The sequence below is a fragment of the Rhinoraja longicauda genome, chromosome 15 (assembly GCF_053455715.1).
Source record: "Rhinoraja longicauda isolate Sanriku21f chromosome 15, sRhiLon1.1, whole genome shotgun sequence".
NCBI classification, from domain to species: Eukaryota; Metazoa; Chordata; class Chondrichthyes; order Rajiformes; family Arhynchobatidae; genus Rhinoraja; species Rhinoraja longicauda.
The window spans coordinates 50,138,870-50,273,257 of NC_135967.1; the positions used below are offsets into that span (position 1 = coordinate 50,138,870).

Consider the following 134,388-nt stretch of genomic DNA (forward strand, 5'->3'; position numbering starts at 1 on the left):
AGGATCTAGGTACAGAATTGGGCCATTCGGCCCATCGTGCCTACTCCACCATTAATCATGGCTGATCTATCTTTCCCTCTCAACCCAAATCTCCTGCCTTCTCGCCGTAACCCTTGACTCCCAATTAAACTGAGAGGAAGAACCTGCTTGTGGTGTACGTTGGAGCAAGACCAATAATTGTCCTCACTCCTGACCTCCATGCATGCTGTTGATCACCCTGTGGATTGAGGTGACTGTTAATGTTTACATGGAACATGAAATAAAGCTGCACAAAGCAACGACCTCCCCTTTCTGTTGACAGGCACGGCATCATCTGCTGATAGCAGCTTGAGCTGCAGCATTGAGAAGCTGAACTCCGTGGACACAGCAACAACCAAAGGTAGGCTCCACATCCGTGCATGACTAATCCTACTGTTACTCTTGATGACCTTCAGTGGGGCCATGAGGCACTGGTACCTGGTAGTCAGGTAGTCAACCAGAGCCCTCAGATTGACTGAGGGCATCATGATTCATTAATTACAACCGTTCAAAAAAAGACATGAGCGATGAAGAAGGGTTCTGGCCTGGAACATCACCTATCTGTGTCCTCCAGAGATCCTGCCTGACCTGCTGAGTTACTCCAGCACTTTGTGTTTTGTTTTGTAAACCAGATCTGCATTTCCTTTTTTACCACAATTGTGCACATGGCCATCTTTGGTGAATTGACAGATTTGGAGGGATATGGATCAAACACAGGCAGGTGGGACTAGTGTAGATGGGACATGTTGGCCGGTGTCGGCAAGTAGGGCCGAAGGGACTGTTCACGCTGTGTGATTCTATGACTCTATGTCAGGCAAATGATTTATGGCACAGCGCCATTCAGCCCCTGATGTCTGTGCTGTCCATAATGCTAATATAAACCATTCCTATCTGCCTGCACATAATCTCTGCCCATTAATTCCCTGTCTGTTCATCTGGCTTGAACTAAGAACTTGCCTTGCAAATCTTCTTTAAACTTTCCCTCTCCCATTCTAAATCAATGCAAATGTTCTTTAAACTTTCCCTCTCCCATTCTAAATCAATGCCTTCTTGTATTCGCGATTTCCACCCAGGGTAAAAGAGTCTATTTATCCTGTCTGTGCCACTCATAATTTTATAAACTTCAACCGGGCCTCACCTCAACCTCTGACATTCCAGAGAAAACCATCCAGGGCTGTCCAACCTCTCCTTGCAGGTGATATTGTCCAATCCAGACAACATCCCAGTGACCACCTTCTGCACCCGCTCCAAAGCTTCCACATCCTACCTGTAACGTGGTGACCAGAACGGTCCACAATACTCTGAATGTGGCTCGACTAATGTTTGCACGACTGCATTCCAAAGAATTGTTTTTGGTTGGGACAGATTGCGGCATTATCTATATACTAAAACGTTTGTTTGTTCCTGAACTACGATCAAAGCGGTACACGATAGCGTGACAATTTTAGGCCCACCTTATTCACCGTTGTCCCTTTGGTGCTAAATGAAGAAGTTTCATTGAAATTGGTGTTACATTTTAAAAGTTATTCACATTTTAAAGTTTAAATCTATCTCCGAGGGAGAGGGGAGGGAGGGAGGAGGGAGGATAAGGGGGGTTGAGGGGGATGGAGTGGGGGGGAAGGGGAGGAGAGGGTGCTGTACCAATGCAGGAGAGGTTTGGGCCCAATGGGTTCACTTGGTTTAGTAGTTTTTAAAATGTGGGAAGAAATCGGGCAATGTAGATGTAAATAGATGATCCAGCAACAATTGATGGATCCGAGACCATAGAACATAGAGAGAAAACAACATGGGAATTATCCCTTTGGCCCACAGTGTCTGTACTGAACAAGATGCCAAGATGATGTAACATCCACCTGCATATGTTCATATCCCCCCTTGTATATGCATGTGCCCATCTAGAAGCCTCTTAAACACCAGCATTGTAGCGACCTGCACCACCACCCCTGGCAGTGTGTTCCTGGCACCCAGGTTACATTTACATTTGAGCTTATTGTCACGTGTATCGAGGTACAGTGAAAACCCGTCACTGTCACCCCGTTTAAAAATAAATAAATCTTACCCGAACATCTCATTTAAACTTTGCCCCTCTCGCCTTTAAAGCTATGCCCTCTAATCGTAAAATATTTAGGAAAGTGCAGATCCTTGCAGAGAACAGGAGAATAATGGGAAATGTTAATGATGCCAAAATTGTATGAGGAACGTTGAACTGAAAGTGGCTGATGTACTTGTGTGGTCAAGTGGTTTAACTGTTTTGTTCACCACAATCAGCAACATATGGCACTGCGACGTTGGTCACAGTCCACGGAAATGTTCCCCACTTATGAATTAGTCTATTGCAGACTGGCTATTTACAGCTTAGTTCTGGATTTTGCTACTTGCGTGGAATATTCTTCTCCCATTTTGCTGTTGTGACTTTGCAGGAGGGGTGGCGGAAACACAAGTTAGTCTCCCACTTAAACGCAGGGCAACGAATTTCATGTCTGTGGCCCTCATGAACAATGGGCTCCTTGTAACGTCTGCTGCATCTAGAGTATAGAACAGCACAGCACAGGACCAGGTCCTTCAGCCCACAATGTCTCTGCTGAACATGATGTCAAAATACACTAATCTCCCCTGCCTGCACGTGATCCATATCCCTCCATGCTCTGTATATCCATGTGCCTATTTAGCAGCCACTCTACGATACTGCCACTATCGTATCTGTGTCACACCAAAAACATCGCTGGAGTGCCAGCATTTTTCAGATCATTCATTCAGAGTTGTCTTTTTTTTAAATCACTGATCTGTGTGAAGGTATCACAAAATGCTGGAGTAACTCAGCAGGTCAGGCAGCATCTCTGGAGAGAAGGAATGGGTGACGTTTCGGGTCGAGACCCTTTGGGTCACCCATTCCTTCTCTCTAGAGATGCTGCCTGACCCGCTGAGTTAATCCAACATTTTGTGATACCTTCGATTTGTACCAGCAACTGCAGTTATTTTCCTGCACTGATATGTGTCATGTTTACTCAGGATGTCAGGCATTTCCGAATAATATTGGGGTTTTTGAGGTGCAGGAGTAGGCCATTCGGCCCTTCGAGCCAGCACCGCCATTCAATGTGATCATGGCTGATCATTCTCAATCAGTACCCCGTTCCAGCTTTCTCCCCATACCCCCTGACTCCGCTATCCATAAGAGCTCTATCTAGCTCTCTCTTGAATGTATTCAGAGAATTGGCCTCCACTGCCCTCTGAGGCAGAGAATTCCACAGATTCACAACTCTCTGACTGAAAAAGTTTTTCCTCATCTCTGTTCTAAATGCCCTACCCCTTATTCTTAAACTGTGGCCCTTGGTTCTGGACTCCCCCAACATTGGGAACATGTTTCCTGCCTCTTATGTGTCCAACCCATTAATAATCTTATACGTTTCGATAAGATCCCCTCTCATCCTTCTAAATTCCAGTGTATACAAGCCTAGTCGCTCCAGTCTTTTAACATATAACAGTCCTGCCATTCCGGGAATTAACCTAGTAAACCTACGCTGCACGCCCTCAATAGCAAGAATATCCTTCCTCAAATTTGGAGACCAAAACTGCACACAGTACTCCAGGTGCGGTCTCACTAGGGCCCTGTACAACTGCAGAAGGACCTCTTTGCTCCTTTACTCAACTCCTTTTGTTATGAAGGCCAACATTCCATTGCCTTTCTTCACTGCCTGCTGTACCTGCATGCTTCCTTTCACTGACTGATGCACTAGGACACCCAGATCACGTTGTACGTCCCCTTTTCCTAACTTGACACCATTCAGATAATAATCTGCCTTCCTATTCTTACCATCAAAGTGGATAACCTCACACTTATCCACATTAAACTGCATCTGCCAAGCATCCGCCCACTCACACAACCTGTCCAAGTCACACTGCAACCCCATAGCATCTTCCTCACAGTTCACACTGCCACCCAGCTTTGTATCATCTGCAAATTTGCTAATGGTACTTTTAATCCCTTCATCCAAGTCATTGATGTATATTGTAAATAGCTGCGGTCCCAACACCGAGCCTTGCGGTACCCCACTAGTCACTGCCTGCCATTCTAAAAGGGACCCATTTATCCCCACTCTTTGCTTTCTGTCTGTCAACCAACTTTCTATCCATGTCAGTACCCTACCTCCAATACCATGTGCTCTAATTTTGCTCACCAATCTCCTATGTGGGACCTTGTCGAAGGCTTTCTGAAAGTCGAGGTACACCACATCCACTGACTCTCCCCTGTCAATTTTCCTAGTTACATCCTCAAAAAATTCCAGTAGATTAGTCAAGCATGATTTCCCCTTCGTAAATCCATGCTGACTCGGAACTATCCTGTTACTGTGATCCAAATGCTCCGCAATTTCATCTTTTATAATTGACTCCAGCATCTTCCCCACCACTGATGTCAGACTAACTGGTCTATAATTTCCCGTTTTCTCTCTCCCTCCTTTCTTGAAAAGTGGGATAACATTAGCTACCCTCCAATCCACAGGAACTGACCCGGAATCTATAGAACATTGGATCTATGAGTACTGTTTTTACTGGCCTGTTATGCTGCTGCAAGTAAGAATGTCATTGTTCTGCTTTTGTTACATATGACAATTAAACACCCTTGACTCTTGTTACTCCTACTGCAGAGTCAATGAGCTAATTTCATGACGCTGAGATGTATCTGTAAGTCAGGACGATGCTGAGCAGCTGATATTTCAGATTGAAGACCCTTTATCAGTTCTTGCTTTATGACTGCATTTTCAAACTGTATATTTTGAGTTCAATTCGTTACTCGTGCCCACAGTATCTCACCAACTTGAGTCAGATTCAGAATGGGGGAAATGTAGATGGTGACACGAAGGGCCGATTCATATCACTTATGGACACAGTTGTCGCACTGTGCTGGTCACCATGTTCTTCATGAAGAAATGAGGGATGTCCTTGTTTGTGGTTTCCACATATCCCATTTTTAAAAAATATATAAGTTTACAAAAAGTGGCCTGTGGGTGATCAGAATGCGTTGTAGCCGCGGCCGTGTGTTGCTGCAGGAAGCACAGCTGTGAATGTGCTCACCAAGCTGGCAAGTTGGCATCCCAACACCATCCGTTTGACTCGTGTCAGTTCACACAGACGCATTGGCCAGGAAGCTGGCTTGGTTCTGACTGGTGTCACAGGGTAGTTTAGGACCCACAACAGCAGCAGCAGTACCAGACCCCATCGGGCAGAATCTGCAGCGACCACCTGCGATTATATTGAAAGAAAGGGCGACCAATTGCGCTCAGTTTTGTTTCCCGTCACTTATACCAAGGTAGAGTGAGAAGCTTTGTTGTTGTGTGGTATCCAGTCAGCGGAAAGACTGCACATGATTACAATTGAGCCATCCACAATGGACAGATACAGGATAAAAGCAATAACTCTCCCCTTTAATAACCTGTTGCGGGAAATAATTTAGAGTTCCGAGCAGGCTGGAGTGTCCAGACCTGAAACTTCATTTTGTCCTGTCCATTTCCCTAGTTTAGCTTCCACAGATGCTGCCTTCCCCGCCGAGTTCTTCCAGCGCTTAGTGTTTTGCTCAAGGCTCCAGCTTTCTTGTGTCACTGAGCAGACAGTCTGGGTGTACCACATCACTGTTTCAGAGGGAGCGGACTGTGTATAAATAGGGTTCAGTGTTTCCTACGTTATAACAGTAACTACACTTTGACACGAGCATCTTGGCAATAAAGTATTTAGGATCCTTGAGCAAGGAGAAGTGGTGATCAGTTTAGTGCTGCTTAGATTAGAGATGCAGCATGGAAACAGACCTTTCGGCCCACCAGGTCCACACTGCCCATCGATCACCCGTTCGCACTAGTTCTATGTTATCCCACATTCACATCCACTCCCCGCACGTTGAGGGCAATTTGCAGAGGCCAATTAACCTACAAACCTCGACCCGAAACGTCACCCATTCCTTGTCTCCATAGATGCTGCCTGACCCGCTGAGTTACTCCAGGACTCTGTGAAACGTCACCTATCCGTGTTCTCCACAGATGCTGCCTGACCCACCTGGGGTCGATCCTGACAGCGTGTGTGCAGTTTTGGTCTCCAAATTTGAGGAAGGATATTCTTGCTATTGAGGGCGTGCAGCGTACGTTTACTATGTTAATTCCCGGAATGGCGGGACTGTCATATGTTGAAAGACTGGAGCGACTAGGCTTGTATACACTGGAATTTAGAAGGATGAGAGGGGATCTTATTGAAACGTATAAGATTATTAAGGGGTTGGACATGTTGGAGACAGGAAACATGTTCCGAATGTTGGGGGAGTCCAGAACCAGGGGCCACAGTTTAAAAATAAGGGGTAGGCCATTTAGAACAGAGATGAGGAAAAACTTTTTTAGTCAGAGAGTTGTGAATCTGTGGAATTCTCTGCCTCAGAGGGCAGTGGAGGCCAATTCTCTGAATACATTCAAGCGAGAGCTAGATAGAGCTCTTAAGGATAGGCAGAGTCAGGGGGTATGGGGAGAAGGCAGGAACGGGGTACTGATTGAGAATAATCAGCCATGATCACAATGAATGGCGGTGCTGGCTCGAAGGGCCGAATGGCCTCCTCCTGCACCTATTGTCTATTGTCTATTGTACGCTCTCCTTAGTTGTGACCGCACGCATTTTCTCCAGTGCTCCGGTTTCCTCCCACACTCCAATGACGAGCAGCGACTGAACTGAACTAAGGTTTGTGGCTGATTGCGTTCTGTACATTGCCCCTGGTGTGTAGGATGTAACTAGTGTGTGGCGATCATTGGTTGGCGCAGATTCGGTGGGCCGAAGGGCCGTTTAGTTTATTTTCTTGTCACTTGTACCAAGACAGAGTGAAATACAGTGAAACACTATATTGTTGAGAAATATCCAGTCAACAGAAAAACTATACATGATTACATTCAAGCCGTCCACGGTGTACAGACACAGGAGGAATAGAATAAGGTTCAGAGCAAGGGAAAGTCCCATTACACATAGTTTGAGGGTCTCCAATGAGGTGGATGATGGTAGGTCAGGACCGCTCTCATGGACACACCGCTCTCTGAATATCCGCTCTCTGGAGACACCGTGTCCACGCTGTATCTCTGGACTAAAGGGCAGTGAACTCTCGCCCTCCCCCGCTGCTAATTGCCCTGGCTTTTAGGGAGCGTGCTACGAGTAAACTGTGTTGCCTCTCTTACAAACATGATGTAGCCCGTCGCTGAGATGTGCCGTCGGCTGTATCGCGAGGAAACATGGTGTGTGTGTGTGTGTGTGTGTGGGGGGGGGGGGGGGGGGGGGGGGGCGTTTAGGGCCGGATGCAGCCCTGGTGATGCTCCAAGATGAGCTTTGCAAGGCCGAGACGTTGTTGCTGCTGGAGCGGTTGATGGGGAGTTGCAGCGTTGTGCAGAGCTGAAACCTGCGCTGGGAGGAAGCTTCGTTTCAAAGCTGTCACGTTGCATTCCGATTCATTTCTCTCGCTGCAAGCATCCTTTGTGTCGAGTTGAAAGTCATGTCAAAATTTGTCGGGACCTGAAGCTTAACATAAATCGATCCTTATCGCCAAACCTCTGATCCGCAAACTCGAGTGTACATTTGTAAAATATGTATTTATCAACTTAAAACCAATAAAGTCGTGGAACTCTTGACCTTTTTTCTCTTCTGGTCGAATTATTCTCTGATAGTCCACGTATCTGTGCAGTGTAGGAATGCACAGAAGGTTTATAATGATGTCAACATCTGGGTGGTGTTGTGTATCTGGTTACTTATTTACTTACTGCCCATTATGCTTCCTGGCATGTAGGGCAACAATGAAGGTTCTCCACTCCTGTCTGTTCTGGGCTAGTTTCTGGACACTACCCCAGGTCAATGCCATAGTTTTCATTTCCTCCTCTACAGTTCGACGCCATGTGGTTTTGGGTCTCCCTCTTTTCCTTTTATTCCTATCCTAGTCTTATGTTTGGCATTCAGAACTTCCACCTTTCTGCCAGTGGCTCCCTTTCGGCTTTCACCATTGACATTCACCCTAGCGTCTGTCGATAGCCCTGGAAGTCCGTCACGCCCAGTAGTGTTATCATATCATATCATATATATACAGCCGGAAACAGGCCTTTTCGGCCCTCCAAGTCCGTGCCGCCCAGCGATCCCCGCACATTAACATTATCCTACACCCACTAGGGACAATTTTTACATTTACCCAGCCAATTAACCTACATACCTGTACGTCTTTGGAGTGTGGGAGGAAACCGAAGATCTCGGAGAAAACCCACGCAGGTCACGGGGAGAACTTACAAACTCCTTACAGCACGGTAGCGCAGCGGTAGAGTTGCTGCTTTACAGCGAATGCAGCGCCGGAGACTCAGGTTCGATCCTGACTACGGGTGCTGCACTGTAAGGAGTTTGTACGTTCTCCCCGTGACCTGCGTGGGTTTTCTCCGAGATCTTCGGTTTCCTCCCACACTCCAAAGACTTACAGGTATGTAGGTTAATTGGCTGGGTAAATGTAAAAATTGTCCCAAGTGGGTGTAGGATAGTGTTAATGTGCGGGGATCACTGGGCGGCACGGACTTGGAGGGCCGAAAAGGCCTGTTTCCGGCTGTATATATATGATATGATATGATATGATAGTGCAGCGCCCGTAGTCAGGATCGAACCTGAGTCTCCGGCGCTGCATTCGCTGTAAAGCAGCAACTCTACCGCTGCGCTACCGTGCCGCCCGTTGATTCCTTCAGCTGTTTTTCCGTAACACATATTCGTTTTACAAGGCGGGGTTGTAAGCCATGTGTTCAATCACCAGCCTGGGGGACTAGTGGATCGCTCTTCGTCTCGTCTCTACCCTTCGACCTTTCCAGCATGGGAAACCCTAACAGGAGACGAATCTCCCGCTGGCATAGCTCTAGGGGTCACTGAGACACACGGGCTCCCCGACCACGACAAGGTTGCAATCCAACGGGGAGGTATATCTGGTTGAGTGGGACATTTCTGGTGGGTCAGATTGAACAAATGAATGCAAAGGAGTCGCCTGAAAAACATGTAAGAAGGAACTGCAGATGCTGCTTTACAAAGATCCCCAGTCCTGATACAAACAGAACGAAAGTTACCTAACGTTGGAGAATTCCACTCTGAGTCCAGAAGGTTGCAAGGTGCCCAACCAAAGGTGAGGCGTTGTTTCCTGGGATCACCGTAACAGTGCAGGACGACACAGGTGGAACGGCTAAGGCGGGAGGGGGGTTGTGAATTAAAGCGGTAGGTAACAGGAAACTCAGAAACACTCCTGTGGATGAACATAGCTCAAGTCAATTGTTACTTCACCGGGAAAAACAAGGTGGGAAGGGAAGAGGTGCAAGAGACAGGTGTGCATCACCTGTGGGTGCAAGAGGAAGTGGGATGGGGAGTAGTAGCCGGTGACCGAAGAATAGAGCCGGGACACACAGGGAGCGAAGGTGAGGAGGAGACCATGGGTTTGATGGTGAAACGTGGTTGGGGTGGACGGAAATTGTGAAGGAGGATCTGCTGAATGCAAAGGCTGGTGGGCTGGAAGGTGAGTGGGAAATGGTTGAATATTTAATGAATGCAGATTAAAAGTGAACCTTGGTGCTCAATTTTGATCCACGATGATTTCATTGATTTGCATCTCTAAGTAGGTCAGATGACTTAATCGTACACAGAGGAGATCAAACCTAATCTGATTTGCCCGACTTTCAGCAAAGCAACCAATGTTTACAATGAAAAGTAATGCTCAGCGCAATTAGCAGTGGGATGTTGCTGTTGAAATGCAGAGGTGATACCTAGTCGCACACCATGCTTTCTCAGCCACCCACCTTCTGCAATGGAGCATACATCACAAGAGAAACCCTTTGGCCCAACTCCTCTTTACCAACCAACATGCCCCATCTAAGCCAGTCCCATTTGTTCATATCCCTCTGAACCTTTCCCAGAATCCACCTATCCAAATGTTTTTTAAATGTACCTGACTCAACTACTTCCTCCGGCAGATTATTCCATGTACACACCACTGTGTGGATAAAGTTACCCTCACGTTCCTAGTAAATTGCAGTGCAATGTAGATAAATGTGAAGTTATCCACTTTGGCGGCAAAAACAAGGAGGCAGATTATCATCTCAATGGTGTCAGATTAGGTAGAGGGGAAGTGCAATGAGACCTGGGTGTCCTTGTACACCAGTCACTGAAAGTAAACATGCAGGTACAGCAGGCAGTGAAGAAAGCTAATGGCATGTTGGCCTTCATAACGAAAGGATTTGCGTAGAGGAGTAAAGAGGTCCTTCTGCAGTTGTTTAGGGCCCTGGTGAGACCACATCTGGAGTATTGTGCAGTTTTGCTCTCCTTATTTGAGGAAGGACATATTTCCTATTGAGGTAGTGCAGCGTAGGATCATGAGGTTAATCCCTGGGATGGCGGGACTGTCATAGGGGGAAAGATTGGAAAGGCTGGGCTTGTATTCACTGGGGTTTAGAAGGATAAGAGGGGATCTTATAGAGACGTATAAATCTATTAAAGGACTGGACAAGCTAGATGCAGTAAAAAAAGTTCCCAATGTTGTGGGAGTCCAGAACCAGGGGCCACAGTCTAAGAATAAAGGGGAGGCCATTTAAAACTGAGGTGGAAAGAAACTTTTTCACCCAGAGAGTTGTGAATTTGTGGAATTCTCTGCCACAGAGGGCAGTGGAGGCCAATTTACTGAATGAATTCAAAAGGGAGTTAGATAGAGCTCTGTGGACTAGTAGAATCAAGGGACATGGGAAGAAGGCAGGAACGGGTTACTGATTGTGGATGATCAGCCTTGACCACAATGAATGGCGGTGCTGCCTCGAAGGGCCAAATGGCCTCCTCCTGCACCTATTTTATATGTTTCTAAATCTTTCACTTCTCACCTAAACCCATGTCTGTGTCTATTTCTAATTCTAAACCTCGCGTTTTTGTCTCCACAACTCTGGGGGAAAAGACTGTGCATTCATCCTAGCCCCCTTCACCCCAAATTTCCCACCCCGACTAACATGTCCCACCTACACTAGTCCCACCTGCCTGCACTTGGTCCATATCCCTCCAAACCTGTCCTATCCATGTACCTGTCTAACTGTTTCTTAAACATTGGCATAGTTCCTGTCTCAACTACCTCCTCAGGCAGCTTGTTCCATACACCCACCACCCTTTGTGTGAAAAAGTTACCCCTCAGATTCCTATTAAATCTTTTCCCTTTCACCTTCAACCTATATCCTCTGGTCCTCAATCCACCTACTCTGGGCAAGAGACTCTGCATTTACCCGGTCTATTCCTCATGATTTTATACACCTCTATAAGATCACCCTTCATCCTCCTGCGCTCCAAGGAATAGAGTCCCAGCCTACTCAACCTCTCCCTGTAGCTCACACCCTCTAGTCCTGGCAACATCCTCATAAATCTTCTCTGAACCCTTTCAAGCTTGGCAGTATCTTTCCTATAACATGGTGCCGAGAACTGAACACAATATTCTAAATGCGGTCTCGCCAACGTTGTCTCCAACTGCAACATGACCTCTCAAATTCTGTACTCTGAGAAATAAAATCCTCGCCTGCCCAACCAGTTGTATTCCATTACCCAAGGCAAGGAAGAAAATAAATCATTGCAGCATGTGCCAGCGAAATAACGACTGACCAATAATGCTGAGGAGGAGCTGAAAGCACAAGATGTTGAAGGATGCAGTTTCAACAGGAAGTCTGTGAACTTTCAGCTGCTTACGTTAGCAGTGTTATTCTCACTGTCAAAGTGCAGAACAATTGATGCAGAAACACTTCAAGATAAGGCTGTGAATTGAACGAGAGCTGAATGTAGAGGTCTGACCCGTCGCACCACGAGTGAGATCGCTCCATTGTCTTGATGTTGGCGAAGTGGGATGTTCGGCTCACGGTAAAGGTGATGCAACCAATTTGCTGAACTTAGTTCAGTGGACCCAGTATAACATAATTCAGTAAAGTGCATGGCAAGTGTTGCAGTTGATACAGAGATCAACAACGTCCATGTTTCTATCACGTATGTGCGATTCACTGCAAACATCAGAGCATGGCAGAGAGTGAGGACCTCCGCTTGTTCAGGTGAACAATGAGTGACATCCCATCTGGAGTGTAACTGGGTGGGAGCCCGGCTGACGCTTCTCCTGACGGGGTGTCCAGAATGAGGGGCTTCTCCAAGTAAAGGATCAGGTTTTCAGGGCAGAGACAAAATGAAATGTCTTCACCCAAGGCTGTTCCTCTAAACGGAGGGAGACTGCAAATGAGTGAAGTTCGGACGGATCCCGGTGTTCTGGTGCATGAGTCACAAAGCTGGTCGGCCGGTCCGAAGATAGACACAAAATGCTGGAGTAACTCAGCGGAATTGGCAGCATCTCTGGATAGAAGGAATGGGTGACATATCGGGTCGAGACCCTTCTTCAGACTGTGTCAGGGGAGAGAGATACGGAGAGATATGGAAGGGTAAGGTGTGAAACCGAGACATCAAAGGGGACTGAGATCAAGTAAACTAGAATAGATTATTTTAGCTGAGGGGAAGGTGACAACGAAGCATAAAGATAAAATGTAATCACGTTTAATAACAGTCAAACTGGTCGGAGAATTAGGGTGGGGGAGGGGTGGAGAGAGGGAAAGCAAGCGTGGCCTGACGTTAGAGAGGTCAATAGGCTGAGTTACTCCAGCATTTGGTGTCTATCTTTGATGTAAACCAACATCTGCAGTTCCTTCCTACACAGTTAGCCAGCTGGTCCGCCGAATGGTTAAGAAGGCGGACGGCATGCGGACGATTATACGATTCCCAGAAGGTTTATCACAACACCTGTACCTAATCACAAAGAAGGCACGCCAGTGCGTCTACATTCTTAGAAGTTGAGATTGGACATGTCACTGATACTCTCGAAGAGTTCTACAGATCACTGGAGACAGTAACCCGACTGGCTGTATCATGGCCTGGTCCGGCAAACCCAATGTACAGAAACGCAAGAGGTTGCAGGGAGTGGTGGACACAGCCCGGTCCATCATGGGCACTGCCCTCCCCACCATCAAAAGCATCAACATGAGGCGCTATCATCAGCAAGATTTAATGGGAACCTGAGGGGCAACTTTTTCACTCAGAGTGTGGTGGATAAATGGAACGAGTTGCCAGAGGAGGTAGTTGAGGGGGATAATATAACAGCATTTAAAAGACACTTGCATGGGACGGGTACATGGATAGGAACGGTTTAGAGGGACAAGGGGGTAAACACAGGGAATGGGACGAACAGATGTGAGCTTCGTGCAGATGAGGGATTCCATTGCACCCTGGTGTTTATGGCAATAAACATCTGCATTTGATGGCGGGTCCTGATCCGAAGGTTCATCTGTCATTCCCGCCACAGAGATTGACTGATCTGCTGACTTCCTCCAGCACTTTGTGTGTTGCTCAGCATTCCGCCATCTGCAATTTCTTGTGCCTCTAATCCTAGTCTGTATCTGACCTTTGCTCCACACCCGAGGTCTACAGGTCAGCCGTGGAACTGCTGCATGTAACCATTTGGAGGGAGAATCCAAGTCGTGGTTGACTTTTTCATTGAAAGGTTAGAAGGAATGGGCATCACACCAAATGTGTGGAAGGCAATCAGTCTGAAGAAGCGTCTCGACACGAAACGTCACCCACGATCTAGGCTTAAGCTCAGGGGTGACCGCGTTTTTTGCGGTTGCAGCTCCTAGACTGTGGAACAGCATCTCTCTCCCCATCAGAACTGCCCCCTCCATCGACTCCTTTAAGTCCAGGCTCAAACCCTATTTCTACTCCCCAGCGTTTGAGGCTCATTGAGGAGGCGCTGTGAAGTGTTTGCGTGCTACTGTATGTTTCATTTTTTTTTCTTTCTTTTTTTTTCTTCTTTTTTCTTCTTTTTTTTCTTTAGTACCTAATCAGATGTACAGCACTTTGGTCAACGTGGGTTGTTTTTAAATGTGCTATACAAATAAAATTGACTTGACTTGACTTGACTTGACATTCCTTCTCTCCACAGATGCTGCCTGACCCGCTGAGCTACTCCAGCGTTTTGTGTCTACTCGTGGAAGGCAATGGTCATTCCTACCGACCTTCCGCTGTCCCACAGCACCACCTCCTGGCCATCATTATCTACTGCAAGAACAAAACCATTTTGCCGGTAGACAGACAAACAATGGTATAAGAAAGAACTGCAGTTGTTGGTTTAAACCTGAATTTAGACACAAAAAGCTGGAGTAACTCAGAGGGAGAAGCAGCATCTCCGGAGAGAAGTAATATCGTGCTGCCTGTCCCGCTGAGTTACTCCAGCTTTTTGTTTCAATCTTAAGACAAACAATGGTGTCAATCTCAGGTTTTGAATAATCTTGGTGGTTGTTAGTGATATTCACTTCTTGTTTAGTATTTTACAGCAGTCTTGGTGACATTTACAGAAAGTTCTTTCTCAGTAACTGCCTTGATCACACCGTCAGGAGTTACCTACCTGATCTGCCAGGCTTCGTCCTGTCCCCACCTCTCTTTTCCAGTGGTCTGCTTGCTGTCCATCAGTCTGAAGAAGAGAGACACACAAAAAGCTGAGGTATCACAAAATGCTGGAGCAACTCAGCAGGTCGGGTAGCATCTAACGTTACCCATTCCTTGTCTCCTAGATGCTCACTGACCTGCTGAGTTACTCCAACATTTTGTGATACCTTCGATTTGTACCAGCATCTGCAGTTATTTTCCTACACAAAAAGCTGAAGTGATTCAGCGGGACAGGCAGCATCTCCAGAGAGAAGGAATGGGTAACGTTTTGGGTCGAGACCATTCGTCAGAGCCCCGACCGAAAATGTCACCTGTCCATCCCCTGCACAGATGCTGCCTGACCCACTGAGTTATTCCAACACTCTGTGTGTTGTGCAGCTCCACCTCACTCAGTTATTACACTTGAGTATTGTTTGTACTGTTTCAGTTTGCACTATTTGTTGGTTTCTCCGTGAGCTTCACAAATACGAGCAATTCAATTATCCCATGGTGTATTTGACAACAAACTAATCTGAATCTGACTTTCACTCCTGGACCAAGGTGTATACAATGCAAAGGTGGAGGTGGAGTAGATACGCTTTCACTGAAAGGTATGAAAGACCGGGCATCACACCAAATATCTGTTTGGCAATGGACCATCCTACACAACCCACCACTGCCACACAGCACCACCTCCTGGCAACCAAGGCCTATTGCAAGAAAATGGCTGCATCCCAGGAGTCACCAGTCAGTGAAAACAGTTCATACAACATCGAACATAGACCAGTACAGCACGAGAACGGCCCTTTGGGCAAATATGATGCCAAGACCAACTCTTATGCCCCTGCAAATATTCCATATCCCTACACTCCCTGATATCAGGGTGCCTATCCAAACGTCTCTTACTGCCATTATGTCCCCCAATCACCACCCCTGGCTGCATGGTCCACACATTCACCACCTTCTGTATAAAAGATCTTGCCCCACTCGTGTCCTTTAAACTTTCACCTTCTCACCTTAAAGCACTGCCCTCTGGTATTTGACATTTCCATCCTGGGAACAAGTTCCTGACGATCTAGCCTGTCTATGCCAATCCTAATTTTATCAGGTCTCGCCTCAACATCCAAAATTCCAGAGAAAACAGTCCATGTCGTGCAGCCTCTCACTGCAGCACAATACCCCTAGTCCAACCATTTTGGTGAACCTCCTCTGTACGCTTTCCAAAACCTCCACATCCTTCATGTACTGGGGTGACCAGCACTGCACACAATACTCCAAATGCAGCTGAACCAAATTCCCATAAAGCACCATCACGAATATCTGTCTCATTCTCAATACCTCAACCAATTAAAGCAAGCATACCATTTACATGCTTTACTACGCTATCTACTTGTGTTGCCACTTTCAGAGAGTTATGGACGGAACTCAAGATCCCACTGCACATCAACACTAGGTATTTATTTCACAAAATGCTGGAGTAGCTCAGCAGGTCAGGCAGCATCTCAGGAGAGAAGGAATGGGTGACGTTTCGGGTCGAGACCCTTCTTCAGACCCTTCTTCAGATCCCTCTGTACATCAACACTGATATGCAACACAGTGGTACAGCGGTAGAGTAGCTGCCTTACAGCGCCAGAGACACGGGTTCGGTTCTGTGAATATTTCAGGGTGATCTGCGTTCCTCCCACATTCCAAAGACTTACAGGTATGTAGGTTAAAGGTGGATACAGATGGGAGGGTGATATTGATTGGAAGATGTTCAGACGATGTTTCTAGCGTTTTATCTTATTTCGATTCCATGGCCATTGGCAGCCAACATCCAAAACTAAGGAAAGATACAAAATGCTGGAGTAACTCAGCGGGTCAGGCAGCATCTGTGGAGAACATGGATAGGTGATGTTTCACAGAGTGCTGGAGTAACTCAGCGGGTCAGGCAGCATCTGTGGAGAACATGGATAGACGATGTTTCACAGAGTGCTGGAGTAACTCAGCGGGTCTGGCAGCATCTCTGGAGAACATGGATAGGTGACGTTTCTGGTCGTAGCGCGTCTGGTTAGGCAGGGTGGGTAGGAGAGGCCGCTGGAAGAAAGGTGTGCGCGGCCTCGAATCTGTAACTCCCGTCCGAGAGAGGAGCAAAACTTATTAACTGTAGTGGTGCTGTGTAACTCTGCCACTCTCAGGCTGGCTCTGGCCAGAGGAGAATGGGGATGAAGGCTGGATCGGTGAGAGCAGCTGGAATGAGAGGAGCTGGAAGGGGGTGGGTGGAGCTGTGGCACTGCCCCAGAGAAGCAGGGAAGGAGATTGCCTGGTGTAAGGGACGGTCCATTCATCAGCCAGATATTCACCCTGACGTTTCCTCACCGCCAGATGTGTCATGGAGTCACACAGCATGGGAACAGGCCCTTCGGCCCAACATGTACATGCCGACCATGACGTCCCATTTCCGCTAGTTCCACCTGCCAGTGTTTGGACCATATCCCTCTCAACCTTTCCTACCCAGGTACTTGTTCAGGTGTCTTTTTAATGTTGTTATCGTACCAACGGTACACGACGCGTTCATGATATAAGGACGCGATATTGTAGCATGGTATGGTATGGTACTTCATTGGTCACATGTACTGAGGTACAGTGTAAATCATTGTTGTATACAGTTCAGCACAAGTACCACTTTACATAAACACAGATACATCGTAGATATGCATCTCAGATCCAGTACAAGTGTATAACAGTTGTATTAGGGGACCGAGGATCTAGTGGGAGGGAGGAACTGAAGAGAATCCACATTAGTCAGCAAATGGTGTTTGGTAAACTGTTGGGATTGAAGGCAGATAAATCCCCAGGGCCTGATGGTCTGCATCCCAGAGTACCTAAGGAGGTGGCCCTAGAGATCGTGGATGCATTGGTGATCATTTTCCAATGTTCTCCCGACTCTGGATCAATCCCTGTGGACTGGAGGGTAGCCAATGTAACTCCTGGATGTGGTGTATCTGGACTTTCAAAAAGCCTTTGACAAGGCCCCACACAAGAGATTAGTGTGCAAAGTTAGAGCACATGGTATTGGGGGTAGGGTATTAACATGTCTGAAGAAGGGTCTCGACCCGAATCGTCACCCATTACTTCTCTCCACAGATGCTGCCTGTCCCGATGCTGCTGTCTATCTTCCGTTTAAACCAGCATCTGCAGTTCCTTCTTACACATGGATAGAAACCTGGTTGGTAGACAGGAAGCAAAGAGAAGGAATTAACGGGTCCTTTTCAGAATGGTAGGCAGTGATTAGTGGGGTGCCGCAAGGCTCGGTGCTGGGACCGCAGCTATTTACAATACATATTAACCATATAACCATATAACCATACAACAACTACAGCACGGAAACAGGCCCGTTTGGCCCTACCAGTCCACGCCGACCACTCTCTCTGACCTAGACTCATCTACCTGCTCTCAGACCATAACCCTCCAATCCCCTCTCATCCATATACCTATCCAATTTACTCTTAAATAATAAAAGCGAGCCTGTCTCAACCACTTCCACCGGAAGCCCATTCCATACAGCCACCACCCTCTGAGTAAAGAAATTACCCCTCATGTTCCCCTAAACTTTTGTCCCTCAATTCTAAAGTTATGTCCCCTTGTTGGAATCTTCCCCACTCTCAAGGGGAAAAGCCTACCCACGTCAACTCTGTCCGTCCCTCTTAAAATTTAAAAAACCTCTATCAAGTCCCCCCTCAACCTTCTACGCTCCAAAGAATAAAGACCCAACGTGTTGAACCTCTCTCCGTAGCTTAAGAGCTGAAACCCAGGCAACATTCTTGTAAATCTCCTCTGTACCCTCTCCATTTTGTCGACATCCTTCCTATAATTTGGCGACCAGAACTGCACACCATACTCCAGATTCGGCCTCACCAATGCCCTGTACAATTTTAACATTACATCCCAACTTCTATACTCGATGCTCTGATTTATAAAGGCAGGCATAGCAAACGCCTTCTTCACCACCCTATCCACATGAGATTCCACCTTCAGGGAACAATGCACAGTTATTCCCAGATCCCTCTGTTCCACTGCATTCCTCAATTCCCTACCATTTACCCTGTACGTCCTATTTTGATTTGTCCTACCAAAATGCAGCACCTCACACTTATCAGCATTAAACTCCATCTGCCATCTTTCAGCCCACCCTTCCAAAAGGCCCAAGTCTCTCTGTAGACTTTGAAACTCTACTTCATTATTAACTACACCACCTATCTTAGTATCATCTGCATATTTACTAATCCAATTTGCCACACCATCATCCAGATCATTAATGTAAATGACAAACAACAGTGGACCCAACACAGATCCTTGGGGTACTCCACTAGACACTGGCCTCCAACCTGACATACAATTGTCAACCATTACCCTCTGGTATCTCCCATTCAGCCATTGTTGAATCCATCTTGCAACCTCACTATTAATACCCAACGATTTAACCTTCTTAATCAACCTACCATGTGGAACCTTGTCAAATGCCTTACTAAAGTCCATAAAGACAACGTCCACAGCCTTGCCCTTATCAATTTCCCTGGTAACCTCTTCAAATAATTCAAGAAGATTAGTCAAACATCACCTTCCAGGCACAAAGCCATGTTGACTGTTTCTAATCAAGCCTTGTTGATCCATATAATTATATATATTGTCCCTAAGTATCTTTTCCATTAATTTTCCCACCACAGACGTCAAACTAACAGGTCTATAATTGCTAGGTTTACTTTTAGAACCTTTTTTAAACAAAGGCACAACATGCGCAATGCGCCAATCTTCCGGCACCATCCCCGTTTCTAATGACGTTTGAAATATTTCCGTCATAGCCCCTGCTATTTCTGCACTAACTTCCCTCAATGTCCTAGGGAATATCCTATCAGGACCTGGAGACTTATCCACTTTTTTATTTTTCAAAAGTGTCCGTACCTCCTCTTCTTTAATCCTCATAATTTCCATCACTACTCTACTTGTTTTGCTTACCTCACATAATTCAATATCCTTCTCCTCGGTGAATACCGAAGAAAAGAAATTGTTTAATATCTCCCCCATTTCTTCCGGCTCAGCACATAGCTGTCCACTCTGACTCTCTAATGGACCAATTTTATCCCTCACTATCCTTTTGCTATTGACATATCTGTAGAACCCCTTGGGGTTTACTTTTACATTACTTGCCAAAGCAACCTCATATCTTTTTTTCGCTTTTCTAATTTCCATCTTAAGATTCCTTTTACATTCTTTATATTCCTCAAGAACCTCATTTACTCCCTGCCGCTTATATTTATTGTATATCTCCCTCTTTTTCCGAACCGTGTCCAATTTCCCTGGAAAACCACGGCTCTTTCAAATTATTATTCTTTCCTTTCCACCGAATAGGGACATAAAGACTGTACTCTCAAAATTTCACCTTTAAATATACTCCATTTCTCTATTATATCCTTTTCATAAAACAAAATGTCCCATTTCACTCCTTTTAAATCCTTTCTCATCTCCTCAAAATTAGCCTTTCTCCAATCCAAAATCTCAACCCTTGGTCCAGATTTGACCTTCTCCATAATTATATTGAAACTAATGGCATTATGATCACTAGACCCAAAGTGCTCCTCAACACATACCTCCATCACCTGACCCGTCTCATTTCCCAACAGGAGGTCCAACACTGCCCCTTCTCTGGTAGGTACCTCTACGTATTGCTGCAAAAAACTATCCTGCACACATTTTACAAACTCCAAACCATCCAGCCCTTTAACAGAATGTGATTCCCAGTCTATGTACGGAAAATTGAAATCACCCACAATCACTACTCTGTGCTTACTACTAATATCTGCTATCTCCTTACATATTTGCTCTTCCAATTTTCGATCCCTATTTGGCGGTCTATAATACACCCCTATAAGTGTTGCTAAACCTTTCTCATTTCTGAGTTCCACCCAAACAGCCTCCCTAATCGAGCCTTCTAGTCTGTCCTGCCAAAGCACTGCGGTGAAATCCTCCCTGACAAGCAATGCAACACCCCCACCTCTTGCCCCTCCGATTCTATCACATCTGAAACAATGAAATCCTGGAATATTTAATTGCCAATCGCAACCCTCCTGCAACCATGTTTCACTGATCGCCACAACATCATACTTCCAGATGTCAATCCAGGCTCTAAGCTCATCCACCTTTCTTACAATGCTCCTAGCATTAAAATATACACATTTAAGGGACCCATCATTTCTTATTCTCAATTTATTTATTTTCCCTTCTTTCTCTCCTACATATTGGGTCTGAGTGTTTCCATTTTCTGCCTCCTGCCTCACACACTGCCTATTAGCTATCTGTGTTTGAGTCCCTCCCCCCAACTGTACTAGTTTAAAGTCTCCGCAATTACCTTAGCAAATCTCCCCGCCAGGATATTGGTTCCCCTCAGGTTCAGATGCAACCCGTCCTTTTTGTACAGGTCATACTTCCCCCAGAAGAGGTCCCAATGATCCAGAAACTTGAATCCCTGCTCCCTGCACCAGTCCCTCAGCCACGTATTTATCCTCCACCTCACTCCATTCCTATTCTCACTATCGCGTGGAACAGGCAGTAAGCCTGAGATTATCGCTTTGGAAGTCCTTTTTTTTAACTCTCTTCCTAGCCCCCTAAATTCTCCTTTCAGGACCTCTTCCCTTATCCTACCTATATTGTTGGTACCTATATGTACCACGACCTCTGGCTCCTCTCCCTCCCCTTTCAGGATATCTTGGACACGCTCAGACACATCCCGGACACCGGCACCAGAAAGGCAAACTACCATCCGGGTCTCCCGACTGCGTCCACAGAATCGCCTATCTGACCCCCTCACTATAGAGTCCCCTATCACTATCGCTCTCTTCTTCCTCTCCCTACCCTTCTGAGCAACAGGGCTGGACTCCGTGCCAGAGGCCCGGGCACCGTCGCTGCCCCCAGGTAGGCTGTACCCCCCCAACAGTACCTAAACAGGAGTATTTATTACCAAGGGGTATATCCACTGGGGTCCTCTCTAGTCCCTGCCTCTGCTCCTTGCCCCCCCTAACCGTGACCCACTTGTCTACCTCCCGTGGTCTTGGAGTGACCACCTCTTTATAACTCCTCTCTATAACCTCCTCACTCTCCCTGATCAGACGGAGGTCATCAATCTGCCGCTCCAGGTTCCTAATACGGTCCCTTAGGAGCCCCATCTCGTCGCACCTGGCGCAGATGTGGATGTCTGGAAGACTATCAGACTCCCAGATTCCCCACATCCGACACCCAGAACAATAAACTGCCCTGGCACTCATACTCCCCAAACAAAGCCCCGTGCTCGGTTTCTAAACCTACCGCCCGGCCGCTGCTCCAACCGCTCCAACCGCCCACCCAAAAGAACTGAGTGATCTCCTGGGAGAGACGAAAAACCGGATAAAAAAACCCAGGCCAATTTGGGAAAAAAAATCCGTGAAATTCCTCTCCGACCCCAAGCTAGGCGATCAAAACTTGTCCGGGAGATCACACAGGTCTTACTCCTTACTAACTCCACACAATACTTCCCAAGCAACACAACTTGGTGGTGGTGCTACTGCTGCTGCTGCTGCTGCTGACTGCTGCTCCTGCTGCTGCTGCTGCTGATTGCTGCTACTGCTTTAGACAATAGACAATAGGTCAAGTCAAGTCAAGTCAATTTTATTTGTATAGCACATTTAAAAACAACCCACGTTGACCAAAGTGCTGTACATTTGATTAGGTTCCAATAGAAGAAAAAAAATGAAAACATACAGTAGCATACAGGTGCAGGAGGAGGCCATTCGGCACTTCGAGCCAGCACCGCCATTCAATGTGATCATGGCTGATCATTCTCAATCAGTACCCCATTCCTGCTTTCTCCCCATACCCCCTGACTACGCTATCCTTAAGAGCTCTATCTAGCTCTCTCTTGAATGTATTCAGAGAATTGGCCTCCACTTCCCTCTGAGGCAGAGAATTCCACAGATTCACAACTCTCTGACTAAAATAGTTTTTCCTCATCTCTGTTCTAAATGGCCTACCCCTTATTCTTAAACTGTGGCCCCTGGTTCTGGACTCCCCCAACATTGGGAACATGTTTCCTGCCTCTAACATGTCCAACCCCTTAATAATCTTATACGTTTCGATAAGATCCCCTCTCATCCTTCTAAATTCCAGTGTATACAAACCTAGTCGCTCCAGTCTTTCAACATATGACAGTCCCGCCATTCCGGGAATTAACCTATTAAACCTACGCTGCACGCCCTCAATAGCAAGAACATCCTTCCTCAAATTTGGAGACCAAAACTGCACACAGTACTCCAGACGAGAGAATTAAATGTCATATGGAGGTGTGTTGTCCCGGTGGAGTTGCAGGGTCGGCCTGGCCAGGCGTAGCCATGGTGTCCTCCACCGCTGTAGGCCGCTTGCGGTCCAAGCGCTCGGCCTCTTGGAGCGGCAGCCAGTCCAGCCGAGCCCCTGGCTGCTGCAGGGCCTCCAGCAGTGCCCGGTCTAACTGAGCCCCAGGCTGCTGCAGGGCCTCCAGCAGGGCCCTGTCTAACTGAGCCCCAGGCTGCTGCAGGGCCTCCAGCAGTGCCCGGTCTAACTGAGCCCCAGGCTGCTGCAGGGCCTCCAGCAGGGCCCGGTTTAACTGAGCCCCTGGCTGCTGCAGGGCCTCCAGCAGGGCCCGGTCTAACTGAGCCCCCGGCTGCTGCAGGGCCTCCAGCGGCCCACTCCCCCATCCAGGCCATGCACTCCCTCCCTCCCTCCCGCGACCGGTCTGCTCGCCGGCCCTCCAGGTGGGTCCCCGCGGGCCCTGGATCAGATGTCTGTCTGAAGCCACTGTCGTAAACGAAGGCTGGCAACTTGCACAGGTCACATACACACAAAATGCTGTATTTCATACTGAATTTCAGTCTGAAAAAGGGTCTCGACCCGAAACGTCACCCATTCCTTCTCTCTGAGATGCTGCCTGACCCGCTGAGTTACTCCAGCATTTTGTGATACCTTCGACTTGTACCAGCATCTGCAGTTATTTTCAAACACAAAATGCTGCAGTAACTCAGTGGGACAGGCAGCAACTCTGGGGAGAAGGAATGGGTGAATTTTCAGGTTGAGACCCTTCTCCAGACTGCTTCAGACTTTAAAATTAACTTCTACTAAAACTCCCGTCTTCCTCCATCCTCGTCATTTAACCAGATTCACAGTTCACCCCATTGTATCCCTCCAGAGAGCAAACCCTCACTGGCGAGCAATGGGCCCACACTGGACAGCAATGGGCCCACACTGGTCAGCAATGGGCCCACACTGGCCAGCAATGGGCCCACACTGGCCAGCAATGGGCCCCCACTGGCCAGTAAAGGGGCCCTCAATGGCCAGCAATGGGCCCACACTGGCCAGCAATGGGCCCACACTGGCCAGGCACCGTCCTGCCTGAGGTCATTTGCTGCCAGCCCTGTTTAGTCCTGGTCTTTCCTCGCCTCCAACTCATCACCTCTCCCCACCACCCCCACCCCGTACTTTCACTCTGAAGAACATTCTCACCCCCCGAAACGTCACCCATCCCTCTGCCCCACAGATGCTGCCTGACCCACTGAGTTACTCCAGCACTCTGTGAAACGTCACCTATCGATGTTCTCCACAGATGCTGCCTGACCCGCTGAGTGACTCCAGCATTGTCTGTCTATCCAGCATCTGCAGTTCTTTGATTTTGTCTCGCCAAATCTTGTTTGTGGGTACACGGTTTCCGGGTAACAGGCTTCCTTTCTCGGAAAGCATTTGTTTTCTCGGCTGCAGTTTCGTTTCCGCTCCGAGGTCGCAGTTTATGTGGAACAAAAGACGACAATATCGTGGTTACAAACGTGTCCAAATTGCCCCCCACCCCCGTGATGTATTCAGTCCAATGCCCTTGACCCCAAACTCACACACACGCATACACACACGCACACACATACACACACACACACACACACACGCACACACACACACACACACACACACGCACGCACACACACACACACACACACACACACGCATACACACACGCACACACATACACACACACGCACACACATACACACACACGCACACACGCACACACACCTCATGAGTGTTTCCTCGGTACCCTGCAGCTCTGCCCTTGCTCCCCCTCCCCCAGTCACAACAGGGACAGAGTCCCCCTTGTCCACACCTTCCACCCCATCAGCCGTCGCATCCAGCACATAATCCTCCGGCATTTTCACCACCTCCAACGGGATCCCACTACTCACCACATCTCCCCATCCCCACTACTTTCCACTTTCTGCAGAGACCGTTCCCTCCGCAACTCCCTGGTCAACTCGCCCCTTCCCGCCCTACCCATCCCCTCCCCAGGTATTTCCCCTGCAACCGCAGGAGATGCAACACCTGTCCCTTTACCTGCTCCCTCGACTCCATCCAAGGACCCTGACAGCCCTTTCATGTGAGGCAGAGGTTCACTTGCTCCTTCTCCAACCTCATCTCCTGTATCTGCTGTTCCAGGTGTGGACTCCTATATATCGGCGACACCAAGCAAAGGCTCGGCGATCATTTCGCAGAACACCTCCGCTCAGTCAGCCTAAACCTACCTGATCTGCCGGTTGCTAAACGCTTTAATTCCCCCTCGCAATCCCACACTGACCTTTCCATCCTGGGCCTCCTCCATTACCAGAGGGAGACCCAGCGCAAATTGGAGGAACTGCACCTCATATTTCACTTGGGCAGCATGCACCCCAGTGGTACGAACATTGACCTCTAACTTCAAGTAACCCTTGCTCTCCCTCTCTCTCGCCTTCCCTTTCCCAGTTCTGCTGTTTGTGTCTCCGACTACATTTTATCTCTGTTTTCTTTGTTGTTCCCCTCTCCCAGATAACAACACGTTAGTCAGGAACTGGTGTTAGGTAAACTGTTGGGACTGAAGGCAGATAAATCCCCAGGGCCTGATGGTCTGCATCCCACAGTACTCAAGGAGGTGGCCCCAATGTTCTCTCGACTTTGGGTCAGTTCTTGTGGACTGGAGGGTAGCCAATGTTGGTTTTGAAGCCGAGGTTTGAATCTATGTGGACTCCCTCTCCCCTGACCTCAGTCTGAAGGGTCTTGACCCGAAACGTCACCCATTGCTTCTATCCAGAGATGCTCCCTGTCCCGCTGAGTTACTCCAGTATTTTGTGTCTGTCTTGTTTCCCCCCGTGATGTATTCAGTCCATTGCCGGTGACCCCAGACTGGGCTTGTTTATATAATGTGCGCAGCCGCAGAGTTACAGCCTTACAGCGCCTGCAGCGACGGAGACCCGGGTTCGATCCCGACTACGGGTGGTGTCTGGACAGATTCTCCCTGTGACCTGCGTGGGTTTCTCATTGTCGGTATAATTGTCGCCTAGCGGTCTCTGTTTCCGCACTGCCCCGGGTCTGAGGGGCTGAGTCGCGCCGGTGGGTAAAGTGTAAAGTCACACGGCGCACACACATCTTGAGCCTTATTGATAAGGTGCAGCAATCCATCCAAGTACTTGACACGAAGGCATCACAAAATGCTGCAGTAACTCAGCGGGACAGGCAGCATCTCCGGAGAGAAGGAATAGGTGACGTTTCGGGTCGAGACCCTTCTTTAGACTGATGTCGGGGGGGGGGGGGGGGGGGGGGGGTGGCGGGACCAAGAAAGGATATGGGTGGAGACAGGAAGACTGTGGGTGAACTGGGCAGGGGGAGGGGGAGAGAGGGACAGAGGAACAAGTATTGACAGCGCACTGTAGCGGAGACCACAGCGGACTGGACCGGCGACCACAGCGGACTGGAGCGGCGACCACAGCGGACTGGAGCGGCGACCACAGCGGACTGGAGTAGCGGCGGACGTTCACTGACGGAGTCTCCTCCTGAACCGAAGTAGGTAAGGACCAGAACCGGAGCAGCGGCACTGGAAACTGTTCAAACACTCAGTGAGACAGGCAGCAGCCGCGGAGAGAATCTGCCATCCGTTTCTGAGTTATCTCCCTCCAGAGATGCTGCCTGTCCCGCTGAGTTACTCCAGCTTTTTGTGTCAATCTCTAAGTTATCAAATCTGAGTTGAGTGTTTCAGCTCCAGGATCCATTGGCTGCCTGGGCTGCTGAAGGTTTCCAGCGTTTGATGTTATTTTTATTTCACGTCTCCAGGGCACTTGGTTTTCATTAACGGGATGAATTGAAATGAGAGTTGGCAAAAGGGCGGCTTGGAATCGTGTTCACTGGGTTTGATCGACCAGGGCAGCAGTTGTGTGCGTGTGTGTGTGTGAGCGAGAGAGAGAGAGTGTGTGTGAGTGTGTAAGAGAGTGTGGGCGAGTGTGCGTGTGAGGGAGTGTATGTTAGTTTTTATCTTGCTAAACCTTGCTTGCGTGTAAACTAAACACCTTTCTCGGAAATATTTGTTTTCGCGGTTGCAGTTTCGTTTTCACTCCGAGGTCGCAGTTTATGCGGCAACATCGCAGTTAGAATCGTGTCCAAATTGGTCGACCCCCCCCCCCCCAACCCCCCCCCCCCCGTGATGTATTCAGTCCATTGCCGGTGACCCCAGACACAGACACAGACACACATTTCACACTCACACACACTCCCCCCCCCCCCCCCCCCCCCCCGCGCTCTGCCCTCTAATGCCTCCAACCTTATCGTTCCCCTGCCCTGCACGGCCCGATTTTACCTTCTCCCTAAAATCCATAAACAGAACGGGACAAACAATGTCCCGGCAGACCCATTGTTTCTGTCTGTTCATGTCCCACCGAACTTATTTCCACCTACATCGACTCCATCCTATCCCCCCCCCCCCCCCCCCCCCCCGTCAAATCCCTCCCCACCTACGTCCAAGACAACTCACACGCTCTCCATCTCCTCGATATCTTCCGGTTCCAGGCCCCCACTCCCCCATTTTCACCATGGATGTCCAGTCACTCTACACTTCCATCCCCCACAAGGATGGTCTCGAAGCCCTCCACTTCTTCCTCGACCGTAGAACCAGCCAATCCCCATCGACCAACACTCTCCTCCGCCTAGCAGAGCTGGTTCTTACCCTTAACAACTTCTCCTTTGACTCCTCCCACTTCCTCCAAACCAGAGGCGTAGCTATGGGCACTCGCATGGGCCCTAGCTACGCCTGCCTCTTTGTCGGGTACGTCGAACAAACCCTGTTCTAGACGTACACCGACCCCATCCCCGAACTCTACCTCCACTACATTGACGACTGCATTGGTGCTACCTCTTGTACCCATGCAGAACTCACTGACTTCATACATTTCACCACCAATTTCCATCCTGCTCTTAAATGTACTTGGACCATCTCCGACATCTCCCTCCCGTTTCTGAATCTCACCATCTCCATCACAGGAGACAGTCTAGTGACTGCCATCTACTACAAACCCACTGACTCCCACAGCTGTCTGGACTACACTTCTCCCCACCCTGTCTCCTGCAAAAAGTCTATCCCCTGCTCCCAATTCCTCCGTCTATGGCTCAACTATGCCCATTTCACACTAGGGCATCAGAGATGTCCTCATTCTTCAGGAAACGGGGATGAGGCTCTCACCAAGGTCACTTCTACATCCCGCAGCTCCGCTCTTGCTCCCCCTCCCCCCATTCGTAACAAGGACAGAATCCCACCCCATCAGCCAGCGGATCCAACAAATTATCCTCCAACATTTCCGTCACCTCCAACGGGACCCCACTACTGGCCACATCTTCCCATCTCCTCCCCTTTCTGTGTTCCGCAGAGACCGTTCCCTCCGTAACTCCCTGGTCCACTCGTCCCTTCCTACTGAAACCACCCCCTCCCCAGGCACTTTCCCCTGCAACCGCAGGAGATGCAACACCTGTCCCTTTTCCACCCCCCCCCCCCCCCCCCCTTGACTCCATCCAATGACACAGTCATTCCAGGTGAGACAGAGGTTCACCTGGACCTCCTCCAACCTCGGACCAAATGCAGGCTCGGCGATCGATTCGCTCAACACCTTCGCTCAGTCCGCCTTAACTAACCTGATCTCCCGGTGGCTGAGCACTTCAACTTCCCCCCCCCACACCCAGCCTGACCTTTCTGTCATGGGCCTCTTCCAGTGCCATAGTGAGGCCCACCCGGAAATTGGACGAACAGCACCTCATATTTCGCTTGGGCAGCTTACAGCCCAGCGGTATGAACATTGACTTCTTTAGATAGTTCCTCTGTCCCTCTCTTCCCCTCCCCCTCCCGAGTTCTCCCTCTGTCTTCCTGTCTCCACCTATATCCTTTTTTTGTCCTGCTCCCCTGACATCAGTCTAAAGAAGGGTCTCGACCCGAAACGTCGCCCATTCCCTCTCTTCTAGATGCTGCCTGACCTGCTGAGTTGTTCCAGCATTTTGTGATACCTTCGATTTGTACCAGCATCTGCAGTTATTGTCCTACCAGGACATCAGGGTTGGTAACAAATGAGGTCAGGCAGGTCGGGTCCCATTGTGTGATGGGAAAGGTGTGAACTGAAGGAAACAATGTGAACTATGCAGCTGATTAAACAACCAGGGTGGGGGATGAGGGGAGCGAAGGTGAGAGGAATGTTCGTTGGTTAATTTTAAAGTCTAATTTCTTTATTCAGCAGAGGTAACTTGTTCCTGTGAATCACTGGGAGATTTACAGCAAGTTCCTGTCACAGGGTTTGTATCCCAACACAACTAGAGAGCAGTCCTGAACTACTATCTACCTCTCCCAGGGCCCTCTGACTATCTTTGATCAGACTTTACCAGCATTACCTTGCACTAAACGTTATTCCCTTATCGCGTATCTGTCCAGTGTAAATGGCTCAATTGCAATTCAGCTGACTGGATAGGACACAACAAAAGCTTTTCACTGTACCTCGGTACACATGATAATAAACTAAACTGAACTGAACCGAATTAAGCTGGAAAGAGCTGAGAAGATTTACGGGAATGTTTCCAGGACTCGTAAACGAGCTCTAGGGAGAGGTTGGGCAGGCTGAGACTTTATTCCTTGGAGCGCAGGAGGATGAGGGGTGATCTGAACGACGCGTATAAAATCATGAGGGAAATTGATGGTGAATGCACAGTCTCTTACCCGCGGTAAAGGAATCAAAAACAAGAGGGCTTAGGGTTAGGGCTTGGGCGGCACGGTAGCGCAGCGGTAGAGTTGCTGCTTTACAGCGAATGCAGCGCCGGAGACTCAGGTTCGATCCTGACTACGGGTGCTGCACTGTAAGGAGTTTGTACGTTCTCCCCGTGACCTGCGTGGGTTTTCTCCGAGATCTTCGGTTTCCTCCCACACTCCAAAGACGTACAGGTATGTAGGTTAATTGGCTGGGTAAATGTAAAAATTGTCCCTAGTGGGTGTAGGATAGTGTTAATGTACGGGGATCACTGGGCGGCAAGGACTTGGAGGGCCGAAAAGGCCTGTTTCCGGCTGTATATATATATGATATGATATGATAAAGTGAGGGAGGAAAGATTTCATTGGAACCTGAGGGGCAACTTTTTTACTCAGAGGGTGGCGGGCATGTGGAACCAGCTACCAGAGGAAGTAATTGAAGCAGGAACCATCACAGCATCTAACGGACATTAGACAGTCGCATGATAGGACAGGTTTATAAAGCTGTGGGCCAATTGCAAACATGTGGGACTAGCCTGGATGGGGCATTGTGTCGGCACGGACCAGTTGGGCCAAATGACATGTATTGATTGAGGGATATACTTTGCAGCCTTACATACACCTCTGCTACAGAAAGAACCAGCAGCAACCTCTCTGCTTTCCTCCAGCAGAACACACACAAGTGCAGACAAGGAGCAGCCCGTGTGCCCAGACCTCTCCCCCCAGGGCCGTGCTGGGACCACTGGATCATCACACAGGCGAGACAAGGAGAGACAGAGAATGGGAAATGCCAGCTCTAGGTATGTCTGCATACATCACACAATGTTACTTCTCCACCTCTCCTCCCTCACCTCAAGCACAGTGCTGGAGTAACTCAGCGGGTCAGGCAGCATCTCTGGGGGACAGGTGGCGTTTCACAGAGTACTGGAGTAACTCAGCGGGTCAGGCAGCATCTCTGGGGACAGGTGGCGTTTCGGGTCGGGACCCTTCTTCACTCTGATTGTGATTGGAGGGAGGCGGCTGGATGAGGATTGGGGCAGGACTAAGTCAGGCAAGTGATAGGTTGAAGGATGTTGGGAGGGGTGGGGGGGTGATGACTGAAGGAAGGCCAGTGATACAAAGACTGAGATAAGTGGAACCCGCCGGATAGATGGGCCGAATGGCCTAATTCCACTCCTATGACCAGAGAAGAGGCGTGAAATGGGAATCTGGAGGAACGGATAAATGTGGAAGGTGACGGGGAAGGGGGAAAGGGCGGGATTGTGGGAGAAATGGTGTGTATCCAGGTGGAGCAACGGGAAGAGAAGAGGGAAAGGGAAAGTAGCTGCTTTATTTCAGTTGGTTTCATTTCATCTGGAACCTTTCACCAAACATGTTTCCTTTCAGTCAACAGGCGGCTCAGTCTGAGACCCCCACAGACTTCACACAGGATGTGCTCAACAAACTGAAGTCCGACTCTGAAACGGGTGGTCTGAAAAAGGCTCAACCTCTGCTGGTGAAGAAGCTGAAAGAACTGGACAAGACCGAGCTGAACATCGCCGTGACGGGTGACACATGTGCAGGAATGTCCACCTTCATCAACGCCATGAGAGAGCTTCGTAGCAGAGATGTGGGAGCGGCTGAGGTTGGGATGACAATGACTACAATGGAGCCAACCGGATACCCACATCCCAATCTGCCCAATGTCCGCTATTGGGACCTGCCGGGGATCGGGTCTACACGATTCCCCGTGGGTTCCTATCTGAAGGAAATGCAATTTAAAAAATACGATTTCTTCATCATAGTGTCAGCTGGTCGATTCACAGAGAATGATGCATACCTTGCCAAGGAGATTAAGCGGCTGGGGAAGAGGTTCTACTTTGTTCGTTCCAAGATTGATCTTGACCTTAATGCAATGCGGATGGACCGGAGGGAATTTGATAAAGTTGCAGAACTGGAAAAGATCCGGTGTGGCTGCGTCAGCCGGTTGGGAAAGGCCAGGATCCCTGATCCCATTGTGTTCCTGATATCCAGTTTTGAGGAGGATATGTATGATTTCCCTCGGTTGATGGAAGCACTTGCAGATGATTTACCAAATATAAAGAAATCTGTCTTTGTCCTGGCCCATCCCAACCTCAGTGTGGAGGTTATTCGGAAGAAAGGTGAGATTTTGAGGAACCGTTTCTGGGAGTTTGCGATCATCTCAGGAGGAGTGGGAGCGGTCCCAGTCCCAGTCCCAGGTCTCTCTGCCGCATGTGACATTGGGATCCTGACTGGAGCGATAATCTATTTCCATGAATGCCTGTGTCTGGATGATGCTTCTATCCGCAGACTGGCCGAGAGAACAGGCACATCCGTGGGACAGCTGAAAGCCGCAGCTGATTCTTTCCTGCTGGGAGAAATATCAGCACCAGTAATAACATAGAAACATAGAAAATAGGAGCAGGAGGAGGCCATTCGGCCCTTTGATCCAGCACCGCCATTCATTGTGATCATGGCTGATCGTCCCCAATCAATACCCCATGCCTGCCTTCTCCCCATATCCCTTGATTCCACTAGCCCCTAGAGCTCTATCTAACCCTTTCTTAAATCCATCCAGTGATTTGGCTTCCACTGCCCTCTGTGGCAGAGAATTCCACAAATTCACAACTCTCTGGGTGAGAAAGTTCCTTCTCACCTCAGTTTTAAATGGCTTCCCCTTTATTCTTAGACTGTGGCCCATGGTTCTGGACTCGCCCAACATTGGTAACATGTTTCCTGCATCTAGCTTGTCCAGTCCTTTTATAATTTGATATGTTTCTATAAGATCCCCTCTCATCTTTCTAAACTCCATTGAATACAAGCCTAGTCTTTTCAATCTTTCCTCATATGACAGTCCCGCCATCCCTGGGATCAATCTCGTGAACCTAAGCTGCACTGCCTCAATTACAAGGATGTCCTTCCTCAAATTAGGAGACCAAAACTGTACACAATACTCCAGATGTGGTCTTACCAGGGCCCTCTACAACTGCAGATGAACTTCTTTACTCCTATACTAAAATCCTCTTGTTATGAAGGCCAACATTCCATTAGCTTTCTTCACTGCCTGCTGTACCTGCACGCCAACTTTCAGTGACTGGTGTACAAGGACACCCAGGTCTCGCTGCATCTCCCCCTTACCTAACCTACCTCCATTGAGATAATAATCTGCCTCCTTGTTTCTGCCGCTAAAGGGAATAACCTCACATTTATCTATATTATACTGCATCTGCCACGCATCTGCCCACTCACTCAACCTGTCCAGGTCACCCTGCAACCTCCTAACATCCTATTCACAGTTTGCACTGCCACCCAGTTTTGTGTCATCCGCAAACTTGCTAGTGTTGCTTCTAATTCCCTCTTCCAAATCATTAATATATATGGTAAACAGTTGCGGCCCCAACAACGGTGGAAGGGGGGACCTTCGTAGATTTCACCATCTATCGGTCCTCAGAGAGGGGAAGTATGCAGTGAGTTTTCTGCAAGTGACGCACACTGTTGTTAGTGACGAGCCCACCTGGGTCCTGGAGTGGGAGGGGGGGGTCTACATGAGACGCACACTGTTGTTAGTGACGAGCCCGCCTGGGTCCTGGAGTGGGAGGGGGGTGTCTACATGAGCCACCTCAGCACAAAGTCAAGTGGGGTGGCTTTCCTGTTGGCCTCGACTTTCCAGCCAGAGATTGTGAAGGTGCAGGAAGTTGTGCCAGGCCGTTTGCTCTATCTGGCCGTGATCGTGGATGGCGTGCCGTTACATTTCATTAACGTGTACGCCCCCAGCACCGGCACGATGCAGGCACGTTTACTTCAGGAGGTGACTGCTCTGCTGAGCACCATTGATTGCGGAGAGTGTGTCTTCCTTGGGGGGGATTTCAATTGTTCCCTTGAGGTGTGAGATCGCTCTGGTATTCAGTGTGCCCCTGCAGTGGTGAAGAAGTTGAGAGGTGTGATTGAATCTTTCGAGCTGGTTGATGCGTGGCGGAATCTCCACCCATGATTCCAACGTGTTTTCGCGGAGGTCTGAGGGGGGTGGTTCCCGTATCGACCATGTGTACATCTCCAGAGCGTATGTCTCCCGGGTCTCGGCAGCCTCTATGCGGGCGATGCCGTGTTTGGACCACTGCCTGGTGCGAGTGGACTTTATCCCAGCGTGCACACGGGCTGGGTCCGCGTACTGGCACTTTAATAACCAGCTGCTGGAGGATCGCCGATTCCAGGAGATTTTCAGGCGGTTCTGGGTGAAGTGGAAAGAGAGGCAGAGGGGCTTCCCTTCCCTTAGGAAGTGGTGGGATGTGGGGAAAGCTTACATCCGTCTTTGTTGTCAGGACTACACGGGAGGGTCGACCAGAAGGCGGGATGCGGCTGTCGAGCGACTCGAGAAGGAGTTACTCGACGCAGAGTCTCGCTTGGGTCGGGACGGTGAGGACTCCTGTGAGTGGGGAGAGTTTCAGGAGAGGAAGGAAGCTCTGAGGGACCTGCAGCTTGAGCGGTCCCGAGGTGCTTACGTGAGGTCGCGAGTCCAGATGCTGCACGATCTGGACCGGGCTTCACCTTTCTTTCTCTCTCTGGAGAAAGGGCGAGGAACCCGCAAACAGCTCGTCGAGCTACTCGCGGACGATGGGATGGTCAACTCCTCCAATGACCCCTTATCATTGGGCTGGATGGGCTGACGGTTGAGTTTGTTAGAGCCTTCTGGGATGTCCTGGGGGGCGACTACATGAAAGTCCTGAGGAAGAGCATGGCACACTGTAATATGTATTTGTTGAATAAAGTCCTTGGAATGAAAAAAAGAGAGAGAGAGGGAGAGAGGGGCCAAGCGACTGAGCGGGGGGGGGGGGGGGAGAGGGGCGAGCCACACAACTGTTTGTTCTGTTCAGCTCCGCATCTTTCTCCTCTGACGATTGCTTGCAGAACGAGTGCAGGTAGGGACAAGTGGTTGAAGCACAAACTGAGGAGAGTTGTCAGCGCTCTATTTTCGGAATGGTAGTGGTTTCAGAGAAGGGGCGTTGCAATCAATACAGATAATTCGTTGCAAATAGATTGGGAATCATGATGGGGGAGCTACCGAGTGGCCGCTGGTGTTTGTTGCCACGTTAGCAGTCCGCCCGATTGTCCCGGGCACTAAACAATCTCCAGCCCCGCGGTCTCCTGTGGGCGGCGAGGAGGCTGGGTGCATTGCCTGCCCCTCTCTGAGACTTGTCCACGGGCCTGGGACCCTCCCCCCATGCAGAATATCCAACCTCTCTCGGTGCCACATGAGACTCATAGAAACAGAGAACAATAAGTACAGCAGTCGGCCGTTCGAGCCAACACCGCCATTCCATATAATCATGGCTGATCATCTAAAATCTGTACCCCGTTCCTGCTTTTGCCCCATATCCCTTGGTTCCTTTAGACTTAAGAGCTAAATCTAACTCTATCTTGAAAACATCCAGTGAATCGGCCTCCACTGCCTTCTGTGGCAGAGAATTCCACAGATTCACAACTCTGGGTGAAAATGTTTTTCCTCATCTCAGTCCTAAATTGCCTCCCCCTTATTCTTAAACTGTGACCCCCCTGGTTCTGGAAATTGTTTCGGTTCCTGCTCATTTCGTTTGATCTCTTTTAGTGGTAGCATTTGCAGGACAGAAATAGACCCTTCGGCCCAACTAGTCCCTGCCACATGTTGTTGGTGGGGAATTTGCCACTGGTGGGGAATTTGCCATTCGGACCATCGTCTACTCCGCCATTCAATCATGGCTGATCTATATCTCCCTCTTGACCCCATTCTCCTGTCTTCTCCCCATAACCCCCGACACCCATAACATTGGAGAATCTATCTCTGCCTGAGAGAACTCCATTGACTTGGTCTCCACAGCCTTCTGTGGCAATGAATTCCACAGATTCACCACCCTCTAACTAAAGAAATTCCTGTTCGTCTCCTTCCTAAAGGAACGTCCTTTAGTTCTGAGACTCTCCCACTAGTGGAAACACCCTCTCCACATCCACTCTACACAGGCTTTTCACTATTTGGTGAGTTTGAATGATGTCCCCTACATCCTCCTAAACTCCAGCGAGCACATGCCCACTTTCTACTAGATTGCATTAAACCCATCCCGATTAAGGGTGATATTCCCAATAGCTTCAGGGATTTCTGCTACAGAACAAACCAGCACTCACTCTCTCACTACTTTTGTCTTGAAGGAGAAGACTCGCACATCCAAGGACGAAGAGGAGTTCTGATCCCCGACCTCACCTCAGTGCAGCGCGAGGATCACAGGATCATCACACAGGCCGGCACCGACGCACAGAGATCAGAAATGGGAGGAGGCAGCTCCAGGTAGGTCCGGACATGCCGCACCTTGTCACCCTGTCACCCTGTCACCCTGTCTCCCTGTCACCCTGTCACCCTGTCACCCTGTCACCCTATCACCCTGACACCCTGTCACCTTGTCACCCTGTCTCCCTGTACTTTGTCACCCTGCGTCTCCTTGCCTCAGTACAACCTGCCAGCGCAGGGCATGGCCAGTGCTCAGATTGCCCATTGTTACAGGAGAGAGCTCGTTGATCGGCAACTGAAGTCCTTTCTCTTTGCATCTAATCTCTTTTCACGATGTAGACATTGGAGTCAAGACAACCAATTCATATCCCTTTTTAACTGCCCTGAGCAAGTGGCCCGGTCATACTTCCTCAATAGCTGAGTCCTGCCTTCAGAAGGAATAGTGATATCTTTCATAAGCAGCATGCTGTGCATGCTAATGGTGGCAGCATCCCTTTGCACTAAAATGCTTGTTGGTGAAGGGTTTGGGGTTTGGAGTTGTTCTCAGAGTAGCTCAGGTAAGTAGCAGCATGGCATCTTGTGCTTAGCACACAGTGAACCCATTGTGTGTTGGTAGTGGAAGATGTGATAATTTTGAGTGTGGGACGGTGCACAGTGTTGTTTGAGCTGTGCTCATTGCAGGCAAGTGGGGAAGATGGATCTGTGGTTGCAGCTTTACCCAGGACATTCCTGACCCCAACCTTGAGGCTAGGGGACAGACTTGCAGTGTCGTGATGTGGGCCAGTCAGTGCAGGATCAGGCCTTTCAGCCCACAATGTCTCTGCTGAACATAATGCCAAGGTAAACTAATTTCATTAGCCAACACATGATCTATATCCCTCCATTCCCTGCATACCCATGTGCCTCGCCAAAAGCCTCTTAGACGCCACTGCCATATCTGTTTACACTACCACCCTATGTGGTACGTTCCAGGCACCCATTACTCTCCAGTTTAAATACTTGCCCGAAAAGGTTCTTTACACTTTAGTCCTTTAACCTGAAAGCTATGCTAGGTATTCTTTGACATTTCCATCCTGGGGAAAAAGATTCTGTCCATTGGGTATCCCCCTCAACCTCTAGCATTCGGGAGAAAAAGATCCAAATTTGTCCAACCTATCCTGATAGCAAATACCTCTAATCCAGGCAGCATTCTGGTAAACGTTGTATGCACTTTCTCCAGGGCCATCGCATCCTTCCTCCAATGGTTGAGTGGAACTGCAGGCGATACTCCAAATGACCATGTTCATGGTCTGACAGGAGCAGAATTAGGCCATTTGGCCCATCAAGTCCACACCACCAGTCAATTATGGCTGATCTATCTCTCCCTCCTAATCCCATTGTCCAACCTTTTCCCCATAACACCTGACACTATCCAGGCCTTTCACTAAGTTTCAATGAGGCCCCCCCTTCATTCTTTTAAACTGCTGTGGTGGAGGCCTGGTGCTGTCAAATGCTCATCATGTGTTAACATACTCATTCCAGGGATCATTCTTGTAAATCTCCTCTGGACTCTCTCCCGAGCCAGCACATCCTTCCTCAGATAATGAGAGGATTTCAGTATAGGTGTAAAGAGGTTCGTCTGCAGTTGTACAGGGCCCTGGTAAGACCACATCTGAAGTATTGTGTACAGTTTTGGTCGCCTAATTTGAGGAAGGATATCCTTGTAATTGAGGCAGTGCAGCGTAGGTTCACAAGATTGATCCCTGGGATGGCGGGACTGTCATAAGAGGAAAGATTGAAAGACTAGGCTTGTATTCACTGGAGTTTAGAAGGATGTGAGGGGATCTTACAGAGACATATAAAATCATAAAAGGAGTGGACAAGCTAGATGCAGGAAAAATGTTCCCAATGTTGGGCGAGTCCAGACCCAGTGGCCACAATCTTAGAATAAATGGGAGGCCATTTAAAACTGAGGTGAGAAGGAACTTTTTCAGCCATAGAGTTGTGAATTTGTGGAATTCTCTGCCACAGAGGGCAGTGGAGGCCAAATCATTGGATGAATTTAAGAGAGTTGGATAGAGCTCTGGGAGCTAGCGGAATCAAGGGATATGGGGAGAGGTTGGGCACAGGTTACTGATTGTGGATGATCAGGTATGATCACAATGAATGATGGTGGTGGCTCGAAGGGCCGAATGGCCTCCTCCTGCACCTATTTTCTATGTTTCTATATAGGGCCAAATATTGCTCACAATACTCCAATTGCAGCCTGACCAGCGTCTTACAGAGCCTCAGCATTAAATCCGTGTTTGTGTATGTTGGTCCTCTTGAAATAAATACTGCCATTGTGTTTGCCTCCCTTACTACCGATTCAACTTGCAAATTAACTTTTTAGGAATCCTGCACCAGGATTCCCAAGTCCCTTTCCATCTCTGATTTGTGGATTCTCTTGCCATTTAGAAAATAGTCTACGCCTTTATTCCTATTATCAAAATGAATGAGTCCATAGTTTGCTACACTGTATTCCATCTGCCACTTCTTTGCCCACTCTCCCAACCTGTCCACGTCCTTCTGTAGAGTCCTGGCTTTCTCTACACTACCTCCCCTCCACCTATTTTCATATCATCTGCAAACTTGGCCACAAAGCCTTCGATCCCCTCATCCAAATATTAATAGCCCCAGCACTGACCCGTGCGGAACTCCACTGGTCACTGGCAGCCAACCAGAAAAAGCCCCCTTTATTGCCACTCTTTGCCTTGTGCTTTTTTGGTATGACTGTAAGGCCAACCACATTCCTCGTATGTTGCAAAACATAATTGGTTAATAAATTACGATTATGATTATTATCATTGTACCTGTCTCCATCACTTTTCTGACAGCTAGTTTTGAAACATATAAAACTATTAAGGGATTGGACATGCTAGAGGCAGGAAACATGTTCCCAATGTTAGGGGAGTCCAGAACCAGGGGCCACAGTTTAAGAATAAGGGGTAGGCCATTTACAACGGAGATGAGGAAAACCTTTTTCACTCAGAGAGTTGTAAATCTGTGGAATTCTCTGCCTCAGACGGCAGTGGATGCCAAATCTCTGAATGCTTTCAAGAGAGAGCGAGATAGAGCTCTTAAGGATAGCGGAGTCAGGGGAATGGGGAGAAGGCAGGAACGGGGTACTGATTGAGAATGATCAGCCATGATCACATTGAACGGTGGTGCTGTCTCGAAGGGCCGAATGGCCTCCTCCTGCACCTATTGTCGATTGTTTATTGGTAAACCAAATTCCTCGTATGTTGCAAAACATGCTTGGTTAATAAATTACGATCATGATTATTATCATTGTACCTGTTTCCACCACTTTTCTGACAGCTCGTTCCAAATAGCCACCAGTCATCTTTCCCCCTCAACTGGAAACCCTCCAGATTTTAGTTACCTACCCTGAGAAAAAGACAAGTGATTAATCACCATACGGATGTTCCTCATAATTTTATACATCTCCTTATAATCCCACTGCACTTTGCTCTGTAACAGGAAAAGCATTTCAACCATAACTATGTTTATCCTTATTGTTGTGCATGTCTACTGAAGTACAGTGAAATGCTTTGTTTAGCCTGCTGTACAATCAATAGGTCAGATTGACACGAGGATATCTGGTCATGATGCAATGTGCAATGTGTTTGGATGCTGTTTCATCTGGTAACTGTCATGGTTTTCTTTCAGTCATGTTTCCTTTCAGTCATGTTCCAACACATGTTTCCGTTCAGTCATGTTCCAACACATGTTTCCTTTCAGTCATGTTCCAACACATGTTTCCTTTCAGTCATGTTCCAACACATGTTTCCTTTCGGTCATGTTTCAACACATGTTTCCTTTCAGTCAACAGGCGGCTCAGTCTGAGACCCCCACAATCTTCACGCAGGATGAGCTCAGCAAACTGAAGTCCGACTTCCAAACGGGTGGTGTGGAAAAGATTAAACCGTTGATAGAGAAGAAGATGAAAGAACTGGACAAGGCCGAGCTGAACATCGCCGTGACGGGGGACACGGGTACAGGAAAATCCACCTTCATCAACACCATGAGAGGGCTTCGTAGCAAAGATGAGGGAGCGGCTGCGGTTGGCACCATAGAAACTACAAAGGAGCCAACCGGATACCCACATCCCAATCTGCCCAATGTCCGCTACTGGGACCTGCCGGGGATCGGATCTCCACAATTCAAGGAGGGTTCCTATCTGAAGGAAATGCAATTAAAAAAATTTGATTACTTCATCATCGTGATAGCTAGTCGATTCACAGAGAATGATGCAAAACTTGCCAATGAGATTAAGCGGCTGGGGAAGAGATTCTATTTTGTTCGCTCGAAGATTGACGCTGACCTTAATGCAATCTTAATGGAATGGAAGGAAGTTGATGAAAATGCAGAATTGGAAAAGATCCGGAGTGACTGTGTCAGTATGTTGGGGAAGGTCGGGATCACTGATCCCAGGGTGTTCCTGATATCCAGTTTTAAACAGGATCAGTATGATTTTGGTGAGTTGAATAAAGCACTGGAAGGTGATTTACCAAATATACAGAAAAGGATCTTTGTCCTGGCCCTTCCCAACCACAGCGTAGAGATTATTCAGAAGAAAAGTGAGTGGCTGAAGAAGGGGATCTGGGCATTGGCGATCCTCTCGGGAGCAGTAGGTGCCATCCCAGTCCCTGGAGTCTCTCTCGCGTGTGACATTGGGGTACTGATTGGAGCAATCATCCATTTCAGGAAATGCCTGGGTCTTAATGACACTTCCCTTCAGCGACTGGTCAACAGAACAGGTAAATCCATGGATCAGCTGAAAGCAGCAGCAAAAACTCCCCTGCTGGGAGAAATAACTCCAGGTGTAATTATGAGGATAAGTTGGGGAGTTGTTGCTGTTACGGTTTCAGCCCTGGAATTTGCTCTATACTTTGTCCCAGTCATCGGCTCCATTTTTGGAGCAGGTTCATCATTTGTCATGACCTTCAAGATCCTGAGAGATGCGCTGAAGGAACTGACGGAGAGTGCGGAGAGGGTGGTGAGGGTAGCGTTTGACATTAGAACATAGAAGAGTACAGCACAGGAATGGGCCCTTCAGCCCACAGTGTTTGTGCCAAACATTATGCCAAGTTCAACTGACCCCATTTGCCCATACATGATCCTGGCTGATCGTCCACAATCAGTAACCCGTGCCTGCCTTCTCCCCGTACCCCTTGATTCCTCTAGCCCCGAGAGCTCTATCTAACTCTCTTTTAAATTCATCCAGTGAATTGGCCTCCACTGCCTTCTGTGGCGGAGAATTCCACAAATTCATAACTCTCTGGGTGAAAAAGTTTTTTCTCATCTCAGTTTTAAATGGCCTCCCCTTTATTCTTAGACTGTGGCCCCTGGTTCTGGACTCCCCCAACATCAGGAACATTTTACCTGCATTTAACCTGTCCAATCCTTTAAGAATTTTATATGTTTCTATAAGATCCGCTCTCACCCTTCTAAATTCCAGTGAATACAAGCCCAGTCGACCCATTCTTTCATCATATGTCAGTCCCACCATCCTGGGAATTAACCTGGTGAACCTATGCTGCACTCCCTCAAGAGCAATAATGTCCTTCCTCAAATTAGGAGAACAAAATTGCACACAATACTCCAGGTGCGGTCTCACCAGGGCCCTGCACAACTGCAGTAGGACCTCCTTGCTCCTTATCGCAAATCCTCACGTGATGATGGCCATCATGCCATTAGCTTTCATCTCAGCCTGCTGTACCTGCATGCTTACTTTCAATAGATTGAAAGTAATCAATAGACTGAAGAAGTCAAATGCCAAATCTTGCTGGATAAATAGAAGAGGGATAGTATATTTATGATGACGAAGAACCACCAGTGAGATGGACAGGTTTTACTTACACAAATTCAGAAGCTCTGTAACAATCAAGGTGAAATGTTATTAAGTATGGGCCTATAGAAGGCACAGTTTGGTGAACTTTCAGTTTGGAGATACAGCATAGAAACAGGTCCATCAGCCCACCAATTCCACACTGACCATTGATCACCCTTTCACACTATGTCCACTTTACCCCACTCTCTCATCCACTCACTCCACATGAGAGGCAATTTTACAGAGGTCAATTAACCTACAATCCTACACGTCTTTGGGGTGTGGGTGGGAACCTGAGCACCCCAGTGGAAACTCACATGGTCACATGGAAACCATGCAAACTTCACACAGGTTGTACCCGCGGTAGGATCGCGGTAGGATCATGTTTGTGGGTGTGATTTGATACGTAATGGGGAGTGTCTACATGGGAGGAGGCTAACGTAGCAACAGAGATTGTGGGTCAGTTTAGTCTCGGAGGTTGGAGAGAATACAGTTCTTTAGCAGGCTCGCACCAGTCATACTCACGCCAGCTACACTCACAAGAACCACACGGTAACGACTATATGAATTTTACTGTGTTGTTTGATGAAGAAACAGTTGATAAGGACGAAAGGTTATGAATTACTCTTTGATTGTGCTACTTTAATGAAGACCAATAAATCAAGAAAAGACGTTTGGAAGATTCGTTTTGTTATCTCAGAGTGCGATGCGTGCGTAAGCTATACCTCCATTCCATCCCCGAGCAGTAATGGCTATCAAAGTTGGACTTTGAGAAGGTATAGAAACTGCCATTACATTAGAGTAAAGAACTCTTCTCTGAATGGAGTAGAGTAAAGAACTTCTCTCAGTGGAGTAGAGTAAAGAACTTTCTCTGAGTGGACTAAAGAAAAAAACTATTCTAACAGCAGAATCTAAGAAAGACTTGTTCTACAAGCAACATCCGATTCAACAGTGGAATTGAAGAAGAAGCTGAATCTGTTGCAGAGATTAGAGCTGAAATCCTGGAACAAAGAACCTGCCGGTTGAAGCCAAATTGACACCTGGATCATTAGAAGATTGAAGACTTCATTGACCGGGTACCGTGAGTAGACGACTGTTTAGTCGTAATTTTAAGTTGAGGTCTAAAAACTTAAAAGCCTGTGAGAAAAGAAGCTTGTTTATGCTACGAGGAGATAAGGAAACGAAACTCGCAGAGCACGACCTAGAAAAATTAATTATGTTATGAACTTCTACAAGATAAGGTGCTCAGCCAGCGATTGTTTACCATAGGTACTGGCCCAAGACTTTCAGCCTTGGAATTAATGATGTGTTTTGAAAAAATACTCATTCTGATGTGAATTCTTCTGGTATTTCTGGAACATAGCGATAAGCACCAATTCATCATGGATCTTCCATCAGGTAAGTATGAGGAACCGCCACAGGAGGGAGATGCGGAACAAAAATCAAGAAGATATGAAAAAAGAGAAATTCAACTTTCGGAAAAAGGGCAAGCAGACTATCTGGAAAGATGCCAGAAGGAGAGTGACAAGTCGTGGAAACAGGTCATCAAATTAATTGTCTGTCAGAAGGAACTAATGGAATTAGATGAGAATGCGAACATTGTAAAATCTGGTCTGGATCAACTACTCAACCTTTACCATGGGGTTGGAGAAAAACAAAAGTCACTACTGAGTTTACAACTGACCAAGCCAGAACTCCAATGGGACACTCAGTGGTTCCAAGAAAGGGTGAACATTTTTGATGGTTTCATGACTGACGCGGAGAAGTGGTTTTCTGAAATCAGGGCTCGAACATTGCACTCCACAGTAGAAGGTGCGATGCAACAAGGTGTTGAGGTGGAAGAAGAAATTACACCTCAGGATAGTGTTTCAAACGTCTCAACACGAAGATCTAGACGTAAATCTGCTTCTGTAGCCAGTTCAACTACGAGGGTCTCTGCTCAAATGGAGGCTGAAGCTGTGATGGCTGCTGTCTCGCTAGAAGCTGCCGCCTTGGAGAAAACATACCAGCTTGAGGATCAAGAGAAACAGCTGAAGAGAGAGGCTAAGAAACGAGCAGAACAGCAGAACCAGGAGGATAAGGAACGAGCAGACCAGCTGAAGAGAGAGAAGGAATGGCTGGAAATAGCCACGAAGCTGGCAGCTGTAGAGGCAAGGAGGGACATACTGGAAGGCCGAGCGAGGATCAAGATGCAGCTCGAGAGTATCTCAGAGGAGTTCCTTGATCTAAGAAGGAGCTACTAAGCTGGAAACAACAGCTGAAGCCAACCCACAGCCAGGGCTAGCCTGGTCTCGTGAGTAAGTGGATGGTTGACAAAACTTCACCAAAGCAACCGGGTGCTAGACCGAAGCAACCTACCTTTGCAATGACTGTTACGGCTCAAAATGAGCCAACCCAGTACTCTTCTCAGAGGCCTGTTCATCAGCTACCTGCACCCAGCCAGAGACAAACAAATGATTATGGGGCTCGTGACAAATTTTATCCGGATCGACCTGTACTGAGCCAGGGATTTGAAAATGAATTCTATGAATTGGTAAGGAATCAAACGAGACTCAGCGAGCTCATGGTTCAACAAAATCTTTCTGCCACCATACCCGCAATGGAAATTCCTAAATATGATGGTGATCCCTTACAATATGAAACTTTCATAGTAGCGTTTGAGGAAGGAGTGAGATCAAGTCACAGAGATCGCTTACGATTTCTGGAGCAATACACAAGCGGATATTCGAAGCAGCTTGTTAAAAGTTGTCGACATTTGCCTGCGGATGAGGGCTATCGAAAGGCAAGAAAATAGCTTGAGGTGCATTTTGGTAACAAACAGAAGATTGTTAACGCATACATGAAGAAGGCCTTTGCTTGGTCAGTTATTAAGGCGGAAGATGTGAAGGATTTGCATAAGTTTGCGATATTTCTTAGTGGTTGTTGTAATTCAATGAGAAATAGCATCCACATGGAAGAAATGAATGTTGTTAGTAATATGAAGGCTATCGTTCTAAAACTGCCCTTTCGGCTTAGAGAAAAGTGGAGAGATAAAGCAGGCCTGATACAGGAGGTTGACGATAGAGAGGCCATGCTTCCTGACCTGGTGAATTTCATGGAAAGAGAAGTATGGTTAATGTCAAACCTATGCTATGGGAATATTCAAGATCCTAAATCAACAACCGTCAAAGGCTCTACCTTTACTAAAATCAAGGGAAGATCAGGACCTAAGGAATGTAGTTTTGCTGCTGCCGCAATACCCGTAGAAACGAAGGATTGAATGAAAAAGGATGTATCTACCGTTAAACCACAAGGGTTTCGTTTTTCATGTAACGGTGGAAACGGTGGACACAAGAATATTTACCTCTAATTCAAGAGCGTCAACAATGGTTGAGAGTGAGAATAAATTTTATTCCAGGTGATATCGTCTTGGTAGTTGATTCTACTGCACCACGAGGTTCTTGGTTGATGGGCAGGATACTGTAGATTATGCCAGACATTAAAGGTTTTGTCCCTACTGTACGACTTCAGACTAAGGACAACATCTTGGTAAGACCGATAACCAAGATATGTCTGCTTCTAGAAGGTGAAGGAGAAGATCGAAGAATCGCTAAAGAAGTTTGATTGCCAACATATAATGCATATTACTTTTGTTTTTGATAAATATTAAGCTTTTATAGCTCCTTTTAATATCTATTGGTAATTGCTTCGTCATATACGCAGAACAATTAGGGGCCGGTGTGTAGGAGCCATTTATTCTTAATTTAGTTACTGTTATTGTATTATGGCTATGTTTAATATTTCTAGTTTATGCCTTTTTTGCATGTTTGTGGGTGTGATTTAATACGTAATGGGGAGTGTCTACATGGGAGGAGGCTAACGTAGCAACAGAGATTGTGGGTCAGTTTAGTCTCGGAGGTTGGAGAGAATACAGTTCTTTAGCAGGCTCGCACCAGTCATACACACGCCAGCTACACTCACAAGAACCACACGGTAACGACTATATGAATTTTACTGTGTTGTTTGATGAAGAAACAGTTGATAAGGACGAAAGGTTATGAATTACTCTTTGATTGTGCTACTTTAATAAAGACCAATAAATCAAGAAAAGATGTTTGGAAGATTCGTTTTATTATCTCAGAGTGCGATGCGTGCGTAAGCTAAACCTCCATTCCATCCCGAGCAGTAATGGCTATCGAAGTTGGGCTTTGAGAAGGTATAGAAACTGCCATTACATTGGGTAAAAATAATGTGTAGCTTAAAATCTGAATTGTAAATGCTCATTTAACGCATGTTGAACGGGAAGGATAGATCAGCCGTGATTGAATGGTGGATGGGCCGAATGGCCAAATTCTGCTCCTAGAACTTATGAACTGGATTAATTCTGATTTTCAGCACAATGAATGTTCACGATCTGTATAATTGAAAAGCGCTCTGTGATTAACATACAATATGCCGAATATTTCTCTCATAAATACATATCTGTGCCTTGCGATTGTACAAGATAAAACTTCAATAGAAATGGAAATATTGTGTCTGACGTTTTTCTTACGTTTAGTTGCACAGCGCAATGTATCTCGAGAACACCAAGAGAGTTGTGTGTCCTGCGGAAATGCATTGCACCTTTCCACAGGTTGCCAAGGTCCTCCATAGAGTACAAGATTCCATGCAACTCATGCACATAGTATTTACAAACATTAATCAATGGGCAGCACCTCATTCCACAGACTGTACTGGTCAAAGTCATCTGCTATATTGAGGATGCAATCCAGGGTATTGTGTCGCAGGTGGTAATCAATAAAATATAGAAAAAATTGGTTTGTCATAAAGACTTTACAGATATGGGGGACTTAAAGAAATGAAGACAGGCTTAATTTATTCAGACTGCAGACTGTTCTAAATATTCCACTGAGCAAATTGGTTCCCTTAATTAATTAAATAACAGAACATTTAAGAGTTGTGTTGAATTTAGTTTGGGTAAAGGACTAATCTAGTAGAAGTGTATAATTGTCTGATAGAGATGTATAAAATCATGAGTGGAATAGATCAGGTAGATGCACAGAATCTTTTGCCCAGAGTATGGGAATTAAGAACCAGAGCTCGTAGGTTTAAGGTGAAGGGGGGAAAGATTTTATAGGGATCTGAAGGGTGACTTCTTCCCACAAAGTGTGGTGGGTGGATGGAACAAGCAGCCGGAGGAGGCAGCAATGTTTAAGAAACATTCGGACAGGTACATGGATAGGACAGGTTAGGATGGATATGGGTCAAACACAGGCAAGAGGGTCTAGTGTAGATGGGACATGTTGGTCAGTGTGAAGGAAAATAATTTCACTGTGTTAACAATTAACAGATGTGACAATAAAAAGCACAATTGAGTATTTTGTGGGCAAGTTGGGCAGAATGACCTATTTCCACAATGTGTGACTGATTAAATTATGTGATCAGGAATAATACGAAGGAATTTGCAAAGATCATATCGGGGCTGGTGTTGAGAAACACTTCTGACAGCGCTGTTGCAATGCAATGCATCCCTCCAGTAATACAGACTTAATACATTCAGCAACTAACAGACATGATGGATGCAGAACCGGCATCACACCTGTATGTAAATGCGCCATGGTGTGCAATAGACAATTAAATACTGACAAAGAGGATCGATACAAAATGCTGGAGAAACACAGCAGGACGGGCAGCATCTCTGGAGATGGGTGACGTTTCAGGTCGAGGCCCATCTTCAGACTGAGAGTCAGGGTGAGGGAAACTAAAAAAAGGTGAGTAGGGGAAATGAAGTGTTTAACAACCGGGAGATTGCCACAGCGCAGGTTCAACCAAACCGGACAGGTCATGGGTGAGGGGGCAGACGAAGCAGTCCCTGGTCCTCCATGTTGGGGGTTGGGCGTGGGGTTAACTACCCCACCCCCTGGAAAACAGTATGAGTTACAGAAACTTTGACGAATGAAAACCAAATGACACACTTGGTTGAAGAAGGTTCCCCAGCGACGGGGAACATGACACTTCCCAGCCAAACCCGCAAGGGCGCTGGGAAGCTGACACACCTTCTGACACCAAAGAAATCTATCCTTGTGGGGACATGGAGCATCCGAACCATGTTCCAGGCTGGCAAGGCTGCCAATGTTGCCAAAATAAAAAATAGTGCGCTCAACTGGGGAGATCTCACAAGAACCGCCAACAACCGAGTGAGGTGGAGGACATTTGTCAATGGCCTACGCTCCCGAGAGGAGCAAAGGGCTTAAGATGAAGAAGTAGAAGATTGCCACGGCCCAAGCAGACTGAGCACATTTACAGAGTGTGTAATGGGCATCCCTGCATTTTAAATCAGTGACCCCTAGTTCCAGTTTCTCCCACAATGGAATCATTATCTGCACATTCACCTGGTCAAGATCTTTCTGAGTATATTCTCTAAAAATAAATCCCACTTTCTTAAATTTGTGCTGCAGCGGATTAAATGTTCGGCTGTTCAACCTTTCACAGATTAATCTAGGCAAACAGCACGGAAATAGACCCTTCCGACCAAGATGACCCATCTACACTAGTCAACCTGCCCGCGTTTGGCCCATATCCCTCTCAACCTTTCCTATCCATGTACCTGTCCAAATATATTTTAAATGCTGTCATGGTACTTGGCTCAAATACCTCCTCTGGCAGCTCGTTCCAGATACCCACCCCCCTTTCTGTGTATTTGCTTAAAAGACAACCTGTCCTTCCAAATATTACCCTAGCACATGTTCTCCAAGCTCCTTCCAACTAGAGCTGCGTCTAGCTCAGACCAGAACGTAACAGTGAATCAGAAAGTCCCTTTGTGGGCAAATGCCACAGAACCAAGCAGCATTAAAGTAGTCACCCATCGGCATTAGAGCGTACCCAGCTTCCGAACAATGTGCCGACCGTCACCAAACATAAATGAGTAAAAAGAATAAGGTGCAACAAGAAATTATCTTTCTCATCAATTCATTAATGTTCGGAGAACTGTATGTCAGTGGAAAAATTACTGCCCGAAATAAAAACACTCAAGACGAGAAATCCCTGAGATTGGGGATGTGTTGGATAGGAACACTTACTGCAAAGTACTTCCAACAATTCATTGCTTTCACCTGAATAATAGTCTCACACAGAACTCCCAACCCTTCCGAATTTGGCAGGAAGTTTCCGCTTTCCTATTTCATTTCCTCCATTCCGATTTTGCCTCACATTTTTCCGCAAAACACATGCCCCGCCGCTGTACTCGCCCCCAGCCGCTGTACACGCCCCCCACCGCTGTACACTCCCCGCTGCTGTACACCCCCCGCCGCTGTACACCCTCCACCGCTGTACTTACCCCACCGCTGTACTCACCCCACCCCGCTGTACACGCCCCGCCGCTGTACACGCCCCCCCCCGCTGTACACCCCCCACCGCTGTACACGCCCCCCCCGCTGTACACCCTCCACCGCTGTACACCCCCCACCGCTGTATACCCCCCACCTTTGAACTCACCCCCCAGCTGTACACGCACCCCACCTCTCACCTCACCCCCACCGCTGTACTCACCCCCACGCTGTACTCACCCCCACCGCTGTACTCACCCCCCACGCTGTACTCACCCCCCACGCTGTACTCACCCCCACCGCTGTACTCACCCCCCACGCTGTGCTTGCCCCCCCCTCTGTACTCACCCCCACCGCTGTACTCACCCTCCACCGCTGTACTCACCCCCCACGCTGTGCTTGCCCCCCCCTCTGTACTCACCCCCACCGCTGTACTCACCCCCCACCGCTGTACTCACCCCCCACGCTGTGCTTGCCCCCCCCCCCTCTGTACTCACCCCCCACGCTGTGCTTGCCCCCCACCTCTGTACTCACCCCCCACCTCTGTACTCACCCCCCACGCTGTACTCACCCCCCACCTCTGTACTCACCCCCCACGCTGTACTCAGCCCCCACCTCTGTACTCACCCCCCACGCTGTGCTTGCCCCCCCCCGCTGTTCTCGCCCCCCCGCTGTACTCGCCCCCCCAATGTACTCACCCCACCGCTGTACTCACCCCACCGCTGTACTCACTCCACCTCTGTACTCAACCCCACCGCTGTACTCGCCCCCCCCACTGTCCTCGCCCCCCCCGCTGTACTCGCCCCCCCCGCTGTACACGCCCCCCCACTGTACTCGCCCCCCCCACTGTCCTCGCCCCCCCCGCTGTACTCGCCCCCCCGCTGAACACGCCCCCCCCACTGTACTCGCCCCCCCGCTGTACTCGCCCCCCCGCTGTACTCGCCCCCCCCGCTGTACTCGCCCCCCCCGCTGTACACGCCCCCCCCGCTGTACTCGCCCCCCCCGCTGTACTCGCCCCCCCCCGCTGTACACGCCCCCCACCTCTGTACTCACACCCCCACCACTGTACTCGCCCCCCCGCTGTACTCGCCCCCCCCCGCTGTACTCACCCCCCCCGCTGAACTCACCCCCCCGCTGTACTCGCCCCCCCCCGCTGTACTCGCCCCCCCCCCGCTGTACTCGCCCCCCCCCGCTGTACACGCCCCCCCTCCCCCGCTGTACTCGCCCCCCCCCCGCTGTACTCGCCCCCCCTCCCCCGCTGTACTCGCCCCCCCCGCTGTACACGCCCCCCCTGCTGTACTCGCCCCCCCCGCTGTACTCGCCCCCCCCTCCCCGCTGTACTCGCCCCCCCCGCTGTACTCGCCCCCACCCGCCTGTACTCGCCCCCCCTCCCCCGCTGTACTCGCCCCCCCCCCGCTGTACTCGCCCCCCCCCGCTGTACACGCCCCCCCCCGCTGTACTCGCCCCCCCCCCCCGCTGTACTCGCCCCCCCCGCTGTACTCGACCCCCCCGCTGTACTCGCCCCCCCCACCGCTGTACTCGCCCCCCCCCCGCTGTACTCGCCCCCCCCCGCTGTACTCGCCCCTCCCCCCCCGATGTACTCATCCCCCCGCTGTACTCGCCCCCCCCGCTGTACTCGCCCCCCCCGCTGTACTCGCACCCCGCTGTACACGCCCCCCCCCGCTGTAGTCCCCCCCCCGCTTTACTACCCCCCCCGCTGTACACGCCCCCCCCCCCGCTGTACTCGCCCCCCGCTGTACACGCCCCCCCCCGCTGTACACGCCCCCCCGCTGTACTCGCCCCCCCCACCTCTGTACTCACACCCCCCCCGCTGTACTCACCCCCCCCGCTGTACTCACCCCCCCCACCTCTGTACTCTCCCCCCCTGCTGTACTCGCCCCCCCCGCTGTACTCACCCCCCCCCGCTGTACTCACCCCCCGCTGTACTCACCCCCCCCGCTGTACTCACCACCCCCCGCTGTACTCACCCCCCCCCGCTGTACTCGCCCCCCCGCTGTACTCGCACCCCCCCGCTGTACTCGCCCCCCCCCGCTGTACTCACCCCCCCCGCTGTACTCCCCCCCCCGCTTTACTCCCCCCCCCGCTGTACTCGCCCCCCCCCGCTGTACTCGCCCCCCCCGCTGTACTCACCCCCCCCGCTGTACTTGCCCCCCCCGCTGTACTCGCCCCCCCCCCGCTGTACTCGCCCCCCCCCCGCTGTACTCGCCCCCCCCCGCTGTACTCGCCCCCCCCCGCTGTACTCGCCCCCCCCCCGCTGTACTCGCCCCCCCCCGCTGTACTCGCCCTCCCCCCCACTGTACTCGCCCCCCCACTGTACTCGCCCCCCCGCTCTACTCTCCCCCCCGCTGTACTCGCCCCCCTCCACTGTACTCCCCCCCCCCGCTGTACACGCCCCCCCACTGTACTCGCCCCCCCACTGTACTCGCCCCCCCCCCGCTGTACTCACCCTCCCACTGTACTCGCCCCCCCACTGTACTCGCCCCCCCACTGTACTCGCCCCCCACTGTACTCACCCCCCCACTGTACTCACCCCCCCCCCCGCTGTACTCGCCCCCCACTGTACTCACCCCCCCACTGTACTCACCACCCCCCCCCCGCTGTACTCGCCCCCCACTGTACTCACCCCCCCACTGTACTCGCCCCCCCCACTGTACTCGCCCCCCCCCCACTGTACTCACCCCCCGCTGTACTCACCCCCCCACTGTACTCACCCCCCCGCCGTACTCGCCCCCCCACTGTACTCGCCCCCCCACTGTACTCGCCCCCCCACTGTTCTCGCCCCCCCGCTGTACTCACCCCCCCGCCGTACTCGCCCCCCCACTGTATTCGCCCCCCCACTGTACTCGCCCCCCCACTGTTCTCGCCCCCCCCACTGTACTCGCCCCCCACCGCTGTACTTGCCTCGCCGTTCGCCCGGCAACGCCTTGTCACTGGCCCGGCCTCACCTCGCTGTTCGCCACCCGGCCTCGCTGTGGAGCGTGAGGCCCGTTGATGTTGAGGGGATTAGGGGGAGGGGGTCAGGGTGCGGGGGAGGGGAGCAGTGGAATGGGAGGAGGGAGTGGGAGTCAGAGGGTGGAGGAAGGGAGGGGGAGAATGAGGAAGTGAGGGGGAGAATGGGTTGGGAGGGGAGTGGGGGAGTGGTTCCTGCATCTAGCTTGTCTAATTTTATGATTTTATACGTCTCTATAAGATCCCCTCTCATCCTTCTAAACTCCAGTGAATACAAGCCCAGTCTTTCCAATCTTTCCTCATATGACAGTCCCTCTATCCCGGGGATTAACATTGTGAACCTACGCTGCACTGCCTCAATAGCAAGGACGTCCTTCCTCAAATTAGGAGATCAAAACTGCACACAATACTCCATATGTGGTCTCACCGGGGCCCTATACAACTGCAGAAGCTCCTCCTTGCTCCTATACTCAAATCGTCTTGTTATGAAGGCCAACATGCCATTTGCTTTCTTCACCACCTGCTGTACCTGCACGCTTATTTTCAGTGACTGGTGTACAACTGCACCCAGGTCTCGTTGCACTTCCCCTTTACCTAATCTGACACCATTGAGATAATAATCTGCCTCCTTGTTTTTGCCGCCAAAGTGGATAACCTCACATTTATCTACATTATACTGCATCTGCCCACTCACCCAACATGTCCAAGTCACCCTGTAACCTCCGAACATCCTCTTCGCCGTTCACACTGCCATCCAGCTTTGTGTCATCCGCAAACTTGCTAGTGTTTCTTTTGATTCCATCATCCAAATCATTAACATATATGTAAATAGTTGCGGCCCCAACACCGAGCCTTGCGGCACTCCACTCGCCACTGCCTGCCATTCTGAAAAGGACCCATTTATTCCTACTCTTTGCTTCTTGTCTGCCAACCAATTCCCTATTCATGTCAGCACCCTACCCCCAATACCACGTGCTCTAATTTTGCTCACCAACCTCCCATGTGGGTCCTTATCAAAGGCTTTCTGAAAGTCTAGATACACTACATCCACTGGCTCTCCTTCATCCATTTTACTTTTCACATCCTCAAAAAATTCCAGAAGATTAGTCAAGCATGATTTCCCTTTCATAAATCCATGCTGACTTGGACCAATCCTTTTACCGCTATCCAAATGCACCGTTATTACCTCTTTAATCATTGACTCCAGCATCTTCCCCACCACTGATGTCAGGCTAACTGGTCTATACCCGTTTTCTCTCTCGCTCCTTTCTTGAAAAGTGGGATAACAATAGCTACCCTCCAATCCATAGGAACTGATCCTGAATCTATTGAACATTGGAAAATGATCACCAATGCATCCACGATTTCTCGAGCCACCTCCTTGAGTACCCTGGGATGCAGACCATCAGGCTCTGGGGATTTATCAGCCTTCAGTCCCATCAGTCTACCCAATACTATTTCTCACCTAATGCAAATTTCTTTCATTTCCTCTATCCCCCTAGATCCTCCGTCCTCTAGTACATGTGGGAGATTGTTTGTGTCTTCCTAAGTGAAGACAGATCCAAAGTACCTGTTCAACTCTTCCGCCACTTCCTTGTCACCCATAATAAATTCACCCGTTTCTGCCTTCAAGGGACACACATTTGCCTTTACTAATCTTTTTCTCTTAACATACCTAAAGAAGCTTTTACTGTCCTTCTTTATATTCTTGGCCAGCTTCCCCTCGTACTTCATATTTTCAGCCCATATTGCCCTTATCCTTTGTCCTTTGAAAGTTGCCCAGTCCTCTGGTCTTCCCGCTACTCTTTGCTAACTTATAAATCTTTTCTTTTAGTTTTATTCCATCTCTAACTTCCCTTGTCAGTTGCCTCTTACTCCCCTTAGAATCTTTCTTCCTCTTTGGAATGAAATGATCCTGCATCTGCTGGATTGTGCCCAGAAATTCCTGCCATTGCTGTTCCACCGTCATTCCTGCTAGGAACCTTTTCCATTCGACCTTGGCCAGCTCCTCTCTCATGCCCTTCATAATCCCCTTTGTTCAACTGCAACACTGACATTCCTGGTTTAATCTTCTCCCTCTCAAAATGCAGATTAAAACTAATCATATTATGGTCACTATCTCCAAGCAGTTCCTTTACCTTGAGTTCCCTTATTGAATCTGGTTCATTGGACAACACTAAATCCAGAATTGCCTTCTCTCTGGTAGGCTCCAGTACAAGCTGTTCCAAGAATCCATCTCGGAGGCCCTCTACAAACCTCTCTTTCTTAGGGTTTAGAACTAATCTGATTTTCCCAGTCTACCGGCATATTGAAATCCCCCATAACTACAGTGGCATTACCTTTGTTACATGCCAATTTTAACTCCTGCTGCAACTTACAACCTATATCCAGGCTTCTGCTTGGGGGTCTGTAAATAGCTCCCATTAGTGTCTTCTTACCTTTACAATTCCTCAACTCTATCCACAGTGACTCTACATCATCAGTCCCATTGTCACCCCTTACAAGGGTCTGAATTCCATCCCTCACCAACAGAGCTACCCCGCCTCCTCTGCCCACCTGCCTGTCCTTTCTACAGGACGTATAACCCTGAATATTCAGTTCCCAGTCCTGATCCTTCTGCAGCCACGTCTCTGTAATCCCCACAATGTCGTACCTACCAATCTCTAACTGAGCCTCAAGCTCATCCACTTTACTTCTTATACTTAGCGCATTCAGATATATAGTACTTTTAATCATTTGCTCATCTCACCTTTCACATCGATTCCTATTACACTTGCCCATTCTCTCCTATTCCTTCGTGAGCTTTCTGTCCCGTTAAGTCTGGGGCCTATCTGAATTTTTCCTATACTCTCTTTCTCTTTAGCTCCATCCTTTTCTATCCCATTTGAAGCACCCCCCCCCCCCCCCCCCCCCCCCCACACACTATTTAGTTTAAAACTACCTGAGTAGCTGTGGCAAACCGGCCGGCCAGAATGCCACGAGAAGAGGCGTGAAATGGGAAGCCGGAGGAATGGATATAGGTGGAAGGTGACGGGGAAGGGGGAAAGGGTGGGATTGTGGGAGAAATGGTGTGTATCCAGGTGGAGCAACGGGAAGAGAAGAGGGAAAGGGAGAGAAGGTGCTTCAGTTCAGTTGGTTTCATTTCAACTGGAAACTATCACCAAACATGTTTCCTTTCAGTCAACAGGCGGCTCAGTCTGAGACCCCCACAGACTTCACACAGGATGAGCTCAACAAACTGAAGTCCGACTTCGAAACGGGTGGTGTGGGGAAGATTCAACCTCTCCAAGAGAAGAAGGTGAAAGAACTGGACAAGACCGAGCTGAACATCGGCGTTATGGGAGAGACAGGTGCAGGAAAATCCACCTTCATCAACGCCAGGAGAGGGCTTCGTAGCACAGATGTGGGAGCGGCTGAGGTTGGCACCACAGAAACTACAATGGAGCCAACCGGATACCCACATCCCAATCTGCCCAATGTCCGCTACTGGGACCTGCCGGGGGTCGGATCTACACGAATCCCCGTGGATTCCTACCTGAAGAAAATGAAATTTGAAACATAGGATCTCTTCATCATAGTGACAGCTGGTCGATTCACAGAGAATGATGCAAAACCTTGCCAATGAGATTAAGCGGCTGGGGAAGAGGTTCTACTTTGTTCGCTCTAAGATTGATGTTGACCTTAATGCAATGCGGGAGGAAGGGAGGGAATCTGATGAAGTTGCAGAACAGGAAAAGATCCGGAGTGACTGCGTCAGCCGGTTGGGAAAGGCCGGGATCCCTGATCCCATCGTGTTCCTGATATCCAGTTTTAAGAAGGATATGTATGATTTCCCTCGGTTGATGGAAGCACTTGCAGATGATTTACCAAATATTAAGAAATCTGTCCTTGTCCTGGCCCTTCCCAACCTCAGTGTGGAGGTTATTCGGAAGAAACGTGAGGTGTTGAAGACACGTATCTGGATGTTGGCGATCATCTCGGGAGGAGTGGGAGCGGTCCCAGTCCCAGTCCCAGGTCTCTCTGCCGCATGTGACATTGGGATCCTGACTGGAGGATAATCTATTTCCGTGAATGCCTGTGTCTGGATGATGCTTCTCTCCGCAGACTGGCCGAGAGAACAGGCACATCCGTGGGACAGCTGAAAGCCGCAGCTGATTCTTTCCTGCTGGGAGAAATATCTGCACCAGTAATGGTTTGGGTGGGGCGGCCCTCGTTACTGTTTCAGCCGTGGAAGCCGCTCTTTATTTTATCCCAGGCATTGGTTCCATTTTTGGAGCAGGGTCATCATTTCTGATGACCTACGTGATACTGAGTGACGCGCTGGTGCGTCTAGTGGGGAGCGCAGAGAAGGTGCTCGCTTTTGTCAAACGTGCCAAGTAACCGCTCTGCACCAATATCCATCCCGTCAGTCACGTCGTGCTGGGATTCATATATGAAGAAAGCTAACGCCACATTGTGCGCTAATTCTACTCTAACTGATTGCTGTTTGCTTGCACCTATCCATTAGTACGTCTAGGCCCACGTGGTCTCCCGTTTGCGAACCACATTAACTCCCCCTCCCATTCCCACACTGACCTTTCTGTCCTAGACCTCCTCCACTATCAGAGTGAGGCCACACACAAATGGAGGAGCAGCATCTCATATTTCGCTTGGGCAGCTCACAACCCAGCGGGATGAATATTAATTTGTCCAATGTCAAGTAGGCCTTGCTTCCCCTCTCTCTCCGTCCCTCCCCCATTCCAGTTTCCGGACTGGTTTCACTGTCCTCCGGATTGAATTGTACTGATTGTATCCCTCCTTGTCCCCTTCCCCTCAGCCAACAATGATCCACTCTACATTTCCCTTCAGCAGCATCCCCTTTGATCTCTCCTTTTCACACCTCACCCTTCCATATCTCTATGTCTCCCTCTCCCTTGACTATCACTGAACAAGGGTCTCGATCCAACACGTCACCCATTCCTTCTTTCTGAGATGCTGCCTGTCCCGCTGAGTTACCCCAACATTTTGTGCTTATCTTCATGTTCTCCTGAGATGCTGCCTGGTCAACTCAGTTCCTCCAGCACTTTGTGACTTTTTTTTGTAAACCAGCATCTGCAGTTCCTTATTCCTGCTGTTTGCTGTAATAATGTTTGGAAACATTTCTCACCCATTTTGAAATTTCTGAGGCAGTCGTACATGACTGAGGGAGGGGCACTCAGTTGAACAGGCGGCCATCAGGGATCTGCGACCATATTTTGGACAAGTTCAGAGATATTATTCCCAGTGTCCTGGTCCAAGCATCAACACTGTGTTTGTGGTCTGGTCATGTTCAGCTTGCTGTGCATCGGATCTTGCTGTGTGCATGTTGGCGCCCATGTTTCACACGCCACAGCTACCAACACTTCAGAAGCCCCGTAACTGTAAAGTGCTGAGCCTGAAGTCGTCACAAACGGGGCATGTTATGGTGGCAACCATTGCCCCGGAGGGTCGTGTCAGGGTGTTGGTACGGACTGTACCTCATATTTCACAGTTTACAACCCAGCGGAATGAATAATGATTTCTCTAACTTCAAGTAACCCTTGCAGTTAGTTTGAGGAAGGACATCCTTGTAATTGAGGCAGTGCAGCGTAGGTTCGCGAGATTGATCCCTGGGATGGCGGGACTGTCATGTGAGGAAAGATTGAAAAGACTAGGCTTGTATTCACTGGAGTTTAGAATGATGAGCGGGGATCTTACAGAAACAAATAAAATTATAAAAGTACTGGACAAGCTAGATGTAGGAAAAATGTTCCCATTGTTGTGGGAATCCAGAACCAGGGTCTTAGAATGAAGGGAAGGCCACTTAAAACTGAGGTGAGAAGGAACGTTTTCACCCAGAGAGTTGTGAATTTGTGGAATTGTCTGCCACAGAGGGCAGTGGAGGTCAAATCACTGGTTGGATTTAAGAGAGAGTTAGATAGAGCTCTAGGGGCTAGTGGAATCAAGGGATATGGGGAAAAGGCAGGCACGGGTTACTGATTGTGGATTATCAGCCATGATCACAATGAATGGCGGTGCTGGCTCAAAGGGCCGAATGGCCTCCTCCTGCATCTATTTTCTATGTTTCTATCCCCTTTCTCCATCACAGCCTTGTCGCCATACTAGTTTTACTATCGTCCTGTTGAGTACCACTGTCTGAAAACTCGCTATCATCTTCCCCATAGCCAACAATGCACCATTGTGGGCTCCATCTGTCACTGAACATCGCTGCCTGCTTTGATTTGTCCTCTTGCATATATTTCATTCATTTGTTCTCTGTAGCATTTCGTATCTCTCGTTTCCCACTCCCCTGACTCTCAGTCCGAAGAAGGGCCCCGACCCGAAATGTCGCCTATTGCATGTTCTCCACAGATGCTGCCTGGCCCGCTGAGTTACTGCAGCTTTTTGTGTCTGTCTATGATCCTACCAGCCCGTTTGTGTACCTCAGAACCTCCTGACAAGCAAAAATAAGCCAGCCTTCTCATTCAGCTGCAAAACTATCCAATGCATTTACTTTGGCATCAATGTGAACTGGGAAGTCGGCGACTTCATTAGATAATGTCTGGACCGGGAGGGACGTTTCTCTCCAGGGCGGGAAGCTTCCAGTGTGTGGGAGGTGGAAACGCGTCTGAGAACCTGTCACTCGTCTTATTCCCAGTAATCTTCACCAAGGGATAGAAGCGGAGATGCATCTGCCAGAAGACCAACTCTCTGCGAGGGTCTGGGACCATGTCCATCATCTACAGTTCCAGACAAAGAGATGTGGCGGATGTTTAGAACTGATGAGAATGACCTGCCTGAAATACATCGCACTGTAATGTGGACGGCTCAGTGGGGCAGCGGGAGAGCTGCTGCCTCACAGCGCCAGACACACGGGTTCGGTCCTGACTACCGGTGCTGCATGTTCGTTTGTGGGGTTTCTCCGGGTGCGACGGTTTCCTCCCACACTCCAAAGACATACAGGTGTGTGGGTTAATTGGCTTCTGTCAGAAGTGTAAATTGACCCTAGTGTGCAGGATAGTGCTAGTGTGCGGGATGATCACTGGTCCGCCGTGCTCGGTGGGGCAAAGGGCCTGTTTCCGTGCTGTCTCTCTGTCTAAACTAACCGAAACTAAGCTGTAACTGCGGTTGTTTTGGTATTATTATGCATTCTGTTATTATATGAAAACTTTGTTTCTCATGTAACCGAAAATTATTATTGCAGCTTTGATCATTTCGCTGGTTGATTGAGCGGCAAGTGCTGATGGTAAAAGAAGCTAAATTGGGGGGTTAGAACAGAGACGAGGAAAAACATTTTCAGTCAGAGAGTTGTAAATCTGTGGAATTCTCTGCCTCAGAAGGCAGTGGAGGCCAATTCTCTGAATGCTTTCAAGAGAGAGCTAGAAAGAGCTCTTAAGGACAGCGGAGTCAGGGGGTATGGGGAGAAGGCAGGAACGGGGTACTGATTGAGAATGATCAGCCATGATCACATTGAATGGCGGTGCTGGCTCGAGGGGCCGAATGGCCTCCTCCTGCACCTATTGTCTATAAGGGTGCTCTGGTTTGCACAATGTGACCATCGGCAGGGACCAGGGATGCAAGCTCCTTGGGAATGAAAGGAGGAAGAGTGAGGTGATAGTGAGGTGAGGTTCCACTGGGCGGAGTGGCGTGGCAGTGTAATACACCCGCTCACCACCACGCTGGCTGTTTCACAGGTGACCTGAACAGACTGAGACCAGTGAAGTGATGGGTGCAAGGTGTGTAACCTGCATCTGTGGATCCTTCCTCCACATCTCCTTTTCACACAGAGGGTGGTGGGTGTACGGGACAAGCTGCCAGAGGAGGTAGTTGAGGCTGGGACTATCCCAACGTTTAAGAAACAGTTAGACAGGTACATGGATTGTACAAGTTTGGAGGGATATGGACCACTGTATGAATCTATGACTCTTTGACATGATGTGTAATACTGTTGCTGTTGATGGGTCAAAACATTTCAACTGCGCTCAGTTTTGTTTCCCGTCACTTATACCGAGGTAGAGTGAGAAGCTTTGTTGTTGCGTGGTATCCAGTCAGCGGAAAGACTGCACATGATTACAATTGAGCCATCCACAATGTACAGATACAGGATAAAAGCAATAACTCTCCCCTTTAATAACATGTTGCGGGCAATAATTTAGTGTTCCGAGCAGGCTGGAGTGTCCTGACCTGAAACTTCATTTTGTCCTGTCCATTTCCCTAGTTTAGCTTCCACAGATGCTGCCTTCCCCGCCGAGTTCTTCCAGCGCTTAGTGTTTTGCTCAAGGTTCCACCTATCTTGTGTCACTGAGCAGGCAGTCTGGGTGTACCACGTCACTGTTTCAGAGGGAGCGGACTGTGTATAAATAGGGTTCAGTGTTTCCTATGTTATAACAGTACCTACACTTTGACACGAGCATCTTGGCAATAAAGTATTTAGGATCCTTGAGCAAGGAGAAGTGGTGATCAGTTTAGTGCTGCTTAGATTAGAGATGCAGCATGGAAACAGGCCTTTCGGCCCACCAGGTCCACACCGCCCATCGATCACCTCGCACTAGTTCTATGTTATCCCACATTCACATCCACTCCCTGCACGTTGAGGGCAATTTGCAGAGGCCAATTAAACTACAAACTTCGACCCGAAACGTCACCCATTCCTTTTCTCCAGATATGCTGCCTGACCCGCTGAGTTACTCCAGCACTCTGTGAAACGTCACCTATCCATGTTCTCCAAAGATGCTGCCTGACCCGCTGAGTTATTCTTGCACTCTGTGAAACGTCACCTATCCATGTTCTCCACAGATGCTGCCTGACCCGTTGAGTTACTCCAGCATTTTGTGTCTACCTTCGATTTTAACCAGCATTTGCATTTTCCCCCTACAAACTCGCATGTCTTTCGGAGAAACCAGAGGAAGCTGGAGGGTACCCACGCTGTGTCAGGGAGAACGTGCAAACACCGCACAGACAGCACCCGAGGCTCGGATCAAACACGCGTCTCTGGCGCTGCGAGACCAGATGTGCGATCGGATGTATCGTGAGGAAACATGGTGTGTGTGTGTGGGCGTTTAGGGCCGGATGCAGCCCTGGTGATGCTCCAAGATGAGCTTTGCAAGGCCGAGACGTTGTTGCTGCTGGAGCGGTTGATGGGGAGTTGCAGCGTTGTGCAGAGCTGAAACCTGCGCTGGGAGGAAGCTTCGTTTCAAAGCTGTCACGTTGCATTCCGATTCATTTCTCTCGTTGCAAGCATCATTTGTGTCGAGTTGAAAGTCATGTCAAAATTTGTCTCACCTGAAGCTTATCATAAATCGATCCTTATCGCCAAACCTCTGATCTGCAAACTCGAGTGTACATTTGTAAAATATGTATTTATCAACTTAAAACCAATAAAGTCGTGGAATTCTTGACCTTTTTTCTCTTCTGGCCGAATTATTCTCTGATAGTTCATGTATCTGTGCAGTGTAGGAATGCACAGAAGGTTTATAATGATGTCAACATCTGGGTGGTGTCGTTATCTATCTGGTTGAGTGGGACATTTCTGGTGGGTTAGACTTTACAAATGAATGCAAAGGAGTCGCCTGAAAAAGATGTAAGAAGGAACTGCAGATGCTGCTTTACAAAGATGCCCAGTCCTGATACAAACAGAACGAAAGTTACCTAACGTTGGAGAATTCCACTCTGACCCCAGAAGGTTGCAAGGTGCCCAACCAAAGGTGAGGCGTTGTTTCCTGAGATCACCGTAACAGTGCAGGAGGACACAGGTGGAACGGTTAAGGCGGGAGGGGGGTTGTGAATTAAAGCGGCAGGGAACAGGAAACTCAGAAACACTCCTGTGGATGAACATAGCTCAAGTCCAATGGCCCACTCCCCCGTCCAGACAGTGCCCTCCCTCCCTCCCTCCCGCGGCCGGTCTGCTCGCCGGCCCTCCAGGTGGGTCCCCGCGGGCCCTGGATCAGATGTCTGTCTGAAGCCACTGTCTAAAACGAAGGCTGGCAACTTGCACAGCTTACATAGACACAAAATGCTGCATTTCAGACTGAATTTCAGTCTGACGAAGGGTCTCGACCCGAAAATTCACCCACTCCCTCTCTCCTAGATGCAGACTGACCCGCTGAGTTACTCCAGCATTTTGTGATACCCTCGATTTGTACCAGCATCTGCAGTTATTTTCAAACACAAATTGCTGCAGTAACTCAGTGGGACAGGCAGCAAATCTGGGGAGAAGGAATGGGGGACGTTTCAGGTTGAGACCCTTCTCCAGACTGCTTCAGACTTTAACATTAACTTCTACTAAAACTCCCGTCTTCCTCCATCCTCGTCATTTAACCAGATCCACAGTTCACCCCATTGTATCCCTCCAGAGAGCAAGCCCTCACTGGCCAGCAATGGGCCCCCACTGGCCAGCAACGCCCCCCCACTGGCCAGCAACGGGCCCACACTGGCCAGCAACGGGCCCACACTGGCCAGCAACGGACCCACACTGGCCAGCAACGGGCCCACACTGGCCAGCAATGGGCCCACACTGGCCAGGCACCGTCCTGCCTGAGGTCATTTTGCTGCCAGCCCTGTTTAGTCCTGGGCTTTCCTCACCTCCAACTCTTCACTCTCCCCCCCCCCCCCCCCCCCACTCCCGCCCCGTACTTTCACCCTGAAGAACGTTCTCACCCACCAAAACGTCACCCATCCCTCTGCCCCACAGATGCTGCCTGACCCGCTGAGTTACTCCAGCATTGTCTGTCTATCTTTGGTATAAACTTGCATCTGCAGTTCTTTGATTTTGTCTCGCCAAATCTTGCTTGTGGGTACACGGTTTCCGGGTAACAGGCTTCCTTTCTCGGAAACCAGCGTTTGATGTCATTTTTATTTCACGTCTCCAGTGCACTTGGTTTTCATTAACGGGATGAATTGAAGTGAGAGTTGGCAAAAGTGCGGCTTGGAATCGTGTTCACTGGGTTTGATCGACCAGGGCAGCAGTTGTGTGTGAGAGAGAGTGTTCGGGTGTGTGTGAGAGAGTGTGGATAAGTGTGTGCGTGTGTGTGAGTGTATGTTAGTTTTGTATCTTGCTAAACCTTGCTTGCGTGTAAACTAAACACCTTTCTCGGAAATATTTGTTTTCGCGGTTGCAGTTTCGTTTTCACTCCGAGGTCGCAGTTTAGACAATAGACAATAGACAATAGGTGCAGGAGTAGGCCATTCAGCCCTTCGAGCCAGCACCGCCATTCAATGCGATCATGGTTGATCACTCTCAATCAGTAACCCGTTCCTGCCTTCTCCCCATACCCCTCACTCCGCTATCCTTAAGAGCTCTATCCAGCTCTCTCTTGAAAGCATCCAACGAACTGGCCTCCACTGCCTTCTGAGGCAGAGAATTCCACACCTTCACCACTCTCTGACTGAAAAAGTTCTTCCTCATCTCCGTTCTAAATGGCCAACCCCTTATTCTTAAACTGTGGCCCCTTGTTCTGGACTCCCCCAACATTGGGAACATGTTTCCTGCCTCTAATGTGTCCAATCCCCTAATTATCTTATATGTTTCAATAAGATCCCCCCTCGTCCTTCTAAATTCCAATGTATACAAGCCTAATTGCTCCAGCCTTTCAACATAAGACAGTCCCGCCATTCCGGGAATTAACCTAGTGAACCTACGCTGCACGCCCTCAATAGCAACCCTATGCGGCAACATCGCAGTTAGAAGGGTCCAAATTGGTCCCCCCCCCCCAACCCCACCCCCTCACCAACCCCCCCCCCCCACTCCCTCTCTCCGAGATGCTGCCTGACCCGCTGAGTTACTCCAGCATTTTGTGATACCCTCGATTTGTACCAGCATCTGCAGTTATTTTCCTACACAAAATGCTGCAGTAACTCAGTGGGACAGGCAGCAACTCTGGGGAGAAGGAATGGGTGACGTTTCAGGTTGAGACCCTTCTCCAGACTGCTTCAGACTTTAACATTAACTTCTACTAAAACTCCCGTCTTCCTCCACCCTCGTCATTTAACCAGATCCACAGTTCACCCCATTGTATCCCTCCAGACAGTAAACCCTCACTGGCCAGCAATGGGTCCCCACTGGCCAGCAATGGGGCCACACTGGCCAGCAATGGGCCCACACTGGCCAGCAAAGGGGCCCTCACTGGCCAGCAATGGGCCCACACTGGCCAGCAAAGGGGCCCACACTGGCCAGCAAAGGGGCCCTCACTGGCCAGCAAGGGGCCCCCACTGGCCAGCAATGGGCCCACATTGGCCAGCAATGGGCCCACACTGGCCAGCAATGGGCCCACATTGGCCAGGCACCGTCCTGCCTGAGGTCATTTGCTGCCAGCCCTGTTTAGTCCTGGGCTTTCCTCGCCTCCAACTCTTCACTCTCCCCACCCCCCCCCCCCCCCTCCCACCCCGTACTTTCACTCTGAAGAACGTTCTCACCTACTGAAACGTCACCGATCCTTCTGCCCCACAGATGCTGCCTGACCCGCTGAGTTACTCCAGCACTTTGTTAAACGTCACCTATCCATGTTCTCCACAGATGCTGCCTGACCCGTTGAGTTACTCCAGCATTGTCTGTCTAGCTTTGGTATAAACTTGCATCTGCAGTTCTTTGATTTTGTCTCGCCAAATCTTGTTTGTGGGTACACGGTTTCCGGGTAACACCCTTCCTTTCTCGGAAAGCATTTGTTTTCTCGGCTGCAGTTTCGTTTCCGCTCCGAGGTCGCAGTTTATGTGGAACAAAAGACGACAATATCGTGGTTACAAATCTGTCCAAATTGCCCCCCACCCCCGTGATGTATTCAGTCCAATGCCCTTGACCCCAAACTCACACACACGCATACACACATACACACACGCACGCACACACACACACACACACACACACGCACGCACACACACACACACACGCACACACACACACACACACACACACGCACACACACGCACACACATCACACCTCACTGGTGTTTCCTCGGTACCCTGCAGCTCTGCCCTTGCTCCCCCTCCCCCAGTCACAACAGGGACAGAGTCCCCCTTGTCTTCACCTTCCACCCCATCAGCCGTCGCATCCAGCACATAATCCTCCAGCATTTTCACCACCTCCAACGGGATCCCACTACTCACCACATCTCCCCATCCCCACTACTTTCTGCAGAGACCGTTCCCTCCGCAACTCCCTGGTCAACTGCCCCTTCCCACCCAAACCACCCCCTCCCCAGGTATTTCTCCTGCAACCGCAGGAGATGCAACACCTGTCCCTTTACCTGCTCCCTCGACTCCATCCAAGGACCCTGACAGCCCCTTCATGTGAGGCAGAGGTTCACTTGCTCCTTCTCCAACCTCATCTCCTGTATCTGCTGTTCCAGGTGTGGACTCCTATATATCGGCGACACCAAGCAAAGGCCCGGCGATTGTTTCGCAGAACACCTCCGCTCAGTCAGCCTAAACCTACCTGATCTGCCGGTTGCTAAACGCTTTAATTCCCCCTCGCAATCCCACACTGACCTTTCTATCCTGGGCCTCCTCCATTACCAGAGGGAGACCCAGCGCAAATTGGAGGAACTGCACCTCATATTTCACTTGGGCAGCTTGCACCCCCCAGTGGTACGAACATTGACCTCTAACTTCAAGTAACCCTTGCTCTCTCTCCCTCTCTCGCCATCCCTTCCCTTTCCCAGTTCTGCTGTTTGTGTCTCCGACTACATTTTATCTCTGTTTTCTTTGTTGTTCCCTTCTCCCAGATAACAACACGTTAGTCAGGAACTGGTGTTAGGTAAACTGTTGGGACTGAAGGCAGATAAATCCCCAGGGCCTGATGGTCTGCATCCCAGAGTACTCAAGGAGGTGGCCCCAATGTTCTCCCGACTTTGGGTCAGTTCTTGTGGACTGGAGGATAGCCAATGTTGGTTTTGAAGCGGAGGTTTGAATCTATGTGGACTCCCTCTCCCCTGACTTCATTCTGAAGGGTCTTGACCCGAAACGTCACCCATTGCTTCTATCCAGAGATGCTCCCTGTCCCGCTGAGTTACTCCAGTATTTTGTGTCTGTCTTGTTTCCCCCCCGTGATGTATTCAGTCCATTGCCGGTGACCCCAGACTGGGCTTGTTTATATAATGTGCTCAGCGGCAGAGTTACAGCCTTACAGCGCCTGTAGCGCCAGAGACCCGGGTTCGATCCCGACTACGGGTGGTGTCTGGACAGATTCTCCCTGTGACCTGCGTGGGGTTTCTCATTGTCGGTATAATTGTCGCCTAGCGGTCTCTGTTTCCACACTGCCCCGGGTCTGAGGGGCTGAGTCGCGCCGGCGGGTAAAGTGTAAAGTCACTCGGCGCACACACATCTTGAGCCTTATTGATAAGGTGCAGCAATCCATCCAAGTACTTGACACGAAGGTATCACAGAATGCTGCAGTAACTCAGCGGGTCAGGCAGCATCTCTGGAGAGAAGGAATGGGTGACGTTTCGGGTCGAGACCCTTCTTTAGACTGATGTCGGGGGGGGGGGGGGGGCGGGACCAAGAAAGGATATGGGTGGAGACAGGAAGACAGTGGGTAAACTGGGCAGGGGGAGGGGGAGAGAGGGACAGAGAAACAAGTATTGACAGCGGACTGGAGCGGCGACCACAGCGGACTGGAGTAGCCGGCGGACGTTCACTGACGGAGTCTCCTCCTGAACCGAAGTAGGTAAGGACTAGAACCGGAGCAGCGGCACTGGAAACTGTTCAAACACTCAGTGAGACAGGCAGCAGCCGCGGAGAGAATCTGTCATCCGTTTCTGAGTTATCTCCCTCCAGAGATGCTGCCTGTCCCGCTGAGTTACTCCAGCTTTTTGTGTCTATCTCTAAGTTATCAAATCTGAGTTGAGTGTTTCAGCTCCAGGATCCATTGGCTGCCTGGGCTGCTGAACGTTTTCAGCGTTTGATGTTATTTTTATTTCACGTCCCCAGTGCACTTGGTTTTCATCAACGGGATGAATTGAAATGAGAGTTGGCAAAAGGGCGGCTTGGAATCGTGTTCACTGGGTTTGATCAACCAGGGCAGCAGGTGTGTGTGTGTGTGTGTGTGAGCGAGAGAGAGAGAGTGTGTGTGAGTGTGTGTGAGTGTGTAAGAGAGAGTGTGTTAGTTTTTATCTTGCTAAACCTTGCTTGCGTGTAAACTAAACACCTTTCTCGGAAACATTTGTTTTCGCGGTTGCAGTTTCGTTTTCACTCCGAGGTCGTAGTTTATGCGGCAACATCGCAGTTAGAATCGTGTCCAAATTGGTCGCCCCCCCCCCCCCCCCCCCCCCCCGTGATGTATTCAGTCCATTGCCGGTGACCCCAGACACAGACACACATTTCACACTCACACAAACTTCACCACCCCCCCCCCCCCCCCCCCCACGGCGATCTGCCCTCTAATGCCTCCAACGTTATGGTTCCCCAGCCCTGCACGGCCCGATTTTACCTTCTCCCTAAAATCCATAAACAGAACGGGACAAACAATGTCCCGGCAGACCCATTGTCTCTGTCTGTTCATGTCCCACCGAACTTATTTCCACCTACCTCGACTCCATCCTATCCCCCCCCCCCCCCCCCGTCAAATCCCTCTCCACCTACGTCCAAGACACCTCACACGCTCTCCATCTCCTCGATAACTTCCGGTTCCCAGGCCCCCACTCCCTCATCTTCACCATGGATGTCCAGTCACTCTACACTTCCATCCCCCACAAGGATGGTCTCAAAGCCCTCCGTTTCTTCCTTGACCGTAGAACCAGCCAATCCCCATCTACCAACACTCTCCTCCGCCTGGCAGAGCTGGTTCTTACCCTTAACAACTTCTCCTTTGACTCCTCCCACTTCTTCCAAACCAGAGGCGTAGCTAAGAACACTCGCATGGGCCCTAGCTACGCCTGCCTCTTTGTCGGGTACGTCGAACAATCCCTGTTCGGGGCGTACACCAGCCCCATCCCCGAACTCTACCTCCGCTACATTGACAACTGTATTGGTGCTACCTCTTGTACCCATGCAGAACTCACTGTCTTCATACATTTCCTCAACAATTTCCATCCTGCTCTTAAATATACTGGACCATCTCCGACATCTCCCTACCGTTTCTGGACCTCACCATCTCCATCACAGGAGACAGACTAGTGACTGACATTTACTACAAACCCACTGACTCGCACAGCTATCTGGACTACACTTCTTCCCACCCTGACTCCTGCAAAAAGTCTATCCCCTACTCCCAATTCCTCCGTCTACGCCTCATCTACGCCCATTTCACACTAGGGCATCAGAGATATCTTATTCTTCAGGAAACGGGGCTTCCCCTCCTCCATTATAGATGAGGCTCTCACTAGGGCCTCTTCAATATCCCACAGCTCTGCTCTTGCTCCCCCTCCCCCCATTCGTAACAAGGACAGAATCCCTCTTGTCCTCACCTTCCACCCCATCAGCCAGTGTATCCAACAAATCATCCTCCAACATTTCCGTCACCTACAACGGGACCCCACCACTGGCCACATCTTCCCATCTCCTCCCCTTTCTGTGTTCCGCAGGGACCGTTCCCTCCGTAACTCCCTGGTCCACTCGTCCATTCCTACTCAAACCACCCCCTCCCCAGGCACTTTCCCCTGCAACCGCAGGAGATGCAACACCTGTCCCTTTACCACCCCCCCCCCTTGACTCCATCCAAGGGCAGTCTTTCCAGGTGAGACAGAGGTTCACCTGCACCTCCTCCAACCTCATCTATTGTATCCGCTGCTCTAGATGTCAACGTCTTTGCATCGTTTCGCTCAACACCTTCGCTCAGTCCGCCTTAACCAACCTGATCTCCCGGTGGCTGAGCACTTCAACTTCCCCTCCCACACCCAGCCTGACCTTTCTGTCATGGGCCTCCTCCAGTGCCATAGTGAGGCCCACCCGAAAATTGGACGAACAGCACCTCATATTTCGCTTGGGCAGCTTACAGCCCAGCGGTATGAACATTGACTTCTTTAGATAGTTCCTCTGTCCCTCTCTTCCCCTCCCCCTCCCAAGTTCTCCCTCTGTCTTCCTGTCTCCACCTATATCCTTTTTTTGTCCTACTCCCCTGACATCAGTCTGAAGAAGGGTTTCGACCCGAAACGTCACCCATTCCCTCTCTTCTAGATGCTGCCTGACCTGCTGAGTTGTTCCAGCATTTTGTGATACCTTCGATTTGTACCAACATCTGCAGTTATTGTCCTACCAGGACATCAGGGTTGGTAACAAATGAGGTCAGGCAGGGCGGGTCCCATGTGCTGGGAAAGGTGTGAACTGAAGGAAACAATGTGAACTATGCAGCTGATTAAACAACCAGGGTGGGGGATGGGGAGAGCGAAGGTGAGAGGTATATTCGTAGGTTTATTTTAAAGTCTAATTTCTTTATTCTGCAGAGGCAACTTGTTCCTGAGAATCACTGGGAGATTCACAGCAAGTTCCTGTCACAGGGTTTGTATCCCAACACAACTAGAGAGCAGTCCTGAACTACTATCTACCTCTCCCAGGGCCCTCTGACTATCTTTGATCAGACTTTACCAGCATTACCTTGCACTAAACGTTATTCCCTTATCGCGTATCTGTACAGTGTAAATGGCCCAATTGTAATTCCGCTGACTGGATAGGACACAACAAAAACTTTTCACTGTACCTCTGTCCACATGATAATAAACTAAACTGAACTGAACCGAATTAAGCTGGAAAGAGCTGAGAAGATTTATGGGAATGTTTCCAGGACTCGAAAACGAGCTCTAGGGAGAGGTTGGGCAGGCTGAGACTTTATTCCTTGGAGCGCAGGAGGATGAGGGGTGATCTGAACGACGCGTTTAAAATCATGAGGGAAATTGATGGTGAATGCACAGTCTCTTACCCGCGGTAGTGGAATCAAAAACAAGAGGGCTTAGGGTTAAAGTGAGGGAGGAAAGATTTCATTGGAACCTGAGGGGCAACTTTTTTACTCAGAGGGTGGCGGGCATGTGGAACCAGCTACCAGAGGAAGTCATTGAAGCAGGAACCATCACAGCATCTAACGGACATTGGACAGTCGCATGATAGGACAGGTTTATAAAGCTGTGGGCCAATTGCAAACATGTGGGACTAGCCTGGATGGGGCATTGTGTCGGCACGGACCAGTTGGGCCAAATGACGTGTATTGATTGAGGGATATACTTTGCAGCCTTACATACACCTCTGCTACAGAAAGAACCAGTAGCAACCTAGCCTAACATCGGTAGTGGGGAAAATGCTAGAGTCAGTTATTAAAGATGTGACAGCACCACATTTGGAAAGTGGTGAAATCATCGGACAAAGTCAGCATGGATTTACCAAAGGCAAATCATGTCTGACGAATCTTATAGAATTTTTCGAGGATGTAACTAGTAGAGTGGATAAGGGAGAACCAGTCGATGTGTTATATCTGGACTTTCAGAAGGCCTTCGACAAGGTCCCACATAGGAGATTGGTGTACAAACTTAAAGCACACGGTATTGAGGGTTCAGTGTTGAGGTGGATAGAAAATTGGTTGGCGGACAGGAAGCAAAGAGTAGGAATAAACGGGTCCTTTTCGGAATGGCAGGCAGTGACTAGTGGGGTACCGCAAGGCTCAGTGCTGGGACCCCAGTTATTTACAGTGTATATTAATGATTTGGACGAGGGAATTGAATGCAACATCTCTAAGTTTGCGGACGACACGAAGCTGGGTGGCAGTGTTAGCTGCGAGGAGGATGCTAGGAGGCTGCAGAGTGACTTGGATAGATTAGGCGAGTGGGCAAATGCATGGCAGATGCAATAGAATGTGGATAAATGTGAGGTTATCCACTTTGGCAGCAAGAACAGGAAAGCAGAGTATTACCTGAATGGTGACCGATTGGGAGAAGGGGAGATGCAACGTGACCTGGGTGTCATGGTGCACCACTCATTGAAAGCAAGCATGCAGGTGCAGCAGGCAGTGAAGAAAGCGAATGGTATGTTGGCATTCATAGCAAGAGGATTTGAGTTTAGGAGCAGGGAGGTTCTGCTGCAGTTGTACAGGGCCTTGGTGAGACCGCACTTGGAGTATTGTGTGCAGTTTTGGTCTCCTAACCTGAGGAAAGACGTTCTTGCCTTAGAGGGAGTACAGAGAAGGTTCACCAGATTGATCCCGGGGATGGCGGGACTTTCATATGAGGAAAGACTGGATAGACTGGGCTTGTACTCGCTGGAATTTAGAAGACTGAGGGGGGATCTTATAGAAACATAAAATTCTTCCGGTGGCGCTATGGACTGAGTAAGTCGCACGCCAACTAGCTCCGTGAACATTTTGATTTAAGAAGAGAGGAACGGGATGGGCCCGTTGCAACTTACCGGCAATTCTCAACGAAGGGTGGGTGACGTCATCAGATCGCGACTTTTAATAGTAAATGTCGACAAGTCGCACCCCCCATTAAAAACCGTTAAAAAAGGAACGGTTAGAACAAGACTGTTGGAAGAAGAAGAACCAGGACAGATGGAAGCCTCTGCTTCAGCCCAAACTTCAGCATTGACTCAGGAAGAAACTTCCAAACGAACCCGGAATCCACAGCCAAAAAAAATTGGTTTGGAAGAATTTCGTAGCGTTGTTGGTGAGGAGCTTTCAGGTATGAAGTCTCAAGTAACAAATATGACGGTTGAACTCCAAGAGATGAAAGTTGAATTAGTATCGCTTAAAGGAATGAAGGGGGAAATACTAACTATTATTAAGGATCAGTTGGCTACATCAAAGGCTGAAATATGTGAAATCATGAATGAACACATGGAGGAAGTAACCTCCAAGCTACAAACGTTGGACTCCGATTTTTCCAGTAAGGTGAACCACATCACTGAGTCAATACAACAACATGATGAGGCTATATGTGAGTTGGAAACTTTAGCCGAGACGAGTGCTGAAACAACAAAAGCAGTATTGACGGAGACTCAGCGTTTATCTGATTTATTGATGAAATTAACTGAAAAATGTAGTGACCTAGAGGGTCATTCTAAACGACAAAATTTAAGAATTCTTGGAGTTAAAGAAGGTAAAGAGAAAGCTAAAAACCTTCGTGACTTTACTGCTGAGCTGTTACAAGAAGTTTTGAAAATGGACTCAAAGCCCTTGCTGGATCGAGCCCACAGAGCACTGAGAGCACGGCCAGGTGCTAACGCCCCTCCAAGGCATTTGATACTGAAGGTGCATTATGCTCACATTTTAGAAGATATGCTGTCGAGAATTGTTAGTAACAGAACTTTATCATTTCAAGGCGATGAGATTCGCATCTTCAGAGATTACCCTGCTGAAGTGGTCAAGAAAAGAGCACACTGTTCAATGAGTCAAGATCTATTCTTAGGAAGATCCCAGCGCTCAGATTTGGTATGTTGTATCCAGCAAAACTTCAAGTTACCTACAATCAAACAGAATCCTTTTTTACTGACCACAATAAAGCACTGGAATTCGCTCGGGAGATCGAAAGGTCACTGAAGGGTTGAATATGACTTCACGGCTTTATTAATTGGCAGACAACTGATTGGACTTTAAAATATTAAAACCTAAAGATTTAAGCTTAGTGTATATACTATACGAATATTAACCGTAACTAATTACTATTAATCAAAAAACATATATATTTTTATTAATCATTACTAATAAGAAGTACAAGTAATATTTGATTTATGTAAACTTTACTTCGAACACTTAATTAATATACCTTAGACAGAAAAATCGATTTATTATAGACTAATTAGTTTCGGGCCTGCCCAGTTCAACTCTCTTTTATAAAAAAAAACAAAAAACAACAACTTCGTTAAAAAACAGAGCTAGTATTATTTTATTTTTACATCCCACGGAAGTCCTTAGATTTTTTGCCACCTTAGGGTGGCTATCACTAACTGCACTAATTGTAGTTGTAGTTTTAGTTGTTTCTTCTTTTTTCCTGCACTCTTTTAACCTTTTATATATTGATTTTTTTTTAGATTCAATTTTTATTATTATGTCATTTTTCAGAATTTATATACCTTTGGGAGATATTTCCGGGAGACATTCTACATAGTACAAAAGATCATCCACCCTTCATTCAAGAAAAATGTTGTAGTTCGGGTGCCAGGCCATTTGCTTTATTATAGACTCTTTATCGGTTAAGATGCAAGATACTACTAGGAAAACAGGGGGTAAAGGTATTACATTTTGTAGTTGGAATGTCAAAGGTATTAATGAACCAATTAAAAGAGGTAAAGTACTTTCACATTTAAAATCTATTGATGCTGATATAATGTTCCTTCAGGAAACTCATCTCAAAAATGTAGCACATAATAGATTGAACGGCAAATGGATTGATAAATTATTTCACTCATCATTTCCCTTTAAATCAAGAGGTGTTGCCATTTTAATTCGTAAGGGTATACCATTTATACATACTTCCTCTATAGTCGACACTGAAGGTAGATATGTTATATTAGTGGGAGAACTATATTCTACAAAATTGATATTGGTGAATGTCTATGCACCAAATTTTGATAATCCGTTATTTAAAAAAATTTTTTTTAATACCATTCCAGAATTTGGACAATATAACTTGATAATTGGAGGAGATTTAAATTGTACATTAGATCCTTATTTGGATAGATCGTCAACTCAAAGGAAAACAAAATCCAAGTCGTGTGAATTATTAAACTCTTATATAAATAGTGCAAATATAAAAGATGTTTGGAGAATTGAAAACCCTTCAGGCCGAGAGTATTCATTTTATTCACCAGTGCATAAAACTTACTCAAGAATTGACTATTTGGTGGACTCCAAACTTATTCCTTATACGTATAAATCAAAATATCATAATATTATTATATCCGATCATGCCCCTTTAACATTTAGGGTAAAACTCCAAGGAGTAACGGGGAAACAGACCAATTGGAGATTTAATCCTCAAATTTTAAATGACACAGCATGTTATGACTATCTTAAATCGCAATTTGAAACTTTTTTTTACGCAAATGACCTCCCTGAAACACCTGCGTTCCTGCTTTGGGAAACATTTAAAGCGTTTGTGAGAGGATGTATTATTGCCTTTCAAGCGTCTCAAAACAAGAAGAAGCGGGTTGAACAACATGACCTAGAAAGTCAGATAAAACAGTTAGACATAACAAATGCCATCGCTCCCTCTATTGAAATACATAATAAAATTGCAGCTCTCAAATATAAGTTAAATTATATACTCTCAGCTCATATTTTAAGGCTTTTTCAATATACTAAACAAAAACATTTTGAATTTGGAGATAAACCACAGAAATTGCTAGCACGTCAACTCCGTAAATTAGAAGATGATTCTACAATTCATAAAATTAGATCAGAAAACGGAGATTTGCTTAAACTACCCAAGGATATTAATCAGAGATTTTTGCAATTTTATCAGTCATTATATTCATCAAAAATAACAGATAGCTCTGCGCAGATGCAAAACTTTTTGCAGGAATGTAACCTTCCTGGTTTGAATGTGAGTGACAGAAATTCACTGGGCGCAGAAATAACTATGAAAGACGTTAAATCCATGAAAAATGGGAAGACTCCTGGTGTTTAAAGGCGTGACTATATACAGTTTGCAAACGTGGAGAGATCAAATCACTAAATTTTTTATAAAATTCATTATTTAAGCCGTCAGGGCCAGGAGTCTTCCCATTTTTCATGGATTTAACATCTTTCAAAGAGACTATTAAACGAAGATTTAGCAATCATCTCGCTAGATGCTGAAAAAGCATTTGATCAAGTAGAATGGCCCTATCTTTTTTCAGTGATGGAAAAATTTCAATTAGGTGAAAATTTTTGTTCATGGGTGAAACTTTTATATGCATCCCCAACAGCTAGAATATTAACTAATCAAATGCTGTCATCCAAATTTCATTTATTTAGGGGTTGTAGACAAGGATGCCCACTATCTCCGCTTCTATTTGCCCTTGTTATAGAACCACTTGCTGAGAGTATTAGATCAAATCCAGACATTCACGGTTATAACACTAAACATACAACCAATAAAATTTCTTTATATGCGGATGATGTATTAATATGCATTACGAAGCCAGAAATTAGCATTCCGAATTTATTAAATCTCATAACTCAATTTGGTTCATTTTCAGGTTATAGAATTAACTGGTACAAAAGTGAAATTATGTCTGTCTTAGATAGAGGATTTGCTCAATGGAAAAGTTATGGAATTAAAAGGGTGGGAGATCTTTATCATAAGGGAACTTTTCTTTCTTTTCAGGATTTACAGCAGAAGTACGGATTACATGTTAATAATTATTTTAGATATTTACAACTTAGAGATTATGTAAAATTACACATGCAAGAATATAAGTTTAGAGGTCCAGAAACTCTTGATGTATGCCTGAATCGACATTATAATTCAAATAAATTAATATCCTTTATTTATAATACTCTCCTAGATACTGACATTCCGTCATCAGAATCTTATAGACGAGCATGGGAGGACGAATTGAATCAACTCATAATGCAAGATATATGGGATGAAAGTTTACAACATATACACCAATGTTCATTAAATACTAGACATTCCTTAATACAATTTAAAATAATACATTGATTACATTATTCGAAGACGAAATTAAATAGGATTTTTCCTAGTATCTCTCCTATTTGTGATAAATGTCAATTTCAAGAAGCTAATTTAACATATTTTCGTAACTTACATAAAAATGCAAAATTTCTGGTTGGAGATTTTTAAAATAGTTTCTAAAGTTATCAACAAGCAATTGGATATGGATCCAAAATTAATTATATTAGGATTATCAGAACATACTACAAACTTTACAACAAGTCAGGTACATTTTCTTGATTACAGTTTAATAACTGCGAAAAAATTAATACTTAAATTTTGGAAAAAAACAATAACCCCCACAATTAAAATGTGGACTATGGAAATAAGAGACCCTGCATTTGGAAAAAATAAGATTTGCCTTAATTGACAAACCTGAGTTATTTTTTAAAATATGGTCTCCATTTATTGAATTTTTAGAAAAGTAAATGGGTTTGGCACAGGACTAAAATAAAAATTTAAAATTAAAAGTTGAAACTTGAGTTTAGGGTTGGATGTGGTTATTGTCTCCCGGATCTACCCCCTTTAATTTTTATAGTTATACCTTTTTTTAAATTTTCTTATTCTCTCTTCCCAATAGTTTAGTTTTTTTTTCTTTCTTCTTTATTTTTTATTTTCTCTATAAAAATTTAAAAATTGAAGCTATGTAAGAACTTTGTAACAAATTTGTCTTTTATTTCTATTTGTACATATGCTTTTCAAAAATAAAAATATTTAAAAAAAAATAATTTAAAAAAAGAAACATAAAATTCATAAGGGGTTGGAGAGGCTAGATGCGGGAAGATTGTTCCCGATGTTGGGGGAGTCCAGAACCAGGGGTCACAGCTTAAGGATAAGGGGGAAGTCTTTTAGGTCCGAGATGAGAAAACATTTCTTCACACAGAGAGTGGTGAGTCTGTGGAATTCTCTGCCACAGAAGGTAGTTGAGGCCAGTTCATTGGCTATATTTAAGAGGGAGTTAGATGTGGCCCTTTTTGCTAAAGGGATCAGGGGGTATGGAGAGAAGGCAGGTACAGGCTACTGAGCTGGATGATCAGCCATGATCATATTGAATGGCGGTGCAGGCTCGAATGGCCGAATGGCCTACTCCTGCACCTATTTTCCATGTTTCTATGTTTCAACCTCTCTGCTTTCCTCCAGCAGATCACACACAAGTGCAGACAAGGAGCAGCCCGTGTGCCCAGACCTCTCCCCCCAGGGCCGTGCTGGGACCACTGGATCATCACACAGGCGAGACAAGGAGAGACAGAGAATGGGAAATGCCAGCTCTAGGTATGTCCGCATACACCACACAATGTTACTTCTCCACCTCTCCTCCCTCACCTCAAGCACAGTGCTGGAGTAACTCAGCGGGTCAGGCAGCATCTCTGGGGACAGGTGGCGTTTCACAGAGTGCTGGAGTAACTCAGCGTGTCAGGCAGCATCTCTGGGGACAGGTGGCGTTTCACACAGTGCTGGAGTAACTCAGCGGGTCAGGCAGCATCTCTGGGGACAGGTGGCGTTTCGGGTCGGGACCCTTCTTCACTCTGATTGTGATTGGAGGGAGGCGGCTGGATGAGGATTGGGGCAGGACTAAGTCAGGCAAGTGATTGGTTGATGGATGTTGGGGGGAGGGGGGTGATGACTGAAGGAAGGCCAGTGATACAAAGACTGAGATAAGTGGAACCCGCATACATCACACAATGTTACTTCTCCACCTCTCCTCCCTTGTTAAAGTTTGATTCTAATAGACAGACAACAATACCATAAAGTGGTAAAACATTAGAGTCTTTATTACGCCAGTGGGAGTGGGAGAGCTGCAACTAGTATGCTCGCATACTAGCAGCCACTCGAAGACCCCACTCCCTTACAGAGTGTTTCAGCAACCTTTTTATGCACCAAATACAATGGGTTTTTAGAAGTGATAACAGAACCAGACACCCCACACAGGTGGTCTTGCAAGAGGATAGGAGTTCAATGAATCATCACCCACTATCACTGGCCATTGCCCGAGGTTAACAATTGAGTATATTAACATAAACACATCTTCCTGGGGCTCAACCTTGTGGTAATTGTTTAAGAGGCTCAAGTCTACTCGTGCTCTTCTGTATCCGTATCCTGTCCTTTGTAAGATTACAACACCCCTTCTGCAATCTCAAGCCAGCATCTACACAGAGGTAGACTTGCCGGCATCTGAGGTATGCATTTTAATTTAGTGACAGTTCATCTTCATGTAGCATTTGGTCACATACACCTTAACCCTTAAATCCCCTTTTCTCCTTTACATTCCCTCCTTTTATCATAACATGATAACTTATATTCTCCGCGAGGCACAGAATAATCAGATACATTTAACCATGTACAATGATGCAACTATCAGCAGCACAATCAAGCCATAGTGTACGACAGTTCCCCAGAGGTTTCCGAAAATGCTGAATGGCCATACGACCCTGGGGCCAGTCTCGTCATGGTAATGGGTCATTTCTTCCCCAACCTGCTTGATCTTAGTTACTTCTTGCGATATGTGAGCAGCCAGGTTGGTGATGTTGGATGATTCGTCGGGAATATAAGTGCAACATTCTCTTCCCACTAAAGCACATTGTCCCACACTTTTCAGCCAGAATAAAATCTAATGCCATACGGTTGTGCAGTCCACAGTACAGAGTGCCACCACTTCGGCTGTCAGAGAGGTGGGGGCTTTCTGAGTGTCTGTGAACACCTCAGCCGTGGCATTTGCCAATCTTTCCATGACTGAGGCCATGTTAATCAGTTCGCGTGAAAGACGGGCTGTACCGTACAAGGGGAAAGCTATCATCCAGAATCGTTCAGATTCCGAGATACCCCGTTTGGACCTCGGGGGGTATATATGTCAGCCAGATGTTGCATGGTTCTCATATGCGGGACTATATACGTCAGATAGCAGCACCCCCTCCAATGAATGGGGCCCTTCAACCTCTCCCATCTCTGATCATCTCTAGGTGGCATCCCAGGTAACCAAGGGTATGCCCACGATCCACATACATAATAAGTACCATTCAATGGCTGAGATGGCCCTATGTGCCAGGTCGTGGTGCAAGTGCTGTTTCCCAGAAACACTCCGCTACCCTCTGTGTGACAATGGCAAGTGGCATTGACAGTTTGGTTGGGGTGAATGCCCAATTTGAGCCGTGGTATTTTCCATACTCTAGTCTCATTCACCATCCAGCCTGGTCCAAATGGGGGTATATACCATCCGGCAAAGATAGAGTTATTCCCCTCTACTGGTCCAGGGATGTATACTCTTGTATTATTGGGACCTTTATGGTATTGGCTTGTCCTTAAGCAGCCGCTGCCTCGGATGTCATTATGAAAGCAGTATACAGCCAGGACCTCAGTTATATTAAAGGGTATGGGAAAGAGCGGTATCCCTCCTCCACTGGTATGGGGGACTTGAGTACATACCCAGCATGCACTTGTATTGCTGTGGAGGGCAAAATCATAACTCATGGACAGAAAAACATTATTTCCTCTGGTCCAGCCCGCCCAGGCCAGCCCCAGGACGCCAAGAAGGATTACCAGTCCAATTTTTATCTTTAAAGTGTCCAATGCGTTTGCAATCAGTCAGGTGTATCCAGCGTGGATGATCCTCGACCTTGACCGCAGTGGGGGTGGTCAGAAGTACTTGGTGTGGCCCCTTCCACTGTGGTCCGAGTTTTTTCCGGTCCCAGTTTCTTATGAGCACATAATCCCCTGGCTGTGTGGACTCGTTTTCACACTCCATCGGCAATGGTTTCTGTGCTTCTCGTACCTGTGAATGCAACACTGACAAGGCATTGGTTAGATGCTGTGTGTATGTAATCAGTTCATCACTGAGAGCATGTAAATCTAAATTAACCTCCACGCTTTTTTTTCCGCCCCCCATGGGGTGCGTAGGGGACGGCCGTATACTACTTCAGCAGGGGTCCATTTGGTAGCCTCGGGTGGGGTGACCCTCATTTCAAAGAGGGCCCGGGGTAAAACCTTGATCCAGCTTTGCCCAGTTTCTTCTGCAAGTTTGGCTAGCTTTGTTTTGAGGGTCCCGTTTGCTCTTTCAACCACTCCCGCAGCCTGCGGATGGTGGACACAGTGGAATTGTTGCCTAATGTTAAAATGTCGGCACAATTCTTTGTTAATTTTAGCAATAAAATGGGGCCCATTCCCCCACTGGAATTTAGAAGGATGAGAGGGGATCTTATCGAAACGTATAAAATTATTAAGGGGTTGGACACGTTAGAGGCAGGAAACATGTTCCCAATGTTGGGGGAGTCCAGAACCAGGGGCCACAGTTTAAGAATAAGGGGTAGGCCATTTAGAACAGAGATGAGGAAAAACTTTTTTAGTCAGAGAGTTGTGAATCTGTGGAATTCTCTGCCTCAGAAGGCAGTGGAGGCCAATTCTCTGAATACATTCAAGAGAGAGCTAGATAGAGCTCTTAAGGATAGCGGAGTCAGGGGGTATGGGGAGAAGGCAGGAACGGGGTACTGATTGAGAATGATCAGCCATGATCGCATTGAATGGCGGTGCTGGCTTGAAGGGCCGAATGGCCTTCTCCTGCACCTATTTTCTATTGTCTATTGTCCGAACTAATAACAGTGGGCAACCCAAAGTGAGGTACAATTTCTTTCAACAAAAGCTTTACTGTGGTTTCAGCCGTGGCATTAGTAGTTGGCAAGGCTTCAATCCACCGACTGAACAAATCTATAACTACTAAACAATATTTATAACACTGTGCCCGTGGTAACTCAATAAAATCAACCTGTATACACTCAAAGGGTCGGCGTGGCATTGGTGTAACCCCTTTTGGGCATTTTACCGCCTTGCCGGGGTTATTTATTTTGCAAATTGCACATTCTGAGGCTTGTTTTAAGGCCTCTTGGCGAATTTTGGGGTGCCACCAAGTTTCCTTTGCCATCCTTACCATTCCCTCCTTATCTGCGTGAGTAAGGGAGTGTATATAGGTTAAGAGAACAGGCAAAAACACATCAGGTACACAAGCTTGTCTGAGAGGGGTGAGCCAGAGCCCCGTCAGGGAGTCAATGGCACAGCCCTCTCGTTTCCATAGATGGCGCTGCGCGGCAGAGGCGTCCCCCTGCATTAACTTAACTTCCCCCATGTCTGGCAAGGCCGCTCTGTTTACAAGGAGTCTCGGTTCAGTTGGAACAACAGAATTAGAGGTGCAGGCTGCAGTACGGCAGTGATGTAGGGGTCTACACCACACCCGGGTTCGTTCTTCATCCCCGCCCTCTATAAACAGAGTCGCCATGCCAGACAATGAGTCCCCGGGGTCTCATAATCAATTGTTTATTGGCCGGCCCGCTAGGTCCCTTTTCCCTAGCTAATTGTTTCTTTTGTTCATCTAGCCAATCACATTCTACCTGTAACATTTCCCATCCCTTTAGGACACCCCCATCTGTACGTACCTCTCTCTATCCCTCTGCGACTTGCATTAGCTATCCAACTTTTATGGCGTGATTCATCCCACCTCTTTTGTGCCTCTTCCTTAAGAGAATTCCTTCATTCTCTTTTTCCATTTCTTCGCCGCTTCTCTTTCCCATATCAATTGCTCTGCCTCTTTAATTGTTTCTACATTCCACGTTCCCCCAATGGGCCAGGCTTCGTTTCCCAGCCTCTTTGTCAATGATGCCGACAATTGTCTATAATCTCTCCGTTTACGCGGATCTATATAACACATATGTTGCACTGGTGCACCACCATCAATTGTATCCAGGGCTTGCCCCATCGTTAGCCCTCCGAATATATATATATTTATATATATACACAATAGTGACAGACTCTGGCCTTCGTGGAGCCTTTCCCAAAGCCAGTTAGGTAGTCTGTCGTATCCAATTTAATAACTCATGTTCTTAACGTACCAGACCCGTAGTCTGCTGTACTCAATTTACATGAAATCAACAATCCAATTAATATAGTAATCTCTCTTACCGTAAGTTGTCTTCTATATAAACCAGATCGACCTCAGACGAGGGACCACGGTGTTCCCAAGAACTTTACTCGGAAGTTCAGACTCAACGGATCCGATAGTGCACTTTACTCCCTTCAAGGTCCCGGTCAAACCACAGCCACTTACTCAGTCTTTGGTGATGGTTCCATCGAGATCCTGCCGACTACGCCAATGTTAAAGTTCGATTCTAATAGACAGACAACAATACCATAAAGTGGTAAAACATTAGTCTTTATTACGCCAGCGGGAGTGGGAGAGCTGCAACTAGTATTTATTTATTTATTTATTTTTTATCAAAAAATACTTTATTCAAATAATAAATATCATTCACAAAACATATTCTTAAACAAGCCCATCCGACATTTCCAGAGGTTACATTTGATACAGACATTCACTTAGACATTTACTTACATTTAGACATTTACCCAGTATCCCTTATTTGGAGGGGCGTCTCTCTCCACCACACCCTGCCCCCCCATGTCCAGCAGCGGAAGGACCCTAGACTGTGGTCCTCCCCCACAGGGCCTTAGCGTTGGCTGCACCGAGCTTCAGTGCATCCCTCAGCACGTACTCCTGCAGTCTGCAGCGGGCCAGTCGGCAACATTCCTTGACGGACAGCTCGCTCCGCTGGGAGGTCAACAAGGATCGGGCAGACCAAAGAGCGTCTTTCACCGAGTTGATGACCTTCCAGCAGCACTCGATGTCAGTCTCGGAATGCGTCCCTGGGAACAGTCCGTAGAGCACAGTGTCCTCTGTGACGGAGCTGCTCGGAATGAATCGTGACAGGGACCCCTGCAGACCTCTCCAGACTCTCTTGGCAAATCCACACTCTGTGAAGAGGTGGGCCACCGTCTCCTCTCCGTAGCAGCCGTCCCGAGGGCAGCGTGCGCTGGTAGTGAGGCTCCGGCGGTGCAGGAAGGATCTGACTGGGAGGGCTCCCCTCACCGCCAGCCAAGCCAGGTCTTGGTGCTTGTTGGTGAGTTCTGGCGATGAGGCATTTTGCCAGACAAGCTGGGCAGTCTGTTCTGGGAACCACGCCACAGGATCCATGGAGTCATTCCCCTGCAGTGCCTGCAGGACGTTCCGTGCTGACCACTGCCCGATGGACTTGTGGTCAAAGGTGTTGGTCCGGAAGAACCTGTCCACAAACGACAGATGGTTCGGCAATGTCCAGCTGACTGGCACATTGCGTGGCATCTGCGCCAGGCCCATCCTTCGCAACACCGGGGACAGGTAGAACCTCAGCAGGTAGTGGCATTTGGTGCCCACGTGCCTTGGCTCTATGCTCCGCCTGATGCAGCCACACACGAAAGTGGCCATCAGAATGAGGGCGACGTTGGGCACGTCTTTACCCCCGTTGTCTGCCGACTTGTGCATTGTGGCTCGTCGCACCCGGTCCATCGCCGACCCCCAGATGAAACGGAAAACGGCCCGGGTGATCCCCTTGGCGTAGGAGGGAGGGACGGGCCACACTTGCGCCAAGTACAGCAGCCCCGAGAGCACCTCACACCTGATGACCAGGTTTTTCCCCGTGATGGAGAGGGAGCGCTGCTTCCACAGCTCCAGCTTCTTCCCCACCCTGGCTATCCACTCCAGCCAATTTTTGTTACATGCCCCAGCCTTCCCGAACCAGATCCCCAGCACCTTCAGGAAGTCAGGCTTGATGGTGAAGGGGATGGAAGATCGGTCAGGCCAGTTGCCAAAGAGCATGGACTCGCTCTTCCTGTGGTTTACCCTGGCCCCCGTGGCCAACTCAAACTGGTCGCAGACGCTGATCAGTCTGCGGACCGACCCTGGATCCGAGCAGAAGACGGCGACATCGTCCATGTACAGGGAGGCCTTGACCTGAGTGCCCCCACTGCCTGGCAATGTCACTCCTCTTATGCTCGCATCCTTCCTGATGGATTCGGCAAAGGGCTCAATGCAACAGACGAACAAGACAGGGGAGAGAGGGCAACCCTGCCTGACTCCAGACCTGACGGGGAAGCTGTCTGATTCCCACCCATTAATTTGGACTGCACTACAGATATCGGTGTAGAGCAGTTGTATCCACTTCCTGATTCCCTCCCCAAAGCCCATTTTGGAGAGCACGTCCCTCATGTACGTGTGCGATATCCTGTCGAAGGCCTTCTCCTGGTCCAAGCTAACCAGGCAGGCATCCACCCGTCTGTCCTGCACGTAGGCAATGGTATCTCTCAGCAGCACCAGGCTGTCTGAGATTTTCCTGCCAGGTACAGCACAGGTTTGGTCCGGGTGGATCACCTGTCCCAGAGCAGACTTGGCCCGGTTGGCGATGGCCTTAGACAGGATCTTGTAATCTACATTCAACAATGTGATGGGTCTCCAATTCCTTAAGTCATTCATCTTTCCCTTCTGCTTGTAGATTAGGGTGATGCTGCCCTTCCTCATAGAGTCTGACATGCTGCCGGCTAGAAGTATATCATTGTACACTTCCAGCAGGTCCGGGCCCACCCAGTCCCACAGAGCCGAGTACAACTCTGCCGGTAAGCCATCGCCTCTGGGAGTTTTACTCGAGTCAAAGGAACGGATGGAGCCAGTCAGCTCCTCCAGGGTCAGTGGTTAGTCCAGACTCTCCCGCTTGCTGTCGTCCAAGACTTCCGTGATGGAGGACAGGAAGTTCTGGGAGGCGGTGCTGTCTGTGGTCTTTACATCGTACAGATCCTTATAAAAGGATCTGCAGATCTTGAGCATGTCAGACTGCGAGGATGTTACCGAGCCGTCCTCCTCCCTAAGGCTTTTGATCACAGAGCTCCCCCTGTGAACCTTATGGAAGAAGTAACGTGAGCACGTCTCATCCTGCTCAACATGGCGGACCCTGGACCGGAAGATGATCTTGGAGGATTCAGAGGTAAAGAGCCGAGCTTGCCGGCCCTTCAACTCTCTCAGTTCCTCCCTCACATCCACCCCTCTCCTCTGCAGAAGAAGCAGTTGCTGCAAATCTGTCTGGAGTTGACACAATTCCCTCTTACCCTGTCTTGCTCTCTGAACACCTTTGGAGACGAAGAACTTCTTGATGTTCTCCTTTGTTGCCTCCCACCAGAGTGTTGGGGAGTCAAAGAGGGGCCTCACAGTTCTCCAACATGCGTAGTCCCTCTTTAGCTCGTCAACGTTCTCCGGGGTCAACAGCTCCACATTTAACTTCCACGTCCCTCTGCCCGCCTTCCGGTCCTCCTGTAGGTGACAGGTGGCCTGAAGGAGGCAGTGGTCAGAGAAGAACACCGGCGCGAGGTCGGTGTGTCTGACCGTGATGGCCCTCGATGTGAAGAGGAAGTCTATCCGGGACTGGGCTGAACCGTTCGGTCCTGACCAGGTGAACCGTGGCTGGACTCCGCCTGCAGGGTCACTGAAGGCGTCGCGCAGCTTTGCATCTTTGACCGTCTCCACCAGGAGTTTGGAGGTGCCGTCCAGTCTGTGGTTGGCACTGCCGGATCGTCCAGCCGCATCGATGATGCAGTTGAAGTCACCGGCCAGAACGAGCGGTCTAGACGTGGCCAGCAGCGGTGGGAGCTGCTGGAGGACGGCCACCCGCTCGCTCCACCTGGGTGAGGCATACACATTAATCAGCCGGAGCGGAGAACCACGGTACATTACATCCACCACCAGGAGACGCCCCCCCACCACCTCCCTTACCTCAGTGATGGTGAAGCCCCCTCCCCGCAGCAAGATCCCCAGACCCGACGCACGACAATCATTGCCCCCCGACCATACCGACAGTCCGTGGGGCCACCATCGCGACCACCTCCGATAGCAGCGAAGGTGTGGCAGCCCGCAGTCTTGTAGAAAAGTCACATCCGCCTTTACCTTGGCCAGGTACTGCAAGGCGTTGACACATCGCGCAGTGCTCTTCACACTGCGCACGTTTAAGGATGCCAGTTTCAGCTCCATTGTCCTTTAGAGTTCCAGGCGATCCTCCCGCATGCCAATCATCTGGCTGAGTTCCTGCACATTTTTGTCGCACAGGTAGTGGTACAGGCTGGTGGCTTCCTCAGCACAGGGTGTATTTTCTGGAGAGGCCACTGCGCTGCTCCCAGTTTCCTGGAGCTGGGGCCCATTGGCCACTGCGCTGCTCCCAGTTTCCTGGAGCTGGGGCCCATTGGCCACTGCACTGCTCCCGGTCTCCCGGAGCTGGGGCCCATTGGCCGTTGTGCCGCTCCCGGTCTCCCGGAGCTGTGGTCCATTTGCCGTTGTGCCGCTCACGGTCTCCCGGAGCAGGGGCCCATTGGCCGTTGTGCCGCTCCCGGTCTCCCGGAGCTGTGGCCCATTGGCACTGCTCCCAGTCTCCTGGGGCTGGGGCCCATTGGCCGTTGTGCCGCTCACGGACTCCCGGAGCAGGGGCCCATTGGCCGTTGTGCCGCTCACGGTCTCCTGGGGCTGGGGCCCATTGGCCGTTGTGCCGCTCACGGTCTCCTGGGGCTGGGGCCCATTGGCCGTTGTGCCGCTCACGGTCTCCTGGGGCTGGGGCCCATTGGCACTGCTCCCAGTCTCCTGGGGCTGGGGCCCATTGGCCGTTGTGCCGCTCACGGTCTCCCGGAGCAGGGGCCCATTGGCCGTTGTGCCGCTCACGGTCTCCTGGGGCTGGGGCCCATTGGCCGTTGTGCCGCTCACGGTCTCCTGGGGCTGGGGCCCATTGGCCGCTGCACTGCTCCCATTCTCCTGGGGCTGGGGCCCATTGGCACTGCTCCCAGTCTCCTGGGGCTGGGGGGCAACAGACACGTTCTTTCTCTTACCTTCCTCCTCCCCCGTTTTCTTCCTCTGCCTCTGCTTCCGTTGTCGGCTCCTCCCGGTCGTCTCATCCTCCGACGCGGAGAGGCTGCTGGCTTCGTCCTGGGAGAGGACTCTTTTTTGGGACTTGCTTGCCCCCTCCGGCTTTTTCTCCGTGCGCACAGCCTTCAATGTGTTCCTCGACTGTACCACCTTCTATTCCTCCTCTTCCTGTTCCCCCTCTTCCATCGACTCACCCTCGTGGGGAGGGGCCTGGGCGGCTCTGTCCTGCGGTTGGGGGCTCCTGGTGGTCGCGTTGTCATCGCCCCTGCTCTCCTTTCCTTTTTGGGCTTTTGCCGTGGTAGGAGGCGTCTCGTCCACCCTGGGGGTGCTGGCAGCGGCCCCTCTTATCGCCTGTGCATACGTGCTAGCTCTTTTTGGGCAGGCCCTGTAAAGGTGGCCTGCCTCCCCACACAGGTTGCAGCTCTTACTCTCTTTACATTCCCTTGTCTCGTGGCCTTCTAGTTTGCAGTTTCTGCAGACGACTGTCCTGCATTCTGCCGCCACGTGCCCAGGTTTGTTGCATTTCCTGCACACCCTGGGCTGCCCCACGTAAGTCATGTAGCCCCGGTTCCCTCTGATGGCGAACACCGAGGGAGGGTGGATGATGAATCACTTCCCGTCCACCCTCAGCTTCACCTTCACTTGCCTCTTGCTCGTCCAGATCCCGAACAAATCCTTTATATCCACACAGTTCCCGGCCCCTTCGACGTAGCGAGCAAGGAAGGTGAGGACATCCACGACGGGCACATGTGGATTAAACATGTGCACCGTGATCATCCGTTCCCTCTGGGTGGGGAGGGTGAAGAGCGGCTGCACCTTCAGGAGCGACAGCGGGGCTTCGTTCCCCTTCTCCCGGAAGTCCTGCAGCATCTTCTGCCATCCCGCAGGGTTCTGGAAGGAAACGTCGAAATATCCGTTACCTGGGAAGTCCTGGAGGCAGAAGATGTCCCCGGCCTTGAATCCACAGGCCTCCAGCAGCACCTTCTTGATGAAGAGGTCCCTTGAGAAAGGGGTCCCCTCCCTGAGGTCCTTCACCGATACACGCAGGGTATTCCGGATACCCTGCCCTCCAGCTCCACTTGCTGCTGCCATCCCACCTGGATAAAGGTGTTAGGTTGGTTACCCAACCAGCATGGATCCACCACTAAACCAGACACGTGCTCCTGACCTCCGCTCCTCGTTGATGATCCAATGCAGATACTGCTCTTATACTGTTCTTATAAGAACATTAGGTTGTGCAAGAACAGATACTACACTTGATCTTGGCCAAAAGGCCGAGAAGCGATCGTAGAGCACACCGATTCTCCCCTGCCAGGTATAAACACATCTTCCTAGTGCTCAACTTTAGAGTGATTGTAACGAGGCTCAGTCTATTAACATAAACACATCTTCCTGGGGCTCAACCTTGTGGTAATTGTTTAAGAGGCTCAAGTCTACTCGGTGCTCTTCTGTATCCATATCCTGTCCTTTGTAAGATTACAACACCCCTTCTGCAATCTCAAGCCAGCATCTACACAGAGGTAGACTTGCCGGCATCTGAGGTATGCATTTTAATTTAGTGACAGTTCATCTTCATGTAGCATTTGGTCACATACACCTTAACCCTTAAATCCCCTTTTCTCCTTTACACCCTCACCTCAAGCACAGTGCTGGAGTAACTCAACGGGACAGGCAGCATCTCTGGGGGACAGGTGGCATTTCACAGAGTGCTGGAGTAACTCAGCGGGTCAGGCAGCATCTCTGGGGACAGGTGGCGTTTCGGGTCGGGACCCTTCTTCACTCTGATTGTGATTGGAGGGAGGCGGCTGGATGAGGATTGGGACAGGACTGTCAGGCAAGTGAAAGACTAATGGATGTTGGGGGGGGGGGGGGGGGTGGGAGGTTATGACTGAAGGAAGGCCAGTGAGACAAAGACTGAGATGGGCCGAATGGCCTAATTCCACTCCTATGACTAGAGAAGAGGCGTGAAATGGGAAGCCGGAGGAATGGATAATTGTGGAAGGTGACGGGGAAGGGGGAAAGGGTGGGATTGTGGGAGAAATGGTGTGTATCCAGGTGGAGCAACGGGAAGAGAAGATGGAAAGGGAAAGAAGGTGCTTTATTTCAGTTGGTTTCATTTCAACTGGAAACTATCACCAAACATGTTTCCTTTCAGATACTTCTCACAGGATGAGCTCAACAAACTGAAGTCCGACTTCGAAACAAGTGGTGTGGAAAAGATTCAACCTCTGCAAGAGAAGAAGGTGAAAGAACTGGACAAGACCGAGCTGAACATCGCCGGGGGAGACAGGTGCAGGAAAATCCACCTTCATCAACACCATGAGAGGGCTTCATAGCTCAGATGTGGGAGCGGCTGCGGTTGGCACCACAGAAACTACAATGGAGCCAACCGGATACCCACATCCCAATCTGCCCAATGTCCGCTACTGGGACCTGCCGGGGATCGGATCTACACGATTCCCCGCGGATTCCTACCTGAAGGAAATGCAATTTAAAAAATATGATTTCTTCATCATAGTGACAGCTGGCCGATTCAAAGAGAATGATGCAAACCTTGCCAAGGAGATTAAGCAGCTGGGGAAGATATTCTACTTTGTTCGCTCTAAGATTGACGCTGACATTGATGCAATGCAGGAGGAAAGGGGGGAATTTGATGAAGATGCAGAACTGGAAAAGATCCGGAGTGACTGCGTCAGCCAGTTGGGAAAGGCCGGGATCCCTGATCCCATCGTGTTCCTGATATCCAGTTTTGAGAAGGATATGTATGATTTCCCTCAGTTTATGGAAGCACTTGCAGATGGTTTACCAAATATAAAGAAATCTGTCTTTGTCCTGGCCCGTCCCAACCTCAGTGTGGAGGTTATTCAGAAGAAAGGTGAGATTTTGAGGAACCGTGTCTGGATGTTGGCGATCATCTCGGGAGGAGTGGGAGCGGTCCCAGTCCCAGGTCTCTCTGCCGCATGTGACATTGGGATCCTGATTGGAGCGATAATCTATTTCCGTGAATGCCTGTGTCTGGATGATGCTTCTCTCCGCAGACTGGCCGAGAGAACAGGCACATCCGTGGGACAGCTGAAAGCCGCAGCTGATTCTTTCCTGCTGGGAGAAATATCTGCACCAGTAATAACATAGAAACATAGAAAATAGGTGCAGGAGGAGGCCATTCGACCCTTCGATCCAGCACCGCCATTCATTGTGATCATGGCTGATCGTCCCCAATCAATACCCCGTGCCTACCTTCTCCCCATATCCCTTGATTGCACTAACCCCTAGAGCTCTATCTAACCCTCTCTTAAATCCATCCAGTGATTTGGCCTCCACTGCCCTCTGTGGCAGAGAATTCCACAAATTCACAATCTCTGGGTGAAAAAGTTCCTTCTCACCTCAGTTTTAAATGGCCTCCCTTTTATTCTTAGACTGTGGCCCATGGTTCTGGACTCGCCCAACATTGGGAACATTTTTCCTGCATCTAGCTTGTCCAGTCCTTTTATAATTTGATATGTTTCTATAAGATCCCCTCTCATCCTTCTAAACTCCAGTGAATACAAGCCTAGTCTTTTCAATCTTTCCTCATATGTCAGTCCCGCCATCCTAGGGATCAATCTCGTGAACCTACGCTGCACTGCCTCAATTACAAGGATGTCCTTCCTCAAATTAGGAGACCAAAACTGTACACAATACTCCAGATGTGGTCTTACCAGGGCCCTATACAACTGCAGAAGGACCTCCTATACTGAAATCCTCTTGTTATGAAGGCCAACATTCCATTAGCTTTCTTCACTGCCTGCTGTACCTGCACGCCAACTTTCAGTGACTGGTGTACAAGGACACCCAGGTCTCGCTGCACCTCCCCCTTACCTAACCTAACTCCATTGAGATAATAATCTGCCTCCTTGTTTCTGCCGCTAAAGTGGATAACCTCACATTTATATTATACTGCATCTGCCACGCATCTGCCCACTCACTCAACCTGTCCAGGTCACCCTGCAACCTCCAAACATCCTATTCACAGTTTACACTGCCACCCAGCTTTGTGTCATCCGCAAACTTGCTAGTGTTGCTTCTAATTCCCTCTTCCAAATCATTAATATATATGGTAAACAGTTGCGGCCCTAACAACGGGGGAAGGGGGGACCTTCGTAGATTTCACCATCTATCGGTCCTCAGAGAGGGGAAGTATGCAGTGAGTTTTCTGCAAGAGACGCACACTGTTGTTAGTGACGAGCCCACCTGGGTCCTGGAGTGGGAGGGGGGGGGTCTACATGATCCACCTTAGCACAAAGTCAAGTGGGGTGGCTTTCCTGTTGGCCCCGACTTTCCAGCCAGAGATTGTGAAGGTGCAGGAAGTTGTGCCAGGCCGTTTGCTCTATCTGGCCGTGATCCTGGATGGCGTGCCGTTACATTTCATTAACGTGTACGCCCCCAGCACCGGCACGATGCAGGCGCGTTTACTTCAGGAGGTGACTGCTCTGCTGAGCACTATTGATTGAGGACAGTGCGTCTTCCTTGGGGGGATTTCAATTGTACCCTTGAGGCGCGAGATCGCTCTGGTATTCAGTGTGCCCCTGCAGTGGCGAAGAAGTTGAGAGGTGTGATTGAATCTTTCGAGCTGGTTGATGCGTGGCGGAATCTCCATCCTGATTCCAACGCGTTTTCGTGGAGGTCTAAGGGGGGTGGTTCCCGTATCGATCGTGTGTACATCTCCAGAGCGTATGTCTCCCGGGTCTCGGCGGCCTCTATGTGGCCGGTGCCGTGTTCGGACCATTGCCTGGTGCGGGTGGACTTTATTCCAGCGCGTGGACTTTATCCCGGGCTTCACCTTTCTTTCTCTCTCTGGAGAAAGGGCGAGGAGCCCGCAAACAGCTCGTCGAGCTGCTCGCAGACGATGGCTCCTCGGTCACAGACCCAGAGGGGATTAGTGCGTTAGTTCGGTCCATTTATGGAACTCTGTTCACCGCGGATGGTTTCAGCGGGGAGGCTCAGCGGGTTCTGTGGGAGGGGCTACCGACTATAGATAGAGGGGTGTTTGAACAGCTTGATGACCCCTTATCATTGGAGGAGTTGACTGGTGCCCTTCACCAGCTCAGGAGGGGTAAGTCCCCTGGGCTGGATGGGCTGACGGTTGAGTTTGTTAGAGCCTTCTGGGATGTCCTGGGGGGTGACTACATGAAGGTTCTGGGGGAGAGCCTGGCGACCGGGGAGATGCCCCTCTCGTGGCGCAGGGCAGTCGTTGTCCTGCTACCCAAGAAGGGCGAACTCCGCCTGTTGAAGAACTGGCGCCCGGTCTCTCTCCTCTGTACAGAGTATAAAGTCTTTGCACGGGCAATGCCAAATCGCCTGGGCTCCGTACTATCCCAACTGATCCACCCGGACCAGTCCTATACAATCCCTGGCTGGTCCATCCAAGATAACATCCACTTGGTTAGGGACCTGATCCATCTGGCCCAGGGCACTGGTCAGTCAGCAGCTTTTCTATCCCTGGATCAGGAGAAGGCTTTTGACAGGGTGGACCATGATTACCTCTTCGGGATACTGCAAGCGTTCGGTTTTGGACCGCATTTTGTGGCCCGGGTCCGGCTTTTGTACACCGCAGCAGAGTGTCTCATGAAGATTAACGGTGCATTGTTGGCTCCCATTCGCTTTGGGAGGGGGGTACGCCAGGGGTGCCCCATGTCTGGGCAGTTGTACTCGGTCTGTGTGGAACCATTCCTGTGTCGTCTCTGGAGGCGGTTGGCAGGCCTGGTTCTACCAGGACCGGGGGTGGAGGTGGTTCTCTCGGCCTATGCCGATGACATTCTTCTTATGTTTACTGATCCTGTTGACCTGCGGAGGATGCATGAATGTCAGCAGGTGTTCTCAGCTGCTTCGTCCGCTAGGATCAACTGGAGTAAGTGCTCCGGACTTCTAGTGGGCCAGTGGCAGGTGGACTCTCTGCCGGAGGAGATGAAGGATTATGCGTGGAGCACCACGCACCTGCTCTACCTGGGGATCTACCTGAGTCCCACTGAAGATGCTTGGCCGGCGAACTGGCAGGAGCTAGAGACGAAAGTCGTCGCCCGGGTGGGACGCTGGTCAGGCTTGCTTGGAGTTCTTTCTTTCCAAGGTAGGGTGCTGGTCATAAACCAGCTGGTGGCCTCAATGTTATGGTACCGGCTGGCCACTCTTGTCCCGCCCTCTACCTTTGTAACTGCTGTAGAGAAGAGGTTAGTGGATTTCTTTTGGGGAGGGAGGAACCACTGGGTCTCAGCAGCAGTCCTGAGTATCCCGTTAGAGGAGGGTGGCCAGTCCTTGGTATGCGTGCGTACCCAGGTGACGGCTCTCCGTCTCAGGACTCTGCGGATGTACGTGTATGCGGAGCACCCTCCCAGGTGGCACGCTCTGGCCACGTATTTTTTCCGCCAGGGCCATTGCCTAAGGGGGGGTTTGGCGGCTCCCGGTGGCGGGCATCAGTCGACCCGCCACACGGGACATGCCAAGCTTTTACCGCGATGTGTTAAGAGTGAGGAATTTGGTCATCTTCAGTCAGCGTGTTGCTCCTCAGGGGGAGAGGGGTGTTGTGGCTGTGGGGGGGCCCGGTCCTCACCCTGTTGCGGTGGGTGTTGGGGAGTGGCGTGTGCTTGGAGTGATTCTGGCCGAGCTTACCCCCGCTCCGCCGGAACTGCTCATCGGGCCCAGGCTCCGGAATATTCCCCGGGAGCCGGCCCCACACAACTTGAGCCGCCTCTCCCAGATGCCCAGCGTGCCGTTCCGTGATGCAGGCAGACGTTTACTGTATAGGATGCTCCTGCACACTCTGCACCTCCTCGCCTTCGTCTTCCGTCCGGATACGCCTTGGCGATCCGTGTTGCCACCTGATGGCGGGGGTGGTCCCCAGTGGAGGTCTCTCTACAAGGGAGTCCTCCCCCTTTACATCGGGGACCTGGGGTGGAGAGTGTTGCACACAGCCGTGGTTTGTAATACATTTTTGAGCCGGTTCACGGACTCGCCGGCAGCCTGTATTTTCTGCGGCGAGGAAGAGTCCGTGTTCCACGTGTACATGGAGTGTGGGGTTCCACGTGTACATGGAGTGCGTGAGGTTGCTGCCCCTCTATGAGTATCTGAAGTACGAGTATTTTGGCTGCATTTCAGTCCTACGATCCTGGTGTTTGGGCTCGGGGCTGGGAGTGGGGAGGGCCGGTCAGGAGGGTGGGATTTCCCTGTCGGTTTGCTCCAGGGCCTGGCCAAGATGGCCACTCGTGGGTCCAGGCAGCGGGCGGTCGATGGTCACAACAGAGTCGGCTGCCCGCCCCTCTTCCTGGCCTATGTCCGTGCGCGCGTACCCCTAGAGAGGGAACACGCGGTGTCCACGGGGAATCTGGAGGCCTTCTGTGGGCGCTGGTCACTGCAGGGGGGTCCAGGCTATTGTAAAGAGAGATTGCACCATTGTACTGTATTGATTGATTGTTGTATTGTGACCATTGAGTGTTTATTTACTTTTTGGCATGCTGTATTATGTATTTGTGAATAAAGTCCTTGGAATGAAAAAAAAAGAGAGAGGGAGAGAGGGACTGAGCCGGGGGGGGGGGGGGGGGGGGGGGGAGAGAGAGGGGCGAGCCACACAACTGTTTGTTCTGTTCGTCTCTGCCTCTTTCTCCTCTGACGATTGCGTGCAAGAACGAGTGCAGGTAGGGACAAGCGGTTGAAGCACAAACTGAGGCGAGTTGTCAGCACGACAGTGTGATGTTGAATGGAGTCATGCTTCACGGCAGCAACGTTCCGCTCAGCGCTCCGTGTAATCTGCTGCAAAGCGACTGAATCCCACAAAAAATGGGAAAACTTGAGACTTCCATCTGTGTGCATCCCCCCCCCCCATCCCCCATCACCAGCGCGGCGCTCTATTTTCGGAATGGGAGTGGTTTCAGAGAAGGGGCGTTGCAATCAATACAGATAATTCGTTGCAAATAGATTGGGAAACTTGATGGGGGAGCTACCGAGTGGCCGCTGGTGTTTGTTGCCACGTTAGCAGTCTGCCCGATTGTCCCGGGCACTAAACGAGAGAACGTGGCCGCTGTTGCCACAAGACTCCTTAACATCCAGTACAGCCAGAGCTGCACAAACTCCAGCCCCGCGGCCCCCTGTGGGCTGCGAGGAGGCTGAGTGCATTGCCTGCCCCTCTCTGAGACTTGTCCACAGGCATGGGACCCCCTCCCCCCCCCCCCCCCCCATGCAGAATATCAAACCTCTCTCGGTGCCACATGAGAATCATAGAAACAGAGAACAATAAGTACAGGAGTCGGCCGTTCGAGCCAGCACCGCCATTCCATATAATCATGGCTGATCATCTAAAATCTGTACCCCGTTCCTGCTTTTTCCCCATATCCCTTGATTCCTTTAGACTTAAGAGCTAAATCTAACTCTATCTTGAAAACATCCAGTGAATTGGCCTCCACTGCCTTCTGTGGCAGAGAATTCCACAGATTCACAACTCTCTGGGTGAATTTTTTTTTCCTCATCTCAATCCTAAATGGCCTCCCCCTTATTCTTAAACTGTGACCCCCCTGGTTCTGGACATTGTTTCGGTACCTGCTCATTTCGATTGATCTCTTTTAGTGGGAGCATTTACAGGACAGAAATAGACCCTTCGGCCCAACTAGTCCCTGCCACATGTTGATGGTGGGGAATTTGCCACTGGTGAGTAACATTGTTCTCTATCAGATGTAATAGCTGAGGCCATTCGGACCATCGTCTACTCCGCCATTCAATCATGGCTGATCTATATCTCCCTCTTGACCCCATTCTCCTGTCTTCTCCCCATAACCCCTGACACCCATAACATTGGAGAATCTATCTCTGCCTGAGAGAACTCCATTGACTTGGTCTCCACAGCCTTCTTTGGCAATGAATTCCACAGATTCACCACCCTCTAACTAAAGAAATTCCTGCTCGTCTCCTTCCTAAAGGAACGTCCTTTAGTTCTGAGACTCTCCCACTAGTGGAAACACCCTCTCCACATCCACTCTACACAGGCTTTTCACTATTTGGTGAGCTTCAATGATGTCCCCATCATTCTCCTAAACTCCAGCGAGTACATGCCCACTTTCTAGTAGATTGCATTAAACCCATCCTGATTAAGTGTGATATTCCCAATAGCCTCAGGGATTTCTGGTACAGAACAAACCAGCACTCATTCTCTCACTACTTTCCTCTTGAAGGAGAAGACTCGCACATCCAAGGACGAAGAGGAGTTCTGATCCCCGACCTCACCTCAGCGCAGCGCGAGGATCACAGGATCATCACACAGGCCGGCAGCGACACACAGAGATCAGAAATGGGAGGAGGCAGCTCCAGGTAGGTCCGGACACGCTGCACCTTGTCACCCTGTCTCCCTGTCACCTTGTCTCCCTGTCACCTTAGAAACATAGAAACATAGAAAATAGGTGCAGGAGTAGGCCATTCGGCCCTTCGAGCCTGCACCGCCATTCAATATGATCATGGCTGATCATTCAGCTCAGTAGCCTGTACCTGCCTTCTCTCCATACCCCCTGATCCCTTTAGCAAAAAGGGCCACATCTATCTCCCTCTTAAATATAGCCAATGAACTGGCCTCAACTACCTTCTGTGGCAGAGAATTCCACAGACTCACCACTCTCTGTGTGAAGAAATGTTTTCTCATCTCGGTCCTAAAAGACTTCCCCCTTATCCTTAAGCTGTGACCCCTGGTTCTGGACTCCCCCAACATCGGGAACAATCTTCCCGCATCTAGCCTCTCCAACCCCTTAAGAATTTTATATGTTTCTATAAGATCCCCCCTCAGTCTTCTAAATTCCAGCGAGTACAAGCCCAGTCTATCTAGTCTTTCCTCATATGTAAGTCCCGCCATCCCAGGGATCAATCTGGTGAACCTTCTCTGTACTCCCTCTAAGGCAAGAACGTCTTTCCTCAGATTAGGAGACCAAAACTGCACACAATACTCCAGGTGCGGTCTCACCAAGGCCCTGTACAACTGCAGCAGAACCTCCATGCTCCTAAACTCAAATCCTCTTGCTATGAATGCCAACATACCATTCGCTTTCTTCACTGCCTGCTGCACCTGCATGCTTGTTTTCAATGACTGGTGCACCATGACACCCAGGTCACGTTGCATCTCCCCTTCTCCCAATCGGTCACCATTCAGGTAATACTCTGCTTTCCTGTTCTTGCCGCCAAAGTGGATAACCTCACATTTATCCACATTATATTGCATCTGCCATGCATTTGCCCACTTGCCTAATCTATCCAAGTCACTCTGCAGCCTCCTAGCATCCTCCTCGCAGCTAACACTGCCACCCAGCTTCGTGTCATCCGCAAACTTAGAGATGTTGCATTCAATTCCCTCGTCCAAATCATTAATATACACTGTAAATAACTGGGGTCCCAGCACTGAGCCTTGCGGTACCCCACTAGTCACTGCCTGCCATTCCGAAAAGGACCCGTTTATTCCTACTCTTTGCTTCCTGTCCGCCAACCAATTTTCTATCCACCTCAACACTGAACCCTCAATACCGTGTGCTTTAAGTTTGTACACCAATCTCCTATGTGGGACCTTGTCGAAGGCCTTCTGAAAGTCCAGATATAACACATCGACTGGTTCTCCCTTATCCACTCTACTAGTTACCTCCTCGAAAAATTCTATAAGATTCGTCAGACATGATTTGCCTTTGGTAAATCCATGCTGACTTTGTCCGATGATTTCAGCACTTTCCAAATGTAATGCTATCACATCTTTAATAACTGACTCTAGCATTTTCCCCACTACCGATGTTAGGCTAACTGGTCTATAATTCCCCGTTTTCTCTCTCCCTCCCTTTTTAAAAAGTGGGGTTACATTAGCTACCCTCCAGTCCTCAGGAACTACTCCAGAATCTAAAGAGTTTTGAAAAATTATCACTAATGCATCCACTATTTCTGAGGCTACTTCCTTAAGCACTCTGGGATGCAGCCTATCTGGCCCTGGGGATTTATCTGCCTTTAATCCATTTAATTTACCTAACACCACTTCCCGACTAACCTGGATTTCGCTCAGTTCCTCCATCTCTTTAGACCCCCGGTCCCCCGCTATTTCCGGCAGACGGTTTATGTCTTCCTTAGTGAAGACAGAACCAAAGTATTTGTTCAATTGGTCTGCCATCTCCTTGTTCCCTATGATCAATTCACCTGTTTCCGACTGCAAGGGACCTACATTTGTCTTAACTAATCTTTTTCTCTTGACATATCTATAAACCTTGTCTCTCTGTCTCCCTGTCACCCTGTCACCCTGTCACCCTGTCACCCTGTCACCCTGTCTCCCTGTCACCCTGTCACCCTGTCACCCTGTCTCCCTGTCACCCTGTCTCCCTGTCTCCCTGTCACCCTGTCTCCCTGTCACCCTGTCACCCTGTCACCCTGTCACCCTGTCGCCCTGTCACCCTGCATCTCCTTGCCTCAGTACAACCTGCCAGCGCAGGGCATGGCCAGTGCTCAGATTGCCCATTGTTACAGGAGAGAGCTCGTTGATCGGCAACTGAAGTCCTTTCTCTTTGCATTTAATCTCTTTTCACGATGTAGACATTGGAGTCAAGACAACCAATTCATATCCCTTTTTAACTGCCCTGAGCAAGTGGCCCGGTCATACTTCCTCAATAGCTGAGTCCTTCCTTCAGAAGGAATAGTGATATCATTCATAAGCAGCATCCTGTGCATGCTAATGGTGGCAGCATACCTTTGCACTAAAATGCTTGTTGGTGAAGGGTTTGGGGTTTGGAGTTGTTCTCAGAGTAGCTCAGGTAAGTAGCAGCATGGCATCTTGTGCTTGGCACACAGTGAACCCATTGTGTGTTGGTCGTGGAAGATGTGACCATTTTGAGTGTGGGACGGTGCACAGTGTTGTTTGAGCTGTGCTCATTGCAGGCAAGTGGGGAAGATGGATCTGTGGTTGCAGCTTTACCCAGAACATTCCTGACCCCAACCTTGTGGTTAGTGGATAGACTTGCAGTGTCGTGATGTGGGCCAGTCAGTGCAGGATCAGGCCTTTCAGCCCACAATGTCTCTGCTGAACATAATGCCAAGGTAAACTAATTTCATCAGCCAACACATGATCTACATCCCTCCATTCCCTGCATACCCATGTGCCTCGCCAAAAGCCTCTTAGACGCCACTGCCATATCTGTTTATACCACCACCCTATGTGGTACGTTCCAGGCACCCATTACTCTCCAGTGTAAAAACTTGCCCTATAAATGATCTTTACACCTTAGTCCTTTAACCTGAAAGCTATGCTAGGTATTCTTTGACATTTCCATCCGGGGAAAAAGATTCTGTCCATTGGGTATCCCCTTCAACCTCTAGCATTCGGGAGAAAAATATCCAAATTTGTCCAACCTATCCTGATAGCAAATACCTCTAATCCCGGCACCATTCTGGTAAACGTTGTATGCACTTTCTCCAGGGCCATCGCATCCTTCCTCCAATGGTTGAGTGGAACTGCAGGCGATACTCCAAATGACCATGTTCATGGTCTGACAGGAGCAGAATTAGGCCATTTGGCCCATCAAGTCCACACCGCCAGTCAATCATGGCTGATCTATCTCTCCCTCCTAACCCCATTCTCCAACCTTTTCCCCATAACCCCTGACACTCTACCCAGGCCTTTCACTAAGTTTCAATGAGGCCTCCCCCTCATTCTTTTAAAGTGCTGTGGTGGAGGCCTGGTGCTGTCAAATGCTCATCATGTGTTAACATACTCATTCCAGGGATCATTCTTGTAAACCTCCTTTGGACTCTCCTGAGCCAGCACATCCTTCCTCAGATAATGAGAGGATTTCAGTATAGGTGTAAAGAGGTTCATCTGCAGTTGTACAGGGCCCTGGTAAGACCACATCTGAAGTATTGTGTACAGTTTTGGTCTCCTAATTTGAGGAAGGACATCCTTGTAATTGAGGCAGTGCAGCGTAGGTTCACGAGATTGATCCCTGGGATGGCGGGACTGTCATAGGAGTAAAGATTGAAAAGACTAGGCTTGTATTCACTGGAGTTTAGAAGGATGAGAGGGGATCTTATAGAGACATATAAAATCATAAAAGGACTGGACAAGTTAGATGCAGGAAAAATGTTCCCAATGTTGGGCGAGTCCAGAACCAGGGGCCACAGTCTTAGAATAAAGGGGAGGCCATTTAAAACAGAGTTGAGAAGGAATGTTTTCAGCCAGGGAGTTGTGAATTAGTGGAATTCTCTGCCACAGAGTGCAGGCCAAATCACTGGATGAATTTAAGAGAGTTAGATAGAGCTCTGGGGGCTAGCAGAATCAAGGGATATGGGGAGAAGTTGGGCACAGGTTACTGATTGTGGATGATCAGGTATGATCACAATGAATGGTGGTGCTGGCTCGAAGGGCCAAATGGCCTCCTCCATGCACCTATTTTCTATGTTTCTATATAGGGCCAAAAATTGCTCACAATACTCCAATTGCAGCCTGACCAGCGTCTTACAGAGCCTCAGCATTAAATCCCTGTTTGTGTATGTTGGTCCTCTTGAAATAAATGCTGCCTTTGTGTTTGCCTCCCTTACTACCGATTCAACTTGCAAATTAACTTTTTGGGAATCCTGCACCAGGACTCCCAAGTCCCTTTCCATCTCTGATTTGTGGATTCTCTCGCCATTTAGAAAATGGTGTACGCCTTTATTCCTATTATTAAAATGAATGAGTCCATAGTTTGCTACACTGTATTCCATCTGCCACTTCTTTGCCCACTCTCCCAACCTGTCCAAGTCCTTCTGTAGAGTCCTGGCTTTCTCTACACTACCTCCCCTCCACCTATTTTCGTATCATCTGCAAACTTGGCCACAAAGCCTTCGATCCCCTCATCCAAATATTAATAGCCCCAGCACTGACCCGTGCGGAACTCCACTGGTCACTGGCAGCCAACCAGAAAAAGCCCCCTTTATTGCCACTCTTTGCCTTGTGCTTTTTTGGTATGACTGTAAGGCCAACCAAATTCCTCGTATGTTGCATGTTCTCAATGTTGGGGGAGTCCAGAACCAGGGGCCACAGTTTAAGGGGTAGGCCATTTAGAACTGAGATGAGGAAAAACTTTTTCAGTCAGAGAGTAGTAAATCTGTGGAATTCTCGGCCTCAGAAGGCAGTGGAGGCCAATTATCTGAATGCTTTCAAGAGAGAGCTAGATAGAGCTCTTAAGGATAGCGGAGTCAGGGGGTATGGGGAGAAGGCAGGGACGGGGTACTGATTGAGAATGATCAGCCATGATCACATTGAATGGTGGTGCTGTCACAAAGGGCCGAATGGCCTCCTCCTGCACCTATTGTTTATTGTCAAACCAAATTCCTCGTATGATGCAAAACATGCTTGATTAATAAATTACGATTCTGATTATTATCATTGTACCTGTCTCCACCACTTTTCTGACAGCTCGTTCCAAATAGCCACCAGTCATCTTTCCCCTCAACTGGAAACCCTCCAGATTTTAGTTACCTACCCTGAGAAAAAGACAAGTGATTAATTACCATACAGATGTTCCTCATAATTTTATATATCCCTTTATAATCCCACTGCACAAGTTATCTCTTCACTTTGCTCTGTAACAGGAAAAGCATTTCAACCATAACTATGTTTACCCTTATTGTTGTGCATGTGTACTGAAGTACAGTGAAATGCTTTGTTTAGCCTGCTGTACAATCAATAGGTCAGATTGACACGAGGATATCTGGTCATGATGCAATGTGCAATGTGTTTGGATGCTGTTTCAACTGGAAACTGTCATGGTTTTCTTTCAGTCATGTTTCCGTTCAGTCATGTTCCAACACATGTTTCCTTTCAGTCATGTTCCAACACATGTTTCCTTTCAGTCATGTTCCAACACATGTTTCCTTTCAGTCATGTTCCAACACATGTTTCCTTTCAGTCATGTTCCAACACATGTTTCCTTTCAGTCAACAGGCGGCTCAGTCTGAGACCCCCACATTCTTCACGCAGGAGGAGCTCAGCAAACTGAAGTACGACTTCCAAACGGGTGGTGTGGAAAAGATTAAACCCTTGATACAGAATAAGATGAAAGAGCTGGACAAGACTGAGCTGAACATCGCCGTTACGGGGGACACAGGTACAGGAAAATCCACCTTCATCAACACCATGAGAGGGCTTCGTAGCACAGATGAGGGAGCGGCTGAGGTTGGCACCACAGAAACTACAATGGAGCCAACCGGATACCCACATCCCAATCTGCCCAATGTCCGCTACTGGGACCTGCCGGGGATCGGATCTACACGATTCACAGCGGGTTCCTACCTGAAGGAAATGCAATTTAAAAAATACGATTTCTTCATCATAGTGTCAGCTGGTCGATTCAAAGAGAATGATGCAAAACTTGCCATTGAGATTAAGCGGCTGGGGAAGAGGTTCTATTTTGTTCGCTCGAAGATTGACGCTGACCTTAATGCAATGCAGAGGGAACGGAAGGAATTTGATAAAAATGCAGAATTGGAAAAGATCCGGAGTGACTGTCTCTGTGGGTTGGGGAAGATCGGGATTCCTGATCCCAGGGTGTTCCTGATATCCAGTTTTAAACAGGATCAGTATGATTTTGTTCAGTTGAATGAAGCACTGGAAGGTGATTTACCATATATAAAGAAAAGGATCTTTGTCCTGGCCCTTCCCAACCACAGCGTGGAGATTGTTCAGAAGAAAAATGAGTTGCTGAAGAAGGAGATCTGGGCATTGGCGATCCTCTCGGGAGCAGCAGGAGCCATCCCAATCCCTGGAGTCTCTCTCGCGTGTGACATTGGCATACTGATTGGAGCAATCATCCATTTCAGGGAATGCCTGGGTCTTAATAACTCTTCCCTTCAGCGACTGGCCAACAGAACAGGTAAATCCATGGATCAGCTGAAAGCAGCAGCAAAAACTCCCCTGCTGGGAGAAATAACTCCAGGTGTAATTATGAGGATAAGTTGGGGAGCTGCTGTTGTTACGGTTTCAGCCCTGGAATTTGCTCTATACTTTGTCCCAGTCATCGGCTGCATTTTTGGAGCAGGTTCATCATTTGTCATGACCTTCATGATCCTGAGAGATGCGCTGAAGGAACTGACGGAGAGTGCGGAGAGGGTGGTGAGGGTAGCGTTTGACATTAGAACATAGAAGAGTACAGCACAGGAATGGGCCCTTCAGCCCACAGTGTTTGTGTCAAACATTATGCCAAGTTCAACTGATTTCATTTGCCCGTACATGATCCTGGCTGATCGTCCACAATCAGTAACCCGTGCCTGCCTTCTCCCCGTACCCCTTGATTCCGCTAGCCCCGAGAGCTCTATCTAACTCTCTTTTAAATTCATCCAGTGAATTGGCCTCCACTGCCTTCTGTGGCGGAGAATTCCACAAATTCACAACTCTCAGGGTGAAAAAGTTTTTTCTCATCTCAGTTTTAAATGGCCTCCCCTTTATTCTTAGACTGTGGCCCCTGGTTCTGGACTCCCCCAACATCAGGAACATTTTACCTGCATTTAACCTGTCCAATCCTTTAAGAATTTTATATGTTTCTATAAGATCCGCTCTCACCCTTCTAAATTCCAGTGAATTCAAGCCCAGTCGACCCATTCTTTCATCATATGTCAGTCCCACCATCCTGGGAATTAACCTGGTGAACCTATGCTGCACTCCCTCAAGAGCAATAATGTCCTTCCTCAAATTAGGAGAACAAAATTGCACACAATACTCCAGGTGCGGTCTCACCAGGGCCCTGCACAACTGCAGTAGGACCTCCTTGCTCCTTATCGCAAATCCTCACGTGATGAAGGCCATCATGCCATTAGCTTTCATCTCAGCCTGCTGTACCTGCATGCTTACTTTCAATAGATTGAAAGTAATCAATAGACTGAAGAAGTCAAATGCCAAATCTTGCTGAATAAATAGAAGAGGGATAGTATATTTATGATGACGAAGAACCACCAGTGAGATGGACAGGTTTTACTTCCACAAATTCAGAAGCTCTGTAACAATCAAGGTGAAATGTTATTAAGTATGGGCCTATTGAAGGCACAGTTTGATGAACTTTCAGTTTGGAGATACAGCATGGAAACAGGTCCATCAGCCCACCAATTCCACACTGACCATTGATCACCCTTTCACACTATATCTACTGTACCCCACTCTCTCATCCACTCACTCCACACGAGAGGCAATTTTACAGAGGTCAATTAACCTACAATCCTACACGTCTTTGGGGTGTGGGTGGAAACCTGAGCACCCCAGTGGAAACTCACATGGTCACATGGAAACCATGCAAACTTCACACAGGTTGTACCCGCAGTAGGATCGCGGTAGGATCATGCTTGTGAGTGTGATTTAATACGTAATGGGGAGTGTCTACATGGGAGGAGGCTAACGTAGCAACAGAGATTGTGGGTCAGTTTAGTCTCGGAGGTTGGAGAGAATACAGTTCTTTAGCACGCTCGCACCAGTCATACTCACGCCAGCTACACTCGCAAGAACCACACGGTAACGACTATATGAATGTTACTGTGTTGTTTGATGAAGAAACAGTTGATAAGGACGAAAGGTTATGAATTACTCTTTGATTGTGCTACTTTAATAAAGACCAATAAATCAAGAAAAGACGTTTGGAAGATTCGTTTTGTTATCTCAGAGTGCGATGCGTGCGTAAACTATACCTCCATTCCATCCCCGAGCAGTAATGGCTATCGAAGTTGGACTTTGAGAAGGTATAGAAACTGCCATTACATTAGAGTAAAGAACTCTTCTCTGAATGGAGCAGAGTAAAGAACTTCTCTCAGTGGAGTAGAGTAAAGAATTTTCTCTGAGTGGACTAAAGAAAAAAACTATTCTAACAGAAGAATCTAAGAAAGACTTGTTCTACAAGCAACATCCGATTCAACAGTGGAATTGAAGAAGAAGCTGAATCTGTGCCAGAGATTAGAGCTGAAATCCTGGAACAAAGAACCTGCCGGTTGAAGCCAAATTGACACCTGGATCATTAGAAGATTGAAGACTTCATTGACCGGGTACCGTGAGTAGACGACTGTTTAGTCGTAATTTTAAGTTAAGGTCTAAAAACTTAAAAGCCTGTGAGAAAATTCTGCAGAAGTACTATTCGATACAAGAAGCTTGTTTATGCTACGAGGAGATAAGGAAACCAAACTCGCAGAGCACGACCTGGAAAAATTAATTATGTTATGAACTTCTACAAGATAAGGTGCTCAGCCAGCGATTGTTTACCATAGGTGCTGGCCCAAGACTTTCAGCCTTGGAATTAATGATGTGTTTTGAAAAAATACTCATTCTGTTGTGAATTCTTCTGGTGTTTCTGGAACATAGCTATAAGCACCAATTCATCATGGATCTTCCATCAGGTAAGTATGAGGAACCGCCACAGGAGGGAGATGTGGAACAAAAATCAAGAAGATATGAAAAAAGAGAAATTCATCTTTCGGAAAAAGGGCAAGCAGTCTACCTGGTAAGATGCCAGAAGAGTGACAAGTTGTGGAAACAGGTCATCAAATTAATTGTCTGTCAGAAGGAACTAATGGAATTAGATGAGAATGCGAACATTGTAAAATCTGGTCTGGATCAACTACTCAACCTTTACCATGGGGTTGGAGAAAAACAAAAGTCACTACTGAGTTTACAACTGACCAAGCCAGAACTCCAATGGGACACTCAGTGGTTCCAAGAAAGGGTGAACATTTTTGATGGTTTCATGACTGACGCGGAGAAGTGGTTGTCTGAAATCAGGGCTCGAACATTGCACTCTACAGTAGAAGGTGCGATGCAACAAGGGGTTGAGGTGGAAGAGGAAATTACACCTCAGGATAGTGTCTCAAACGTCTCAACACGAAGATCTAGACGTAAATCTGGTTCTGTAGCCAGTTCAACTACGAGGGTCTCTGCTCAAATGGAGGCTGAAGCTGAGATGGCTGCTGTCTCGCTAGAAGCTGCCGCTTTGGAGAAAACATACCAGCTTGAGGATCAAGAGAAACAGCTGAAGAGAGAGGCTAAGAAACGAGCAGAACAGCAGAACCAGGAGGATGAGGAATGAGCAGACCAGCTGAAGAGAGAGAAGGAATGGCTGGAAATAGCCACGAAGCTGGCAGCTGTAGAGGCAAGGAGGGACATACTGGAAGGCCGAGTGAGGATCAAGATGCAGCTCGAGAGTATCTCAGAGGAGTTCCTTGATCCAAGAAGGAGCTACTAAGCTGGAAACAATAGCTGAAGCCAACCCACAGCCAAGGCGAGCCTGGTCTCGTGATGCCGAACTGGCACTCAGTAAGTGGATGGTTGACAAAACTTCACCAAAGCAACCGGGTGCTAGACCAAAGCAACCTACCTTTGCAATGACTGTTACGGCTCAAAATGAGCCAACCCAGTACTCTTCTCAGAGGCCTGGTCATCAGCTACCTGCACCCAGCCAGAGACAAACAAATGATTATGGGGCTCGTGACAAATTTTATCCGGATCGACCTGTACTGAGCCAGGGATTTCAAAATGAATTCTATGAATTGGTAAGGAATCAAACGAAACTCAGCGAGCTCATGGTTCAACAAAATCTTTCGGCCACCTTACCCGCAATGGAAATTCCTAAATATGATGGTGATACATTACAATATGAAACTTTCATAGTAGCGTTTGAAGAAGGAGTGAGATCAAGTCACAGAGATCGTTTACGATTTCTGGAGCAATACACAAGCGGATATTCAAAGCAGCTTGTCAAAAGTTGTTGACATTTGCCTGCGGATGAAGGCTATCGAAAGGCAAGAAAATAGCTTGAGGTGCATTTTGGTAACAAACAGAAGATTGTTAACGCATACATGAAGAAGGCCTTTGCTTGGTCAGTTATTAATGTGGAAGATGTGAAGGCTTTGCTTAAGTTTGCGATATTTCTTAGTGGTTGTTGTAATTCAATGAGAAATAGCATCCACATGGAAGAAATGAAAGTTGTTAGTAATATGAAGGCTATCGTTCTAAAACTGCCCTATCGGCTTAGAGAAAAGTGGAGAGATAAAGCAGGCCTGATACAGGAGGTTGACGATAGAGAGGCCATGCTTCCTGACCTGGTGAATTTCATGGAAAGAGAAGTATGGTTAATGTCAAACCTATGCTATGGGAATATTCAAGATCCCAAATCAACAACTGTCAAAGGCTCTACCTTTACTAAAATCAAGGGAAGAACAGGACCTAAGGAATGTAGTTTTGCTGCTGGCGCAATACCCGTAGAAACGAAGGATGGAATGAAAAAGGGTGTATCTACCGTTAAACCACAAGGGTTTCGTTTTTCATGTAACGGTGGAAACGGTGGACACAAGAATATTTACCTCTAATTCAAGAACGTCAACGATGGTTGAGAGTGAGAAGAAATTTTATTCCAGATGATATCGTCTTGGTAGTTGATTCTACTGCACCACGAGGTTCTTGGTTGATGGGCAGGGTACTGTAGATTATGCCAGACGTTAAAGGTTTTGTGCCTACTGTACGACTTCAGACTAAGGACAACATCTTGGTAAGACCGATTACCAAGATATGTCTGCTTCTAAAAGGTGAGGGAGAAGATCGAAGAATCGCTAAAGAAGTTTGAATGCCAACATATAATGCATATTACTTTTGTTTTTGATAAATATTATGCTTTTATAGCTCCTTTAAATATCTATTGGTAATTGCTTCGTCATATACGCAGAACAATTAGGGGCCGGTGTGTAGGAGCCATTTACGCTTAATTTAGTTACTGTCATTGTATTATGGCTATGTTTAATATTTCTAGTTTATGCCTTTTTTGCATGTTTGTGGGTGTGATTTAATATGTAATGGGGGGTGTCTACATGGGAGGAGGCTAACGTAGCAACAGAGATTGTGGGTCAGTTTAGTCTCGGAGGTTGGAGAGAATACAGTTCTTTAGCACGCTCGCACCAGTCATACTCGCGCCAGCTACACTCGCAAGAACCACACGGTAACGACTATATGAATTTTACTGTGTTGTTTGATGAAGAAACAGTTGATAAGCACGAAATGTTATGAATTACTCTTTGATTGTGCTACTTTAATAAAGACTAATAAATCAAGAAAAGACGCTTGGAAGATTCGTTTTGTTATCTCAGAGTGCGATGCGTGCGTAAACTAAACCTCCATTCCATCCCCGAGCAGTAATGGCTATCAAAGTTGGACTTTGAGAAGGTATAGAAACTGCCATTACATTGGGTAAAAATAATGCGTAGCTTAAAATCTGAATTGTCAATGCTCATTTAACGCATGTTGAACGGGAAGGATTGATCAGCTGTGATTGAATGGTGGAATAGACTTGATGGGCCGAATGGCCTAATTCTGCTCCTAGAACTTATGAACTGTATTAATTCTGATTTTCAGCGCAATGTATGTTCACGATCTGTATAATTGAAAAGCGCTCTGTGATTAACATACAATATGCCGAATATTTCTCTCATCAATACATATATGTGCCTAGCAATTGTACAAGATAAAACTTCAATAGAAACGGAAATATTGTGGTCTGACGTTTTTCTTACGTCTGGTTGCACAGCGCAATGTATCTCGAGAAACACCAAGAGAGTTGTGTGTCCTGCGAAAATGCATTGCACCTTTCCACAGGTTGCCAAGGTCCTCCATAGAGTACAAGATTCCATGCAACTCATGCACATAGTATTTACAAACATTAATCAATGGGCAGCACCTCATTCCACAGACTGTACAAGTCAAACCCATCTGCTATATTGAGGATGCAATCCAGGGTATTGTGTCGCAGGTGGTAATCAATAAAATATAGAAAAAATTGGTTCGTCATAAAGACTTTACAAATATGCGTGACTTAAAGAAATGAAGACAGGCGTAATTTATTCAGACTGCAGACTGTTCTAAATATTCCACTGAGCAAATTGGTTCCCTTAAATAATGATATAACAGATCATTTAAGAGTTGTGTTGAATTTAGTTTGGGAAAAGGACTAATCTAGTAGAGGTGTATAATGGTCTGATAGAGATGTATAAAATCATGAGTGGAATAGATCAGGTAGATGCACAGAATCTTTTGCCCAGAGTATGGGAATTAAGAACCGGAGCTCGTAGGTTTAAGGTGAAGGGGGGAAGGTTTTATAGGGATCTGAATGGTGACTTCTTCCCACAAAGTGTGGTGGGTGGATGGAACAAGCAGCCGGAGGAGGTAGTTGAGGCAGGTACTATAGCAATGTTTAAGAAAGATTTGGACAGGTACATGGATAGGACAGGTTAAGATGGATATGGGTCAACACACAGGCAAGAGGGACTAGTGTAGATGGAACATGTTGGTCAGTGTGAAGGAAAATAATTTCACTATGTTAACAATTAACAGATGTGACAATAAAAAGCACAATTGAGTATTTTGTGGGCAAGTTGGGCAGAATGACCTATTTCCACATTGTGTGACTGATTAAATAATGTGATCAGGAATAATACGAAGAAATTTGCAAAGATCATATCGGGGCTGGTGTTGAGAAACACTTCTGACTGCGCTGTTGCAATGCAATGCATCCCTCCAGTAATACAGACTTAATACATTCAGCAACTATCAGACATGATGGATGCAGAACCAGCATCACACCTGCATGTAAATGTGCCATGGTGTACAATAGACAATTAAATACTGACAAAGAGGATCAATACAAAATGCTGGAGAAACACAGCGGGACGGGCAGCATCTCTGGAGATGGGTGACATTTCAGGTCGAGGCCCTTCTTCAGACTGAGAGTCAGGGTGAAGGAAACGAATAAAAGGTGAGAAGGGGAAATGAAGTGTTGAACAACCAGGAGATTGTCACAGCGCAGGTTCAACCAAACCGGACAGGTCATGGGTGAGGGGGCAGACGAAGCAGTCCCTGGTCCTCCATGTTGGGGGTTGGGCGTGGGGTTAACTACCCCACCCCCTGGAAAACAGTATGAGTTACAGAAACTTTGACGAATGAAAACCAAATGACACACTTGGTTGAAGAAGGTTCCCCAGCGACGGGGAACATGACACTTCCCAGCCAAACCCGCAAGGGCACTGGGAAGCTGACACACCTTCTGACACCAAATAAATCTATCCTTGTGGGGACATGGAGCATCCGAACCATGTTCCAGGCTGGCAAGGCTGCCAATGTTGCCAAAATAAAAAATAGTGCGTTCAACTGGGGAGATCTCGAAAGAACCGCCAACAACCGAGTGAGGTGGAGGACATTTGTCAATGGCCTACGCTCCCGAGAGGAGCAAAGGGCTTAAGGTGAAGAAGTAGAAGATTGCCACGGCCCAAGCAGACTGAGCACATTTACAGAGTGTGTAAAGGATTATAAAATCATCTAAATTCAGAGTACGAGCCGGGAACACATATCTGCTGCTTGCCTTGTGCTGTTGTTTTAAAACAGTTAGCTGCTGTTCTGATAGTAAACTGATAGTAACATCAAATCTTTATTTCCCAAAATCGTGGCTTTAGGTCTGTCTACATTTTTTTAAATGGGCATCCCTGCATTTTAAATCAGTGACCCTTAGTTCCAGTTTCTCCCACAATGGGACCATTATCTGCACATTCATCTGGTCAAGATCTTTCTGAGTATATTCTCTAAAAATAAATCCCACTTTCTTACATTTGTGCTGCAGCGGATTAAATGTTTGGCTGTTCAAACTTTCACAGATTAATCTAGGCAAACAGCACGGAAATAGACCCTTCCGACCAAGATGACCCAACTACACTAGTCAACCTGCCCGCGTTTGGCCCATATCCCTCTCAACCTTTCCTATCCATGTACCTGTCCAAATATATTTTAAATGCTGTCATGGTACTTGGCTCAACTACCTCCTCTGGCAGCTCGTTCCAGATACCCCCCTTTCTGTGTATTTGCTTAAAAGACAACCTGTCCTTCCCAATATTACCCTAGCACATGTTCTCCAAGCTCCTTCCAACTAGAGCTGCGTCTAGCTCAGACCAGAACGTAACAGTGAATCAGAAAGTCCCTATGTGGGCAAATGCCACAGAACCAAGCAGCATTAAAGTAGTCACCCATCGACATTAGAGCATACCCAGCTTCCGAACAATGTGTCGACCGTCACCAAACATAAATGAGTAAAAAGAATTAGGTGCAACAAGAAATTATCTTTCTCGTCAATTCATTCATTAATGTTCGGAGAACTGTATGTCAGTGGAAAAATTACTGCCCGAAATAAAAACACTCAAGACGAGAAATCCCTGAGATAAGGGATGTGTTGGATAGGAACACTTACTGCGAAGTACTTCGAACAATTCATTTCTTTCACCTGAATAATATTCTCACACAGACCTCCCAACCCTTCTGAATTTGGCAGGAAGTTTCTGCTTTCTTATTTCATTTCCTCCATTTCGATTTTGCCTCATATTTTTCCGCAAAACACCTGCCCCACCGCTGTACACGCCCCGGCCGCTCGCCCGGCCACTGTACTCACCCCGTCCCGCTGCTCGCCTCGCCGCTGTACTCACCCCACCGCTGTACACCCCCCCGCTGTACACGCCCCACCGCTGTACACCCCCCCCCCCCCGCTGTACATGCCCCACTGCTGTACTCCCCCCCCGCTGTACTCGCCCAATTGACAATAGACAATAGGTGCAGGAGGAGGCCATTTAGCCATTCGAGCCAGCACCGTCATTCAATGTGATCATGGCTGATCATTCTCAATCAGTACCCCATTCCTGCCTTCTCCCCATACCCCCTGACTCCGCTATCCTTAAGAGCTCTATCTAGCTCTCTCTTGAATGCATTCAGAGAATTGGCCTCCACTGCCTTCTGAGGCAGAGAATTCCACAGATTCACAACTCTCTGACTGAAAAACTTTTTCCTCATCTCCGTTCTAAATGGCCGACCCCTTATTCTTAAACTGTGGCCCCTGGTTCTGGACCCCCCCCCCCCCCCCCCCCAACATTGGGAACATGTTTCCTGCCTCTTACGTGTCCAACCCCTTAATAATCTTATACGTTTCGATAAGATCCCCTCTCATCCTTCTAAATTCCAGTGTATACAAGCCTAGTCGCTCCAGTCTTTCAACATATGACAGTCCCGCCATTCCAGGAATTAACCTAGTAAACCTACGCTGCACACCCTCAATAGCAAGAATATCCTTCCTCAAATTGGAGACCAAAACTGCACACAGTACTCCAGGTGCGGTCTCACTAGGGCCCTGTACAACTGCAGAAGGACCTCTTTGCTCCTATACTCAACTCCTCTTGTTATGAAGGCCAACATTCCATTGGCTTTCTTCACTGCCTGCTGTACCTGCATGCTTCCTTTCAGTGACTGATGCACTAGGACACCCAGATCTCGTTGTACGTCCCCTTTTCCTAACTTGACACCATTCAGATAATAATCTGCCTTCCTATTCTTACCACCAAAGTGGATAACTTCACACTTATCCACATTAAATTGCATCTGGCCATGCATCCACCCACTCACACAACCTGTCCAAGTCACTCTGCAACCTCATAGCATCTTCCTCACAGTTCACACTACTACCCAGCTTTGTATCATCTGCAAATTTGCTAATGGTACTTTTAATCCCTTCATCCAAGACATTGATGTATATTGTAAATAGCTGCGGTCCCAGCACCAAGCCTTGCGGTACCCCACTAGTCACCGCCTGCCATTCTGAAAGGGACCCATTTATCCCCACTCTTTGCTTTCTGTCAACCAATTTTCTATCCATGTCAGTACCCTACCTCCAATACCATGTGCTCTAATTTTGCCCACTAATCTACTAAGTGGGACCTTGTCGAAGGCTTTCTGAAAGTCGAGGTACACCACATCCACCGGCTCTCTCCTGTCATATTGAATGGCGGAGCTGGATCGAAGGGCCGAATGGCCTACTCCTGCACCTATTGTCCATGATCATATTGAACGGTGGAGCTGGCTCGAAGGGCCGAATGGCGTACTGCTGCACCTATTGTCTATGTTTCTATGTTCCCTTTGCTCTTGGATGTGCAAACATGGACAATTCGCATGCTGGGCACAGTGCCCCAGTGGAGCTGAGTGGGAGACACCTGCCACCTGCAGGCGATGGCCGAGACTGCAGCTTTCCAGGCACTGAGTGGATGTGCATGAGTGCTGTCTGGCCGCTGCAGGTGAGACCCTGCTGTCTCCAGTCAGTTCACGTAGAACATGTGGAGGCATCAGCCACAAAAACTGAAGCAGGGTCTCGACCCGAAACGTCAGCCATTCCTTCTCTCCAGAGATGCTTCCTGTCCCGCTGAGTTACTCCAGCTTTTTGTGTCTTTCTCTCTTCGGAAAGAATAAATCAGCTGGTCAGGGAGTGTGTGGGGAGGGAAACAGAGCTGGCGTTTGGGATTCAATCCCTTCATCGCAACTGGAATGATGGAATCGACAGTATTTTGAGTTGTGAACACTGATCCAAATGTGGAGTACAAGCGTGCACGTACATGATAGTTTCCATCCTGCCCTTAAATATACCTGGACTATTTCCGACATCTCCCTCCCGTTTCTGGACCTCACCATCTCCATCACAGGAGACAGACTAGTGACTGACATTTACTATAAACCCACTGACTCGCACAGCTATCTGGACTATACTTCTTCCCACCCGGTCCCCTGCAAAAAGTCTATCCCCTACTCCCAATTCCTCCGTCTACGTCGTATCTGCGCCCGGGATGAGGTGTTTCATACTAGGGCGTCAGAGATGTCCTCATTCTTCAGGAAACGGGGCTTCCCCTCCTCCATTATAGATGAGGCTCTCACTAGGGTCTCTTCTACATCCCGCAGCTCCGCTCTTGCTCCCCCTCCCCCCACTCGCAACAAGGACAGAATCCCCCTCATTTTCACCTTCCACCCCACCAGCCAGCGGATCCAACATATCATCCACCAACATTTCCGTCACCTACAACGGGACCCCACCACTGGCCATATCTTCCCATCCCCTCCCCTCTCTGCATTCCGCAGAGACCGTTCCCTCCGTAACTCCCTGGTCCACTCGTCCCTTCCTACCCAAACCACCCCAACCCCGTGCACTTTCCCCTGCAACCGCACGAAATGCAACACCTGTCCCTTTACCTCCCCCCTCAACTCCATCCAAGGACCCAAACAGTCTTTCCAGGTGAGGCAGAGGTTCACCTGCACCTCCTCCAACCTCATCTATTGCATCAGCTGCTCCGGATGTTAACTTATTTACATCAGCAAAACCAAACGCAGGCTCGGCGATAGCTTCGCTCAACACCTGCGCTCGGTCCGCATTAACCTACCTGATCTCCCGGTGGCTGAGCACTTCAACTCCCCCTCCCACTCCCAGTCTGACCTTTCTGTCATGGGCCTCCTCCAGTGCCATAGTGAGTCCCACTGGAAATTGGAGGAACAGCACCTCATATTTCGCCTGGGCCGCTTGCAGCCCAGTGGTATGAACATTGACTTCTCCAACTTTAGATAGTTCCTCTGTCCCTCTCTTCCCCTCCCCCTTCCCAGTTCTCCCTCTATCTTCCTGTCTCCAACTATATCCTTCCTTTGTCCCGCTCCCCTGACATCAGTCTGAAGAAGGGTCTCGACCTGAAACATCACCCATTCCTTCTTTCTGGGATGCTGCCTGTCCCGCTGAGTTACTCCAACATTTTGTGCTTATCTTCATGTTCTCCTGAGATGCTGCGGTCAACTGAGTTCCTCCAGCACTTTGTGACTTTTTTAAAAAAAACAGCATCTGTAGTTCCTTATTCCTGCTGTTTGCAGTAATAATGTTTGGAAACGTTCCTCGCCCATTTTGAAATTTGTGACGCAGTTGTACATGAGTGAGGGAGGGGCACTCAGTTGAACATGCAGCCATCAAGGATCTGCGACCCTATTTTGGACAAGTACAGAGATATTATTCCCAGTGTCCTGGTCCAAGCATCAACACTGTGTTGGTGGTCTGGTCATGTTCAGCTTGCTGTGCATCGGATCTTGCTGTGTGCATGTTGGCGCCCATGTTTCACACGCCACAGCTACCAACACTTCAGAAGCCCCGTAACTGTAAAGAGCTGAGCCTGAAGTCGTCACAAACGGGGCATATTATGGTGGCAACCATTTCCCCGGAGGGTCGTGTCAGGGTGTTGGTACGGACTGCACCTCATATTTCACAGTTTACAACCCATCGGAATGAATATTGATTTCACTAACTTCAAGTAAATCTTGCAGTTAGTTTGGGGAAGGACATCCTTGTAATTGAGGCAGTGCAGCGTAGGTTCACGAGATTGATCCCTGGGATGGCGGGACTGTCATATGAGGAAAGATTGAAAAGACTAAGCTTGTATTCACTGGAGTTTAGAATGATGAGCGGGGATCTTACAGAAACAAATAAAATTATAAAAGTACAGGACAAGCTAGATGTAGGAAAAATGTTCCCAATGTTCGGGGAGTCCAGAACCAGGGTCTTAGAATGAAGGGGAGGCCATTTAAAACTGAGGTGAGAAGGAACTTTTTCACCCAGAGAGTTGTGAATTTGTGGAATTCTCTGCCACAGAGGGCAGTGGAGGTCAAATCACTGGTTGGATGTAAGGGAGAGTTAGATAATGCTCTAGGGGCTAGTGGAATCAAGGGATATGGGGAGAAGGCAGGCACGGGTTACTGATTGTGAATGATCAGCCATGATCACAATGAATGGCGGTGCTGGCTCGAAGGGCTGAATGGCCTCCTCCTGCACCTATTGTCTATGTTTCTATCCCCTCTCTCCGTCCCTCCACAGCCTTGTCGCCATACTAGTTTCACTATCGTCCTGTTGAGTACCACTGTCTGAAAACTCGCTACCATCTTCCCCATAGCCAACAATGCACCGTTGTGGGCTCCATCTGTCCCTGAACATCGCTGCCTGCTTTGATTTGTCCTCTTGCATATATTTCATTCATTTTTTCTCTGTACCATTTCGTATCTCTCGTTTCCCTCTCCCCTGACTCTCAGTCCGAAGAAGGGCCCCGACCCGAGATGTCACCCATTCCGACTCTCCTGAGATGCTGCCTGGCCCGCTGAGTTACTGCAGCTTTTTGTGTCTGTCTATGATCCTACCAGCCCGTTTGTGTCGCTCACAACCTCCTGACAAGCAAAATTAAGCCAGCCTTCTCATTCAGCTGCAAAACTCTCCAATGCATTTACTTTGGCATCAATGTGAACTGGGAAGTCGGCGACTTCATTAGATAATGCCTGGCCCGGTGGGGACGTTTCTCTCCAGGGCGGGAAGCTTCCAGTGTGTGGGAAGTGGAAACGCGTCTGAGAACTTGTCACTCGTCTTATTCCCAGTAATCTTCACCAAGGGAAAGAAGCGGAGATGCATCTGCCAGAAGACCAACTCTGTGCGAGGGTCTGGGACCATGTCCATCATCTACAGTTCCAGACAAAGAGATGTGGCGGATGTTTAGAACTGATGAGAATGACCTGCCTGAAATACATCGCACTGTAATGTGGACGGCTCAGTGGGGCAGTGGGAGAGCTGCTGCCTCACAGCGCCAGACACACGGGTTCGGTCCTGACTACCGGTGCTGCATGTTCGTTTGTGGGGTTTCTCCGGGTGCGACGGTTTCCTCCCACACTCCAAAGACATACAGGTGTGTGGGTTAATTGGCTTCTGTCAGAAGTGTAAATTGACCCTAGTGTGCAGGATAGTGCTCGTGTACGGGATGATCACTGGACCGCCGTGCTCGGTGGGGCAAAGGGCCTGTTTCCGTGCTGTCTCTCTGTCTAAACTAACCGAAACTAAGCTGTAACTGTGGTTGTTTTGGTATTATGCATTCTGTTATTATATGAAAACTTTGTTTCTCATGTAACCGAAAATTATTATTGCAGCTTTGATCATTTCGCTGGTTGATTGAGCGGCAAGTGCTGATGGTAAAAGAAGCTAAATTGGGGGGTTTAATATGTACTTGTGTAGTAATGTGGACCCTGCTCCCTTGTACTGACTTGTTGATGGGGAATGCGTGTAATCAGATTCGTCACGCACAGCAACAGATGCAAAGAATCCGTTGATAGGTGGCGGGGAGAGCGGTGCCCAGGCCAGGCGTGGGGAAGGAGACTGTTGTGAGGCCGGGTGGAAACTGGAATTAAACTGCTCTCCTCACATCCACTCTGTGCGCCGCCAGCAGGGACATTCCCTCAAGTTAGGAAAAGGGGACGTACAACGAGATCTGGGTGTCCTAGTGCATCAGTCACTGAAAGGAAGCATGCAGGTACAGCAGGCAGTGAAGAAAGCCTATGGAAAGTTGGCCTTCATAACAAGAGGAGTTGAGTATAGGAGCAAAGAGGTCCTTCTGCAGTTGTATAGGGCCCTAGTGAGACCGCACCTGGAGTACTGTGTGCAGTTTTGGTCTCCAAATTTGAGGAAGGATATTCTTGCTATTGAAGTCGTGCAGCGTAGGTTTACTAGGTTAATTCCCGGAATGGCGGGACTGTCGTATGTTGAAAGACTGGAGCGACTAGGCTTGTATACACTGGAATTTAGAAGGACGAGAGGGGATCTCATCGAAACACATAAAATTATTAAGGGGTTGGACACGTTTGAGGCAGGAAGCATGTTCCCAATGTTGGGGGAGTCCAGAACCAGAGGCCACAGTTTAAGAATAAGCGGTAGTCCATTTAGAACAGAGACGAGGAAAAACATTTACAGTCAGAAAGTTGTAAATCTGTGGAATTCTCTGCCTCAGAAGGCAGTGGAGGCCAATTATCTGAATGCATTCAAGAGAGAGGTATATAGAGCTCTTAAAGATAGCGGAGTCAGGGGGTATGGGGAGAAGGCAGGAACGGGGTACTGATTGAGAATGATCAGCCATGATCACATTGGATGGCGGTGCTGGCACGAAGGGCCGAATGGCCTCATCCTGCACCTATTGTCTATAAGGGTGCTGTGGTTTGCACAATGTGACCATCGGCAGGGACCTGGGATGCAAGCTCCTTGGGAATGAAAGGAGGAAGAGTGAGGTGATAGTGAGGTGAGGTTTCACTGGGCGGAGTGACGTGGCAGTGTAATACACACGCTCACCACCACGCTGGCTGTTTCACAGGTGACCTGAACAGACTGAGACCAGTGAAGTGATGGGTACAAGGTGTGTAACCTGCATCTGTGGTTCCTTTCTACACATCTCCTTTTCACACAGAGGGTGGTGGGTGTACGGAACAAGCTGCCAGAGGAGGTAGTTGAGGCTGGGACTATCCCAACGTTTAAGAAACAGATAGACAGGTACATGGAGTGGACAAGTTTGGAGGGATATGGACCACTCTGTAGTCACTCTATAACTCTTTGACATGATGTGTAATACTGTTGCTGTTGATGGGTCAAAACATTTCAATTGCGCTCAGTTTTGTTTCTCGTCGCTTATACCGAGGTAGAGTGAGAAGCTTTGTTGTTGCGTGGTATCCAGTCAGCGGAAAGACTGCACATGATTACAATTGCTGCCTGACCCGCTGAGTTACTCCAGCACTCTGTGAAACGTCACCTATCCATGTTCTCCAGAGATGCTGCCTGACCCGCTGAGTTACTCCAGCACTCTGTGAAACGTCACCTATCCATGTTCTCCAGAGATGCTGCCTGACCCGCTGAGTTACTCCAGCACTTTGTGTCTACCTTCGATTTTAACCAGCATTTGCATTTTTTTCCCTACAAACTCGGGATATGGCAGAAACCAGAGGAAGTTGGAGGGAACCCACGCTGTGACAGGGAGAACGTGCAAACTCCGCACAGACAGCACCCGAGGCTCGGATCAAACACACGTCTCTGGCGCTGCGAGGCAGCAGCTCTACCCGCTGCGCAACTGTGAATCTGAGTCATTCTAACTGCTCGCTGCAATCTAGTTCACATGAAAGCGTTACAACTGTGTGCGGATGTAGCAGTTTCCATGCCTGCCCTCGTATTATCACTGATCAGGAATGTAACGCGTTAGGCTTGGAGGTGTCTAATCTATTATGAGCTGGGGTAAAAATCCCCTAAAGAATCTCTCTGTGCACGGAAGTATATTCACCGATTCACTGTTTATAAATAGTGATCTTTAATCGAGAAATCCTGGTCCATAATCTCTGAACTACAGGTTGAAATGAGCTAAAGGATTAGATGCAGCAATTTGATTTCTAATGTAGTTAATTGTTCTCCAACTCTGCCCGGTAAGGTTTAATCGTTTATGGGCAAGACCAGCCAAACACTTTTGGAAAGGAAGAATGATGTAACTTTGCAAACATTTCTCTTTTTTTCCAAAGCACAGTTTTAAACAAAATAGTAATTACTACACTGCAGCTAACAACGGCGCAGCGGTAGAGTTGCTGCATCACAGTGCGACACCTGGGGTCGATCCTGACAGCTAGTGCTGTCTGTACGGAGTTTGTACGCTCTCCTTAGTTGTGACCGCACGCATTTTCTCCAGTGCTCCGGTTTCCTCCCACACTCCAAAGACGAGCAGGGACTGAACTGAACTGAGGTTTGTGGCTGATTGCGTTCTGTACATTGCCCCTGGTGTGTAGGGTGGAACTAGTATGTGGCGATCATTGGTTGGCGCAGACTCGGTGGGCCGAAGGGCCCGTTTAGTTTATTTTCTTGTCACTTGTACCAAGACAGAATGAAATACAGTGAAACACTATATTGGTGAGAACCATCCAGTCAACAGAAAAACTATACATGATTACATTCAAGCCGTCCACAGTGTACAGACACAGGAGGAATAGAATAACGTCCAGTGCAAGGGAAAGTCCCATTACACATAGTTTGAGGGTCTCCAATGAGGTGGTAGATGGTAGGTCAGGACCGCTCTCATGGACACACCGCTCTCTGAATATCCGCTCTCTGGAGACACGGTGTCCACGCTGTGTCTCTGGACTAAAGGGCAGTGAACTCTCGCCCTCCCCCGCTGCTAATTGCCCTGGCTTTTAGGGAGCGTGCTACGAGTAAACTGTGTTGCCTCTCTTACAGACATGATGTAGCCCGTCGCTGAGATGTGCGGTCGGCTGTATCGCGAGGAAACATGGTGTGTGTGTGTGTGTGTGTGTGTGTGTGTGTGTGTGGGCGTTTAGGGCCGGATGTAGCCCTGGTGATGCTCCAAGATGAGCTTTGCAAGGCCGAGACGTTGTTGCTGCTGGAGCGGTTCATGGGGAGTTGCAGCGTTGTGCAGAGCTGAATCCTGCGCTGGGGAGGAAGCTTCGTTTCAAAGCTGTCACGTTGCATTCCGATTCATTTCTCTCGTTGCAAGCATCCTTTGTGTCGAGTTGAAAGTCATGTCAAAATTTGTCGGGACCTGAAGCTTAACATAAATCGATCCTTATCGCCAAACCTCTGATCCGCAAACTCGAGTGTACATTTGTAAAATATGTATTTATCAACTTAAAACCAATAAAGTCGTGGGACTCTTGACCTTTTTTCTCTTCTGGCCGAATTATTCTCTGATAGTCCACGTATCCGTGCAGTGTTGGAATGCACAGAAGGTTTATAATGATGTCAACATCTGGGTGGTGTTGTGTATCTGGTTACTTATTTACTTACTGCCCATTATAGAAACATAGGAACTAGATGCAGGAGCAGGCCATTCGGCCCTTCGAGCCAGCACCGCCATTCGTTGTGATCATGGCTGATCATCCCCAATCAATAACCCGGGCCTGCCTTCTCCCCATATCCCTTGATTCCACTATCCCCCAGAGCTCTATCTAACTCTCTCTTAAATCCATCCAGTGATTTGGCTTCCACTGCCGTCTGTGGCAGAGAATTCCACAAATTCACGACTCTCTGGGTGAAAAAGTTTTTCCTGGCATGTAGGGCAACAATGAAGGTTCTCCACTCCTGTCTGTTCTGGGCTTGTTTCTGGACACTACCCCAGGTCAATTCCATAGTTTTCATTTCCTCCTCTACAGTTCGACGCCATGTGGTTTTGGATCTCCCTCTTTTCCTTTTATTCGTATCCTAATCTTATGTTTGGCATTCAGAACTTCCACCTTCCTGCCAGTGGCTCCCTTTTGGCTTTCACCATTGACATTCACCCTAGCGTCTGTCGATAGCCCTGGAAGTCCGTCACGCCCAGTAGTGTTGATTCCTTCAGCTGTTGTTTCCGTAACATATTGGTTTTACAAGGCGGGGTTGTAAGCCATGTGCTCAATCCCCAGCCTGGGGGACCAGTGGATTGCTCTTCGTCTCGTCTCTACCCTTCGTCCTGTCCAGCATGGGAAACCCTAACAGGAGACGAATCGCCAGCTGGCATAGCTCTAGCGGTCACTGAGACACACGGGCTCCCCGACCACGACAAGGTTGCAATCCAACGGGGAGGTATATCTGGTTGAGTGGGACATTTCTGGTGGGTCAGATTGAACAAATGAATGCAAAGGAGTCGCCTGAAAAACATGGAAGAAGGAACTGCAGATGCTGCTTTACAAAGATGCCCAGTCCTGATACAAACAGAACGAAAGTTACCTAACGTTGGATAATTCCACTCTGACCCCAGAAGGTTGCAAGGTGCCCAACCAAAGGTGAGGCGTTGTTTCCTGGGATCACCGTAACAGTGCAGGAGGACACAGGTGGAACGGCTAACGCGGGAGGGGGATTGTGAATTAAAGCGGCAGCTAACAGGAAACTCAGAAACACTCCTGTGGATGAACATAGCTCAAGTCAATTGTTACTTCACCGGGAAAAACAAGGTGGGAAGGGAAGAGGTGCAAGAGACAGGTGTGCATCACCTGTGGGTGCAAGCGGAAGTGGGATGGGGAGTAGTAGCCGGTGACCCAAGAATAGAGCCCGGACACACAGGGAGCGAAGGTGAGGAGGAGACCATGGGTTTGATGGTGAAACGTGGTTGGGGTGGATGGAAATTGTGAAGGAGGATCTGCTGAATGCAAAGGCTGGTGGGCTGGAAGGTGAGTGGGAAATGGTTGAGTATTTAATGAATGCAGATTAAAAGTGAACCTTGGTGCTCAATTTTGATCCACGATGATTTCATTCATTTGCATCTCTAAGTAGGTCAGATGACTTAATCGTACAGTTTCAGAGGAGATCAAACCTAATCTGATTTGCCCGACTTTCAGCAAAGCAACCAATGTTTACAATGAAAAGTAATGCTCAGCGCAATTAGCAGTGGGGTGTTGCTGTTGAAATGCAGAGGTGATACCTGGTCACACACCATGCTTTCTCAGCCACCCACCTTCTGCAATGGAGCATACATCACAAGAGAAACCCTTTGCCCCAACACCTCTATACCAACCAACAAGCCCCATTTGCTCATATCCCTCTGAACCTTTCCTAGAATCTACCTATCCAAATGTTTTTTAAATGTACATGGCTCAACTACTTCCTCCGGCAGATTGTTCCATGTACACACCACTGTGTGGATAAAGTTACCCTCACGTTCCTAGTAAATTGCAGTATAATGTAGATAAATGTGAAGTTATCCACTATGGCGGCAAAAACAAGGAGGCAGATTATCATCTCAATGGTGTCAGATTAGGTAGAGGGGAAGTGCAATGAGACCTGGGTGTCCTTGTACACCAGTCACTGAAAGTAAACATGCAGGTACAGCAGGCAGTGAGGAAAGCTAATGGCATGTTGGCCTTCATAATGAAAGGATTTGCGTAGAGGAGTAAAGAGGTCCTTCTGCAGTTGTCTAGGGCCCTGGTGAGACCACATCTGGATTATTGTGCAGTTTTGCTCTCCTTATTTGGGGAAGGACATCTTTGCTATTGAGGTAGTGCAGCGTAGGATCATGAGGTTAATCCCTGGGATGGCGGGACTGTCATAGGGGGAAAGATTCGAAAGGCTGGGCTTGTATTCACTGGGGTTTAGAAGGATAAGAGGGGATCTTATAGAGACGTATAAATCTATTAAAGGACTGGACAAGCTAGATGCCAAGTTCCCAATGTTGGGGGAGTCCAGAACCAAAAAAGTTCCTAATGTTGGGGGAGTCCAGAACCAGGGGCCACAGTCTAAGAATAAAGGGGAGGCCATTTAAAACTGAGGTGGGAAGAAACCTTTTCACCCAGAGAGTTGTACATTTGTGGAATTCTCTGCCACCGAAGGCAGTGGAGGCCAATTTACTGAATGAATTCAAAAGGGAGTTAGATAGAGCTCTGTGGACTAGTAGGATCAAGGGACATGGGGAGAAGGCAGGAACGGGTTACTGATTGTGGATGATCAGCCTTGACCACAATGAATGGCGGTGCTGCTTCGAAGGGCCAAATAGCCTTCTCCTGCACCTATTTTATCTGTTTCTAAATCTTCCACTTCTCACCTTAAACCCATGTCTATATCTATTTCTAATTCTAAACCTCGTGTTTTTGTCTCCTCAACTCTGGGGGAAAAGACTGTGCATTCATCCTAGCCCCCTTCACCCCAACTTGCCCACACCGACCAACATGTCCCACCTACACTAGTCCCACCTGCCTGCACCGACCAACATGTCCCACCTACACTAGTCCCACCTGCCTACGCTTGGTCTATATCCCTCCAAATCTGTCCTATCCATGTACCTGTCTAACTGTTTCTTAAACATTGGCATAGTCCCAGTCTCAACTACCTCCTCAGGCAGCTTGTTCCATACACCCACCACCCATTGTGTGAAAAAGTTACCCCTCAGATTCCTATTAAATCTTTTCCCTTTCACCTTAAACCTATGTCCTCTGGTCCTCAATCCACCTACTCTGGGCAAGAGACTCTGCATTTACCCGATCTATTCCTCATGATTTTATACACCTCTATATGATCTCCCCTCATCTTCCTGCGCTCCAAGGAATAGAGTCCCAGCCTATTCAACCTCTCCCTGTAGATCGCACCCTCTAGTCCTGGCAACATCCTCATAAATCTTCTCTGAACCCTTTCAAGCTTGGCAGTATCTTTCTTGGTGCCGAGAACTGAACACAACATTCTAAATGCGGTCTCGCCAACGTCGTCTACAACTGCAACATGACCTCCCAACTTCTGTACTCTGAGAAATAAAATCCTCGCCTGCCCAACCAGTTGTATTCCATTACCCAAGGCAAGGAAGAAAATAAATCATTGCAGCATGTGCCAGCGAAATAACGACTGACCAATAATGCTGAGGAGGAGCTGAAAGCACAAGATGTTGAAGGATGCAGTTTCAACAGGAAGTCTGTGAACTTTCAGCTGCTTACGTTAGCAGTGTGATTCTCACTGTCAACGTGCAGAACTGTTGATGCAGAAATACTTCAAGATAAGGCTGTGAATTGAACGAGAGATGAATGTAGAGGTCAGACCCGTCGCACCACGAGTGAGATCCCTCCATTGTCTTGATGTTGGCGAAGTGGGATGTTCGGCTCACGGTAAAGGTGAAGCAACCATTTTGCTGAACTTAGTTCAGTAGACCCAGTATAACATAATTCAGTAAAGTGCAAGGCAAGTGTTGCAGTTGGTACAGAGATCAACAACGTCCATGATTCTATCACGTATGTGCGATTCACTGCAAACATCAGAGCATGGCAGAAAGTGGGGACCTCCGCTTGTTCAGGTGCACAATGACTGACTAATCATCGCTGTTATCCCATCTGGAGTGTAACTGGGTGGGAGCCCGGCTGACGCTTCTCCTGACGGGGTGTCCAGAATGAGGGGCTTCTCCAAGTAATGGATCGGGTTTTCAGGGCAGAGACAAAATGAAATGTCTTCACCCAAGGCTGTTCCTCTAAACGGAGGGAGACTGCAAATGAGTGAATTTCGGACGGATCCCGGTGTTCTGGTGCATGAGTCACAAAGCTGGTCGGCCGGTCCGAAGATAGACACAAAATGCTGGAGTAACTCAGCGGAATTGGCAGCATTGACTCGTCTCCGGAGGCTCCGGCACGGGCTGCGTGGATGTCGGAAGCCCACAGGCCCCTGGGTGGGGGCCGACATCGGGAGCACCGGCAGCGGCAGCGTGTTCGCCCGCCCCGAATCGCGGGGCTTGGGTCGGCCCGCCATGGACCTTTCACCGTCCGGCGTGGCCTGGAGTAGGCCGTGGACCTTTCACCGTCCAGCGGGCGCTCCAATGTCGGGAGCCCCGACGTGGCAAGTTCAACAGCCTGACCGCGGGAGAAGACGGCAGGGGAAGAGAAAAGACATTGTGGCCTTCCATCACAGTGAGGAGGGACTGGAGGAAACTCACTGTGATGGATGTTTCTTTTGTTTGGTGTTAGTGTATGATTGTATGTGTTATTGCATTTTTATTGATTATTCTTATTGGTCTTAGTGTTTCAACTGCGGGTAATGTTTCATTTCACTACACATTTATGTGTATGTGACAAATAAACGACTATTGACTATTGACTATTGATCTCTGGATAGAAGGAATGGGTGACATATCGGGTCGAGACCCTTCTTCAGACTGTGTCAGGGGAGAGAGACACACACAGAGATATGGAAGGGTAAGGTGTGAAACCGAGACATCAAAGGGGACTGAGATCAAGTAAACTAGAATAGATTATTTTAGCTGAGGGGAAGGTGACAACGAAGCATAAAGATAAAATGTAATCACGTTTAATAACAGTCAAACTGGTCGGAGAATTAGGGTGGGGGAGGGGTGGAGAGAGGGAATGCAAGCGTGGCCTGACGTTAGAGAGGTCAATATGCTGAGTTACTCCAGCATTTGGTGTCTATCTTTGATGTAAACCAACATCTGCAGTTCCTTCCTACACAGTTAGCCAGCTGGTCCGACGAGTAGTTAAGAAGGCAGACGGCATGCGGACGATTATACGATTTCCAGAAGGTTTATCACAACACCTATACCTAATCACAAAGAAGGCACGCCAGTGCGTCTACATTCTTAGAAGTTGAGATTGGACATGTCACTGATACTCTCGAAGAGTTCTACAGATCACTGGAGACAGTAACCCGACTGGCTGTATCATGGCCTGGTCCGGCAAACCCAATGCACAGAAACGCAAGAGGTTGCAGGGAGTGGTGGACACAGCCCGGTCCATCATGGGCACTGCCCTCCCCACCATCAAAAGCATCAACACGAGGCGCTATCATCAGCAAGATTTAATGGGAACCTGAGGGGCAACTTTCTCACTCAGTGTGGTGAATATATGGAACGAGTTGCCAGAGGAGGTAGTTGAGGCGGATAATATAACACATTTAAAAGACACTTGCATGGGACGGGTACATGGATGGGAACGGTTTAGAGGGACAAGGGGGTAAACACAGGGAATGGGAGGAACAGATGTGAGCTTCGTGCAGATGAGGGATTCCATTCCACCCTGGAGTTTATGGCAATAAACATCTGAATTTGATGAAGGTTCCTGATCCGAAGGTTCATCTGTCATTCCCGCCACAGACATTGACTGATCTGCTGACTTCCTCCAGCACTTTGTGTGTTGTTCAGCATTCCGCCATCTGCAATTTCTTGTGCCTCTAATCCTAGTCTGTATCTGACCTTTGCTCCACACCCGAGGTCTACAGGTCAGCCGTGGACCTGCTGCATGTAACCATTTGGAGGGAGAATCCAAGTCGTGGTTGACTTTTTCATTGAAAGGTTAGAAGTAATGGGCATCACACCAAACGTGTGGAAGGCAATAAGTCTGAAGAAGGGTCTCGACACGAAACGTCACCCATTCCTTCTCTCCACAGATGCTGCCTGACCCGCTGAGATACTCCAGCATTTTGTGAGACCTGTGGAAGGCAATGGTCATTCCTACCGACCTTCCGCTGTCACACAGCACCACCTCCTGGCCATCATGACCCACTGCAGGAACAACACCATTTTGCTGGTCGACAGACAAACAATGGTATAAGAAGGAACTGCAGTTATAGGTTTAAACCGAATATAGACACAAAAAGCTGGAGTAACTCAGAGGGAGAGGCAGCATCTCCGGAGAGAAGGAATGGGTAACGTTTTGGGTCGAGACCATTCGTCAGAGCCCCGACCGAAAATCTCACCTGTCCATTTCCTGCACAGATGCTGCCTGACCCACTGAGTTACTCAGACACTCTGTGTGTTGTGCAGCTCCACCTCACTCAGTTATTACACTTGAGTATTGTTTGTACTGTTTCAGTTTGCACTATTTGTTGGTTTCTTGACAACAAACTAATCTGAATCTGACTTTCACTCCTGGACCAAGGTGTATACAATGCAAAGGTGAAGGTGCGGTAGATACGCTTTCACTGAAAGGTATGAAAGTCTGGGCATCACACCAAATATCTGGTTGGCAAAGGACCATCCTACACAACCCATCACTGCCACACAGCACCACCTCCTGGCAACCAAGGCCTACTGCAGGAAAATGGCCACATCCCAGGAGTCACCAGTCAGTGAAAAAACAGAAACATAGAAACATAGAAAATAGGTGCAGGAGTAGGTCATTCGGCCCTTTGAGCCTGCACCGCCATTCAATATGATCATGGCTGATCAACCAGCTCAGTAACCTGTACCTGCCTTCTCTCCATACCCCCTGATCCCTTTAGCCACAAGGGCCACATCTAACTCCCTCTTAAATATAGCCAATGAACTGGCCTGAACTACCTTCTGTGGCAGAGAATTCCACAGACTCACCACTCTCTGTGTGAAGAAATGTTTTCTCATCTCGGTCCTAAAAGACTTCCCCCTTATCCTTAAACTGTGACCCCTGGTTCTGAACTTCCCCAACATCGGGAACAATCTTCCCGCATCTAGCCTCTCCAACCCCTTAAGAATTTTATATGTTTCAATAATATCCCCCCTTAGTCTTCTAAATTCCAGCGAGTATAAGCCTAGTCTATCCAGTCTTTCTTCATATGAAAGTCCTGCCATCCCAGGGATCAATCTGGTGAACCTTCTCTGTACTCCCTCTAAGGCTAGAATGTCTTTCCTCAGATTAGGAGACCAAAACTGTACACAATACGCCAGGTGCGGTCTCACCAAGGCCCTGTACAACTGCAGCAGAACCTCCCTGCTCCTATACTCAAATACATGATTTGCACCATGGGGAGTGGGTGCAGGAGATGGAAAGCCAGCAAAGCCCAAAGTAGACCAAGAATTCTTTTACAACAAATTCACGTTGTCTGAAACAATACAATGGGGACAACTACTATGTGTAGGAAGGAACTGCAGATGCTGGTTTACACCGAAGATAGACACAAAACATTGGAGTAACTCAGCGGGACAGGCAGAGAAGGAATGAGTGATGTTTCAGGTCGAGACCCTTCTTCACAGTGTCTGAAGAAGGGTCTCGTTAAACATCACCCATTCCTTCTATCCGGAGATGCTGCCTGTTCCGATGTGTTATTCCAGCATTTTGCGTCTATCTTTGGGTACAACTACTACATAAACAGTTCATACAACATCGAACATAGACCAGTACAGCACGAGAACAGGCCCTTTGGCCAAATATGATGCCAAGACCAACTCTTATGCCCCTGCAAATATTCCATATCCCTACACTCCCTGATATCCGGGTGCCTATCCAAACGTCTCTTACTGCCATTATGTCCCCCAATCACCACCCCTGGCTGCATGGTCTACACATTCACCACCTTCTATATGAAAGATCTTGCCCCACACGTGTCTTTTAAACTTTCACCTTCTCATCTTAAAGCACTGCCCTCTGGTATTTGACATTTTCATCCTGGGAAAAAGTTCCTGACGATCTAGCCTGTCTATGCCACTCCTAATTTTATCAGGTCTCGCCTCAACATCCAAAATTCCAGAGAAAACAGTCCATGTCGTGCAGCCTCTCACTGCAGCACAATACCCCTAGTCCAACCATTTTGGTGAACCTCCTCTGTACACTTTCCAAAACCTCCACATCCTTCATGTACTGGGGTGACCAGCACTGCACACAATACTCCAAATGCAACCGAACCAAATTCCCATAAAGCACCATCACGAATATCTGTCTCATTCTCAATACCTCAACCAATTAAGGCAAGCATACCATTTACACGCTTTACTACGCTATCTACTTGTGTTGGCACTTTCAGAGAGTTATGGACGGAACTCAAGATCCCTCTGTACATCAACACTAGGTATTTATTTCACAAAATGCTGGAGTAACTCAGCAGGTCAGGCAGCATCTCAGGAGAGAAGGAACGGGTGACGTTTCAGGTCGAGACCCTTCTTCAGACCCTTCTTCAGATCCCTCTGTCCATCAACACTGATATGCGACACAGTGGTACAGCAGTAGAGTTGCTGCCTTACAGCGCCAGAGACACGGGTTCCATCCTGTGAATTTTTCTGGGTGATCTACGTTCCTCCCACATTCCAAAGACTTACAGGTTTGTAGGTTAATAGGCTTCAGTAAAAATGGTAAATTGTCCCTAGTGTGTAGGATAATGTGAGTGTGGGTGATCGCAGGGTGGTGTGGACTCGGTGGGCCAAAGGGTCTGTTTCCAAGCTGCATCTGTGAAATCTAAAGTCTAAAGGCAATGTTTCAGCTCCATCAGACCATCTGCAGTAGGGGCATGAAAGCAGGAAGTGAGGTGGGGGTGGAACAAAGTCTGGCAAGTGATGGGTGGATACGGATGGGAGGGTGATATTGATTGGAAGATGTTCACACGATGTTTCTAGCGTTTTATCTTATTTCGATTCCATGGCCATTGGCAGCCAACATCTGAAACTAAGGAAAGACACAAAATGCTGGAGTAACTCAACGGGTCAGGCAGCATCTGTGGAGAACATGGATAGGCGATGTTTCACAGAGTGCTGGAGTAACTCAGCGGGTCTGGCAGCATCTCTGGAGAACATGGATAGGTGACGTTTCTGTGCGTAGCGCGTCTGGTTAGGCAGGGTGGGGAGGAGAGGCCGCTGGAAGAAAGGTGTGAGTGGCCTCGAATCTGTAACTCCCGTCCGAGAGAGGAGCAAAACTTATTAACTGTAGTGGTGCTGTGTAACTCTGCCACTCTCAGGATGGTTCTGGCCAGACGAGAATGGGGATGAAGGCTGGATCGGTGAGAGCAGCTGGAATGAGAGGAGCTGGAAGGGGGTGGGTGGAGCTGTGGCACTGCCCCAGAGAAGCAGGGAAGGAGATTGCCTGGTGTAAGGGACGGTCCATTCATCAGCCAGCTATTCACCCTCACGTTTCCTCACCGCCAGATGTGTCATGGAGTCACACAGCATGGGAACAGGCCCTTCGGCCCAACATGTACATGCCGACCATGACGTCCCATTTACGCTAGTTCCACCTGCCAGTGTTTGGACCATATCCGTCTCAACCTTTCCTACCTAGGTACTTGTCCAGGTGTCTTTTTAATGTTGTTATCTTACCAACGGTACACGACGCATTCATGATATAAGGACGCGATATTGTAGCATGGTATGGTATGGTACTTCATTGGTAACATGTACTGAGGTACAGTGTAAATCATTGTTGTATACAGTTCAGTACAAGTACCACCATACATAAACACTTAGATACATCATAGATATGCATCTCAGATCCAGTACAAGTGTATGGCAGTTGTATTAGGGGACCGAGGATCTGGTGGGAGGGAGGAACTGAAGAGAATCCTCATTAGTCAGGAAATAGTGCTTGGTAAACTGTTGGGATTGAAGGCAGATAAATCCCCAGGGCCTGATGGTCTGCATCCCAGAGTACTCAAGGAGGTGGTCCTGGAAATCGTGGAGCATTGGTGATCATTTTCCAATGTTCTCTCGACTCTGGATTAATTCCTGTGGACTGGAGGGTAGCCAATGTAACTCCACTTTTTAAGAAAGGAGGGAGAGAGAAAACAGGGAATTATAGACCTGTTAGCCTGACATCGGTAGTGGGACAGATGCTTGAGTCAATTATTAAAGATGTAATAGCAGAGCATTTGGAAAGCAGTGATGGGATCGGTCAAAGTCAGCATGGATTTATGAAGGAGAAATCATGCTTGACTAATCTGGAGCTTTTTTGAGGATGTAACAAGTAGAATGGATAAGAGAGAGCCAATGGATGTGGTGTATCTGGACTTTCAAAAAGCCTTTGACAAGGTCCCACACAAGAGATTAGTGTGCAAAGTTAGAGCACATTGTATTGGGGTAGGGTATTGACCTGTCTGAAGAAGGGTCTCGACCCGAATCGTCACCCATTACTTCTCTCCACAGATGCTGCCTGTCCCGCTGTGTTACTCCAGCTTTTTATGTCTATCTTCGGTTTAAACCAGCATCTGCAGTTCCTTCTTACACATGGATAGAAACCTGGTTGGCAGACAGGAAGCAAAGAGTAGGAATTAACGGGTCCTTTTCAGAATGGCAGGCAGTGATTAGTGGGAGGCCGCAAGGCTCGGTGCTGGGACCCAAGCTATTTACAATACATATTAACGACTTAGACGGGAGAATTAAATGTCACATGAAGGTCTGTTGTCCTGGTGGTGTTGCAGGGTCGGCCTGGCCAGGTGTAGCCATGGTGTCCTCCACCGCTGCTCCACCGCTGTAGGCCGCGTGCGGTCCACGCGCTCGGCCTCTTGGAGTGGCAGCCCGTCCAGCCGAGCCCCAGGCTACTACAGGGCCTCCAGCAGTGCCCGGTCTAACTGAGCCCCAGGCTGCTGCAGGGCCTCCAGCAGGGCCCTGTCTAACTGAGCCCCAGGCTGTTGCAGGGCCTCCAGTAGTGTCTGGTCGAACTGAGCCGCAGGCAGCTGCAGGGCCTCCAGCAGGACCTGGTCTAACTGAGCCCCAGGCTGCTGCAGGGCCTCCAGCAGAACCCGGTCTAACTGAGCCCCAGGCTGCTGCAGGGCCTCCAGCAGGACCCGGTCTAACTGAGCCCCAGGCTGCTGCAGGGCCTCCAGCAGAGCCCAGTCTAACTGAGCCCCAGGCTGCTGCAGGGCCTCCAGCGGCCCACTCCCCCATCCAGGCCGTGCACTCCCTCCCTCCCTCCCGCGGCCGGTCTGCTCGCCGGCCTTCCAGGTGGGTCCCGGCGGGCCCTGGATCAGATGTCACTGTCTGAAGCCACTGTCGTAAACGAAGGCTGGCAACTTGCACAGTTCACATAGACACAAAATGCTGCATTTCAGACTGAATTTTAGTCTGAAGAAGGGTCTCGACCCGAAATGTCACTAATTCCTTCTCTCCTAGATGCTGCCTGACCCGCTGAGTTACTCCAGCATTTTGTGATACTTTCGATTTGCACCAGCATCTGCAGTTATTTTCCTACACAAAATGCTGCAGTAACTCAGTGGGACAGGCAGCAACTCTGGGGAGAAGGAATGGGTGACGTTTCAGGTCGAGACCCTTCTCCAGACTGCTTCAGACTTTAAAATTAACTTCTACTAAAACTCCCGTCTTCCTCCATCCTCATCGTTTAACCAGATCCAGAGTTCACCCCATTGTATCCCTCCAGAGAGCAAACCCTCACTGGCGAGCAATGGGCCCACACTGGCGAGCAATGGGCCCACACTGGCGAGCAATGGGCCCACACTGGCCAGCAATGGGCCCACACTGGCCAGCAATGGGCCCACACTGGCCAGCAATGGGCCCACACTGGCCAGCAATGGGCCCACACTGGCCAGCAATGGGCCCACACTGGCCAGCAATGGGCCCACACTGGCCAGCAATGGGCCCACACTGGTCAGCAATGGGCCAACCAGGCACAGTCCTGCCTGAGGTCATTTGCTGCCAGCCCAGTTTAGTCCTGGTCTTTCCTCGCCTCCAACTCTTCACCTCTCCCCCCCCCCATCCCGTACTTTCAATCTGAAGAACGTTCTCACCCCCTGAAACATCACCCATCCCTCTGCCCCTCAGATGCTGCCTGACCCACTGAGTTACTCCAGCACTCTGTGAAACGTCACCTATCCATATTCTCCACGGATGCTGCCTGACCCACTAAGTTACTCCAACATTGGCATTTAAACAAATGTAAATGTACTCGAGTTAGCCGAGTAGCTAGTTTTCATCGACAGTCCCTCAGCCTGATGTTGTTTGGCATCCTAGAAAAGAAATACAATACAATATGTACAATAGTTAAAAACATAGTACATTACCGTACAAAGCAATAAAATGAGCAGACAAAACCCAAACAGCAGATGTAAAAATACTGTGTGAGTACAGTCTTAATTTAAAGTTTACATTTGTTAAGTTTAAGTTTTAAAAGTCACGTTCAAGTTGGATAAAAATGGCATCAGTGTTGACATTGTTGGTTCTCAATAAGCCATTTCTTGACGTTACGCTTAAATGAATAACATGATAGGGAATCTCTAACTGATTGTGGTACTGAATACCATTGATGTGATGCTCTGAAGGAACAGACAGCCTGTCTACATGCAGTTTTCCTGAATGGGACAGTGCAGTCCCCCTAGCTGCACCTCTGGTAACTCTGTTTGCAGTAGATTTGAAGTTGATGAAACCAGACAGAGGAGGAGCAGCTAAACCATGCAGAATCCTATAAACCAACCAGACATTTTTAGATTTGATGAGGTTTTCCAGCTAAGCAGATTATATTTCTTTAGAATGTGGCAATAATGAAAACTGAATGGCGTCTTGTCCAAAGTATTAAGTGCTTGTTTATATAATGATTCCAGTGGTTTTAAGGCAGTGGGGTGTGTATCAGACCAGTTCTTAGGCCCCCTCGGTCATGGCTGACCATGGGTGATGCATCCTAGTTGGCTGCTTGCTCCACACCTCGGCTAGAGCAGCGTCGCTTGTGGCTGAAGAGAACAATGTGGGAGTGACCATCCCAGTCGCAAAGGTCACATTTGTGTGTGTGGTCTCTGGTCTGTTGAAGTTGCTGCGTTCCTTTCTGCGTACCCACTTGTCTGCCGCTGCGTTCATCAGTTTCTCTTCCCCCATTTTGAGATGTTGGTTCAGGGCACCTCTCCACCTCATACGGTCAGCTGCAAGGCTCTCCCAGGACTCCACATCGATGTTGAGCACCAACTTATCAGATACTAGGTGATGTGAGAGAGAACCATTGAGTGGAAGTATACCTATGCTGCTGCAATTGATAGGAAATTTCTGGTGAACCTGAAATTTGCCAAACTGAACTTTACTTTATTCCAATAGACAATAGAAATAGACAATAGGTGCAGGAGTAGGCCATTCAGCCCTTCAAGCCAGCACCGCCATTCAATGTGATCATGGCTGATCATTCTCAATCATTACCCCGTTCCTGCCATCTCCCCATACCCCCTGACTCCGCTATCCTTAAGAGCTGCATCTAGCTCTCTCTTGAATGCATTCAGAGAATTGGCCTCCACTGCCTTCTGAGGCAGAGAATACCACAGATTCACAACTCTCTCACTGAAAAAGTTTTTCCTCATCTCCATTCTAAATGGGCTACCCCTTATTCTTAAACTGTGGCCCCTTGTTCTGGACTCCCCCATCATTGGGAACGTTTCCTGCCTCTAACATGTCCAACCCCTTAATAATCTTATACGTTTCGATAAGATCCCCTCTCATCCTTCTAAATTCCAGTGTATACAAACCCAGTCGCTCCAGTCTTTCCACATATGACAGTCCCGCCATTCCGGGAATTAACCTAGTAAACCTACGCTGCACGCCCTCAATAGCAAGAATATCCTTCCTCAAATTTGGAGACCAAAACTGCACACAGTACTCCAGTTGCAGTCTCACTAGGGCCCTGTACAACTGCAGAATGACCTCTTTGCTCCTATACTCAACTCCTCTTGTTATGAAGGCCAACATTCCATTGGCTTTCTTCACTGCCTGCTGTACCTGCATGCTTCCTTTCAGTGACTGATGCACTAGGATACCCAGATCACGCTGTACGTCCCCTTTTCCTAACTTTCCAAACCTTTTTTATGTTGGTTTTGAAGTCGAGGTTTGAATCTATGTGGACTCCCTCTCCCCTGACTTCATTCTGAAGGGTCTTGACCCGAAACGTCACCCATTGCTTCTATCCAGAGATGCTCCCTGTCCCGCTGAGTTACTCCAGTATTTTGTGCCTGTCTTGTTTTCCCCCCGTGATGTATTCAGTCCATTGCCAGTGACCCCAGACTGGGCTTGTTTATATAATGTGCTCAGCGGCAGAGTTACAGCCTTACAGCGCCTGCAGCACCAGAGACCCGGGTTCGATCCCGACTATGGGTGGTGTCTGGACAGATTCTCCCTGTGACTTGCGTGGGTTTCTGATTGTAGGTGTCATTGTCCCCTGTTTCCGCACTGTCTGTCTGAGCCTCACAGCTTGGAGTCCCGGGGCGGGTAAACAGTAAAGTTACTCGGCAACAGGCGAGCCCACACAGATCTTGAGCCTTATTGATAAGGTGCAGCAATCCATCCAAGTACTTGACACGAAGG

The 134,388-nt window shown here is 48.5% G+C and overlaps 2 protein-coding genes and 2 pseudogenes across 2 annotated transcripts; 3 read left to right on the plus strand and 1 right to left on the minus strand.

Moving 5' to 3' along the window:
- Nucleotides 1–26,359: 26,359 nt before the first annotated feature.
- LOC144600307 (interferon-inducible GTPase 1-like) lies at nucleotides 26,360–35,889 on the plus strand (the record flags this gene model as incomplete). Its single annotated transcript, XM_078411875.1, has 4 exons — nucleotides 26,360–26,400; nucleotides 30,277–30,405; nucleotides 30,992–31,746; nucleotides 35,783–35,889. Coding segments are annotated over exons 2-4 (882 nt in total), but the record flags the coding sequence as incomplete, so codon positions are not given.
- Nucleotides 35,890–35,892: 3 nt separating this feature from the next.
- LOC144600731 (interferon-inducible GTPase 5-like) lies at nucleotides 35,893–42,140 on the plus strand. The gene is made up of 2 exons (XM_078412654.1): nucleotides 35,893–35,918; nucleotides 39,705–42,140. The coding sequence occupies exons 1-2, from the start codon at nucleotides 35,899–35,901 to the stop codon at nucleotides 40,906–40,908; spliced, it is 1,224 nt and encodes a 407-aa protein (XP_078268780.1). The 5' UTR covers nucleotides 35,893–35,898; the 3' UTR covers nucleotides 40,909–42,140.
- A 9,942-nt stretch (nucleotides 42,141–52,082) lies between these two features.
- LOC144600308 (uncharacterized) lies at nucleotides 52,083–107,697 on the plus strand (annotated as a pseudogene).
- Nucleotides 87,488–87,578, minus strand: LOC144600763 (U2 spliceosomal RNA; annotated as a pseudogene).
- Nucleotides 107,698–134,388: the final 26,691 nt, after the last annotated feature.

Bases quoted from the DNA above. Each gene is read 5' to 3' on its own strand.
- LOC144600731 (XM_078412654.1), top strand. From the start codon at position 35,899: ATGGGAGGAGGCAGCTCCAG. The intron at 35,919-39,704 runs GTAGGTCCGGAC...GTTTCCTTTCAG, and splicing joins ATGGGAGGAGGCAGCTCCAG to TCAACAGGCGGCTCAGTCTG.